The sequence below is a fragment of the Diadema antillarum genome, unplaced genomic scaffold (genome assembly GCF_040938485.1).
Source record: "Diadema antillarum isolate AM-2024a unplaced genomic scaffold, OU_Dant_1.0 scf00000071, whole genome shotgun sequence".
In the NCBI taxonomy this organism is placed as follows: Eukaryota; Metazoa; Echinodermata; class Echinoidea; order Diadematoida; family Diadematidae; genus Diadema; species Diadema antillarum.
Genome location: NW_027270960.1, coordinates 11,638,915 through 11,783,093, shown reverse-complemented (window position 1 = coordinate 11,783,093; position 144,179 = coordinate 11,638,915). Strand labels below are relative to the sequence as shown.

At 38.6% G+C, this 144,179-nt stretch overlaps 3 protein-coding genes across 3 annotated transcripts; 1 reads left to right on the top strand and 2 right to left on the bottom strand.

The window, feature by feature from the left end:
• The first annotated feature begins 31,733 nt into the window (after window positions 1–31,733).
• Window positions 31,734–43,864, top strand: LOC139717093 (solute carrier family 35 member F6-like). The gene is made up of 12 exons (XM_071628599.1): window positions 31,734–31,828; window positions 33,208–33,311; window positions 35,583–35,650; window positions 36,232–36,290; window positions 37,648–37,789; window positions 38,382–38,441; window positions 39,272–39,347; window positions 39,571–39,665; window positions 40,397–40,441; window positions 40,622–40,805; window positions 42,243–42,368; window positions 43,638–43,864. Exons 1-12 carry the CDS (start codon window positions 31,734–31,736, stop codon window positions 43,862–43,864), a joined length of 1,281 nt encoding a protein of 426 aa, XP_071484700.1.
• Window positions 43,865–59,143: 15,279 nt separating this feature from the next.
• Window positions 59,144–120,086, bottom strand: LOC139717043 (RNA polymerase II elongation factor ELL-like). Its single transcript, XM_071628555.1, has 11 exons — window positions 119,895–120,086; window positions 97,246–97,293; window positions 89,716–89,834; window positions 89,019–89,147; window positions 88,167–88,565; window positions 85,663–85,783; window positions 69,696–69,805; window positions 66,829–67,045; window positions 65,292–65,875; window positions 63,692–63,908; window positions 59,144–63,041 (listed from the first exon to the last, which is right to left on the bottom strand). The coding sequence occupies exons 1-11, from the start codon at window positions 120,027–120,029 to the stop codon at window positions 62,928–62,930; spliced, it is 2,193 nt and encodes a 730-aa protein (XP_071484656.1). The 5' UTR covers window positions 120,030–120,086; the 3' UTR covers window positions 59,144–62,927.
• A 10,357-nt stretch (window positions 120,087–130,443) lies between these two features.
• LOC139716932 (small ribosomal subunit protein eS17-like) lies at window positions 130,444–142,441 on the bottom strand. Its single transcript, XM_071628458.1, has 4 exons — window positions 142,432–142,441; window positions 134,397–134,548; window positions 133,099–133,270; window positions 130,444–130,820 (listed from the first exon to the last, which is right to left on the bottom strand). The coding sequence occupies exons 1-4, from the start codon at window positions 142,432–142,434 to the stop codon at window positions 130,746–130,748; spliced, it is 402 nt and encodes a 133-aa protein (XP_071484559.1). The 5' UTR covers window positions 142,435–142,441; the 3' UTR covers window positions 130,444–130,745.
• Between the last annotated feature and the right edge of the window lie 1,738 nt (window positions 142,442–144,179).

Here is a 144,179-nt window from a genome sequence, read left to right as displayed (position 1 = left end):
TGCAGCTATCGTGGTATATATGCATGTCGTACAGTTTGTACTTGTGGTGGGCGGCCGCGGGTACCGGCTCGCGTGTGTCCGTCTGCATTTACAATGTATATAAACACAGCTGACAGCACACACGTGCGTGCCCTTCTGTATACTCTTTGGTCCGTACACACACTCACACACACACACACACACACGACATGGTGCTAGACACACAGGACACACGAGCATTCACAGTAGATGACTTGTGTGTATTGTGTGTCTATCCCACCGAACTACTCTTAGTACTACTACAGTACTTAGTACCCCAGTCAGTCCGCAGCGTCGTATGCTAATGAGCAAATCCACCGAATTCATTCCACGCGCAGGAATTCTGCGCATGTGTCTAGCGACGAGGCTTTTCGTCGACGCAAAATGTACTAGTATATCCCCAACATCGCTCGTTGTTACGTTGCCATGAACCTGTTTCCGGAGCCGTGACCGGGTAAGTCTTGCAGTCCAATAAAAGACGATTAATTCCATACTTTTTTTAGCCGAATTTGACAGTTTTTGAGGGAGATACAATGGATATAAGAAGCTGCTTGCGATAGAATCTGATTTTGACATGCACTGATACATTGCTGGATCCTGACCCATCTACAACTCCTATGGTTATTTTAATCAGTTATTTGAATAGTTGAGATTCTAGCGGAAATTTTGATACCAGTCTCATTTTGGCTCAAAAATAAACGAAGTGATCAAAATTGCACCCAAAGTCGAAGCAAATTTCCGAAAATATTGGTTTTGCGATGCCATCTGTATGCATGTAGGGTCACGTGACCCTCACGTTAACGAGAATTCCGGACTCGATTTTGTCTCTGCAGTGGCAAGTTTTGATCGCGCACGCACTGGCCGTAGTCCCGTATGTACAATTAGATGTCCTGTTCTGTAAAATAGTCGTCCACGGTATCGTATCACGGCTAGCGCTACTACTGGTACTGGTTAGAACTAAAAGTACAGAGATCGATATAGATCATGACAGAGTATAGTTGGGGGTACCACGTATCGACACCCTAAGGATCTGTAGCTTGTTTATTCTAAAAATATAATACAAATCCGCCTAATTCTTACCTCAAATATGCCATAAATACTGCAGTTTTGAATGTCGTGACCGTCTCGTTGATTATGAATCTCCGTTTTAAAATAGCGCGATTTTAGTGCGTGCGTTCCGTTTTCTTCGCGCAGCTAAAAAGGGAACCTTGCGATCGACACCCCCTCTCCTCCATAGGTATACACGTGAATTTCACAGCATAGGTAATACACGTGAATTTCACAGGCCATAGGTAATACACGTGAATTTCACAGCCATGCGTCGTTACTGATCGGATGTGTAATTTTTAGCTTGGTTTGTTTGAGTTTGATTTTCGTTTCTTCGTTTTTATTGTTTTTATAGCTAATGACACTTAATCCCGCGCGTACTTTTTCGTTCTACACGCAAACAGCCATGATACGCAGGGTGTCGATGGGAAGGTGCCCTGTCGATAGGTGGTGCCCCAACCATACGATCTACTAGTAAAATGTACATGACAGCAGTCAATTTCCCTTGTTGTATTTGGCATAGACCCTGCACTATTTTATTATCATTATTATCATTATTTTTAATAGAACCAACAGTTGAGTTCTACATTCTATAGTTTGATGAATTCAAAATACATTATGATGGTATGGGAATATGTACAATCATAGTAATGTACACTGTACCACCTCATACTAGTCATACTATCACAGTCGTAGCATTAGCATTTTGACAATTTGAATACAATGGGGTGATGTACCAATGTTTTTGTGACAAATGAAATATTATTTACTTCTGGTTCCACTGTGTTTTAATAGACTTGACAAATGCATGTTTCATATAGATTACGTTCATGCCAAATGTCATTTTATTTTCATCTCAATTGTTGCTATTTCACTTTTTTCTTTTGCCTCTTTGTAAAATCTCTATAATGATCTTTGAACAATAGAAAGACAATGCTCTCCTTTATAAATGCCATTGGAATTGAACTGTATAAATTCCAGTTGTATACATTTTTGCAATTAGTTTCATTCCTGACAAATATTTAGAATAATTATAATTGTTGTGTAATTGAATTGTACTGTAGTCCTTCTCAAAGTATATATATTTTTTGAACTCTGAATTAACCTTTCAGCACCAACCCCTTGCGAGATGTGTGCCACAAAAGCAGCTTCTTGCCAAAGGTGTATGAAGACACCAACCAAACACCATCTCCTGCCCCAAGCCAACAATGCCCCACCAAGCCAGCCACTGCGGGGACACCAACCCAGTCAGCTCCTGCTCTACGCCAAGAGTGCTCAAGAGACAGAACATCCAAGCGTGTGACCCTCCCGCAGGAACTGGTAAATTGGATACAGGATTGCATCTGTAAGTTAGAATTCTTGCTCTTTTCAACTTGCACTCAAGTTCCTCAAACAGGGATTAATAAATTGAAATTTTAGTTGGTACAGTTGTATTGTAAATTTTTGTTAATGATTATTGAGCAATAGAAAAAGTGTAATGTTCTTATTTAAGATGCCACTGAACGTTAAGTCATGAAATTTAATTGTACACATTTTAAGAGTAGTCAAATGAATTATGGGCAGTAGCTTGAATGACTGTAATCCTTCTCTGGCTGTCATGTAATTGTAGTTCTTCTTGAAGAATATTTTTTAAACTCTGATTTGCCTTTCAGCACCAACCCCTTACATTGTACCAGATATGTGCCACAAAAGCAGCTTCTTGCCAAAGGTGTATGAAGACACCAACCAAACACCATCTCCCCTGCCCCAAGCCAACAATGCCCCACCAAGCCAGCCACTGCAGGGATACCAACCCAGTCAGCTCTTGCTCAACGCCAAGAGTGCTCAAGAGATGGAACATGCCGGAAATGCTCCATTACAGCTTGTTTGTATGACCCTCCCGCAGGAACTGGTAAATTGAATGCTGTACAGGATTGCATCTGTAAATTATTATTCTAGTTAAACCCATTTTGTTTGGTCAGTATAACACTCAAGGTGTATCCCCAAGTCAGTAGAATGCTCATGAAGATCAACTGCTGCCCCCTCATTCTGCTCTTAGGTTTCACAGGTTGTAATCATGCTGGGTGAGAACTGTCTGGGCAAATGCTCCAGACATGTCCCACTATTCATGTATCCAGACATCACTCAATATGGCTGCTTTTCAGTTATTCAGGAAAAAGATTCTACTTTTGCTGACTTTATTGGGATTTACAAGAGACATTGAACAAAGAAGAAATAATGTTGCATATTTAACAAGACAATGTTGATGTAAGAAAAATAAGTGTGTGAATAAGCAGTGCAAATGTAAAAAACAGGGGCAAAATTGTGGTCCTGGTTGTACATGCAGGAATTTTACAAATTTAGATAACCATGTAATTATGGAAAGTGAAGGTAGTGATAGTGACAATGTAAAATCTAGACACTGCAGATTTGTCTGAAAATGGTATAGCCTTGCATGCATTGTGATCAAAGTTGCACAAACCAAGCATATGTGCATTTATACCTGTTTACAGAAACTTCTTTTTATTTCTTTTGTTTCAACAAAAAATTAAGAGGGGGGGTGTGCGCCGGTTGCGGTCCTCCCTGGATCCGCCACTGTGAAGATGTGTCAGTCAGTTTTGATAAGTTATTTTGTCTAATGCAGTGTGTGAAGAATGTGTGTGAATAATGAACATGTATTCATCTAAGAGCAATCCTACCTCTGCATACTACTAGTATACTGATTCTTTGTTTTAGCTTTCTCGTATAAAGCCTGTATTGTAGTTTATACATTTATGAATTATGTTATTTGCCCTAGGTTTGTGTGGCAAACTAAAGTTTTGATGGACAGAATGTGACCAAATACCTACCCTCATCAAATTTGAAGTTCCACATACGGGTGTACTGTAAAAGTGGATATTTTCGCGCTTGGCCGAGTAAGAAGAGTTTCGCGTGATTTTGATTCCACGGAATCAAGACATCCCACACAGGAATATATGGCAAGCAAAAATATCCACATAAGCTATACTTTTATTTTCGCGCTAGTTTTTTGGTTGCGCGATATGCACGAAAATTTCAACAACGCGAAAATTTCCACTTTTACAGTAATCATTCTCTTACAAAGCTTTTATGTATGTGAAAAGGAAAGTACAAATACAGCTGTATCACTGAAAGTAGCTGTGTATGACAAAGGAGGTACTAAGCCTCCTTGGTATGGTATTATATTGTATGTATAATAGATACCAGGCATGTAGCCAACATTTTTAAAGACACGTATAAGATTGGGAGAGAACTGGAATAACGAAATGTTGGACATCAGATACCTCAGTCTATGAAAATGTGAGTTATATACAGCTGAGTTATTACACAGAGAAATACGCGTGTTGTCACAATCATTCCTATGACTACCACTTATGTATGATACACTTACATGCGTTGATGATCTGCTTGGTTAAGCATGTACAAATTCATGTGGTTGCTATCATTATTACATCATAATAATACAAATTGATCTTGACTGCAAGTCGGCATGCTCATAAGAAACGCACAATGCCTCTACTCAGATACCACACTCGGGCATTGCCATAAGCATTCCCCATGACTACCACTTTAAAGGAAATATTCATTTTGTTTATTTTCATAATTGTTATTGTGAACCCTGAGGAAGACATTCATGTATTCTTCAAAAATTCAGCCTGAATAAATAGCGCTGTTGGACTGAAATGCATTACTACTCTACTTCGCCATCTTTCATATACTGTATAACAGTCCGTCGCTGGGGTGACAAGACCTTGTATCTGCAATTTTGGTGAAAATGACTTTTTTGGATTAATGGTCAAATAATGGGTTAAGTGATGTCCTGTCCAAATCCCAACTGTCTTACTCCAAAAATGAAGCCACCACGGCATGTCAAAGGAAAGGCTATCCCATTCGCTACAGTGCTTTGGCTGCCATGTTTTTTGGCTCTCCTGAACCTTTGACATTTTGTAGATACGTGGTCTTGTCGCCCCAGCGACAATATATATATATATATATATATATATATATATATATATATAGCATATATATATGCTGTTCTTGCCAAATACATGTAGTACTAGTGGTACATGTGCCTTAAAAGATGTAAACAACCAACCTTGCCAACAGAAATGTTTTTGTTTTGTTTTTTTTGCATCACATCCTGTTTAACAAAGAGCAATAATGTTTACAATATTTTGTTAGTTTGTTACGAACTTTAGGGTAATCCGTATGATAATGAAAAGTTTTTTCCTGTCATCCTATACTGCCAAGTAGTTGAAAAGATAATGCAGAATGACTGAAGAGCGTTGTGGAAACTGGGTAGAGGAGAGAGAAAGAAAGAGAGAGATGTCCAGTTTAAGGAGGGGAAAACAAGCAAGAGTGTGAAAGTCGTGTCTTGTGGAATTTGAATGTGGATTTCAAATCGGTGTAAATTAATGAATGCTACACTGATGATTACTTTTTTCTGTTTTGATAAAAAGGCTCGAGTACACATACATCAATCTGTACAATCCATAGTAGATTTTCAGCTTTTGTTCTCTTGTCTTGCTAGCAGCTTGCTTCCATCCACCAGAGACAAAAGATGAAATGTAAAAAAATAATAATAATAATAATAAAATATGAAAGATATATACATTGTATTTAAATATCTAAGAACGTAACAGATCCGCAAGGAAGCCAGCTTGCTTTGACTATCGTCATTCTCTGAGTCCCATCAGTGATTAGTTACCACAGCCTATGTACCGTCTTGTCATCTGGACACTACAATGACCAATGCACCCATTCACACAAGTGTCCAGAGAAATACAAGTACACCTATGCTGGACTACTACCACTGGCTGCTGCTGCTGCTGGCACTACTGGTATGGTATTACAAGTGTACTAGTACTACTAATGTACTAGTAGTCCACTACTACTATAGCTACTACAGTGTACTAGTACTACTACTAGTGCTACTACTACTACTATAGCTACTACAGTGTACTACTACTAGTTCATAACAATCATAGGCACGTATAGATATACACGTGATACTTTTTACGGAAATACCTGCTTCTGTGGTTCACCGCAGAGAGTGTTCGGTGCAGTTACCGTTTTTGCTGCAATCGCAACACTGCAAAACGAATACTTGGGACTACACTGACGGGTTCGTGTTTGCACTCTGTATATATTCACATTCTTTTGTCGATTCCTTCATTTATTTTGATCGATTGGACTCATCAAAAGACGAGATACATACTGAAATGTGATAATAAGTGTTCAAATCAACTTCAAAATGGTTTGATGTTAGTCTATAAGCAGTTAGTTTTACGTCGGGCCCAGCAAAAGCAGAAGCCGTAAGTGGAGATTCACTATGACGTCATTCATGGCAGCCTCTGCAGACGGTAATCGACCAATCACAGCACAAGAAAATCGGATTGTCTTCATTAGGGCTAGTTGACAGTGTAGTTGCTCTAGATTTTGCTGGATCCTGACCCATCTACACGAAATGACCCATAAAGAGTTACATTTTTCGATTGATTGATACATTTCCCCCCATTTCGTGATGTTTTTTTATTGGCTCATTGTCTAGAAAAGTGAAATTTACCGGATGATTTTGAATTGAATTATTTTTTTTTTTCAACACGATTTTTGATGTGAAATTATAAAATGTTATCGCAGTCTTTTCTACTTGATATTATGATTTTTGAAAAATTCAGAATTTCGCTGATCATCTGCAAAAAAAACCTGGTTTGATATCATGCACATGAAGTGAAATATCGCAGATTGAAAACCAGTCCTCGAACACGGCACGAGAGACCATTTCAAGGTCACACCGCTGCGCTGTAGAATGATTTAGACACATTTTCGCGACGCTGCCGGCTGGCTGACCCGTAGTCTATCCAACTAAAGCTGGTATCTCACTGAGCGGCGAACGTTTGCGAACGTAGCGAATTTGAGATAACTTTTCTGACGAACGTTTGCGAAAAATCAAGGTTTGCTTCTGCCATTACCGACAGTTAGCGACTTTTAGCGATGTTTAGCGACAATTGGCAACACTTCGGCGAATGTTTGCGAAAGTGTTTGCGAAACACAGGTGGCGACTATTAGCGAATGTTAGCAAATGTTAGCGACAATCTTGCAAATGTTAGCGACAATTTTGCAAATGTTAGCGACAGTTTTGCAAATTTTAGCAACTGTTTGCAAATCCTTTGCGACAATTTGCGAATGTTCTCAGTGGACCTAGAAAAGTACCAGGCGATTATGTGTAGTCAGACCCATAAAACGAACGTAAAACCTTCCCCTGAATTCAGATCTCTTGTGATAACCGTTCAAGATGGATTTCCAGTATATGGAAATAAATTTCTGCCAGGAAGAGGCCATGGGTGTATGCAAGGGGGGGGGGGGGGGGGGTCGGGAGGGTCGTACGACCCCCCCCCCCCCCCCAAATTTTCAAGAGGTCCACTTTTTGTAAAAGACATTTTTTTTAGGGCTTTTTACTCTATATAGGCCTACAACAGCAAAAAAAAAAGTGACCAGGTGGTGTTCCAGCAAATTGTCAAAAACCTCGTAAATTTCGTAACTTAGTTTTAGTATGCCATAATTTACCTTATTTCTAAGCTGCACTGCCATGCCGAAAAAGTCACTTTTGTATGCACCAAATTGCCCCATTTTAAGATATAGAATTCAAAAACTCCCTACCGTGGAAGGGGGGACACCCCCCTCCCACACCCTCCCCCCGCTCGGTCGCTCCGCTCCCTCGCAAAGGTAAAGGTCCAAAAATTTTGGTTACGACCCCCCCAGAAAAAATCCTGGATACACCCCTGGAGGCTCAACGTGTTGCTATCCTTGCGGAAGCTAGAGCTGCTTTGTCGGGCCGTTGGCTGCGGCTACAGCTATTGTGCAGCATAAGAGAAAGAAAATAAAGAAAAACAAGAAAGGAAGAAGAAAAGAAAGAGAGTCAGAGAGTGGTTGTTGTAGAGGACAGACTTTGGTCAATATGAAAAGCTTTTGCAGCAATTGCAGATGTCAAGAGCTTCAAGAACTTTCTTAGAGTGGAACCTTGTCTATGTTTCAGAAGCTTTTATATAGGAACCATATGATACTTGTTCGCTAGCAGTGGCGAATCAAATAAAAATGTTAGCGACACCGTATTACGACCGTTTGCGAATTCTTACGAGTGTTTTGCGAATGTTTGCGAATGTTTGCAACTGTTAGCGAAAATGCAAATTCGCAAAGGTTCGCAAAGAAATTTTGAACATGTTCAAAATTTCTTTGCGACAAGAAAAACTGTTTGCGACAATAAAAACCGTTTGCGAACTTTCTTGCGACTGTTAACGAACCTTTTGCAACCCTTTACGAACCCTGGCGAAATCCCAAATTCGCTACGTTCGCAAACGTTCGCCGCTCAGTGAGATACCCCCTTGATGAGAGGAGGTATGAGTGCCATTTACAAATGCGTCGCGCGATGAATGAGCGCACTACGCAATACTGTCAATACTGTAGATGTAAACATCACCGACCTTGTTGCATCGTCGTCGTGCGTGCGCAGGTAAGTGATAGGTCTACTAGTTATATACAAAATAATCATGTCATCGACAAAATGACTGACTTCGTACGAAATATTCCATGCGACGCTTGGCGTTCCATGTTTTTTTCCATGGTTTAAACCATGGTTTCATTTGTACCACCTTCGTGAATTCGGGCCACCCTACATGACGATACAAAAGAGAGCTAAGTACAAATTCAGTACACCTAGGAACACCATTCATTTCCAAAGGTAGTGGTATTTTTATTGTCTTAAAAAGATTTAAAAATTATAGTCGTAGCTTTTATCGATTAAGGGGATTAGTTTGAAGAACGAGATTTTAAAGTAATAAGGATTATTTCGAGGAAGTAAAAATTTGGCAACAACATAATCTAAAAACAATCAACGACACTCAATAAACAGCAACAACAACTTCAATGACAATGACAATGACAATGACAGTGACAATGGTTTTTTTTTTATTTTCTTATGTCACCCAACGTCAGGGTATTGAAGAAAATTTGATCAAACATCGTAACAGATAAAATCAATTAATACAATAATACATTGTAAATTATATACATACAGAAAATTGCATGATATTTACAAAATATACTGTAACGCGAAACCCTCCAAACCACAGAACTCTTACACAAAAGTTCTGTGCTCCAAACCAGTATGCTGCCACCACGTGTCGAGAGAGGGACACGACCTCATCTAAATGGTCTCATTGCCATGTGTACATAGAATAACGTGTGCGAGGGAAGTGTCTATAATGTCAGGACCTACGAACCATGTGACTACAACAACTTCCACACCGCCTACTCCGTTCATCCACACAACCACATCACCACTAGTAACCCTATACGTTTCGCGTGTAGCGTGTTCACAGTTTATAATGCTGCCGAGCTTCGATGCTGGGTAAGTAGCTCGCAGTCCACGAACTATTATTTCCAAACTGCCTACTAAATAGATGTTACGGGATTCACTGCCACAATCCACACACTCAATCAGATACTTGAAACTGCTGCAACTCTATATTGACTTTGCTGTAGACTTCACACTAGATCTAGACTACTAGCATCCTATGTGTAATTCTTTGTGTATGAGGGTAAAGGTATGATTGTCATGCCAACAATACATGTCATTGTGTTTATGGATAACCATAGCCTACATAGACTTGTGTGTGTATCCATCACTAACCACACATAGCACTAGCAATAGCACTAGTCATTATCACCCGCCATTTATCACCTGCCATCATCACCTGCCGTTATCACATGCCATCAAGACATGTCACCTTGTACTACTACTAGAATACTGCATGCCATCAAGGCATGCCACTTGGCATCACTTGCCATTATCACCTGCCGTTATCACATGCCACATACTAATGTACTGCATGCCATCAAGACATGCCACTTGGCATCACTTGCCATTATCACCTGCCGTTATCACATGCCACATACTAATGTACTGCATGCCAGATCAAGACATGCCACTTGATATCACACGCCACTAACACATGCCATTCATGTATACTAGAATACTGCATGCCATCAAGACATGCCACTTTGTACTAGAATACTGCATGCCATCAAGACATGCCAGTCATTACCTGCCACACATCACTTACCACTACACTCATCATTCACCACCATCTTCACCAGTGCCACAGCACCAACCTCATCATAAGGTCATTCTATACTGCCTAATTCTCTAACCAGTATAATTGTTGTTATCAGTACGAGAACTGTAAGTAACACAAATTTCAGCCTCGAATAACGTTTGTACATTTATTCACCGGCCATCCAATGGCAATGCCATGGCCTGATAAAACGTATTTACAATTCTTAGCCATCACTGGCTGGCAGGCTCACTTATCAGCCCATCCACTCATTGTTGTACCACATACTAACTATCAAAAGAAGCCTACAAAATATTGTATGTGCACACCGTACCATACTTAGCACAGTGTGGTAGTTCTCATTAACTGTCAGATGTCAATAACAGCTACATATCAATAACCTTATCCTCACACTAAGGATATTTATTCTAAGACCTGTTATCTTATCCCCTACAATTATTTTAGATGCATGTGACTTTTACTAATACCGTACTATATCCCTAACCTAACAGATTCTGAATTTTGGAGGACATATTGGCATTATACTTTGCAGTGTTCAATAGCAGTCCAAAACAAACTCTTCCGAGGTAATAACTTTCACGTCCGTGTGACAACCACGTCTGCCACATTGAGACCCCGTCCTTGTCAACAGACCGGCATGCCTGGCCAAGGCATCCTTTATCATAATAATCCTTAACTATTCCATTCCTTGTCACCTCTCCGGGTTTTAATAAGAATAAATCAATAACAATGTAGCACCACTCAACTGGTATCCTATGCAACATGCATCCACTCAGTCCGTCGGTGGCCATGCCATAACCATACCGTCCACCTGCCCCGCATTACACCCTAGCTTCAAGCGTCGAAATTCTGTGATACTCCTAAGGTCATATGCCAAACGAAAACTATTAACCTCTTCAGGTGTCACTTGACTGACCATATATCTTGCTCAACATTACTCCAAAACCAGTTTCTGGTTACTTAATAACTTTTATAACCTGTATAACATTCAGTAATCAAACGGTAATAGACATGTGGCATGGTAAAAATAAGAAGGGGGGGGGGGGGAAGGGGGGAGTACCTAGTTCCAAAAAAAGGGGGGGGGGGGGGTCATTGCCAACTTCATCAACTGCCATCACCTGCATCCACTGCACTTTGCCACGCCATGGCCAGTGATCTCGTCATGCCTTGCTCAGGCTTGAGATACATTCTACGATGGTTGTTAACATTCCTTATTCAGGATTACTTTGTACATCCAATCGGCCAAAGCCTTCCCATTTTTGATGGCGGTTGTTGATGAACTGCCAGCGCAAGACCATTTACTCGTACCTTGTTCAGGATTTCTAATGGGGCTCCCTATTCGGGATCGGCTACCGTTTCTCGTTATCGCCAACCATCAGCAGCCAAGGGCTATAAATCAAATGCTTATACCACCTAACTTTACCAGCCATTGTGTCTTACCATTCAGTATCACCTAACGACTTAACTCCTACAAATTCTAACACATCTGACAATTTTACAATATTTCACCCTACCACTAACGAACTACTGAGGCACACCATTATTCGAATAATTTGCATTCTGTCGTAAACTCCATTCTCGTATGTCACTGCCAAAATGACATAGAAATCTATCAACCAAATGTTCTGTCACAAACCATTTTATATTGTCAATCATTTCCAGAATTTCAGATTAACCAATAAAATGTACTATCACAATTTGTTCTCATCAATCGTTTCCAGGATTTGAATATTGGTAACTATTAAAATGTTCGAAGTTCGTTCTCGTTATCAGTCAGTTCCGAAGTGTCAAAGTAGCCTATAAAATCTATCATGATATCAAAACATGTCTTCCAGGGTCAAAGACCCTACTCCACGGAAAAGCTATCATGCTGACCTCTGTTATAACGTTATGGTTGTTAATAAAGACAAAAGAAATGACAAAAGATACCACTCGTTAATTGTCATTTACTAACAGAGTCCATCTTACGACATGTCTACTTGTCACGAGAATAAGCGTGGAAGAGGCTAGGCTTCTAAGATTTAGCTACAATGCCACAGTCAGCCTAACTGTGACACATCCTGGACTAAATCTGAATTCAATGTGATGCCATGATTTTATGACAATCACCAGAGAGTTAAAACTCTAGTCCGAAAAGAAACGGGGTTTCACCTCAACCACGGGAATTCTTTACAGTGACTAAAAATCTGTGTCTTTGGTCGTGAGCCACAGTAGCAGACACTAAATAAAATTCATACTCCATTTGGCATTATGAAAGTTCAGTCCGAAAAAGCCTAACAGTTAACAATCAATCTCTCAATCCAATATCATGACATGGAAGAATTGAGATACAGAATCTCTGCTCAAAGAATACTAATTATAAAATGATGCTATTCAAAACAAGTATCTCCGCAAATATTACAATTTTTTGGGCCTTTGTGGCAAAGTCTTGATATGCCTATCAAAACACTCACCGTGTTTGCCGTCAGCAACACGCTTTGGAATATCGGGAGTGATCGGGAAGCTAGAACTTGACAGAACTTGACAACTGTAAACGGCCTTGAAAGTTGTGGAGCCAAACCCTTCTGAGAAATTTTCCCCGCTATTTATACTTCCCGCCGAGGATCCAAAAACACTTTCAATAATCCCGTAATCAATTCTCATTGGTTAAAAGTACACACATCTCTTTCTATGAATGGACACTCAATATGCAAATAAATATCGGGACTTGCCGACTGACCAATGACGGCCTAGAGAAGTTTACCTCATAAAATAAACCAGCTTTCAAAAAAACTCTTCATGTTGAAATTCTCATGCGTTATCCAGCAAATTTATCACTCTATTCCATACAAAAATTGTTAAACTATCTGTGTATACCTTAATCCACACTCATCTCTCTGACAATTGAAATATTATAGAGTAAAACGAGTGGATCAAAGGAACCGCGGGAAACTTACTACTTTGTTTATATGCAAATGAGCTTTGATCCTCTTCATCATTAAAAGATTTGGGTGATGCACACCGCATCCTTCTCTCAATCGTAATCTACAGTGGAGTCACTCGCTCTGCGATGCGACAATGGCGCATCATTAACCTTAACGTAACCCGGCTCTTCACTCGGCCATGGAGCGAGATGCTCTTGCATCTCTTGCATTATACCATATAAAATAAACTATGGCATTAAATCCATATTAACATTCTTCATCCTTATCTTATAGACTCTCAGAATCTGTATATGAAATAACACATTTCAGCTTATAATTGAGATAAAATGGGAGAGTGATGAGGATGAAAGATCGTTTTCGCTACGATCGGGATTCCTGAGAAAAGGACGCTACCGAAAAGTTTATTGACCCTCAGTAAGGACTGTGTGTAATATAACAAAAGGGGGCGCCCTTTCACTTTTATTCATAAGCGCGCATGACTTTGGTGTGCGAACATTTCTCATCGCTTACCAATTCTTGGCAAAGTGTCTCTGGCAGAATATTCGCTCACATCTGACACTTGCAATAAAGTATAGTATTTTGAGAGTTTATGATTATTATTTTTTTTTTTTATTGGGGGGGGGGTGGTACATCACACTGCCCTCCTCTCAGACATCGCTGTCCTCAGCGATCGGATTAAAGTCACTTGTACTACTATACTGTAGATAACACTCTAAATATCATCGTGAAATTTGCAACATATCCTGCTTCAATTAACACTTAACTCCAGAACCGAATACAATGTGTTTACAACAATTCATTCATTCATTCTTCCAGGCTGGACTGTGGATAAAACAAAGTGGATGTACTTTCTACCAGCTTCTTCTTGCCATCAATGTGGGCATACCGTTCTGTATAGACGGCCACTTTCACCAGCCTTACATCGCTGCCGTCAGGGTGCCTGACTCGAACGGTGACGTCCGTCGCCCTAGACTCTGTTTCGACGAGGACCTGGCTACCATCTCCACCCTCAGATTCCGATGTCATGCTCCCTGCATCATCGACATCGCTGTCCTCCTGGTCTCTTATCTCCTGCCACCTCTCCTCCTTCGCAGACTTGGTGGGGGAATTACGGTGAGTTCCAGATGCCTTGTCTCGTCTCTCCATCTCCTTTTCCATCTCCTTCTCTTTCTCACGTTCCTTCTCCTTCTCCTTCTCGCGTTCCTTCTCCTTCTCGCTCTCCTTCTGCTTTTCCCTTTCCTTCTCCCTTTCCATCTCCTTCTCACGTTTCTTCTCCCTTTCCTTCTCCTTTTCTCTTTCCAGCTTTACTTTCTTCTCCCCTTTTTCTTCATGGGCTTCTAGCTTCCTTTTCTCCCCAGACTTCCATTCGTTTACCCTTCTGTCACTTTGCTTCTCCTTCTCATTTCCGCCTTTGTGCCTCTTGTCTAGATACTTCTGGGTTGCCGGGTCTGGTACTAGAAAGGTGGTTTCCCGACGATGGTGGGGGTGTTGACGATTGTAATGGCGATTGATGTCAGCTCGATGTTCACTTTCATAGTTGCACCTCTGACACTTTAAAGTCATGGGGTGTCCATGAGCGTCATTGATGTGGGCTGTTAATGCCGCATAATTGGCCTCGTGACGTTCGCAGTGTTTGCAGTATGGCATCTAAAAAGAAGAAGAAAAGGGGTGCATTCATATGATTAGTAACAATTTAGACGTCTGTATATCTTCTGGGCATAATTCTGGGTCGAGGAGGATTCTTTCTGACTAGGGGCAATTCCAACCAATTCTTGAGTTTTGGGCCACAGTAGGGCTTCATTCTGTCAATGTGTATGACCTTTGGTTTACCCCTGGGATTCTGTTGGACTCGATACACTACATCTGACAGTCTTGTAACAACCAAATACGGACCAGTCCATTTGTGCATGAGCTTGGGGCTATAACCTCTTTTTCTCGACACACCATGCAGCCACACCCATTCTCCCACTCTGTAGCTATGCGGCACGCTATTCCGATCGTAGTTACGTGACTGGTGATCCGCAGACAATTTCAATTTCTCTCGAGCTGTTTCATGCGCGTCTTGCAACCTATTTCTGAGTCGGGATGCATAATCATTGTCTTCAATCTCCTCATCTCCAGGTTGACCGAAATACAGGTCTACCGGGAGGGTGACTTCTCGTCCCAGCATCATCATTGATGGCGACTCTCCAGTCGACTCTTGGACGGCTGTCCTGTACGCCAGCATCGCAAAGGGGATCCTCTCGTCCCAGTCGTGCTGATGTCGGTCGGGGTCAAGGGATGTGGTCACCATTGTAATTAAGGTACGATTAAATCTCTCTATGAATCCATCTCCTTGTGGATGAAAAGGGCAGGTCCTAGTTTTCTTTATTTGCAACAGCTTGCACACCTCTCTTATCAGCTGTGATTCAAAGTTTCTTCCTTGATCTGTGTGAAGCTCGCGGGGCATACCAAAACGACAAACAAACTCCTCGACAAACACTTTGGCTACAGTCTCGGCCTCCTGGTTTGGAAGAGGAAAAGCCTCTACCCACTTTGTGAAATAATCACCAATGACTAAAACATAGACATTTCCACGGTCTGTTCTGGGAAGGGGGCCTAAAATGTCCATGGCGACCCGTTCGAGTGTTCCTCCTACTCTGTACTGTTGAAGAGGGGCTTTAGCTCTCTTTGGGGGGTTCTTCACTCTGGCACAAATGGTGCACTGTCTTACCCATGACCTCACGTCAGCTGCTAGGCCAACCCAGTAATAACGGTACTGGACTTTGTGGAGTAGTTTATTCACACCGAGGTGACTTCCAGTATTAGTGTTGTGCAATTCAGCTAACACAATGGGTCGTAATGCTTTAGGGAGCACTGTTTTCCAGTGTGTTTCTTTCCCATCGTCGGATTCCCAACGTCTTACTAGGACTCCATCTTTTACCTCCAGCACGTCCCACTTAGCCCAGTAAGTTTTCACGGCTGGTGATAGACTGGATACATCTTTCCACGCAGGCTTGTTATTTGATTCCTCCTTCCATCTCAGAACATGCTTGATGTCAGCATCCGAGAGTTGTGCTCTCCTAATTTCATCTGTAGTCATCTTTGGGGCTAGTGTCACAGCTTGTAGTCTACTCTCTATCCCAGTTACATCTGTATCTACTGTATCATCACAGTAACCAGGGCTGCGGCTTTCCTCAGCCATCCTATAATAACAAATAACAGTAAACCTCAATTAAGTAAAGTAATAACTACTACTTCACTCAATAATACAACATTACTCATTACTTCACTGCTTCCCTCCACAGATATCCTGCATTTGTCCACATTGTGAGCATGGACGTCGTGACAGACCATCAGCATTGCCGTGACTGCGGCCTGGTCGATGATTAACGGTAAGCTTGTATTGGCTAATAACCTCCAGCCATCTAGCTAACTGACCCTCTGGGTTTTTGAAGTTCATTAACCACTTGAGTGGTGCATGATCAGTGCGAACTAGTACATCTTGTCCATACAGATAGTGTCGAAAATGCTTGACAAAGTGAACCACAGCTAGAAACTCTTGACGTGTGATGCAGTAGTTCTGCTCTGCCACATTTAGTGTTCGACTTCCGTATGCTATCACTCTCTCCACACCATCACTTTCTTGGGACAGGACCGCTCCAATAGCATATTTGCTCGCATCGGTATCGAGAATGAAGCGCTCTCCCAGCTTTGGATAGGCTAAAATTGGGGCAGTAGTGAGCAGCTCCTTCAGAGTAGTGAACGCTTTCTCACATTCGTCGGTCCAGATGAAAGGCTGGCTCTTCTGAGTGAGAGCTGAGAGTGGCTTGGCAACTTTGGAGAAATTCCTCACAAACCTACGATAATAGGAAGCAAGTCCCAGGAAGCTCCTTACTTCTGTCCGGTTCGTGGGAGTAGGCCATGATGTCACTGCTTCTACCTTAGCAGGATCCGTGCTCACACCATGCTCTGACACAACATGTCCTAAGTACAAGACTTCTCGGCGAAAGAGATGACATTTCTGTGGTTTTAGTTTCAGCTTGGCCTCTCGCAGTCTGTCGAAAACTAAGTGCAGCCTCTCGATCATCTCATTCACAGTTGAACCAAAAACGATCACATCATCGATGTAAATGAGTAGGATCTTACCATGCAGTCCTCTAAGCACAGTCTCCATAAGTCTCTCGAATGTTGAAGGGCCATTGCAAAGTCCGAATGGCATGACTTCGAACTGGTATAAACCGCCGGCCACCACAAATGCAGATTTCAGCTTGGCGTCGTCGTCGAGTGGAACTTGCCAATATCCTGAGGCCAAATCCAACGTGCAAAAGTACCTTGCACCTGCCAAGTGATCAATAGACTCATCGATGCGTGGTAAGGGGTATGAATCTTTCACTGTGTTCTCGTTCAGACGTCGATAATCTACACAGAATCTTTTCTGTCCATCTTTCTTGTCTACCAATACCACCGGGGATGACCAGGGACTAGATGACGGTCTGATGATTCCTCTTTCCAGCATATCAGCCACTTGCTTGTCGATTTCCTCCTGTTGACCCATGGGGGGACGACGGGGTCGTTGCCGTATTGGTGCTGGACATGTCGTATGGATGCTATGCGTCACCTTGTCTGTTCGACCGAGATCAAGATCACCAGATGAAAATACATCATGATATTGTGACAAAAGATCAGCAACTTGGTTGTGGTGTTCATTACTGGTATTTGCTGTTGCATCTTCATAAAGCTGAGAAAGATGTACAGGTACTTTGGTTTGGTCTGGCTTGAGTGAAGCTACGTTCATAACTTTGTCGGCTTCATTTACACATGGGATGTCTTCTCCATTCATGTATATGGTCATTCTCTCGCAGTCAATGGAAGCATTGCAGTGGTGAAGAAAATCCATACCTAGAATTCCATCCTGCTCGATTTCTGCCACTACCATCTCACAGTCATACAGCTTTGTTCCTATCTGCAGTGGTATCTCAGCATCGCCGTGAACGTGAATGGGAGCTCCATTAGCTTGCAGTAGTTGAACATCACTAGACTTCAACTCACAACTAACATCAACAACTTTGTGAAACACCGAACTCGAAATAACCGAAACAGTTGCACCAGTATCAACCAACAGTCTAATCACTTCTCCATTGCAATTTGCTTCTATATACATGCCATTAGTGATTTGTGTAATGGTGCAGATAACACTCTTCCTCTCTCCCACTTCATCTAAGCCTTCGGGCCTGGTTGGTTGGGTGGCCTCGCCGTGGCCCATCGGGAAGACCTCATGTCGTTTCCCTGTCTCCTATCTTTAGCTGGGCACGCTCTGCTGAAATGACCGGGGTTCCCACAGTTATAACAGACAGGATCTGACCTAGATGTAGGGGGTGCAATCAATTTCTGAATCATGTCTGACAGTTGCTTCACACTTGCTTTCAATTCACCAATTTCCTTCTTTGTTCTGTCATCCATAGGTGCTGACTCAGTTTTGGCGTCTACTGTGCGGATGGGGCGAGACTGACGACGATCTCGGGCTTTCTCTGATTTCATGAAGGACTCCGTCGCCAGGGCAGCTTGGATTGCATCGTCTAACGTCACTGGGTTGGAACGGAAGATGCTGGCGCGAATCTCAGGCTCATTTATCGCCTCCATGAAGTAAACCTTAGCCAAACGTTCCCGAGCAACAGTTCCCATCTCGGGGTAAGCCAGACTTGACAGGTCGCGGATGGCTTGCCCTAACTCCTGAACCGATTCATCTCGACCACGTCGCCTCATTCGCAACTCAAGGAGGAAGTTCTCGGCCTGCTCTCCCGGGCCAAAGCGTTTCTCCAGCTGAGTAACCAGTTCACTGTACAGTATGGGGCCGTCTGCTGACAAATTGTTCAGCACTCTCAACGCAGGTCCTTGGAGCCTTGTCGCTAGATACTGCCCTGCTTCGATGTCATCCCATGCGTTAAGTCGTTTGCAGACCTCAAAATGCCGTCTGTAATCAGCCCATGGAGTTCTCCCTGCGAACTTCTCTGGCAGCACGTCCTTGCGATACAGAGCTGTTGCAGACTGGCGACCGTGTACTTCAGTAGCTGCTTGACTGTCGACGTATCGGGAGTTTGCCCTAAAGCTGCGTGCATCATACTCTCGACGCTTGTCTGCCGGAATTGCGTCACCAAACTCTCTCACTCGCACAGCAACCTCTGGGTCACTATCATCAACTGCCCAACTTTTTGCACCTGGACTGGTGTTAGTCCCTAAGTCAAACAGTACTTCAGGAGTGCTGTTTTCTTTTTCAGTGCTCATCTGAATTGCGCAAGATAAAAATAATGTTTGCGTGTTTGTTTGTTCAATTTAGATTTTTGTTCATCTAATCTTTTGAAAAACATTAACTTTGGTGTGCCTCTTACAATATATCAGGAGTATAACTCCCATGTTATTAACTACGTGTGCACATACAGCCTATACTGTACCTTAAATATTTACTACCACCTACTCATACTGATGTACTTCTTTTATGAGCCTCAGTCGTACAGTACAGTATACCAACATTAACTCCTGTTCTGTTTTAATCTAACTGCAGTATTCCATATAACCCATTACATTCCACGCTCACATACACACAAACTAACCTGACCATCTCCCTATACTGTCATCCCTCAATAACACAACCATAACACACTAACTTGCCACTTCTTATAACTTTCCATAACCAACATCCAATCATGTAACCTTACCCAATAAGCCGTCGCCAGGTACAGTGTACCTATGGTGACGCTCCCATCAGAAAAACCTTTGACACCATCCATATTCCAGCCATCTTCTTACGATACATTTTTAGCAAATGCTTAACTCCAACCTTCAGTCCCAACATGGCAATCAAAGACATCCTACCGCTACTCATCAAAAATTGTAGCAGGTTACGAAATCCACTGTGCCAGTCTAGGAAATCCCACCTTGGCAGTTATAGGAAATCCCACCACATGTTTAATTTTTCTCATGGCAGGAATCCCACCTTGGCAGTTAATATTTCCTCTCGACAGGAAATCCCACCGCTGCCACCAAAAACTGTAACGCGAAACCCTCCAAACCAGTATGCTGCCACCACGTGTCGAGAGAGGGACACGACCTCATCTAAATGGTCTCATTGCCATGTGTACATAGAATAACGTGTGCGAGGGAAGTGTCTATAATGTCAGGACCTACAAACCATGTGACTACAACAACTTCCACACCGCCTACTCCGTTCATCCACACAACCACATCACCACTAGTAACCCTATACGTTTCGCGTGTAGCGTGTTCACAGTTTATAATGCTGCCGAGCTTCGATGCTGGGTAAGTAGCTCGCAGTCCACGAACTATTATTTCCAAACTGCCTACTAAATAGATGTTACGGGATTCACTGCCACAATCCACACACTCAATCAGATACTTGAAACTGCTGCAACTCTATATTGACTTTGCTGTAGACTTCACACTAGACTACTAGCATCCTATGTGTAATTCTTTGTGTATGAGGGTAAAGGTATGATTGTCATGCCAACAATACATGTCATTGTGTTTATGGATAACCATAGCCTACATAGACTTGTGTGTGTATCCATCACTAACCACACATAGCACTAGCAATAGCACTAGTCATTATCACCCGCCATTTATCACCTGCCATCATCACCTGCCGTTATCACATGCCATCAAGACATGTCACCTTGTACTACTACTAGAATACTGCATGCCATCAAGGCATGCCACTTGGCATCACTTGCCATTATCACCTGCCGTTATCACATGCCACATACTAATGTACTGCATGCCATCAAGACATGCCACTTGGCATCACTTGCCATTATCACCTGCCGTTATCACATGCCACATACTAATGTACTGCATGCCATCAAGACATGCCACTTGATATCACACGCCACTAACACATGCCATTCATGTATACTAGAATACTGCATGCCATCAAGACATGCCACTTTGTACTAGAATACTGCATGCCATCAAGACATGCCAGTCATTACCTGCCACACATCACTTACCACTACACTCATCATTCACCACCATCTTCACCAGTGCCACAGCACCAACCTCATCATAAGGTCATTCTATACTGCCTAATTCTCTAACCAGTATAATTGTTGTTATCAGTACGAGAACTGTAAGTAACACAAATTTCAGCCTCGAATAACGTTTGTACATTTATTCACCGGCCATCCAATGGCAATGCCATGGCCTGATAAAACGTATTTACAATTCTTAGCCATCACTGGCTGGCAGGCTCACTTATCAGCCCATCCACTCATTGTTGTACCACATACTAACTATCAAAAGAAGCCTACAAAATATTGTATGTGCACACCGTACCATACTTAGCACAGTGTGGTAGTTCTCATTAACTGTCAGATGTCAATAACAGCTACATATCAATAACCTTATCCTCACACTAAGGATATTTATTCTAAGACCTGTTATCTTATCCCCTACAATTATTTTAGATGCACGTGACTTTTACTAATACCGTACTATATCCCTAACCTAACAGATTCTGAATTTTGGAGGACATATTGGCATTATACTTTGCAGTGTTCAATAGCAGTCCAAAACAAACTCTTCCGAGGTAATAACTTTCACGTCCGCGTGACAACCACGTCTGCCACATTGAGACCCCGTCCTTGTCAACAGACCGGCATGCCTGGCCAAGGCATCCTTTATCATAATAATCCTTAACTATTCCATTCCTTGTCACCTCTCCGGGTTTTAATACGAATAAATCAATAACAATGTAGCACCACTCAACTGGTATCCTATGCAACATGCATCCACTCAGTCCGTCGGTGGCCATGCCATAACCATACCGTCCACCTGCCCCGCATTACACCCTAGCTTCAAGCGTCGAAATTCTGTGATACTCCTAAGGTCATATGCCAAACGAAAACTATTAACCTCTTCAGGTGTCACTTGACTGACCATATATCTTGCTCAACATTACTCCAAAACCAGTTTCTGGTTACTTAATAACTTTTATAACCTGTATTACATTCAGTAATCAAACGGTAATAGACATATGGCATGGTAAAAATAAGAAGGGGGGGGGGGGAAGGGGGGAGTACCTAGTTCCAAAAAAAAGGGGGGGGGGTCATTGCCAACTTCATCAACTGCCATCACCTGTATCCACTGCACTTTGCCACGCCATGGCCAGTGATCTCGTCATGCCTTGCTCAGGCTTGAGATACATTCTACGATGGTTGTTAACATTCCTTATTCAGGATTACTTTGTACATCCAATCGGCCAAAGCCTTCCCATTTTTGATGGCGGTTGTTGATGAACTGCCAGCGCAAGACCATTTACTCGTACCTTGTTCAGGATTTCTAATGGGGCTCCCTATTCGGGATCGGCTACCGTTTCTCGTTATCGCCAACCATCAGCAGCCAAGGGCTATAAATCAAATGCTTATACCACCTAACTTTACCAGCCATTGTGTCTTACCATTCAGTATCACCTAACGACTTAACTCCTACAAATTCTAACACATCTGACAATTTTACAATATTTCACCCTACCACTAACGAACTACTGAGGCACACCATTATTCGAATAATTTGCATTCTGTCGTAAACTCCATTCTCGTATGTCACTGCCAAAATGACATAGAAATCTATCAACCAAATGTTCTGTCACAAACCATTTTATATTGTCAATCATTTCCAGAATTTCAGATTAACCAATAAAATGTACTATCACAATTTGTTCTCATCAATCGTTTCCAGGATTTGAATATTGGTAACTATTAAAATGTTCGAAGTTCGTTCTCGTTATCAGTCAGTTCCGAAGTGTCAAAGTAGCCTATAAAATCTATCATGATATCAAAACATGTCTTCCAGGGTCAAAGACCCTACTCCACGGAAAAGCTATCATGCTGACCTCTGTTATAACGTTATGGTTGTTAATAAAGACAAAAGAAATGACAAAAGATACCACTCGTTAATTGTCATTTACTAACAGAGTCCATCTTACGACATGTCTACTTGTCACGAGAATAAGCGTGGAAGAGGCTAGGCTTCTAAGATTTAGCTACAATGCCACAGTCAGCCTAACTGTGACACATCCTGGACTAAATCTGAATTCAATGTGATGCCATGATTTTATGACAATCACCAGAGAGTTAAAACTCTAGTCCGAAAAGAAACGGGGTTTCACCTCAACCACGGGAATTCTTTACAGTGACTAAAAATCTGTGTCTTTGGTCGTGAGCCACAGTAAATAAAATTCATACTCCATTTGGCATTATGAAAGTTCAGTCCGAAAAAGCCTAACAGTTAACAATCAATCTCTCAATCCAATATCATGACATGGAAGAATTGAGATACAGAATCTCTGCTCAAAGAATACTAATTATAAAATGATGCTATTCAAAACAAGTATCTCCGCAAATATCACAATGTTTTGGGCCTTTGTGGCAAAGTCTTGATATGCCTATCAAAACACTCACCGTGTTTGCCGTCAGCAACACGCTTTGGAATATCGGGAGTGATCGGGAAGCTAGAACTTGACAGAACTTGACAACTGTAAACGGCCTTGAAAGTTGTGGAGCCAAACCCTTCTGAGAAATTTTCCCCGCTATTTATACTTCCCGCCGAGGATCCAAAAACACTTTCAATAATCCCGTAATCAATTCTCATTGGTTAAAAGTACACACATCTCTTTCTATGAATGGACACTCAATATGCAAATAAATATCGGGACTTGCCGACTGACCAATGACGGCCTAGAGAAGTTTACCTCATAAAATAAACCAGCTTTCAAAAAGACTCTTCATGTTGAAATTCTCATGCGTTATCCAGCAAATTTATCACTCTATTCCATACAAAAATTGTTAAACTATCTGTGTATACCTTAATCCACACTCATCTCTCTGACAATTGAAATATTATAGAGTAAAACAAGTGGATCAAAGGAACCGCGGGAAACTTACTACTTTGTTTATATGCAAATGAGCTTTGATCCTCTTCATCATTAAAAGATTTGGTGATGCACACCGCATCCTTCTCTCAATCGTAATCTACAGTGGAGTCACTCGCTCTGCGATGCGACAATGGCGCATCATTAACCTTAACGTAACCCAGCTCTTCACTCGGCCATGGAGCGAGATGCTCTTGCATCTCTTGCATTATACCATATAAAATAAACTATGGCATTATATCCATATTAACATTCTTCATCCTTATCTTATAGACTCTCAGAATCTGTATATGAAATAACACATTTCAGCTTATAATTGAGGTAAGAGGGGAGAGTGATGAGGATGAAAGATCGTTTTCGCTACGATCGGGATTCCTGAGGAAAGGACGCTACCGAAAAGTTTATTGACCCTCAGTAAGGACTGTGCGTAATGTAACAAAAGGGGGCGCCCTTTCACTTTTATTCATAAGCGCGCATGACTTTGGTGTGCTTGCCAAAGTCTCTCTGGCAGAAACAAGTGATATTCGCTTACATCTGACACTTACAATAAAATATGGTATTTTGAGAGTTTATGATTATTATTTTTTTTTATTGGGGGGGGGGGGGGTGGTACATCACAATACAAAATATACAGAATGGTGCAGGACCCAGAAGAGAGAAAGAGAGTGAGAGAGAGAGAGAAGGAAAGAGAGAAGCATGACAAACAAAACAGTTGAAAAAAAAGCAGGGCAACAATAACGCAGATAAAAGCAATTTCAATAATATAAAGCAAAGCATTGTAAAAAGCTATATTAACATGAAAAAATACAAATAATGATATTAATAATAATTATTTCTTATGGAGCTTCATTATTTCCTTACAAAATTTAGCTAAATTTATCAACTCACTATACGATTTCTGGAATTAAATAACTGAGACATCTTTAAAGTGTTTGGTCTTATTCTATAATAGGACTTAATGAATTTATTCCTGGCATTATTCAATGTATGGCACTCAAATAAATAGTGAAATTCATCCCCTAGTCTATTAGAATTACATAAATTACAAAATCGATCACATCCAATGTTTAATACCAGCATACCTACCAGTTACAATTGGCAATCTGTGGTTGGCGCAGCGAAATTTGGAAAGAGGTTGTCTGAACATGCTAGGGATTTTTAACAAATATGGATCTAAACATAAATTCGTCTTATAGATTCTGTAATTTGTACAACATGGGCTGTTGCTTATCTTAGACTGCCAATTCTGTACAAATGCGTCTCTTAATCTATGTTTTATCGAACACTTAAACCACGAAGAACTTACGTTTTCAAAGTTATTCCTAACAAAAGACATTCCTAACTCATTTAGTGTATCATAAACTTTCAACAACCATGGTGATGAATATATCTTATAATAAAATATGCAAAAGTGATATGATATTATACATGTTAGATGAATAATTATTTTCTTTCTTTTCCAGTAATAATCTTTAACCAAAAATTAAGCATTCTTTCTTTAACTGTACAGGCTATTTCAAGCCTTCCTAGTTCTCCCAGAGCCATGCTATTCATAGTTGTGTTTTTTTTTTGTTAGTCTCAGTAAATGTTTACAGTATTGATAATGTAGACTCTCTATTGATAAGTACTAAATTTTCATATCCCCAAACTTCACTATTCCATAAATAAGAATGGGTACAAGCCGGTCAAACAATTCTAATTGGATATCTATTGGAAGCCGCATCTTTCGAGACTTAACCATTAGACTAAACATTGCTCGTTTCGCTTGATCAACTTATTTAGCTTGGGCCTTTTTAAAATCATTTTCATAATTAAACACCACTCCAAGGTAAGTATACTCATCTACAGCCTCTAAAATATTGCCATTAATCATAAAGGGCTTGAATTTTCTAACTTTTCCTCTTGAGAAAACCATTACTTTTGTTTTACTAACATTAACTTATAGTAACCATAATTTGCAGTAATCACTTACAGCATTGAGAGCAGATTGCAATTCGTTCTCACTAGTTGTTAGGATTAAAGTATCATCAGCATACATCAATGAGAAGAGTCTTAGAAATACATCTACATGATTGTATTCCTTTATCATGTAATACGGTCAACAAATTATTAGGCAAAAAATCAACACCATTATATGCGGAACTAACATAATCCTGAAAATCATTTATGTACAATGCAAATAGCAAAGGAGATAGATTTTCACCTTGCCTCACTCCAATATAACAATACATAAAAAAGTCAGAACGCTCTGAATTGTTGAGAACACATGACTTTAGATTTTTATAGTATACATATTTCGGATTACATCAAAAACTTTTCCCTGTATATTACATCTAGCAACTTTGTTCCAAAGCAAGGTTCTATTGACAGAGTCAAAAGCTTTCTTTTAATCTATAAACGCGCAGTATACTCTTTTTCTCTGTGATAAATACAAGTCATGAGTGCAGCACAAATATATGATCAACAGTTAGTCTCTCTGAATCCTGCTTGTTCTTCCCCAATGGCATTATCATCGAGAAAATCTGTCAATCTATCATTAATTATTGAAGTAGATAATAAGTATTTGCCAATGCAACTTAATAAAGATATTCCACGCAGTGGCGTATCTAGGGAAAACGGCGCCCGGGGCAAGCGCGAAAATTGCACCCCTAATTTCTGAGAAAGTGTTCAACCCCAACCTCATCCCGGTAGGGACTTTACATAAACAAAGTCCACATGAGATGCTTTTTCAAGCACGTAAAAGGGGTCTTTTGAGGGTAATATAAATGTAATGAATTTTGATAAATTTTGGCGAGCGAGCGCAGCGAGCGAGCCGAAAATTTTTGTGTTTCAGCTTACAAATGGAATTCTCGTCATTTTTTGCTCATCAAATTTTACAATTCTAATCAAGATATAGTGACGGCCTTATAGATAAATTTATACCAACAAACTGAGGACTTAAAAAAATACTCTAAATTAGTACGCGCGAGTGAGCCGAAATTTGTATATTTTCGCGTCATCATCACGTTTTGTTCTTATCTTCTTCTTTTTTTGATAAATTTTGGCGAGCGAGCGCAGCGAGTGAGCCGAAAATTTTTGTATTTCAGCTTACAAAACATGGAATTCTTGTCATTTTTTGCTATTAAATCTTACAATTCTAATCAAGATGTAGTGACGACCTTAGATAACGTATACCAACAAACTGAGGACTTATAATACTCTAAATTACGAGCGAGTGAGCCGAAATTTGTATATTTCCGCATCATCATTACGTTTTGTTCGTAATCTTTTTTTTTTGCGCAACCCCCCCCCCCCCCCGTTTGGATGTTCGTATCCGTTGGCGTCCTCTTTTGATCCAATCAGCGATCGCTTCAGAACGAATGAAATTGCAGCCGCTGCTCCGTGTAACAATTTTCCTGCTGAATATCAAAATAATGACATGTGCAGGCAAGTGGGATGTCAATCTCAAATGGTGGCCAAAATCTTACGTCTAAAGACCAAATCGCCTTCGCTTCGAAAATGACTGTTCTTTTGGCGATCGTGTCTTAGATATTCTGCGTGGCCCTGACACCTACAGAAAGCTGAGCTCTACCTCTGCTTATTCCAAATATGGTCATGGCATGATGTCATGCTACTCACTTTCATTCATAAATTCGTCTGAAACATGCGTAAGTTTATTACGATTGGTGATCTATCATTAGGTGAAATATCAAGCAAAATATACCCGACATTACGGAGTTTAAAAGGAATCTTCAATTCAGGCGATCGCTCAGAAAGACGGCGGCTTCAATCCCCGATCACTAAGGTCACACATGCACCTGTGGAATTCTTTTGTCCATCCATAGAAAACTGACAGCTCTTTGAACAATTTATAACAACTTGGAACTCCATGCAGCTCTTGATCGAAACGCATCAGGGGGGTGTTTCATAAAGCTGTTCGTAAAGTTAGGAACAACTTACGAGCGACTGGTGATCAGTTCTGATGTGCTATACATATCGGAATTTCCATAATTCAGCACAAGAACTGATCACCAGTTGCTCGTACGACGTTTGTAACTTTACGAACAGCTTTACGAAACACCCCCCGGGACTCAGTTTATTTTGCGTGACGTATCCATCCCACAGAACTCTTACACATAGAAGAATCACACCCATTCACAACCCGCTGAGCTCGGTGTCGCCACCGCGCACCCCGGATGTGACGCCTCAGTGCACACGCCGCCATGTTGCTTAGCGGTACCTCCGCAGCTCCTCGCGAGTACGGTACGGTCAACTCACTGATCGGACAGTATGACAGCCGCTATAGCTCTTGATATTTACTTGAACTTGTAAACTGTCAAACTGGTACTTCTCAATCCAGCGTTGACCACAGATTCACGTACTCATTTATGTTATTTATTTCACACTCTTCCCTGAAAGTTGTCTGTATTGAAACAGGTGTTTTTCCCCTTTCGGATAGATCTATTTGACTTCGGAGACGTGATCTGCTTTGGTATAAAATAATCTAAGACGCGCGCCTGTCCTTGTCTGTGTCCTGCCATTTTTCTGATACCCCTCTCAACCCTATGTCTTGCATTTTCCCCCCTCCAGTGATATTGTAAGAAGATGTGTGTTTGTGCTTTTGATTTTTCTCCCATTAAACAAGTCAAATTAAATTTCCAGTCAGTCCAGTTGTAAAAATCAATGATTTGTGGATATGATCATGTAATACATCTTCCCCATCTGACACCCGTTCAACATATTAGAAATTTGGAAGACAACACCACCTTAATTATCTATATTCCTGCTGTTATCATTATCATTAGTAGTGTGTAGTACAATGTAGTTACCACTATTGCACATATTGGTATAGGAAGCAATATGCCTATAGGCATGTATACACTGTATATCTGTATACATGAAATAAAACAGAAATCGAGTTCATGCTAATCACCGACAATTTATTTCACCACACCAATTTTTGAGCGATTTGCAACAACACTTGAGAAAGAGCGAATCGCTCAAATATTTGTGTGCTGTAAATAAATTGTTGGTGATCAACATGAAATTGGTTTCTGTTTTACTTTCGATATCATGATATTGCTGCACCAACATGTAGACTACCTGGTACTCAATCAATATTATATATATATATATATATATATATATATATATATATATATACAATTATCTGTATAATATATATATGAGATTAAAACCTAAAATGGCATTAAAACGCTATATCCTGGCGAGGAAATTAAGCGCATGTTTATATATATATATATATATATATAATTATCTATGTATATATATATATATATATATAATTTTCTATGTATATATATATATATATGTATTCACACACTCACACACACACACACATTACAAGCATGAACTCCTTTCAAGATTGTCTTCCCACAAAAAACAGAAAGTTAAGTTGGACAGAGTTAATTTTCCTGATTTTTTACAATTTATTTGACATTTATCAAGGTCAAAGTTGATTGCTGAGAATCAACCACAGTACAGTGATATACCATTTGCTTGAAGTACACGTACCATTATCAAACCTAATACGGCGGCTATAATCACAGGCAGTACATGCGTCAGGAACATATTATGCAAATGATAGGCAAGACCACCAGTGTCGCAAATTTGTGACAACTATTGTAATCACAAAATCAAATGCATATACATCTATAATGGACATGCAATAGGGCGACAACATAAAATTCATGAATAATGAACACTGTCTGGCAAGATTATCTAAGGCAATACATCAATATAGTGCACAATTTCACTTGCCCTTGATAGCTTCAAGCGTGATTCAAAAAGAAAATCCTAATGAGTGTAAAAACGCACTATGGTATAGTATGAAAACATATTGTGTTGATCCGCATGCACTATGGCAATATAAATCTACGAATTATGAACACTGAAAAGAACACCAAAGGCATTCCTGGCCACAGTATTAAAGGCAATACATTTGTAAATGTAAGATTTCACTTGTACTTAGCTCAGCATGATTCAAAATTAAATCCTTAGTAATGAGTTTATTAAACAAACACTATCCCATACACTGTGTAGTATGAAAACATAATTTGGTAACAACATGTAAGCAAAAAAAGTATCACAGATATACAACAAATGTTGTATATCACGAAAGCAAATGCCTGTATAATCAACTATCATGCAATATAGCAACAACATAAAATCCATAAACAATGAACACTGTCGGGCAAGAATATCAAATGCATTCTTGGCATAACAATATCAACTAAAGGCAATACATGAACATCTGTATAATGCAAGATTTCACACGCACCCGTTTGCTTCAAACGAAATTCAAAGTGAAATCTAAAGAGTGTGAAAACATACTACACTGTATCTCAAAGTATGTACATGTAGGCAAAACAAGTGTCACAAATAAGACAACTACATGTATTGTATATCATGAAAGCAAATGCATGTACAATCACTTAGCATACAATATGGCAGCAAAATAAAACCATGAATAATGGACACTGGCAAGAATATTAAAAAAAAATATCAAAGGCAATACTGTATACAGTAATCCAAGATTTCACTTGCACTTGTTCGCTTCAAGCACAATTCAAAATGAAATCCTTATGAGTGTGAAAACATACTATATGGTATAGTACGAAATGTTAACGTGGCAACAATATGTAGGCAAGACAAGTCTCGCAAATACATCAACATGTATGACAAATATTGCATATTGCGAAAGCAATGTCCCGGGGTTACTTTAATACTAGAGTACACAGTCAGTCTAGACAATCTAGTATCTAAACGACTGTAGTGTTGTCACTGACACTGACACTGGCCCACCACTGCACTGGTACTGTGACTCTAACTAGCTAGACAAGAATAAATCTACGTGTAAAGTTTACACCTATAAGCTCAAATTTACATAAATTTACACTTTTTTCATGTACAAAGCTGTTTGCCCCAACACACAACGTATAGAGTGTAATATAGCCCCAGGGCCTAAATTAGGCCTACTTGATCTTTTTTATTTTGCATAGTAGTTGGTGGTAAACAGATATGTCGACGGTAAACACAAAATCCAGTGTCTGGGACTACCTTAACCCCGGGACGCTCCGTAGACAGTTACACACTGTGGGAACACTGCGTGTTGGGGCTGGTCGCAGTTAGGACTACCTTTGCTACTGCGCTCACAAGAAAGCCAACATACGACCGATCCGCCTAATTAAACGTTACTTGGGGAATTAATTTACTTCTTATTCTCATCATGGCTTGGTGTCAAACTTACCTGTTTCCAAATCCTTTTGTCAAGTGATTTGTGCAGTTTACAGCCGCACAATATGGCATTCTAATGCCTCGCTCAGGGTCTCGGAACGTCAGAAAAACACGGTACAACATGCAAGTCACTGTACGTGGATAGCGTCTGCTGGGATTTGCACGCAAAAAAGTTCCGCTAAGCAAAATGGCGGACGTCACGTGACAATGAGTCGAGCGACGGCGACAAAACGGGTGGCGAGTGATTCTTCTATGTGTAAGAGTTCTGTGATCCATCCCGAGACCCCCCAAATCATGTGACAACAATACCAGGAGGTCATGTGACCTACACTGCTAACCCACACCACAACGTTGACTACCACTTTGCACTGCACTGCACTACCCTCACAGGCTAAAACATCCAGCTTTCAGCAGACTTTCAGTTTCAGACGTCGCAAAGCGCTCGTAGGAACTATGGGACTGTCATATTACCAAATCATGCTTGCAGTAGGTATGCTGGTCACTGGCAGTATCAACACTTTGAGCAAGAAGGCACAAAACGACTGTGTGTAAGTAGAGTAGTGTGTAAAGAAACCTTGACCGGACAAGTATGTCTAATTCCGCGAAAAACTTCTCAAATTTATAATACCGGTAATGACATTTGCTGGCTTCTTCAGAAGCGAAAAACTGACCCAGCAAATGTCATTATTATTAATGAGAAGTTTTTTGCGGAATTAGACATACTTGTCCGGTCAAATAGAAACCTTGAAGTGTGAGCGCGGTAAGGCTTTTTTTTTTGCGGGGAAGACTTTTTTTTTTTTTTTTTTTTTTTTTTGCTTGTTAGCTCATGAAACCTGGAAGTGGGCCCCCACTTTCAAAAAAGTGGTGCCGGCGGTGGTCTGTGATGAGCAGAGAGATAGAATAACGGACAAAGGGTTACTGTAAAAGTGGAAATTTCCGCGGTGTTGAAATTTTCGTGCATTTCGCGCAACCAGAAACTAATGCGAAAATAAAAGCACGCGAATATTTTTGCTTTGCCATATGTTCCGGTACGTTGTGTCTTGATTTCGCGGAATTAAAAACATGCGAAACTCTTCTTACCCGTCCAAGCGCGAAAAATTAGTCACGCGAAAATATCCACTTTTACAGTATACGGATAGTCTATCTAGTACTAGTAGTTACAAATGCTCAACAAAGGGCAGTTCCCAAACAGTTGCTGTATTTACCAATTATGGTACCGTAAAAACTTTACTGTTTAGCAGTCTGTTGAGACTTGAGTTCTCTCCCTGATACATAACCACACCGGCGACCCCAACACCAGAGACTCCAACCCAAAGCACCTTCTGATCTGGAGATTCTCCCGCCTGAAACCCCTAGCAAACGGGAGACTCCAAGTTGATGTGTGCGAAGCGCGAAGTCCAAGGGTTCTAGGTGCTCTCTGGTGCTATCTAAGGCTTATTTTTTTTTTCAACATACAATAGCAATAAGTAAGAAATCCTTTCCAACGGGAGACACAGAGCCAAGGCGGGAGAAATTAAATCTCAAGCGGGAGAACGGGAGTTTTTGCAAAAATGGGTTTTCGGCGGGAGATCTCCCGTCGAAAACGGGAGAGTTGGAGTCTCTGCAACACGTTCTGGTTACAGCGCCCTGGGGTTACCTGATACAGTGCTACTGTAAATTAAAGCTGTCATTTTCATGAGGGTTTAATTTTTGCAAACTTAGCAAATCACTGTTAGGCCACAAAAGAAATTTAACAACACATGAAAATATTGGCATGTACATTGAAGTGGCATGCACGTACAGTGGCCTTGGTGTTAAATTTGCGAAAACAGCATCGTGCCAAAACCCAAAATGTATGTGACCTCCTCGTTTGCAGCAATGTCTGTACGTGAAAATAATAGCTTTTACAGTATCTTTTTTTATTATTGCTTTCATTTTCATACATCAGAGTGAAGGGTGTTGCTATACCCCATGGACCAAATGGCACTAACGTGACTGCAACGCCCCATGAGTTTGATCATCCTTGGTTCCAGACCATCATCATGTTTACAGGTACAACATTAACCCCTTTTCCCCCAAGGTGTTGTAATTTTTTTGTTTGGATGACACAGCACCTAGTTCCCACTCACAGTGGGTCCAAGTGTTTATGAAGACGGATTTATCTGTTTGAAACAGTCATTGAAAGATGGCTCATTATTGTCCCCGCCGAACGAGTTCGAGCAGGGGACTATGAAACGGGCTCCGTACGTGTGTGTGTCCGTGTGTCCGTCCGTGTGTCCGTCCGTCCGTCCGTCTGTGTGTCCGTGTGTGCGTCCGTGTGTGATCAAAATCTTCAATTTGCTACTTCTCTGTCATTTATGAGCCAATTTTGATTCTGTTTGCTTTATATGATAGCACTACATGGGAGCTTTGAAACTTCTACACAGAATTTCAGTCGTGACCTTTGACCTTGACCTTTGACCTATATTGTACATTTTGCTACAAAATGCTACTCCTTCGCCATTTCTAACCCGATTTCGATTCCGTTTGCTTTATGTGATGGCACTAGGTGAGGGCTTCAAAACTTCTACACAGAATTTTGACCTTTGACTTCTTTGACCTTTGACCTTGATTTTTGACCTGTATTGTACATTTTGCTACAAAATGCTACTCCTTCGCCATTTCTAACCCGATTTCGATTCCGTTTGCTTTATGTGATGGCACTAGGTGAGGGCTTCAAAACTTCTACACAGAATTTTGACCTTTGACTTCTTTGACCTTTGACCTTGATTTTTTGACCTATATTGTACATTTTGCTACAAAATGCTACTCCTTCGCCATTTCTAACCCGATTTCGATTCCGTTTGCTTTATGTGATGGCACTAGGTGAGGGCTTCAAAACTTCTACACAGAATTTTGACCTTTGACTTCTTTGACCTTTGACCTTGATTTTTGACCTATATTGTACATTTTGCTACGAAATGCTACTCCTTCGCCATTTTTAACCCGATTTCGATTCCGTTTGCTTTATATGATGGCACTAGTTGAGGGCTTCAAAACTTCTACACAGAATTTTGACCTTTGACTTCTTTGACCTTTGACCTTGATTTTTGACCTATATTGTGCATTTTGCTACAGAATGCTACTCCTTCGCCATTTCTAACCTGATTTCGATTCCGTTTGCTTTATGTGATAGCACTAGGTGAGGGCTTCAAAACTTCAACACAGAATTTTGACCTTTGTCTTCTTTGACCTTTGACCTTGATTTTTGACCTATATTGTACATTGGCTACAAAATGCTACTCCTTCGCCATTTCTAACCCAATTTCGATTCCATTTGCTTTATGTGATGGCACTAGGTGAGGGCTTCAAAACTTCTACACAGAATTTTGACCTTTGACTTCTTTGACCTTTGACCTTGATTTTTTACCTATATTGCACATTTTGTTACAAAATGCTACTTCCGGCGGGGACATATGTTACGCACCGCGTAATTTCTACTTTTCCTTGTTATGCAAATTGAAAGTTTTTTTTTTCATGTCTTAGTACCACCCTGACAAAGTCGCAAAACCACAAAGGCAAGAAATATGATCAAAAAGCGATTTTAATAAAATACAAAATGTATATCAAAATCAATGTATATTTCAGTTGAAATCAAAAGTGTTGATATCTTGACTACAGTGTACCACCTATTTATTCATACAAGTTCTGATGTGTCTTTATGGAAACTTTTTAATTGTATGAAGGATATTGCTAGTGTTTTAAATTGTCTTTATATGTTAATTTTGAATACTTAATTTCCTACACCCATAACGTCATCAGAACTATGCTTATCAAGTGGCCAGTTTTCTCTTTGAAAGGTTTTTTAGAATATTTTTAAGAATAACATCATCAGAAAGTTTGGAGTCTATAGAATTTCAGAACACCTCAAATCAGGAAACTAATGTAAATGACTTTAAATTATGTGGAGAGGGATTACATTTATGGAAGTGAGCACTTTGAATTCAAGGTCAACCTGCTGTAAAGCAAGAAAAGTAGAAGGAATGAAATTTTTGTGAATTGGAGGCAAAGGCCTATTTTGTGGCATGAAATTTTCATGAATTGCCACTGTGTAGACAAGAACATTTGCGTGCATTTTAATTTGGGAATCTTGGCTCTCGCAAAATTCTTGAAATTAAAATGCGTGTGAACATTTCTGTTTCACAGTATTCATCTACCAACTGTGTATTTTACTTGATTTCTTGTGTGTGTGTGTGTGTGTGTGTGTGTGTGTGTGTGTGTGTGTGTGTGATTTCCTAAATCCATCTTTGTTATTTGTTGGTGTTGTTTTTTTACTTCATTCAGGTGAGAGCTTGTGTTTGATTGGATTACTGATTGTTCGAAGACAAGAAAGAGAAGCATTCCGGAAACAGGTGAGGGGGAATAAGCTTTTCAGACTAATTCTATATCCATGTTGTGATTCCTTTTTTGAGGGGGGGCGGGGGGAATATGACAGCAAGGCTGATCAATCAATAAGCATAAGCATCAAAGGAACCTCTGAGCTATCTACTTCTTATAGTAATGCTTGGGATGGTTTTGGGATTAAGCCTAGAATTATCGCAAACATGTCTACTTGTGGTACAAAATATGCCAATATTGTTAAACTTTTTTGCTTTTGTTCTTGCTTTTCTCAGGCATTTTTTTTTTCTTCACAGACTTACAGCTTAGTATGGGGGAATTCATTTAACGGTCATTGGGGACAGTCAGATGTAAGCAAACAGTATCTGTGTTTGTGTAGGCTGTTTGTTATTCGAATGCTTGATGATAGGGGTAGGGATAATAGTTTTTATTTGCTATTGCTTTGTGTAAATCAGATGAATGAAATGTACAATGTATGCAGAGGGAAAAAAACACCTTTATACAGCCTATCCTGTATTCTGACTTCATTCATACAATGTACTTCTTGGACATCTGGTTTGAATGATAATTGTTTTTATTGTATTTGCATCCCTAGTTGAGAGAATCCTCTGTCCAAGGAGAGACGAGCACAGTAGATAACTTAAAGCAACCAAGGTAAGTGAATTGTGTGTGTGTGTATATTTATGTATACGAGAGAGGCATATTTGTGACTATTCTTTTTTTCCCTAGTCCTGTACCATGAGCCCAGGATTATCCTGATTTTGTTCTTTTTTGTAGCCTTTTTCTCACTTGTATCCTAAACATTTTGCCATATGTGAAGTAGGATCTTTAAAAAAAAAAATCCCACCAAATCTCACTGACAAATTTACAACTGTATTTACTGTATGAACTATTCATAAGAAGAAAAAAACACTATGCCGGAAAATTTTCAAAGAACCAAGCATTCCCCTCCCCCCCCCCCCCCCTGCTCTCGTGACCAGACAATATGGATATTCATTTAGAAGGATTACACGTTGCAACCATCAGTTCCAGAGTTCTGTTCATATGGCAGTTTTAGTCTCATCTCTTCATGATGGCAGCACTAACCCTACCAAACTATCCTGTTAGCTATTCCATGATGATTGGTTGGGATGAGCCATCTTATTTGCTTGATCGTGTTGTTGTAACTGATACCTTTCTTCATTGAAAACCCATGAAAGTTGATTGCTTCACAAGGCTCTCATTCTTATGCCGCATTTTTGTGAAATCTTCGCCTTTCTGTGTACGTGATTTTACTTTTAGTCATTGACGTTGATTCAGCATGGCGTGAAATTGACATTAAAGCCATTACTGCTAAAGTGGTTATTTTTGCATGAGTTATTATCATTCTTTTTTCTTTTGCCTTCAGCCGGGTATAATGATTTTTTTTTTGGTTTTTAAATCCATGCTATCAAAACACTAGATAGTGATATATATCACAAGAAAAAATATATGTCTGCTCTTATTTTTGCACTAGTTTGTAATGGTGCAAAATGCAAAAATGCACGAAAAATTTTCACGCTCAGGCTGTGAAAATTTCCACTTTTACAGTACTTAGTCCAAAGGCTCCTATTTTCACTGTGATTTAAAGGGATGGTACAGTATTGGTGGAGATGAGATTTGGGCTTTTTGCTTTTTGCGAGATACGAAGAAAACACTTATGAAATAGTACTAGCATACCATTTTAAGGGGAATTCAAAGTTTATTTGATAAAAATCTGGTTTGGAATGACTGAAACATCCAAAAACAACGTGAAACAAAGCGATTGTAATAAAAGGTGGATCCCACACTTTATTAGAATCACTCTGTTTTGGATATCTCAGCCATTTCAAAACCAATTTTTATCAAATGAATGTTGAATTCCTCATGGAATTACATGTTCTTTCATATTTCATAAGAGGTTTCTCATTATCTCACCAAAAAATGTTAGAAACCTGAAATTAGGTTTCAACCAAAATTATGCAATCCTTTTAACTCTTCAATGTCACTTCAGAATTTTCCAGCTCATCATCATCCTACCAACAATCTGTGATCTCCTGGGAACCACCCTGGCTGGAATCGGTCTCCTCTACGTGTCTGCCTCGGTGTGGCAGATGCTTCGTGGGTCAATTATCATCTTCACGGGCATACTGTCGGTGAGTTTGAACCTGTGTTGTGATCTGTCATTCCAAACAACCCCCTCCTTTGTCGGTGATCAATGCACCATGTGTTTAGAAAGAAGATTGTCAATGTTGAAAAGTAGCACCCTGCATGCACAAACTCAAAGCTTCTTCCAACATTCCTATAGGTCAGTGTTATCTGGTTGAGATCCTAGAGATTTTATTTTGTGCCACAGGAGTTTGTTTTGCAAAACACGTCTACATCCAGTTTCCATCATTGTCATTGTCAATGCAACAATTGGTATTATCATCAGAAGAATTAAACTAGAAGAAGTAGGGCAAAAACATGAAGGAGATTGAAAAAATGAAGAAGAAGAAGAAAAAGAAGAAGAGGGAAAACAGAAGAAATGAAGGAGAAGAAGAAGAGTCGTCACCATCATTGTAACCTTCTGTATTATTCATGTATTATTCTTGGCAACACTTTTTTTTTCACTTTTGGAGCACCAAGGCATGAAAATATGAGCCACTTGGCCTTTTTAATGTGAAGTTTCTCTCTGCGGAATGGTCACCCCGATTTCTTCTCTTCATAATCTCTTTTTTATTTTGTGCGTTTTCTTTTTCCTCTCAGAAAATATTCCTGAAAAGACAACTAAAGTGGTACCATTGGTCAGGCATGGTGGTCACAGTGGTAGGTTGGCTCTTTTTTCTTTCTTTTTTTCTTGTGATAAAATTGAGTTGAACATTGAAAGGGATATATTGGAGTCATAAGGTGATGAAAAAAGTCTGAGACGTATTCATTAAAGGCCAAGTTAATAATTGTAGTTTAATCATGATAGAAACATCTGTAGCAACAAGAAAAAGTCTTGTAGACAATCTAGCCTGGATGTGCATTGGAGCAAAGACACAGTATACTGGATAGACATTTGCATTACTATCAAAGGATTTGTATTTTTGTAACTTCAAAGTGCAGATTTTTTTCTTTTAGGCAAAAAGTGAACATATTCTACTTAAAAAACAACAATAAACAAACAAAACAAAACAAAACAACCAAGCATTCCTTTCATTGTAAAACAGGCTTGGTGCAATATAAATGTTATAATGAGTATTGTTACTCCCTCAACCTTATAATTATTTAGCTGATGTGCACATAGGAAAGAGATTGAGATATTGTAAGATGTTTACCAATGATGCTATTGTTTTTGGAAATATATGAAGTGCTTAATGAGGTAGTAGTAGTAGTAGAAGTAGTAGTAGTAGTAGTAGTAGTAGTAGTAGTAGTAGTAGTAGTAGTAGTAGTAGTAGTAGTAGTAGTAGTAGTAGTAGTAGTAGTGGTAGTAGTAGTAGTAGTAGTAGTAGTAGTAGTAGTGGTAGTAGTAGTAGTAGTAGTAGTAGTAGTGGCAGTAGAAGTAGCAGCAGCAACAGCACCACTAGCAGTCACAGTGGTAGCAATTCAATAATGAAAATAAAAGCAGGAGTAATGACAGTAATCAAAACAATTACCTGTTTCTTATTTTCCAGTTTGGCTTGGTACTGGTTGGAATGTCAACCATATTTGCGGAGGAGAATTCAGCACAAGCTGGTCAAACAGTTTTAGGTAAGGCATTGTGGACAGGCCTGGCACAGTGTGCCCCATATATGCCCCATATATTTTCATCTATTAAAAACATTGTTATGAGTGATTAACATTGCAACTCAAGACTATTTGTGCTGTCTCTATGTGAGATATAATGACTGTTCACAAGTCACATTAAGCTGAGATTTTGACAGTCACTTGTCTTGAAAACTTATTGTTGCTTTCTGTTTGCTTTTTTTTTCAGGAATTCTACTTATTTTAGGAGGTCAGGTCATGAATGCCATTCAGATGATTGTAGAGGAGATATTTCTCAAGAAGAGGGCCTACCCAGCACTGCAGGTGACATTTGGTTGAGAGTGTCACTGTGTAATTGATTGCTTTATAGTTCATATTTATTTTTCCCCTGGCATTGATGGAATTGTTGTTTTCATTCAACATGACATGTTTGTTTAGTTTGTGTGTAAAATGTGTACATTGGGACAAAAGCAATGCAACCTTTGCCATGGTCAAGGTAAAACTACTGGACCGTCATATCAAAGGCAAGAAGGGGTATGAATTTTATTTTTCAACTGTGTCTGGGGAAATGTACAAGTCTACTCAGTCCATGTCATGTCATGGTGTTGATTGCTTCAACTGAACCACTGATTTATTCTTACCAGTACTCTTTAAATTTCCATGGTATATTGGCTTTTGGACATGCACATGTATTGATCGGAATTTATTTTCAGGACATACAGACCAGCACACATTTTTTTTTTTTTTAATTTTTAGATAGTGAGTTTCATACTACTGCATGCTTTTATTTTCACCATAGTTTTATGAGGAGGTGCTTGAAAATTTCCACTTATACAGTATTCCCTCATAGAGCTCAACATATTCAATAGTATTTCATAGTTTTACACAGTTTCAGTAAGGGATGTGTGATATTTGAACATACATGTATGGGCTTTAGTTTATGCATTTCAACACAGGCATATGAAAGATTTGTAGTCCAATATTTTAATTCCAGTGAATTTTTAGTATGATGAGAACTGAGATTTAATGGCATCTTCTATTCTTTCCATTCACAGGTTGTCGGAATGGAAGGTTCATTTGGGTTCTTCATTTTGGGACTGGTAAGAAATATTCTTCAATTTTTTTCTTGAAGTTTGATAACGTAAAAAAAACCCAAAAAACCCCACTTAATTAAGCTCATTTTAAATGTAGAACTCCAGCAAATGGACTGTAAGATTAAAGAAAACTAAGCTTGTGTACCTTGATGTTGTGTTCACAGTCTCCTTTTATTACCTCCACAGATTGTCCTACCAGTCCTGTACTTCATTCCCGATGAGGAGGCCTACACTGGACGCTACGAGGACAGCATAGATGCCATTCTTCAAATTGGCAACAGTGGCAAACTCTTGGCTTTCTGCCTGCTCTACCTCTTCTCCATTGCTGGCTACAACTACTTTGGGTTGTCTGTCACAAAGTCTCTCACAGGTAACATGGGCCAACACAAAATGGAGTCTGTGTTTAGTGTGAAGAATACATCATACCTCCTATCACCAGAAGATATGTTAATTTAGCCTGTGTTAAAGAGGATCTCCCAGTTAAGGAAGACAGTTGTTTATCTGGTTATGCTTTAAAAACATACATTGATTATTCTGTAGCATATCTATGCAGAGAATGACAATGGATAATTGATGCTGTTTACAGAATTTATAGAATATTTGCAGTTTTTGATTCCACATTCCACAGTCAGCATTCTCCATCACTTACTGACTTTGTTTTCTCTTGTGTTTCATGTTTTAAGTTTCACGGTGCATCATCTGGAATTTCACATTTTCATCACTTCTCTCTCATCTCCACAATTTTATCATTTCCCCTTTCCTCCATCCTTTCTGGTTCATCTTTCTTCTCCCATCAACTTCCAAACCCTTTACCTGATTTTCACCTCATTCTTCTTTACAACAGTCCCCGTCTCCTGTTCTACCGTCTAAACAAGTGTACCCTCAACTTCCAGCTCCCTGCTGCAAATCGACTATCACGTTTTACACTCTCTCTATGTCGCTTCTCTTCTTTACCCTTCTCTTTCTAGTGTTTTCTGTAGCCAAACAACAGTCCTTTTAACCTGTTGAGGACAAGTCCCGAGTTTACTCGGGCAGGTGTCTATGGGAAATGTGTGTTGTAGCAAAACCAGTCCATCCTCAAGGGGTTAAGGACCACATATACTTAGTATCACCTCAAACGTCTCTACTGTGTGTCCCCCAAAAGAATTACAACGGGACCCTCGGCAATGATATCTTTAAAAATATTGAATCAATCTAAATAGAAATTCAGGGTATGAAGCTATAACTCATTGCCCACATCTTATAGAAAACCCCATTCGATTTGCTTCAGTGGTCAAAGAGAAATGAGGAATTTTGTAGAGGATGTCGGGAATCTCTCCCCTCCAAGTTCTGTCTATTGTACTCACAAACAAGATCATCGAAGTGCTAAACTTCAATGAGATCATCAGACTCATGACATGCTTTACAACAATCCACATTTCTCTGTGACTGCTTAACCAAATCAAATGGGGTTTTCTGCAAAATAGAGCTAATATGTTATATTCTAAGACCCTGAAGTAGCATTTAGGCAATTTAATCATATTGGGTGTTATCAATGCGAAAATCTGATTGTAATTTTTTTGGGGACATACTGTACCTTGAAGTCTGTATAAGGAGAGTTGGGAATAGATGAGGATGGCTGAGGAGAAAGTGGAGAAGGGGAAAGATCTTTGGCTGAAAAAGCTCATCTCCCCTCATTTATTGCCAACAGTGCTTACAAGGAATGCTACAACATGGTTGCATCCTCTCACCTTCAACATTCAGAGCAAGTGGTGGGAAGCTTCACTGGCCATAGTAATGTCTTTTTTGTGTCTTTCTGCCTTCCTAGCTGTCCATCGAACTTTGATAGATGCATGCCGTACTATCGTTGTGTGGATCGTGGGGCTTATCATCTATTACGCTTTTGATCCCACATTCGGGGAGCCATTTGATGTCACCTATGGAATCTTGAAAAGTAAGTTCTTCTATACCAGTGAATCTGGATATTTTTCTCCATTACTCCATTAATGAGGAAATTTGTAAAGATTTTTGAGAAGGATAGTGTGATCATAATGTCTTGTTGACTGAAGGAAACAAATTATTCTTCTTCATCATATTGCTCAATGTGCTGAGTTGATACTGTTTGCTGACTATTGGTGACATAGGGTGAACCACAGGGGGTCGTCATCATTTGCCCTTTTTCTGGTTTGGGTGTATATGTGGGAGGACCACTTCACAGGATTTGCACCCTGCTCTTTGTGATGAATGAATGAAGCAGGATCTTTCACATGTGTTGATTATAACTCTCTCACTTACGGGACCTCCATTATCCAGGGACAGAGTATGATTACACACAACACTGGTCAGCTAGACTCAGTGGCCTAAATTCACAAAGGTGGTTTAGATTTAGACTGGTCCATTTTTTTAAGTCCATGGACTAAAATAAGCATGAAATAGGTGTACCTTTGACATTCATATATCAACGTGCATTTGTTACTGGAGGTCTGCCTGCACATGCAATCTGTCTTTCGCTTTTACACAGAAGAAATTTGCATGAACCATGGCCTAAATTTAAATCACCTTTGTGATTCAGGCCAATGGGATTCAAACCTGAGCCATTTGATCGCAAGGCAGATGCGCTCCCAACTGAGCCAACTCACCGCCCTATGAAAAAAAAAGAAAAAAAAGATGAAGACAAACAAACTAAATCTTCTCTTTCTCCCCTCTCATTTTTTTCATTTCATTTTCATTTAATTTCAACAAGGTAATAAAAAGGAATTTGCTCAGCCATCGGCTGTTATTCAGCAAGTCCGTGCATGTATACAATATGACAGAAGAAAAACGGAGATTCAGTAGATTCAGTGTCTAATGATGATTAAAAAAGGAGAAAATCAGAAAGAGAGAAAAAAATTTATCTACATGTGTATGATAGCACATAAAGAAAATACAGGCATTGACAAGAGATTGACACAAAACAGATGTCAATAATACTTATCTCTTAACATGATATGAAACTTTATTATATAATATGATATATAATACAGTGGATATCAAACTACAACTGCTGCTGTTTTAAATGAAACCTGAAATTATTAAAACTCATAATCTTGATTTCATCTGGAAAATCATTCCACACTTTACATCCCCTGTATTGTAAACTTCTACGTTTAAAATTAGTTGAAAATCTACATAACTCGAATTTTAACATGTTTCCTTGTCATCCTTATCATCTTTCCCACCTCAGTTGATGGTTTCATGTTCCTGCTGATCGGCACCGGTCTCTACAACAACCTCTTTGACCTCTCCTTCCTCCCCTGCCGGTGCTTCCAGGCGGAAGAACAGACCGCCCCTCGGGAGAACGGCACCGACGACGCCACCAAGACGGAGGGCAACATCCAGGATGTGGCCTCTTGGGAGGGGGAGTCGGACGAGAGGACGCCCCTCTTCCAGCCAAACACCGGAAGCAGATAACACCTGTTTATCCCCAGTCCGTGATAAAGCATTCCTTGTATAGGTTGTAATACAAAGCTAATCAACAATGCAAGCTAACCTCAAGGAAGAAAGCAAAAGTCAAACAAATGGAATGGTAGGATTAAGACGAGAGGACGCCCCTTTTCCAGCCAAAAACTGGAAGCAGATAACACCTGTTTACCCCTAATCCATGACTGAGCATTCCTTGTAGGTCTTGATGCAATAGCAGTCAACAATGCAAGTTAACCTTAATGAAGAAAGTAAAAGTCAAACAAATGGAATGGTAGGAGTTGGATGAGAGAACACCCCTCTTTTAGCCCAAAGCCAACAACAGATAGCACCTGTTACTCCCAGTCCTTTATAGATCATTCCTTGGGTCATAATGCAAAGCCTTTCACATTCAAGGCAACCTTACTGAAAGAAGCGAAGGTCAAATGAACAAAATGGTAGAAAGTTCACAAAAGTCAGACATTGACTGAAAAAGCATGGGAAATCAGAGAAAATCAATGATAAAAATTATAAAGTGTCAATTTTACATGTTTTCACAAGACAATGACATGGGTCAGAACCACTTAATATGCAAATTAGTGAAGTTGATGATGTCATATCACCTCACAAATGACCCTCTTGTTTGTATGTAGACAATGTTTTAAAAATCATACTTTTGGTCAATGACTGAAGTGACTACAGTATAATCTCTTCCATCTTATAGTCTTCCTTAACCCATTGAGGACGGACTGATTTTGCTACAACATGCATTTCCCATAGACACATGCCCGAGTAAACTCGGGACTCGTTTTCAACGGGTAAATACAATAGTTTTGAAGAGAGAGGAACAAGAATTTCCTTCCGATTGCTGTTACGGCTTTGTGTACTTCGAGTGTTGATTGGCACAACAACTCCCATTGGTGATGTACACATTGTCTAAAGTCCCTGGCACAGAAAGGGTTAATTGCAATTTTGTGAAGAGTTGTTTGCTGGTGAATTGGGGACCTATCACCTCCTTCCATTTGCAGTGGCTGTGACTTTTCTCTCTCTTTCTTGAAAGTAGGTGAAACAGTTTCTCGTACCACTACCGTAGAAGACTGCCTGATCTTTCATGAAACTTCTCCTGCGCTGTTTGATCTGTTTATCATCATGTAAACAGAATCTGGAATTTGAATTTACTGTTTGTGATGCAAAACTATCATGAGGCTTAATTTGGACAGCAAATTACGACACGTTCAGGACTCTCTGTTGACTCTGTAAGCTAAACACTTTTGCACGAGACCCCTTTGCAAATTTCATGATTGAATTCTGCAAGTAAGTTTTATGGATGCAATGATCTTTAGCACGTTTTCATGAAAATGTAATTTGTGATGCTCTTGCTAAAATGAATCAACACAAAACTACAAAGCTCTTTGGGTATCTGTCAGGCATTAAAGTAAAAGACCTCAAGGCTTTTCCTTCCATGCATGCATAGTGTACTGATTGTAGTTCTCTAGAGAAATGTTGCTCAACCCATTGAGGACGAGCTGTTCTTGCTATAACACACGCTTCCCATAGACACCTGCCAGGACCGAGGACTAGTCTTCAACAGGTTAACCCGTTGACGACGAGTCCCGACTATACTCGGGCAGGTGTCTATGGGAAATGCGTGTTGTAGCAAAATCAGTCCGTCCTCAACGGGTTAATAAAGATTTCAGTGATTGCGTACATTGTTTATGTTCTTTCAAACAGCTGTGCAAAGGTAGAAGATTAAATTGAGCAGGGATTTCATAAAAATGCAAAGCAAAATGTAAGAGATGAATGACCAATGTACCAAAGCGAGGAGGAATATAACTTCTCTTCAATTGCTGAGAAGGAATCTGACTGTGGCTAAAGCAGAAGTTGAATCTGCTCTCTCAGATATACTTAAATTGTTAATCTCTGACAAACCTGGTTGATTCTGTATAAAGTCTATGAATAGTTCAGATTATCACAGAGAGAGCTTTTAACATAATTATGGTTTTACCTGTCTTTACTGCATCATTCTTGCCAACTGTTTTTGGCCTTTTTTCCGAGCCTTTATGGAAACAGCAAATACCAGAAACGAAATACCAAATTGATGTAAGAATAATGTACTAGCCTATTTAAAGAATGTAGTTAAAATCTAAATTTGCCCCTTTGGAAGGACATCATGTTTTATTTGTTTGTTCGTACGTTGTCTGTAACAAAGGGTGTGCCGAGTTTTTTTGTTTTTTTTAAAGATCTGTGATAGCGCAGAATTTGTTCACAGCAGAGTAAGTAGATAAAAATATCTGGTCTCACTGCTGAAGATAAGAATTCAATTGTACTGCCTGCTTCCTTATCTGATATACCAATGACCTTATTATCAGGGCATGGTATTGTGTGGTTTCTTCTCTCATAGCCATTGTGTCAGTTTAATTTGTCCCCACAACACATTAAATCTGCACCAGGCACAACAGAGAGGATTTTGGTGTCATACTCGGTCCTTGGCAAATGCAGGACTTCTCTTTGAATTAGTATGCTTTAATTCACCCTTGAACAGCCAACCTTTGTTTGTTTGTTGTTTTTTTTCCTCTTGCCATTTGTAGTCTTTGGTCATATGCTGTTGTTTATTTTGTTTGCTGAAATATCAAAGGCCTTTAAATCATATGATTTGTTAGTGATCTTAAAAGTGGCAACACATTCCAGAAGATTAATTCTGATACTTTCCTTTCAAGTTGACAATGAATTTGTAGTCTTTGGTCATATGCTGTTGCTTATTTTGTTTGCTGAAATATCAAGGGCCTTTAAATGCCTTTAAATCATATAATTTGTTAGTGATCTTTAAATTGGCAACACATTCCAGAAGATTAATTCTGATACTTTCCTTTCAAGTTGACAATGAATTTGTAGTCTTTGGTCATATGCTGTTGGTTATTTTATTTGCTGAAATATCAAAGGCCTTTAAATGCCTTTAAATCATATAATTTGTTAGTGATCTTTAAATTGGCAACACATTCCAGAAGATTAATTCTGATACTTTCCTTTCAAGTTGACAATGAATTTGTAGTCTTTGGTCATATGCTGTTGGTTATTTTATTTGCTGAAATATCAAAGGCCTTTAAATCATATAATTTGTTAGTGATCTTTAAATTGGCAACACATTCTAGAAGATTAATGCTGATACTTTTCTTTCAAGTTGTCAATGAATCTAACCAGTTCTATCCAGTCACTTTCCAACAATAAAAGTTAAGCACTAAAATTCAGAGTTAATAAAAACATGATGACTCAATGGCCTAACAGGGTTAAAATATGTTTCTAGTGACGAAGGATTTCGATCTGAATCATATAATATTTGTATTCATTGTCAATTAAATCAAATACATCATTGAATTCTGACTGCCAAATATTGGAACATTCAAGAGGTATAACTGGTCATCAGAGAGGAAAATCATTTGGCAAGGTTGGTGCTGCTTGTACGTGTAAAAGATTACGTAAGTTGCCTAAAGTTTATGTCTTACAGACCTTATTGGCTATCACCTTTGTCCTCTTTTTGTTTTCACATATTAAAGTCAAACAAGATTTCTCTTGGTTTGACTGCCCAAAGTAACATGTTTTAGTGCTCATGGAAATATATCTCCAAACCCAACATTGCATAACTTTGGAACATACAATATGATACTTTACATATCTATATACTTGTTACTCCATAACACCTTCATGTCATTTATGCGCTTAACTTGTTCAATAATGCCACTTAATTTTGTTTTTACATCTATGCAACGTCAGATGAGACCTATTGATTTTAAGCACTATTAAGTTACATGTGCCAAATATCAGGTTGATCCTTGTCCACAAGCTATCGTACAATCAGGCACCATGTAGAAATCCGTGGGATATTTTAAACTCATTGCTGGTCTCTGTCTATATGTTCATATAATTGTTTGTTTTTATTTCACATTTTACTATATTCTCAGAAATTTAGGCACACAAGTGTTTTGCTCAACTGTATCCAGAGAACCAGTTAATCAACATTATTAACCCGTTCCTTCCGCAATTCTCTGAGTGCCTTTAATGCCCCCAAACGAGATTCTTTTCGCCCGTCAACAGAGAGGCACACAGGTTGGTAATCCAGCTGTGTGAAGGCAGTGAAGCGGTTCATTGTGTCCCCCTTTCTACGGTCAACTACATGTGCCCGTGAACAATGGAAATATCGATCGGGTGCGAGGTATGAATAGAGCGTGCGCTGATGAGCTCTCAGAATCTTTTGTTCTACACAAAACCAGGTGCCTGAATGAGGTGACTGGAATCAGCGAACCCGCATTTCTAACTGATCTCAGCCTTGATCATTATGTACATGTTCGTACGAGTTTACAGCAGAACAAGCAAAAAACTAAATCAGAAAAAGGTACATAATACTGTAAAACCCCTTTTTTTTAACAGCAGAACAAATCCTGATAGAATAAACTCTGATCTTTTTATCAAACCCACTTTTCTGAGCATTTTAACACAAAGAAACATGAATTTAGGCCACTAAAGCAGGCACCCTTGTCTTCATTTTGGGAACCTGGTAAATCATGTTCCCGTATATCAGTTGCTCCCACGGGAACCTGGTAAACCAGGTTCCCGTAAGGAACGGGTTAATGGGGTTTACTATTCTAGTTCCACGTTGATGCCAAGGGAGGTTTGCCAGTCCCTGAAATGGATGTGCATGGTGTAGAGGCTTATGAGTAATCTTGCTGTTTTATTTTCAAGAGGCTGTCTGCTTTCATCGTAATTAGGCACCCTTGGTGAATTACCACCAAAAAGTTTGCTCCACAAAGCAAAAAGGTAATAGTTGCAAGAGAAGTACCACCATTGATAATATTTTTCTACTGTGAAGAGAGCTATTACTTCAAAGATCTTTAGGAGAAAGAGGACTGAATAGTACTAGATCAAATATTTCAAATGTTTTATTATCTGTGGACATGGCATCCAATGAACTCCAAATAACTGCCCTTCACTTTCAGATTGATATCACTGTATTAGTACTCATTTGTTTTCAACATGAAAGCTTATTTCATAGTTTCTATATAAGCATATCAATTCTGACTCATTTAGAAATTATATTCTCTGTATTAGGACATGAAGTGGTACATATATTTGTTTCCAGATAACCTGCAGAATCTGGGAGACTTGGAAGCACTGCGGAATTGCTAGTTTGTTTGTTTGTTTGTTTGTGTGTTTTTACTTTGTGTCTATTATGAGATCCTTTGGAGAATTGGGAAAAAAATCATGAGTAATTTAAGTATCAAATATATTTGTATGTGGCAATATTTCTCATCTTATTTTGTTATATTTTGCTATTAAAAGGAGACTTTGTGAATCACACTTCCCATGTGATCACTCATGTGTTGACTAGTTAGTAACTTCACCTCCAAACCGAACGTGAATGCATGCTGTGTTTGGCGTTTGAACTCCCCTGAAGGTTTTCTGTTCCTGCCTTGGTTGAAATTCACTCCTTGATTTATAGTCCCTCTCCACAGTGTGAGATGAACTTTATGTCTTTCAGAAATCTACAAATTATCTTTCATAGGTGTGAAGTACATGTACCAGTATGTGTGAAGTTTGTTAGCTTGCTTGGTGTTTGAAGTTTGTTTGCTTGGCGGTTTTGTTGTTGTTACACATGTATTTTGAATGTGTTCCTACATTTTGGTGATGATAATGGTAATGTATATGGGAACCTTGTTATAAAAGGCTGCTTTGGACCACTTAAATTGCCTTGTTATGTCAGGTATGTCATTATATCAGAGATGAAAACAAAAGAATGTAAATTAGGAATAGGACCTGTGAAATTGTTTTATCAGGTATCTCAATCTATCTGACCTCATAACAGGGTTAAGTAGCAATGATCAAAATGCTACAATAAATCAACCTTATTGTAAGATAATTGTACTACTTAGATTGCAACAATAAAATAAATGTAGTAGTAATAGTTGCAGCATAAGTAAAAGGTGTAACGTGTGTAGAATCATTACTACATTCTGTTATCACCATTCTCAATACTGTATGTAAATTGTTCGAATACAGCTGTATCTTTCTTATAAAACTAAAGACGTCAGTCTATTTCTATGTAGGCCATCACTCTCTTACCAAAACTTGCTTAAACACGTCAGTTCATCTTTTTGAATGTTGCCATGAGAACAGAAGAAAAGATTTGAGGAAGAATCTCTTGATTATTTCCACACAAATCTGCCCTACCTTTGTACCAATGTATCTTTCAATATCTTTATTCCTTTCAATCTGTGAGCTGTTCTTGATTGATGGAAATTCAGTAAGTCAATTCTACGACTGGCACAAAGACCCAGTCATACAACTGAAACTGGCAAGGCTGGTGACGTCACACTTCCGGCCTTAAGGTCGTACGACTGGTCGGATCCTATAGTGTGCAGCGGACTTTAAGAACTCGTGCCTATTCATACTTATTGAAGGTTCAAGTTTGCAATGTTCGAACACTGCTTCAAGACCACTGGAAAACAAGAGTAAAAAAATATAAAAATACAAAACAGACAACATCAAAGGCAAAACAATTTTGCATGTTTTGTTTTTTCAATGCTCATATTTATTCAAGAGTTCATTATAGCCATCACAAATATAATTCAGTTTCAAAAGATTCCAACAACAGAAAGAGAAGGAAATATAATTGTTATAGAACAAGACTTTAGGTACCAATGATAGTACACATACAATGATTGTCTTTCAAAAAAAAAAAGACAAAAATACATGAATAATCAATATACATAATTCATTAAGAATGGGCAATGAAAATTATAGTTCAGCTCTTAAGAAAAAGAAAAAACTACAGTGCACTTTTTATGGTTGAAGAATGAGATCACTGGACATGACACGCGTCTTATTTTTCTCCGAGAAGGGGTGGGGGGGGATGAAAATGATCTAGATACCCAAAAGGGAGGAACATATCAAAATATCCATGATATGAGGAAATGGGGCAGGTACGGGCAGTAGAAATGACAATGAAAGCGTTGAAACAATTTCTGCTTCCACCACAATTTTGTGACCACATATATGTACTGTACAGTATGTAATACTTCTTTATAGTCACTTTGTAATGAATATCAAGAAAAGACACTGGCAGCACAGGCTAATACAATTACCACAATATTTCAATGTTGCACAAATCTTGTTAGATGCAAGATTTGTTATTTCCAATCTAGCAGTTGCATCTTCATATTCTTGTGCGCGTGCATACGTGTGTGTGCATACGTTGCCATTGGGCAGAAAGAAAGAAGTCTTAACTGCCATCAAACATCAAGCACGCAAAAATGATTTTTGCTTCCATAAAAAGTGCGTTGCAACATATTTCCTGCAAGATGTGTGACAAACAGTACAGAAACTGAACAATTTCTGTTTTACAGGTGACCAGTTTAGGAATTTTTCTGCAACTGGTGCCACAGTTTGGATACTCGCCCCTCAAGTCTTGTACAATATTTTCCTCTTCCCCCTTGTTTCCCATCACTCTCAACTGGAGAATTAGCTACAGTGTATAATCTTCACTTTATAAACAGTTCCCATTATTCTTCAACACATCAAGCTCAACCCAATCCACCATTCTGAGATCAAATCCCATGCCAATATGCAATCATCACCCACAATTCAAAGGTTCACCCATTTTCAAGGGCAAAATTGCAAGCCAAACTCTGCAATGGTACATGACAAAACTACAAAAATGATTCTAAGCTTAATCTTTTCCTTTTGTCCATTACCAAAAGTATTAGTTACACTATGCTAATTTGAATGCTAAGTGTAAAAAAGCAGGGCAAAACTGACTGGGAGGGGCAGTCTTCACCCTATTGGAGACAAAATGCCAAGACTTTCTTCATTCCCCTTGACTTGGTCTGGCATATTGATTTAAACTAACAGGGAGCATTAAATTTCAAAATTTCTAACCAAATGCTTGCACTCTTACAGTGACATCAAAATTGGAAAGTCACTTGAACATTGGCTTACATGTATTACATATCTTTCCAAATCAATTCATATTTCGCATGTCTTATGGTTGGATTTAATAAATCCTCAAAATCACTTGACATCCATTTCAATCTTGACAAAATGAATGCTGTTAGACACACACATGTACAATCAAATACATGCCCAAATGAAATGTATTTATGAACAAACAAACAAACAAAAAAAAAGAGAAGAAAAATACATGGGACAAATATTTCCTCTCTTCAGCAAGTACATTTTGACCTTGGATGATATTTACTCTTGGAATTCAGGAAACTGAATACAAGTTACGTGCTCCTGTTTATTCACACTGCCCTTCACAATTATCTTCTCCTCTTTCGGCTAGCAAATAGCTGTGGAGAAGTAAACATGTTGATGGAGAGAGAGAAAAAGAAGAATATGGTATCATACACACCTCTTTCTCCAACATCTCTGCATAGTTACGTTCGTTTTCACATTCAAATACCTGCACCTGTACAATTCTAGTTCTTTTTGAAATTGCCAAGGTCTGACCATACCACATATTACCTCATATAACATATCTCAATACAGAATGGTTACTCATTTTTTTTTTCTCTCTCTCTCTCTCTCTCTCTCTATCTCTCTCTCGTTTTCTTTATCATGTCACAACATAAAGATAGATAAGATGCACATGTGGGCCACGTCAAGCTGAATTCTTCAAAGGACTGATACCAATATGCATAGTTTGTGTACATATGACATCCCAAAGTATCAACACTTTACACCATTTACTTACTTTTTTTTAACATCATTATCATTATAATGATTATTACAGTTGTCACTACTGTCATCATAATCTTATTACGATCATAATTATTATTATTAATATCATTATCATCATTATCATTTATAGCAAAAACATTAATCCTATTATCATTCAAATCATCATATTCATCAATACCATATCTCAAGCTGTAGCATTACATAGCCAACCATTACAATGTCCAATACAAACTCGTCATTAAAGTCGCTTAATAGGAGATATCCAAAAGCGTAGAGTATATGAATGTTTAGGAGCAAAGGGAATTTGTCACAATCTCCACTTATCTCACTTGTCAAAACCGATGCCAAAGATGCGGGCTCTGCTACCGTTATGTCATGGGAGTGTCATCAAACACGCCCATCACAACAGCTTCGAGATGGCCCACATGTGCACTACCTCTCTCTCTCTCTCTCTCTCACACACTGACACACACACACACAAACAGATACACAGGTTTCCTTCCAATCTATCCATCTATTCATGCATCTTCCACAAGACGATGTTGTGGTACTGACTCAGAGCAGTACTGCTGTGCATATTTCTTTCATACCCAATTTTCCTGCTCGTTGTTGGCTCTTCTGAGCTGGGTTGCATATCACTATTTGTAGCCTTTAGAAAGGATAACAACAAAACTGCTTTGAAGGTGGCTGCAAAATTAAGAACATTCCATCGCAATGAAGACATATGGTACCCAACTGGTACACACCAAATTTCAGCTTACACTCTTACTTGACAGCACATTAGGTCGTGAGACACGAAAGACATTCTACCACATAACCCACTGTTTCTGGCACATGCGCCTTTTTACCAGTTTCAGCTTGTAAGACATACTGGTTCATGCATAAACTATACATACAAAACATGTTCCCTTCAGGGAGGTCCCTGCTCCCTTGTAGTGTGGAAACACACGCAAACACACTAACCAGCCACGTCAGTTGGATTTGGTTACTTCTACACTGATGATCATTGCAGCCCTTTGTAAGTCAAAGATGTTTCCATTTCAAAGCCATTGTGGGATTATCATAGCACTTAAACCATTTTTCTCCTCTTGGTGTTCATACTTAGCACAGCTTTACGTTGGAAAATCTACTACTTTCAGAGCTGCATCTTTACATGTAACAAGGACAGTCTGGAAAAAAAACACCAAAAACAAGCAAATAGTCGATTGACAAATTGCCCTTCATCAATGTAGACAAGCATTGATTATTCAGTGTTCAGAGCATCATTAAAATCCTAAGAATCATCAATTTGAATATTTAAGCAAACTGTCTGTCTTTCTGACACCAGAACGTACTGAACCGATCTTCAACTCTTTGATTTTAAGCGGCTCGTACCATTCATCAATTTGTCCTTGATACACACCACATTAATGCAAATCTTAGCAGGAATTTAAGTTGACAAAACAGAAAAAACAAACAAACACATATCTAAATGTTGGACATACACATTGTACTTATCAACATTGTTTGAGCAATCCTACACATTACTGACAAGGCGCATCGAACCCATTAAGCCTCTTAAGGGGAAAAACAACAAAACTTATATATTTACTTCTTAATCAAAAAATCAAAATGTATCAGAAGTGCAGAATGGTCATTATTTCTCCACTTTTTCTGATGCGGCAGAAGTAATTCTAGAAACTTTTAAAATGAATTTTTTTTTGTCACTGTTCATTACATAGGCATGCAGGCAAAGCTGATATCAATCATGGTATTTTTATTGGACATAACAGAAAAAAAAACTCTGTCTTAATCACCTATACCTATTTTCATTTTTTGCAAAAAGATGGTAAGAATTAAAATTTCAATTGAAAAAAAAAGTATTGTGCAATACTTACACGTCAAACATGTGCAACTACAAGTTTTCCAGCAATTAGATTTATATATTAATTCCAAAACAACTCGACACAATCTAAATATCATCATAGATGTATCTGCCTTGGCAATCAAACCCTGTTTTCCACATACTTGGCTGCACAAATCTATTTGGTTGATTGGTTGATGGTTGTAAAATTCACCTTTAGTCTTCACAATAATGATGCAAGGCAAAAAAGAAGAAGACAATAAGAAGAAGTGCAAAGCCAGAATATCTATGAGCTGATTATCGCCTTTTATGTCTACACTAACCACACATAACATGTAAATTTGCCTACCACACAAAGCGAGAAGAAAACATCTTCATTGGCTTTAATTCAAACACAGGAATTTTGGGATTTTTCTTTACATGAAAGCAACAAACAGTTGAAAATCAATCTTTCAGAGATTTCATTTAATTGCAAAATTTCCCTCTGTAACTTACTATTCATTAATAATGCAACATTGGGCGATACACAAATTATTAGCTTCAGGCAAACACCACAAACAATTCTCAGACAGTCAGCAGCAAAGCCCAAAAATGTGATTTGAGATGAATTACTAAAGCTTTGTATGATGGTTCATGTGATTTACATCATTACCCTCCTGACAGGGGTTCCCAGCATTAAGTACAATCTAAATATTGGCACGCTCTTCAAGCAACTATATCATGGCAGCAAAGCAATTACAAGCAAACACCAAAAAGCAAAATATCAAAATGCTTGTCTTTTTTTGAAGCTTTTGCTCTATATTGGTAAGTGCAATGCAAGAAGACTTTTCTGTCCATATTTTGTGTCACAGAAAACAATTAACCATCAGACATGTCTTGGCACATCAATCACATTAACAAAAAGGGATGCCAATTTGAGGACTTCATAGTAGCACAGATTTCAGCAGTACTTCTAATAATTCCAATTCCCACATATGTCACACGGGAAAAAAAAAAAAACGATAGCAAATGGAAATGTGATACAAGAAAAAAAATGCAGAATCCCAATTACAATGGAAACATAATTTTTTTCCCCCTTGGGGGTAGAAAACGGAAAACATTTGGCGTACAGATACACAAGCACCTTTTGGATATTAGAAACCACACGGAATGGTTATAGAATGGAAATGACAATATAACCTATACATATTTCGAGTTAATGTGAGCATGTTACAGATTAAAGCATAACAATACACAGCACCCATGTCACAAAAATGTATCATCAGATGAAACAAACATTTGTTTTGGAATTGTTCTCTTGTTTCATTGCATAAATGTCAGGTGCATGGGGATGGTGGATATTCTTGCATGCATGAGAAGAAACATTGGCACGTGAATTGCTCAGCAACTCAACACCGTATAGGCAGAGGAATCTAACCACACTGCATACTGAGAATCCTTTCGCAGTATCACGGGTAATCTAGAGGCACCTTTATCGCGTTGTGGAGCCTGCACACAGACTCAATTGATGTTAACAGCGTCAAGAGTTCTGAATATGGTTCCACATTGCATGGCATTCGTTCATTCCAGCACAACCGAACAATAATCCCAATAATATCGCCATAACATGGCTTTCCTCATGGTAATCGTATGTGACCCCCTGGCTCAAAAACCCACAAAAAAATCACAGCTTACAATTCTCTGTAGTGGACTAAAATAGTTACTTGGGCTGACCAACTCAAGTTTTAAGGTTTGTCTTCCCTGGAAGAGTAACCTCTTCTTTATCTACTGCCAAACCGAAATTGAGATATTAGCTATTTTTCTGGACCATATGTTTTCGGACAGGTGCTGCTTTTACCGAGATTTTCATTGATACATCTGCACAGCATGCCTGAGTGACCCTAATCTTTAAATCCTTTTTTTTTTCCTTTTCTATGAAACTGCATATTCTAAATCTCTCTTACTTCAATTACTTTATGAATGGATTAGAGTGGTCCAACTTTAACAAGTTTATATCATGTGAAAGCTTAGAGCTCACTCTTTCAAGCTAATTAGAAAAGCAAAAAATTCATTTTGGGTTTTGAGGCGGGCGGTCAGATATGCATTAATGCCATATAGGGCCATTTTGGCGTCCAACTTACATGTGACCTTGCACAACACAAACTAACAAATTGTTGCCGGACAATGATATTATTTCAGGATAGGCAAGCTGAGGGAAGTGATTCCCCCCTCTCCCAAAGAAGTAAACTTGTTAAAACTGAAAGCAATGTTCCTCACCTACGAAAAAAGCTCAGAACAATCCTGACTAAGGGATTACACTTGTGAGAAGAGAGGCTTTGAAGTTAGGAATCTGTTGAAAACTCAAGTTTCAGCAGGATTATTGTTCTAAAACTTGAAACCAAATTCTATTCTAGGTAATGTCAAATCAACACTGCAATAGCTGAATGACTTGAGAACTTTTTTGTAGGGTTCGTTTGAACAGCATGAGTAAGAAATGGAGGAAAATGTCAAAACTGAAAAACTGAAAAAAAAAATTAACATAGTGCACCTAAAGTGCATATTTAAAGGCTCACCACGGCAATTGGCCAATTGACTCTTAATAATGGATTTTTTTTTTTTTTCAAAGGCAAGGTCACATGTAAGTTGTGTTTATCTTTCTCGTTACATGTTTGGTGTTAGGATGCTAGTTTTCTACATACGTGTACAGAGTCTCTAAAACTTATTTTACTTCAAATTTGAATAATGCAGGTGCGATTTGGCATTATGACTTTGACAAAAGACTTTGAATAATGATGGATTATTGATGCCAATTTATATATTGCAAGAGCAAATACTTGGACAAGACAAGACAAGACAAGTTTTTGATCACGAGTGAATGATAAAGATAAAACAAGGTAAGGCCTGGCTAATCATGATAGACCCACTTTGCACAGCCGGAATGTGTCTGATGGGGTACTGTAGAAGCTGTTATTTTCGCATACAGATATTTTCACGAATGAGGATGTCAGAGACATTTTTGCGAATTGACACCAATGTTATCATAGATGCAGTATTACCTCAGCGCAACACAACATTTTCGCCTGTTGCTTAATTCGTGATCCGAATGCGATTCGCAATAATTTGTGAAAATTAAACCCTGGTGAAAATAATAGCTTACACAGTATTTTGACAACCTTACAAAGGAGGTTTGGGCTGAAAAAGCATGAACTCTCACAACACAGGCAATGAACTATGACCATATAAAGTAACCAAACTAGACAGACTGGATTGGCAAGGTTTACAGTGAGACATTTGCATGTCACCGACTCTTCTTGCCATTAAATCCACTCAAACAATGTTCTCATCTTTACTCTCTATTTGCATAAGGTGTAATAGCACTGCCATGGCAACTGAAATGTGATAAAATAATAAAGTTTGTTTGCACTGACTCAACACACACTGTACACAGAGGTTCATGTTAAAGGTAACATTTGTGATTTCCTTTTGAGTTCCACTTGTAAACTGATAGGAACCATTCAGTGAGGCGCTGATCAACCCCTCTCATCCCAGAACTGCTGACCATCACGGACTCACAGTGTTCTCAGGGGAAGGGTAATTCGTCAGCATTGTTATGCTAGCCGTCCCATACAGAGGTACATTTTTTACAAGCCTTTATAGCATACACGGAAGATCATCTCCACGTACGTAGCAGTATGTTTGATCAGCAGACAGGGTCATATATAGTACTGTGCTTCTCTCATGATTTTTCACAAAATTCATAAATTCTATCATCCCAATGCTAGCCACAGCAATATATCTTCTACTTATAATCAGCCTGCTCTACGAGGTACTACGACAAACACAGAAAAGCAACTGAAAGTATGCAAAATATAGATTTTCTTTTTTTTTTAAGAGACAAAACAAAAATAAAAGCATAAGATCAAGCAAAAGATCAAGGACTTGAAACGCACAAAGGTCATTCATGCTGTTACAGCAAAGTGACGTCTCATTTTTAAAACAGTAGTAGAAAGCACCCAATTTTCGTATCAGCCAGTCACTGTTTTCATGCTATCAATTGCAGCGACACTCAAAGTGAAGTATTGAGTGAACTTGCTTGAAGAATACTTTGTGGTAATGACTACGTGTATTACCAATGTACTTGCATAAATCCATTCCATAATCTTGCTAAATCTTTATCTGCAGTACTACACCCTTCTTTGATATCCAGTGAATGTTGACAACTCACAAATGGCCCTTTTGGCAAATCATATTCCAGACTTCTTCACAGCTGACCTTCAGGAGTTTTCCTGGTCAGCTGATAACTGGACAGAAACCATCAATGAAGAGGACCACTCTGTTTGGAGATTCCTTTTTGAACAAACCCCAGATACTTTGGGAATCACTTCTTGTTTGCCTTGAGGAATACCAAACAGACACTTGCAGTATGTTTGCAGAAGGATTTGGACTTTCATATCACTCATCCCCCCCCCCCCCCCCACACACACACACACATTCTGGATCTTTTCAGTAATTCTTGGGGTTTCCGACACTATTTTTGATTACTTGTGTTTCTTGCTTTTGTAGATTCAAACAGAAGGCCAGGATTCACTGTACCTGTCACAGGTTTACCTTGATAACCTTGATTGGTCATTAGTTCCAGTTTGCATTTGTCTGTCCAAACTCTTTAGAAGAAAATGTTCAGACTGAACACAAACATTTATTGCACTGCAGAAAATGTCCGTCAGTTCAAAGTGGCGGTGCTTTACGGCTTGCATTTTCTGCAAAAAAAAATTATGGATCCCAAAGTGTCTGCTTTTGAAACTCGAAGACTGTTTTCTCCCTCACGACTCGAGTGTCACTCTTACTTCTGAGTTACTACCACTAGACAAGAACTTTTCAAACTAAACATTCTCCACATCCGTGAGGAAAAGTACATATTTGATGCAACCACAAAAATACAATCATATTCAGCAAAGTTTTGCCCTCATTTGTTGTTCAGTCTCACAGAAAAAGGTGATGAAGAAGTAAATGTAGCCATACAAGATTAAACAAACAGACATCTTTTCTATCATTGCCTTTTTTTAAACATGCATGAATATAAAAGATACAATAGACATGGGCATGATGACACACACAAGACAAAAATTACTTTTTTTCAAACGTAACTTTTCTCATAATCAATCATTTCAGAAAAAGGGAAAAAACAGGAAATATGACCCTCTCGGGGTCAGGAAAATATATTTGTCCGTTGTCCGTAGTCATAAAACAGTGTCCATGTCATATTTCTTCAGCACTTCCTCTTTTTTTTTTTTTGCATGTATGCATATACATAGATATATAGATATAGATATACTTTTCTTTTCAAAAACATTTAAGTTTGTACTGTGCCTGGCTGCTAGAGATCAGAATGAATCATGACATCAATGAATAAAGAGTCTACCTTGTAATTTACTGGCAGCCTAATGTACCATGCTCTTGGCTTAAGGCATTTCAGCAGGACAACCCATGGAGCATAAGAAACCTGGGGAAGTCCCTAACAGATCCCCTCTTAGCCATTATCCCCCTCTGCCAAGAATCGGGATTTCTTTGCACGGGACTAACCCCAGATAATATGACTGGGATGACTATCGTTACCATAACAGGGCTGGTGACTTTCCAGCTACTGCAGGTTAAGTTGAGGTCTCCCGCACTGGGGAATACTTCACTGTCTTCACACTGGTGTTTGAGATCGCTCATCCCCAACAAGGGCATCCAGAGTTTGACCGCTGCAGCTAAGCTCCTCATTTACACCCATCCCTCGCTTTAAGGCACTCCACGTCCCCATAAGGGAGATACCCTCATCCCCAGCGGACCGGCAAGTATGCGAGAGTCATAAATGAGAGCGGCACCGCGAACGACTGACACGACTTGTCTGACGATACGGGTCAAGCTAATGTCAATATTGGCACGGGTAGTTACACGCTGCAGTCCCACAAACCAAACATCCCTTCATCCCAACTCCAACCGATAGCTACTTGTATTGCAGTGGCACGGCAAATGCTCAAGTCTCGCATCTCACTTGGGGTTTCCACGATGAGACTAGCAGAGTTTGTATGTGGAGTGATGAAATGATGCACATTCTTCAGCTCATTCCTCTACCCTCTCCTTCCATTGCAGGCTGGGTCTGCCGAGACGAGACTACCATGACATAACATAGCTGTGGTGTCTGGTCTTGAAACAAGGGCAGGGTAATGGACACGTGGTCTGGAATGCCTGGAATGTAAGTGGGATGCATGTCTGTGAATGGTCCACTCTTGGTCCAAGGTTACCAGGATGTCACGGCTGTGGTGGCTCTAGCTCTATTTGAACCAATGCCTTTATGGTAAAGATTTACTGCACTGTACACCTAGCCACATCGAGCAATGTATTAAGCATCTCTTTCCCACGTTCATGTCTGTGATTGGCGGCTTTTATCATCTCCATGACAACTGGATGTTGCAGTAGCATTTCTCTCAAAAGTTCACAAAAGATTTCATTCCTTAAAGCTTTCTCCCACAAACCTCAGGCAGCTGGATTTTAAAACTTTTTAAGAAATTTCTTGTCCAAACTCGTGCTACCACTAACTGTGACAGAAAAATTCTTCCACGGCGCAAAACTCCTGTTCAGACCTAACTTACCATAGCCATATCAATCAAGTACTTTCTCTCAGCCTATTTTTGACCTGCCAAAACGTATCTGTGTATGTCTAAGATGGTATCAGAGAGGTGTCAGAGGGAGAAGGGAGGTCAGCTCTAAATAGGACTCGGCTGGAGAAGGGGCGGGGTCTTCTACCACCCCAAGAGAGCTGCACATTGATCAAGGAAATTCTACCGGCCACATGATGGTGCGATCCAACACAAACTCCCGCGCATTTCAAATTCTCTACATATTCCGGCCATCCACAGTGGTGTGCCTTTTCTGAAACCCAAACTGTCGGCTCAGCATACATTGTACCTGCACATACATGTACTCGACACAATCTCACTGAGCGGTATGCAAGCCTAAACGAGCCATCTGCAAGTAGATGCAGAACTCTGACAAAGTTCAGCTCACAGAGCTGGTCGTATCACCAAACTTTCTTAATTTTTCTTCTGACATTGATCAATAATCACAGACAGTTCTTCCATTTCCCTGATCAACTTCATAAATTGTAACCTTCCAATCTAACATAGGAATGCATGATTCTGAATCTCAAATCTCTTGTGCTGCCTTTTTCTTTCTGTCATCTTTTGTTTCTTCATTAGACATACATTATGGAAATGGTCAGATTTCAGCTACAATCTACGTAGATCTACGACTCTTCACTGGAATCAAACGAGCTCTTTGGTTCACTGAGAATCTGTTAACGAGCTGCCAGTCAAATTATACACATTCATTGTTACTACATCTCCTCAATGCCTGTAGTAAAGGAAATTGAGTGCAAGGCTCCATACTGATTCATTCAAGGCAGTCATTTCAACACAGGTTAAATAGCTTCGCTGACTGTCACTTGAACAGCAATAAACACTTGTTCTTTCATAATTTAATCTCTTTTGTACACATAAATAAGGCTATCTCTCCCATCAACATGATATAAAGCAAATCGTGATTCCCATAGGATGGATTCTCATAATGGAAATGGCGTAGAGGCAAAATATTGGGGAAGAAGGGGGTACTGTAAACATTGATATTTTTCGCGCAATTAATTTTTCGCACTGTATCTTGTATCTTGTATCACTGTATCTTGTTCTTGAACTCGCATTGCATGATTGACGCACATGATTCAACCTGTTCAAAATTTGCAGAGACAATCATGAAGATATTTTTACGGGTTTTAGGAATCACGTTAGCCAAAATTAGCGTGAAATACGTGAAAATCAATGTACCGCAAATATTTCCACATTTACAGTATGTTCTAACAAACAAGAGGAATCTTGATAGTATGCAAAATTATATCTAAACAAGGAGAGGTGTGTGATGCTATCACCACATTGATACGGAGTGACAGTTGACAGTGTTTACACTTGCCGTGTCCACACACTAAAGTTTCTCTAGTCAGTCAGACCATTAAGCCACAACACTCAAGGGCAAATTTATGCGCATAGCAGAGTGAACAATACTGTATGATATTGAGGCAAAACTACACCTCTGCATGTGAGCAAATTAATCAAGGATGTCGCCTCCTAAAAATATCCTTTGATTGTTTCTCATAAATATATCTCTCCTTCTCTTGACAAAAATAAACTTCTTCCCCTGTGACATGGTGACCTGCACAATTCCTCTACACCAGGATAAGTTATTAAGTGTCAAGCGATGAACCCATCACATTCCAAACACTAGTAACAAGAAGGCAGGCACAAATTTTCCCTATTTAGCCTCAACAATCATTCTCTCTTTATATCGACTACTTTACCACAATACCCTGACAACATTTCCTTTTTGTATCCATCTTTTGATTGCTTCTTTTTCTTTTAAACTGGCCTAAGTATCGTTTGTCGAGGAAGTTCCATCTTCTACCGGACCATGGGATAGCAACCAGGACGCCCTCTAGGTGTCCATGTGCAAGCGGTCGTTGTCGTACATCATGATCTGCTTCTTGATGTGGTCTAGCAGGTCATGAAGGTCTTTAAAGCGCTGCTCTTTGACCCTGAAGCCCGCGTCCTGAAGTGGTTTAGAAATAGATAAGAGGAAAGTAAAAAAAGAAACAGAAAATCAGGTAGATCAAACATCTGAACAGAATTGTAGCACAATTAATAATAACAAAAAATGAATTTGTTCTACATCTGCATTCATCTAGATATCATGTCAATACAAAAAACAACAACAAACAAATGAAAATATGGTAGTTAAGCGACAATATTGTTTCACTTCGTATTCTGTTGGTCAACAGTCAATCTTTGGGAATCTTTGGGAAGCATTAACATCTTCCCTTTTATCATTCAGTGTTACACAATATTGATGAGACTCACTGTGCATGAATACTGATGAGAACCACCAATCATAAAAATTGATGAGAACCAGTGGTATGAATATTGATGAGAACCACTGTGCATTTATAGTTGGTACGTTCAGACAGTGAAACTTAATTGTGAGGGTAAGCTAACTTTGAGGATAAGCTTAAGTGTTACACGGTCAATTTCGTTACAAAATCGACGGTGCGACACTTGGTGCCCCATAGAGCTTATCCGCGAAGTTAGCTTATCCTTGAGGCTAAGGATCACTGTCTAACGTAACTATTGATGAGAACCAATGTGCATAAAGTAGACTAGGGGGAAGGAGAAGTATTTAGGTGGCAGAGGTTGGTCACTGACCTGTGTGACCTTGCTGTACTCTTCAATGACCTTGTCCTGCAGCTGACCGTACTCCTTGCTGTCCTGCGGTGTATGCTTTAGCTCATCCTGCATCACCTTGAAACGCATCTGGATGTCTTCGATGTACTTGTGCAGCTTGCTGTATTCCGGGTAGAGGTTGTTGAAGTCCTCCTTGTAGCGGTGCCGCTGGTCCATGGTGGTGATGAGCGTGTATTTCCTGTGAGGTTGGTTAAGGGATGAGTAGTGGTGGTGGTGGTTGGTAGTAATGGTGGTAGAGATGGTGATATGGTAATGGTGGTGGTAGTGGTTGGTAGCAACAGTGGTAGTGATGGTAATGGTAGTGACAGTGGTAGTGGTTGGTAGTAATAATGGTAATGGTGGTGGCAGTGGTAGTGGTTGGTAGTAATATTGGTAGTGATGGTGATATGGTGGTGATAGTGGTTGGTAGTAATGGTATAAATGATGGTAATAGTGGTGGCAGTAGTAGTGGTTGGTAGTAATAGTGGTAACGATAGTAATGGTGGTGGTAGCGGTTGGAAGTAATGGTGGTAGTGATGGTAACGGTGGTGGTAGTGTTTGGTAGTAATGGCGGTAGTGATGGTAATAGTGGTGTAAGTGATAGTGGTTGGTAGTAATGGTGGTGGCGACGGTGATATGGCGGTGGCAGTGGTAGTGGTTGGTAGTAATGGTGGTAGTGATGGTGATATGGTAATGGTGGTAGTGGTTGGTAGTAGTTGTGGTAGTGATGGTAATGGTAGTGGTTGTAAGTAGTAATGGTGGTAGTGAGTGGTTGGTAGTATGTGTGGTAATGATGGTTGTAGTGGTTGGAAGTAATGGTGGTAGTAATGGTAATGGTGATGGCAGTGTTAAAGGTTGTTAGTAATGGTGGTAGTGATGGTAATGGTGGTGGCAGCGGTAGTGATGGTGATGTGGTGTAGTGGTGGTAGTAGTTAATGGTGGTAATGGTGGTAGTGGTGATGGTGGTACGGTGGTAGATGTGGTTATAATGGGTTTTGGTGGAAGTGGTAGTTGTATTGCATGTAGTGGTGGGGTGGATGATGGTTGTGTGGATAATGATGGTAGTGGAAATAATGGTAATAGTGAGGGGTGGGAAAGAGAAAACAAAGAAGATAAAATGGTTATACAGAAATGTTCATGAAAGCTATTTCCTTCATTTCTAATGCCTTTAGAAAAGAGATCTCAATGGAATACAAGGCATTCAACTTTGTGATATGTGCATTGATACACTGCACTATGATGGCTTAAAACACTCTTTTAAATGACTATAAAGACGAACACCAATTACACATATTGTGTGGCTGGTAGAATGGCATTAGTTTAATTGACCCTTTTTTTTTGTCAAAAAGCAGCTTAGCTCTTGAATACCCTTTATTGAATTTTAAAACTTTTATGTATATCTCTGCTTTGATGCTCAATGTGAGGTCATCTACATCACAGGCAAGAGCTCTAAAATCTCATCACATGAGGGAGTTAACTAAGATGCAAAATTTAAAATTGACACATGGGCTAATGTCTTTATGCTGCAACATGACAAGCAATGAGTCCTCAAGTGCACAAACAGGAGAGTAAAGCCACTCACAAGACATAATCAGGAACGACCGAAGTGGAGGACACGTCGCCAGAGGGAGATTCCTTGCCAACCGGCCTCTTCTCTTGCTTCGATCTCGATGACGACGACGAAGAAGACTTGGTGTGCTTCTCCCCACGCCCCGATCCCACGTTTTCCTTCCCACTCCCGTTGCTGCCACCGCCCGTCGACTTCCCACTGCTTGCCTGGATGGGTGCTGGGGGGAGCGTGGATGCTGCAGCGCTGCCCCCGTTCCCGGTGGAATCGCAGCAGTCCGGCGAGTTGCGCGTGGTGCTAACCGACGGGGACGACAAGGCACTTTGATGGGAGCTGGCCGTGGCGGCGTTGCTGCCCGGTGAGCTGCTGACAGTGGTGGTGTTTGTCGGGGCTGCATTGGTGGTCGACGAGGGACTAGGCACTTTTTTGAAGAGGCCCACGGGGCTGGGCACCTTCTTGGAAGCCCAGCTGCTCGCACCACTGCCACCACTAGGGCTCAGCTGGGGCTGGTCTGAGGGTTTGGCTGCAGCAATGGAATTATGGGCAATCCGAGGCTTCTTGGTCGTGTAGTCCTTGACATCTGGCAAGAGTGGTCGTTTCTGAGGAATAACATTGGTATAGGACATGCAAGTGCCAGTAATTCACATACATGACTTCACAGAATCATACTGCCCTTTAATAAGTTATAAAAAACTTTAAATGACATGCTCGCCCTGTCTTTACTTATGGGTATCATGAGAAGGTGACATTATATAATCCTCTTTTGCAAATTGCTAACAATGCAAAAAGCTTTTTCCTAAAGGAGTTAGATGTCATTAGAATACCAGCTTTTGTTCCATTGATGTTTGTGTCTTATCACATGTTAAAGCAAGCTGAATCAAAGAGAGGAGTTCTCCCTTTAAGGAGAAACTCCGGACTAGGCAACAGTTAGTCTGAAAAGAACGAGTAACAATTTACAAGCATAATCGTGAAAATCTGATCAAAATCGGAAAAAAAAAATTAGTGTAGTTATGATATGGTCAAGTCTCATTTTTCCCCTAAAAACAGTTCTTGAACAGTCAATATTGGATGCGTGTATATGCCAATAGTGAGTTAATGTTATCATCTCACAACTTACCATATACTCTGTATATAAAGTCCTGAAATTTTCAGTTTTTTGGTTCAAACAGGATTAGGCCACTGTCTCATATCCTAAAATATCGGACTAATCATTATTTTGAAGTTATTCAGCCAGGAATGAAATAACATTTTACACTTTTACTGCAGAAAAGTTGAATTCTTATAATTTTTGTGCCCATGATCACTGAAAAATTGTAAGGTGATGACATCATAAACTCACTTATTTGCATATTCATATCAACTTTTCAAGAACTCTTTGGCAAAAAATTAGGCAATCTTTAAAGTTTCATAACTTCCTTACTTTTAATCAATTTTAATCAAATTTTCACTGTTGTGCTGGTAACATTTCACTCTTTTTTCTCAGATTAACTTGTAACTGGCCTGGAATTCCCCTTCAAGTATTTCTGAAATCCTCATCGGCCCCCTCCCTCACCTGGCTTAAACTGGAGTTAGTCCTGGTCCCAGACTCCGGATGCTTCCTGGGACTGGCTGTCCGGGACTTGGACTGAGTACTTGGGTTACCCGTAGTGCCGATGGCGGTGGAGGACGAGGAGGTAGAGGAAGAGGAGGAGGAATTCGACGGCGCATGATGGGGCGACCGTTGGGAGGGGGGTGACGGTGAATCCTTCACACACAGCTCAGCTTTTCTCCTACAACAACCAGGATTGGGAGGAAATGGGTTAACATTTCAGGTTGCAAAGAGAAAAAGGAAGAAAAACTGAATGGTCTTGCATGATGGATACTCACAATTTTTGCAGTAGTAGGAGAGACAGATGTATCACTTGCTTGTAATGTGCAGTCTTCATTTTCTGATTTAACTCTTTGATGAAATCTACACTCACAATATTCAGAGACCCGTTAACGTGTGGAAACAAGGTTGGTTTGATTAAATCAATTTTCGTTTGCTACCCTCTGGGATGCATTCAAAAACCACGACTAGTGCTGGCCTGTTAGAATAGAACTGCTCGTCAGCGAATATATGTGCACCCAAGTGTACGCTCATCTGTAACGTTCAACTCCATTTCAGATTCTATGGCTGTGTATGTGCTACCTAGAAAGCTGAACACGATACATTATGGGTACTTATGAATATATCCAAGTTGGGCCAGTTTACCATTGCATGGTCTTCAGTTTAAAGGTCTTGCATTAACTCTTTCATCCGAATGCCATGGTTACCTAGAGTCAATGCCCCATGGCATAGCACTCACCACTTCATATTTCTCATGTTCTCCCATGGTTAATACGGTATACTCACACACAGTAAAATTAGTGTTTGAAATGTGTATATATCAAATACAGCTGTTAATGTATCAAATCTTCACTGGTTGGTGTTCATAAACAAAACATTAAAAGAATTCCCACTGAGAGTCAACGTTTGTTTTATTTCTCAAGTGGAAGCATACATTTACAATATAACAATTGGGTAATACGCATTTCACATTCACTGAATATTCTTTTCTCTCTAAAAGTGAAAATATAATCACTTACAAGAAATCATCACAATGAATATTGCATTTCATCTTGCAAGCTGTGTAAATTGTATAACCAATGCTTGTCTACATATGCATGTACTAGATACACTGGGATGAATGGATATACAAATACTAGGAAGTTTAATTCATATCTTCTATGATTAATCATGATCAATGCAGTTGCACAGAATCTTTCTTTCTGCAGCATGTACAGTGTACAAACATGGTCACATCCCAAGATAATATTGACTTCCTTTATAGTTCAGATGTGTCTGAGCTGTACGTATATGTTTTTTCTCTAACATCAGCTCAGCCTCTATATAATTCTATCATGCGGTCCTCGTGTGACTGATTACCAAGATGCACAGAGCCAGACAATACGCAAGTGTGACATCATCGATGATGCAACAATGAATCATGAAAGTGACTAAGGAGAGGCTAGGCATCGTTGCAAACACTGGTTTCTACTTTTCCCCTCTCTCTCTGCCACCAGAGAGCACAGGAAACAGACAATTACGGCCCTCAGGCTCTTCATAGCAGAGGGTGCGAAAGACTCCGTCGGCCTAATTGAGGCACGTTACCCCCAATGGATTTAACAGCTACTAAAGCCTCACTAATGACCAAGCAAGACCAATCATTTATCATTCATCCTTTCACTATCACTTTGAACTATAAACTGAATTAAAGACATGAACACATTACAAACATACTGGCATATTATCTCTCTCTATATATATACACACCCAAGAATGTTTATGTAATATAAATATAATTTTGTACACAGATTTATCAAGATCGGGTTTGTGGCACTCAGCGCTATCAAGATGAATCCATCTTGGGTTTAATAACTGCCAGGCAGAGTTTGAGCGGAAATCAATCAGCCTCCACAAACCTAGCAACTCTTTGTACACATGACGCATGGCGCAAGCAGGTTTCTGTGAGGAATATATGTGACCCGCTACAACAAAAAGGTCCTAAAGTCGCGCACGGTCGAAGCCGTGAAAATCGAGTTTGAAGTCAGAGCATCATAGTTGGTCAAAACTTACGATTTTCTGATTTTGACACATTATTGGAGTCTGACATATCTTCTGTCATCTGTCAAAATTTTGAAGCAAAATGATGAAAGGAAAGACCAAAAAATAACGTTTTTCTGGGCCATGTTTTTTGGCGTTTCAATGAAGCAGAAACTGGTTCGAAAATTTGGATTGAGCACCACAGATAGGCTCCGCCCCTAACAACGACCGGAGTGATCTCATTGGTCAGTTTGCTGCTTGCCGCTAACCGAAGCGTGAAGTTCGCACACTGCCAGGTCGATTGGAGCGTGCGGGCGGGGTGCGCTATGCCCAGCCGCTTCTCCTGGCATCCTGGTCACTGATTGGTCGGTGAGGAGACCGCCGACGCTGTGCTTGAATGAGCATTTCGGGGGTTGCTAGGGTTTGCTTTCTATTGTCCGTAGGTGAAAACTGACTTGCGTGTCCCTTGATCGCGATTGCGTCGCAAGGAAAACTTTCAGGGCGCTTTTTTCGAAACAGTGATTTCCCAGACGTCTCGACATGCTCTCTTTTAAACATCGATATCTCCGCAGCCGATTATTTTCATAACATGAGTTATATATCAATTTAAAGCAGAAAGATTAGGGAATTTTGTCATGCAATTTTCAAATAATCGACCTCGCCCGACTTTAGGATCATTTTGTTGTAGCGGGTCACATATGTGAAACGCAAGCCACAAGAGCTCCGCTTCCATCGAGCAAACTGAATTGCTCAATGGAAAAGATTAGAAATAAATAAATAAATAAATTGCTTGTGATTTTTAATGTGTTTCTCACCTCTTCAATAACTGCTTGTCTTCCTCTGTATAAAGTGGCCAGTCTGTTGTGACTTCGTTATACAAATTCTTGTTCAGCACAAATGAGTTGTCCTTGGCAAGAATAGCAACCTACAACGAGAAATATATAACATGTGGGGTAGACATACATTATATTTTTCATACGACAGCAATCTTCTGTACAATTCAGCACAAAAAAAAAATTGTAAATTTCACTGTGGAAATGGTTTCAATCCCTGCAATAAACTTGAAGTGTTATAGAAACATACTGGACTGGTTCATTTTGGTTCACTTTTTGGAGCTTGAATGCAGCCTACTGTAAATCTCATTTTTGACATGAAACCAATAACAAGATGTAGGCTATCTGTTGAATCAAATTATGTACGTCACAGCACTCATATTTACAGCATGGATTGATTTTAGCTATTAACTAGCAGACACATACATGTACAACTGCATCGATTGGTACATACCATCATAAATGAACCTTTACAAAGTGTTCAAAAATCAAACAGAGAGACCCATTCCTAGTGTGGTCTCTGGGGAGAGACCCTTGGTGTACACTACAGCTAGATCCAAAATGTAAGGGATGTCCATTGTTGTTTTGTGGCCAGTGTCTCATTTCATAACAGATGTTAGGACAGCAACTTCTTGATTGTTTGCTAGAATAGCAACTTCTTGTAGCAACAGCCAATCAGGAAGTGAGAATCTTGTCATTACAGATTACCATGACATTTGCCATTGCAGCAAGAGGTGCTATTGAAGCAACCTTCTATGTGATGAGTCCAAATGTTGGCAGGCACATTTGCCCAAATACACTGGTTTTGCAATGCATTCTGAATCAGATTTTATGCATGTTTTGTTCACAAAAGTTGCCCAAAACGACCACAAAGATTGCAGGAGCCCCGCCCTGCCTACAACAACCAATCAAATCCCTGCCTATGGAGCTTAATGGGAGGGAGCAGGTGAATAAAATGGTTTGTTACTATGCTTAAGAAAAGAAACATCCATGTTTATTGTAATATATTACAGAAACAGTCTATAGGCTCCCAGTAGAATGCAAAGTACATATAGAACACATGTACATGATGTACCCGTACATTCCAACACCTACATTTCTACAGTTTTTCTTTACTTCCCTGCCATATCAAAATCCTTGTAAACAGAGTGCCATCAAGTTCCAGTAACTCTGAAGAAAGCAATCTTTCTTCTACTTGTTTTTTTCTTTAAGTCAAAGAAGAGGAGATACTGCAGTATGGGTGCTGTTTCCCCAATCTCTAAGATTTATGAGCCATTACATTCTACTGACATTCATTGCTTGGCATGCATCACTCCCTGTGTATTTTGGCTTTGTTTTTATGATACGTATACTCTCTCTTTTATTCCTGTACAAGGCGCTGTGCTGTGATCTAGTATTCCCTTTTAAAGTGAATTGGATACAATCTGTTTGAGTTGTTTGTAAGTCTCATCACATTAGATTGGACATGTAATGAGTATATAGGTGATCAGGCTGCAAAACAAAAGAAAAAAAAATCACTTTTCAGAAGCATTCCTGGCTTCATAACAGTGATAATTAATCCTTCTTCTGAATTAAACTCTCTGTACTATATGCTGGAAATACCAAAATACTTTGGAAAAGGATTTCTACCAGTACACAAGTACCGTAAAAGCTGTTATTTTTGTGAGGGTTTAATTTTCCACTGTTGGGCTGTGAATCTAACAGCAAGCGAAAATATCGCCACCTGATGCACTAGCAGAATAACCAGTAAACACACAGGCATTAGTGCAGATAAGGCGGCCTCGTTGTCAAATTGCGAAAACGATGTCAGACAAATATGTCTCCTAATTCCCAATTTGCTAAAATATCTGTACGCGAAAATAACAGCTTTTACACTTACAGTACATTCATTAAATGCTGGTGGTAGAGAACATATACATGTTCGACATGTGCATGAAAGTGGCTATGATACAATCAATGTTTTGAAGTATTTATATTTTTGCATAAAGTTTTAAGCGTTCCTTATACTGTCAATCACATCAACTCTCTCCCCCTCGAGGGGGGGAACAGGAGCTGCTATATCATATCCTTGCCCTCCTTGGGTCAAAACAACATTCACCATACCCCCAAGCTGCCAATGAGGAGCCCCCACAAGATTTGTTCGGGAGATAAATTAGCCGAGCGTGAGTCACAGCGGGTTAAATCCCTATCAAGAGCAATCCAATGCCAAGCTCTGCCTACAATGACACTTTTGTCCTTTGCCAGCGCTCGCCCAGATCGTAATCGACAAGCGTGGCAGCCGTTACAGGAAGGAGCGAGGAACGGGGCTTAAAGCTCGGGCCTGGTTTGGGGAATCCAGGGAAATCCACTGAAAAGTCCCGCTCTTGACTTCACCATCAAAACAGAAAGAAAGAATCACAAACCACAGGACATGAAAGAGGTTTTGACACAAAAAAACAAAGTTTGATGAGTCAAATATTTGAAAAGAGAACCTTTCTACTCAAGTAAAAACACGCTATGTTCTCATACAGGAAAACTATCCCATTTATTATGTAAAGCCTATCCTACTTATCAACAATTAAGACAAATAGCAACTTTGACAGCTATAACCTTCAGTGAATTTGAGTAATTTTGCTCATTTTTGGTTGGACCACTATACTCAATCCTATGAACAGAAGGATCAACATTTCCTTTCCATCAATTATCAAGAACAAAGGATTACAGACAGTTCTATTAACAATGTATTTCTCTGAACTGAAATGCGCTTGAGCTTTAACAAAAGATAGGGGCGATCTGTAAAAAGCATCGGGCTTTTACTCAGAGCGCTTGTTTTACGGGGAAGAGGAAATGAGGATTGTGAAGTGGAGATATCACTAAGTTGCAGTGAATCAGATGTGATGCTAAAAGAGAGGATGCAGTGTTTTCATGGAAAATCAACTTAGCTGTATCTCCCTGAACCAAAGGATACAAAGGCAGGGAGATTCCATGAACGTTGAGACATCCAATAAAGAATCAATACATACATACTTGAATATCTGGTGCACTTGCATTAAACCGATATGAAATCATCTACAATATGAAAAGAGACTTTCAGAAGACTACGATTCTACATGCAAGCAACCCTATTCTCAGAGCTATGTATTGTAAAGCACAAAATCTAAGGGCATGAAATTTTTGCGAATTGGAGCTGACAGCCTTTTCTGCAGCATGAAATTTTTGCAAATTGCCACTAGCATTCAAGGCATACAGTGTAGACAAAAACTTTAGCACGCATATTAATTTCGCAAACATTGGCTCTCGTGAAATTCGCGAAATTAAAATGCACGCGAACATTTCTAGTTTTACAGTACACTTTACAAAAGCCTACATGATGTACCAGCAGGATCTTACAAACTATATATCACAACACTAAAAGAGTTATTCCAGAGTACCATTCCTCCTAACACTATGTTAGTGTTACACTGGCAGAGATACATGGTAGATAGTTAGTATCACACAGTGTGACTTAAACTGATGGTACACAGGGAGGCAGCAGGTTACTACACACTCATCAGTTATTCTTTATCACCATAGCAACTTTGGCACTTAAAGTAAAAACAAAACAAAACAAAAAAACATACAGACATTACAATGTCAAGGAATAATCTTGATGTTTACTACAAATATGCTTACTAAATAAAACACTTCACTGTCATTTTGCTGCTGGTTTTAATGAAAGGACGGTAAACGCTTAGAGGGCTATCAGCAAACTAGAGTGACCCAAAACACATTCGGGACCTCAAAATTTATCAAGGGTAGATAGGCCTTCCTGTTCACCACATTCTCATTTTCTGTACTCTTTCTTGCTGTTTTTACTCACCTCCCAACCCCCCCCCCCTTAAAGATTGCTTGTTATCCCATTTACCATTGTAATGCTGCTGCCCATGATCATATAAGAAGCATCAAGGTACGAGATGGTGGTTTTTATCTGCAGCTTTCTTTCCATTGTTTATATGAAGACATCATTCACCTATCAGTCAATATCTAGGTCATCTGAGTAACCTAGATTGAGAAGAGTTGAGCGCTGTAAGATTCACTTGTCTGGAGAAAACCCTGAGCAGATGAATGCATTTGACATCTTAATGCCTACATGTACGTCACAAGCTCCATACTAAAATAACATATAGTGGACAACGCTATGCTAAATGCTGGTCATATTTCTGTCAGGTCAACTTAAAGAAAGATACAACAATGTTTTGTTTTTTTTTTCATTCATTCATTTCGTTCGTAACATGCTAGAAAATAATCTCACACCCAGAAAACAATTACTTTCAATATTCATCCATTCTTTTGTTTTTCCCTGTTACTTTTACATGCATCTAGCCAAATTGTCCCCCCCCCCCCACTTCCATAGTATCTTCTTGAGTACTTGATAAACAAGATAATCATAGACATTAACCTATAAACCTCTGGCCAACTGAACTAACATGGTACAAACTTCAATAGTTTTATGACAATTTCCATCATAGTTTACCGCTGTCCCACATTTTATTGCATTTGATCAAACATTGCAAACTGATACGGAAGAAAAAATTCTGTAAACATGAAATATATTTCACTCAGAAGGAAATTTCAACTCCAAAAAAACAAAATCCTTCAGTAATTACAAAACTTTATGGAGATACTAAATTATCACACAAAATGACTACAATCCTGAGATTATAGGTAAGCAACATTTACAGAAATTGGCCTAGTGGGGGAAAAATGTGCAAAAGTTTCTACTTTATCAGAATTTCAGATTATCCTAAATGAAAATTAACCTCTGATTATCAGCAGATCCACACAAGAGTGAAACACATAACTTGCCTCCTCATCCTGCCTCAAAAAGCTCGACTTGATTCTAATAAACGCTTCTTCCATCATCGCTGAAATTCAAAATATTGTTTGCTGGGTTTTTTTTTTTTTTACCATGACCTTAACACCTATGGAGATGTGGCGATGCAACACAACTGCCATATTACGCATTTTCACCATGTGATACCAGATTTCAATATTATAGTCAATCATTTTTACTTCTGTGCACATCTTTTGATTCGGACAATATTACTGTCACACAATTTGTGTGTAATGCATGCACAGCATCCGCATTTCTTTTTCCCACAGGCATTTCATATCAGCTTCATCTGTAATATAAAAAAAGAAGAACTACCTCAAACTGAGAACCAAGAAGAACAGTGTTGCCACATCCTGCATTCTGTTGGTTTTACTTTTCATTTTCAACGGAGTGTGATCTTACTACAGACACATTAAACCACAAAAAGTGGGCAGGAATAAATCATCATATAGATAGAACATGCATTTTGTCCACATCTGCTAGGCCAGCAACAAATCTAATCATACAGTTCAGAGCATTTACACAAATAACCCCCCCCCCCCAAAAAAAAAAAAGAAAAAAAAGAAACGTAACAGAGAAAATGAGATGAATCAATGAAATCCCAAGCAATTGTTGCCTTCTCTCATTTTTCACCAAAACAACATCTTTCCATACAAACTACAATGTACCTGATATAAAACAACTGGTAATTCTCAGACTGCCAACCAACATCTGATCTAAACTGCGTAAGTCACTCTTTAGAGGAACATGACAGACAATTTTTACAAATTGCAGAGATATTTTTGCAATTTTATAAAGTAGTTGGATGGGGGTATGACATTTCCAAAGCTATCAGGATCATCCTGAAAAACCATGAAGCCAACAGGACTTGTTGAAATCATGACACAAGCCATGACAACCAATGGCACAGCTGACTCACATGGGTTGGAACTGAGCTAGCCAGGAGCCCTCCATGGTTGTTTCATCAGCTGCACTGAGCTATACACCTGCAAGAATATAATGAACTCCCCTACCTACTCTTGTTGAGATGTGATGGAGGGGCAAGCAATAGATCAATTCAGTGTTTTGTGATGCAAATTAAGAATAAAAATGCATGATCAAATTCCTGTAGGGTCTTACAGAATTCATCTGTCTACACATATGTCATACAATGTATGCAGTTTATTTCATACATAGATCTGTCTTTACAGGCCACGAAATCATTTGTAGAGCTCTCTCCTTTAAGAACTGCAGATCGCAATTTAAGTCGAAATGACAATGCCATCCCCTTTGTAATGATCAGTCATCAAGCTAGCACATCCAGAGTCTGTCATGGACGATGCAATCACTCAGAGATGCTTTGAATAAACAGCCTGTGACCAAGAATCGATATGGCATGTTTTTGTCCAACCCACAGCCTGCCTACTTCTAGTCCATCAGTCAGAGCGCTTGCTCTACTCTCTTTTTTTCCTTTCCTTATAAAGGGGAAAAATATGTGAAGAAAACACATTCCTTCTTCTTCTTAACAGTGACCACCCTTAAATGTGAAATATAACATCAAATTAATTGCTTAGAAATTTGTGTACGAAAAGGAAAACAAGCATGTGACTCCATCCCTCTCCATGTTATTGTCTAGCTATCATTATGATATTCTATACTTTGAATAATCAAATGCCTTGCAAACATGTAGGCCCTATACATCCCTCATAGAGACTGCAAGCAGTTTTAAACCCAAACAAACATGGATGCATTTCATGCCATGTGCAGTTATATGAATGTATGATGCGTGAGCTAAGCACACCAAACTTCTTGGAGAGATTCGAGCTGCCTGCTACAGATCGACTAAATGAATCTCCACATGCGAAACTATAACGCAAATATGAAAGAATGTCGCAACCTTTGCCAGCATTGTCCATTCTTAGCAGCACTTAACGACGGCGCACTGCCAAAAGAGCACACAGCAACTGGCAGGCAGGCAAGAGCTATCCAGGGTGTAATAAAAGGAGAATGTACATGTATTCCAATGTGGCACACATCATAAATCTTGGTGGTCATCATTTAATCTAGGGGAAGTATGGAAGACTGGTCACAATACCGGTTCAACAACTCACGCAGCCATCCTCGTGGATCATCCTCATTTATTGTAGAGGGGAGAGGACAACTCCAGGATATTTCATCCACAAAGGAACCTTGTGATTCATCACCTTTTTCAATTTCAAGATGTTGACATTTCAATACACAATCACTCATCATGATTCAAACTTGGTGATGACTTTATGTCAATGCACACAGAACGAAGTCAGCTCAGAAGCACTAACATTATACATATTAAAGAATTATTAGTTTCTAGCCCAAAACTTTGTATGAAACACAAACACGAAAGAGAGAGAGAGAGAGAGAGTAGGGTGGGGATGGCACAAGATCTTTTGAAAATAGGCTTTCACATCAGTAAATTCCCGTAGACTTTTTAAGGAAATCACTTTTCATTTGCATGCACATCATATAAACAAAGTATTACTCCTGCTTTTGAGAAACTACACTCTCACTTTCTGCATAGAAACTAAAAGCTGTGCTGGGTTTTGAATATCACCAAGCAAAGTATAAACCAACACGGGTAAAATTTCAAATGTTCACAATGTAACAAGCATGATAATTCACCAAAAATTAAAAAAAAAAAGATAAGTCTGTGAAATAAAGGCATCTATTCTGTTAAATTCAAGCAAAGTCTGGCAAACATAATCAGAAATCCATTTGTCAATTTCTTGCAAAAGATAAATGATACAACTGTACCATCAGCGGAGAGAAAAAAAATACTTGGTCAATAAAGATTTCTTCCTGGCATAACTTCTATATTTTGAGACAGAATTAAGCAAGCATACAGTATACTATTATATTACTAGTGAAATGTTTAGATACTCAGTGAACAGATGCTACTCTTCATGATTCCAGTGACAACTCTAATATACTTTAATACAACACCATGCCTTTAAGACCACAACACTATTAAAGTATCATGTGCAAACATTTATGATACATACATTCCGTCCCCTCTCCTCTTGCTACGGACGCCAGCATTCCTGATATGATCCAGACCCTTGGTAATGAGCCAGCAGGAGAACAGATACATTCAACACACTGTCTTCACATGTACCCAGAGTGCATAATTTGAATCACGATTCCAATGACATATAAATCACTAGAATTACGATTCAAATGATGCATTTTTGCCTTGTGTATGCAAACTGGAATCGTACAGGATGATTTGAATTGTAATTCCAATCGTGATTCAAATCGTGATTAAAATTGTGATTCAAATGACAGTCCAGAGATGTTTTCCATTCATGACTCTCCAGAATTAAGGAACAAAACAACCATGTGTATGAATTGACTTCCAAATCATATTTTTAAGGCGGAGCTGGCAGTAACCTTTCAAACACTTCCGCAGAAAAAACACGCTCCTCAAATGCTCAACTGCAAACAAACAAACAAAAAAGATTGGTGAATACATTGCGCATTCCTCCTTATTTGTGCACCATCTAAACACTCTTTCGAGTCCTGCTGTTTGATGTACTGTATACCCATATTTCTAGCAAGTATATTTTTTTAGTGAATAGGGACTTCCCGACAATTTTGCAAGTGGTTTAATTCTCCCTTGTGGATTACGGTAATGAATGGAGAGATGTATGCGTGCACATCATAATCAAGTCAGGATCAGAGCTAATATTTTTGCCCATTTTAAAATTCACAAACAGAACCCAACTAGTGAAATTTGTGAAAGTAAAAACCTCACAAAAATAGATGTTGTATACAGTACATGTTCTTGATCCCAGTAGAAGCCAAATTATCACATCACCTAAATCTCACTGATCTTGAAATAAGATGTGTCGAGGTCCAACAAAGTCCATGACTTCGTGTTTATACCACAAGCACTGTTGGAATACACTGTATATGACCACCTGAACATGGAAGGACTGGACAAACAATGCGATAAAGATGTACAAGATATAATAGACATGATAAGATGTGTCCTATCATACTGCTGAACACTAGACGTCTAAACAGCACATGCATTACTTCTCACAAAGTAACGTGTGGCCCTTTGCCAGTTAGGAGAAATGTAAGACTGTTAAAGGGACTGTACAGTACTGGTTGAGGTGGGGATTCATGTTTTGAACATTCCTTAGTGAGATAATGAGAAACCTCGTCTGAAATATGAAAGAGCATGTAATTTTAAGAAGGATTCAACATTTATTTGACGAAAATTGGTTTTCAAATGGCTGAGATATCAAAAAAAATGATAATAATAAAAGGCGACAGGCCATGCCTTTTATTAGGATCTCTTTGTTTCACCTTGTTTTTGGATATCTCAGCCATTTCAAAACCGATTTTCATCAAATAAACTTTTGATACCCCTTAGAATCGCATGCTCTTTGACATCTCATAGAGTGGTTTCTGAATATCTTGCAAAAAGTTAAAAGCTAAATCCTCACCTTGACCAGAACTGTACACACCCTTTAAAGCAGACATGAATTAACCCCTTCCCCCTCCCCCCCCCCCCCCCCCCCCCCCCCCCCCATCCAGCACTTTATACACACACATACACGCACGGTGGGAAAGGAGCATCGCAACTGTGAGGGTTGGGCTAAGGTATGAGAGATCCATGGGGGAGGGGCAGTTTAGGAGGCACCTTGTGTAAATTTCTCAGGCATTAGTTCTTTTGGATCATTGGGTCTAGATCACTTGTATCTTTGCCATCTGTAACTGCATAGCCACCAGAAGCCACATGCTCAAACTTACTAAAAATTATTACATATTATTAATATTTGGCATCTACAGTGTATGGGACTGTCTAGCCAAATCTTTAACCTGTGTACTGCATAAATGTGAAGACATTCATCACACTAAAAGCCAAATCCTCGTCATTTGATATAGTACATTACAGGTGATCTTCCAACATGGCATCTTGTTTTCTCGGTTGTTTTCATTGCTTTTTGTCTTTCTTTTCCAAGGGTCATCTATCTGACCCTAGGGGCTTGAGATATGAGACCAAACAATTAGAGAAAGAGGTTTGATTGCATTTTGATATCCAGGTCGGTCTCTTGCCGGCAATCTAACACTCCTGCACAAACAAACTACTCAGCTATCAGAGCTGAAAAAGAAAACAAAACACAGCAAAATAAAAAACAGATACACAATATTATGCTGATATGAAGAGATCAAATGAAGAATTCTCTACCAGCACTAACCTCTCCACTAACTTCTCCTCTAACCTCTCCTCTTAAAACTGATAAGGCACTCGCTTCTTTCCAGGGGGGGACAAGAAGGAAATGTTGTGTCTGATACGGAATAATCTCAAGTTCCAATTTCAGCAGTACTTCCTGCTCTCTTGCACAAACTAATTACACAATCTCATCAGAACATCTTCTTGTTTTTCCTAGCACCACATTTCAAGTGTTTGCGCTCCGCTTACCATCAGTACAGGTCAACCCACAAAAAGTCATAAAGAGAAGTACTTAAGTCAACTATGTTACATCAGTAAAATTACATGCTTCCTAATGTTTTCTTGAACATTCATACCTACAGTCATTTGATACTCTATGGACAAGAGTTGGTCAAGACTCCCAGTCAAGAATATGAAACCATCATTGCCAATGAGCATCAAAACATTCAGAACTACATTATGTGAACATTTAGGTTGATGAACTGCATAGTATACATTCAAAAAGAAAAACTAGTCCAATTTCTTTGAAAAGGTATGGCGTATATCGCAATTTATCATAAAATCAATACCTCTGCTTATCAATACTAAAAGCTGACTAGCACACAGGACTTATACGCGTAAATACAATGTATACACATACGTGTGTACATCAGACATTTCTTCTCTTTTTTTTTGCCAACCACTACTTCCTTTACTGAATATCCTGACAGCAATCAGGGGAAGTCCATTTTAGTCAGTGTTGGCTTTTAATACACCATGAAAAAAATAATAATAATAACCGCGCCAGATTTATTGCAGTTGCTGGAGTTTTACATGACAACTTGAAACAACATTCACCACTGAATATTGACAAGGAGGTGCACACATGGGCCATTAGACAGAGAGACATCGGAAGTGGACTTTGCTGATGGTTGGTGTTCACATGCAGCACAAGTGAACAACTTGTGAGCAGTTGGAACTGACAACTAGCATGGAAACATAACACGCTTCCTCTAGCAATCTATACCGGTGACTTTTGATACCCCCCCCCCCCCTCCCACTTTTGTGACATGTACAGACTGCCCTAGTGGACTAGGGATGGGAGGGGGAGGTAAGAATGGAACACCTCAACAAATGGAGTTATGTATAGAGTAACCTGCTACAATGTAAGTACAATTAATGATCCTAAAATTCTAAACAAATGTGAAGTAAATGTGGTAAACCCCAAAGGGAAGTGCAACACAGACCACAAAAATATCAGCTGTCATAAAGAGCTTGCAAATTATGCTAAGCCCTACATTACATGCTGATAACACAGGCCACATAAAACTATAAAGCGTGAGACATTATATCTGATGATATCAACAATATTTGGTCTTTAACATTTATAGGTTCCCCACATTCTACAGATTGTTTATAATGTCACACATGTATTGATATTAATTTAGTAGAACCCATACAACCTACATACAGAAACTAGGTAAAACGGGAAGTAGTTACTGGTACAATGCATTGTTGGGGGGGGGGGGGGCAAAACAATTGGCAAATTAATGGGACAGTCCTGAACAGCAGTAGCACAGATTTCATTTATCCTGTTCTAATAAAAATAAATAAATAAATAAATAAGTAAAAAATTCATATGAACTTCACAAACGATGTCCACCACTTCTCACTTTGTGGCATGCTAGCAGCAACAAGTGCTAACCACAATACCAGTGTTGCACGAGATACATAAAGAGGCAATTTTTTTGGTAGCATCATCATTCTTTTTTGTTGTTTAACCACAACATAGTGCCTTTGCTTGAAGGTCTATCAACACCCACATACCAGAACTTACAGTACATTTACAAGGTATGTCTGCTTTAATTTCCCCCTAAGGGAAAAAGCAGCAAACCGAAATCATATCACAAGGTCATGGTACATTTCTTTTTATCTACATGTTTTGGCACGACGTCAGCCCCTTCTACCCAGCCCCTCCCCCTTCCCAGAAACAAGTGACATGACACACCCACTGTATTTGGGTTGCTCCTGGCCATATTTGGTATTTTACTTGTTTTTCTCTAAGAGGCAGACATTTTTCTCATTGTTTTTCCCCTATTTCTCTATTTCTTCACCATCCCCACCCTCCCCCACTATGTAAAGCTCCTATATTGCTTATGACATGTGCCACCTTTGATCAAGTTGGCAAGGGATTTAAAGGGACATTCAAGACTATTTTCATAATATCACATCATGTAGTACATAAATCGACAACTCCATGTATAGATTTGTGGATTTTATTGTGGTTCTTGAGCAGAGAAACAATACTTTGAAAAACCTTAAACAATGAACAAGGATGATGACATAGGAGGTTCACATATTTCAGAAATGTAGCAGTGTAATTTTATTACAATACCGCTTGCTTGCGAGTTCACCTGTGTATAATCTATGCATGCCTTCTTCGTTTGTTCTGCGTCCATGAATGAGCCCCAACTCATGCATTCTTATGGTGACTCTGCCATGTCATCATCCTGGTTCATTGCAATTTGTTCTAAATTGTGAAAATATTCTTATTCTTCATCCCAATTATCACAAATTCTGAAACTCTGTCCTCAGTACAACTAATATATAGTTGTTCATATGTAAAAATCTGAAAATCATTCGGAGGTCTCCTTTAACCCCTTCTGTGCTAGGGACTTTGACTAGTATGTATAATGTTATGGAGTTTTCTGTTCCACTTGGCACTCACTGCACACAAAGGGTTAAATGAAGAAAGTGTCCTTGAGATTGTACTCTTGTATAGATCACTGCAAATGTTCCCTCCTGTTCTTTAAGCTATCACACACATGCAGTAACAGCACTGTCACACAACTATTCTGAGCTTTATTTATATCTTCCTTGATGTAAGGTATCTGTGAATCAGTGATGAGTATTCAAGGTTGCACTAACTTGGGGAATAAACAGTCACTTTAATGACACGAAATCTAAAGAATTTCACAAGCTGCGATCTTTTTTTTTCTTCTTCTACTGTATTCACCCCCACTCAAAATCATTAATGTAAAGTTTATTTCATTTAATAATTGATATAATGTACTATTTTTGGTCCACTTTGCTAGCTTTATTTTTTCAAATTCTGGGAAAATTCAAATGATTACTTTTTAAAGTTCATTTAACAATCATGGCTACATTCTGTCAAAGATGTAAGAGAGAGCTCAATAGGGATTTGACTACCGAGACTTGGCTACACCTACCACCACTCTGTGCCACACAAAATGCATTGAAACAAACAAACAGCCACCTGACAAATACCACAGGTACAGTCAATTGAATTGATACAAACTAGATAAATAGATAGATAGACAGATAGAAAGATAGATAGGTAGATAGATAAATAGACAGATAGGTTGCCAGATTGATATTATACATGTACAGTGTATACAGATAGAAGAATTGATGGTAAAGATAGACAGATCTGACTGTAGGTGGACAGATACATACCATAAACATACATAAAGTTTAACAATAGATGAATAGATAAATATAAAGATAGAGACAGATAGAGCGACATACAGACTAACAAACAGACAGACAAGCTTATTAAAATGCTAGAAAGGGCTCAGGAAGGCAGGTCTTTCTGCTTCACCATTGCTGCTTTTCTGTTTCTTTGGGTATACGGAGTCATTAACCAGTTGAGGATGAGTCCTGAGTATACTCGGGCAGGTGTCTATGGAAAATGCGTCTTGTTGCAAAATCAGTCCGTCCTCAACGGGTCAATGAGACATAACTTTAATGTGGGGTATTTGTCTGGCACGGTATACAGTGTACAGTCCTGCTCAAGGAAACATTTGTAGTAAATCAACACCGGATCCTACTAAAATGTTGAGTATAAAGATGAAAAACTACATGCTACTTCCTGAGTACTGAACAAAGGGTACCCCAACTTTCTCTGCAATGCTTCAAAATGTCAGCAATATGACACGTCTATTTCTTACCAAGACTGGGTGCTTCGTTCAAATTTTTGAATAACTGTCAAACAGATGCTTAGAATGCAGACCTTTTAATAAGTTTTGCAGAAATTTGATATTTAATTTTTCTTTGCAGGTTTCCATCCCTGATTAGAATTCTTTTTTTACATTGTATTCTAGGTCATCCATAAACAAAGAAATGACTTTTCATATCACTTGTAACTTCATATCCATCACAAGTGAGCTGCTAGACAGCTAACGTTACATTAAGCTAGAATAAACGGTCATAGATTTCTCATGGGGAACTCAAGATGAAAAACCTGACATGTTTTGGCAGGTTTCCATACAGATAGCCTATCAACCCCCACTCCACTCCCCAACCCCCCCCCACCCCCCCCCCCACATTACCACCTGCCACCCCTAACCAAAATCTTAGAACTCACACTCCCCGCTATTGAAGCACATTGAATAAACAATGGATATGAATCCCAACAGCTTTTTCTTCCAAACCAAAACACACAGCGAGGAAATGAAGATAGAGACCAGTTTGCAGTGTGCACATCTAATACATGCAATTCTCAATGAGATAAGGACCATCTATGTTGACAAGCACTCAAATACATATCACACACTAACGGCAAACTCAACCTGTGACCCACAGATTCCGTAATCTCTACTGCTCCCGACGATGCCGCCGCCAGCATTAACCAGTAGAGGAAGTACCCAGTGGACTTTGTGCCCAAAGTACACCCAGACCGAATCTCTATTTCTCACATATAGTTTGCACACGTTCACAAATCTGTGAGAGATAATACTAACGATGCCTTGACTGAAATGAGCATATTAACCCTATGTGCCTGGGCAGTTAGCTAGAACTCACTAAGCATGTATTCCTTAGTTGTTAGTTGATCCTCCCCCCCCCCCCCCACCCCAAAGGAAAAAAAAAGACTTTAATAAAAAAAAGGAACTTTGACTAGTACAGTGCACTTCCGTTAACATTAACATGATTATAGAGAAAATCTCAATACAACAAAGCAAAAATTCAGGTCCAAAAATCATCATCTATACATCTTTGAATATTTTAATGTTTGGCTATAATGAAAGAAAACTGCCAGTCCTGAGGACTTTGATATAGCGGGAGTGTCTGTATTGCAAGTTAGACAGCCCAATTAGATATGATAATGTCTCAGTCCAATAGAAAGGCAATGGTGACAACTCATAGACTAGAGGGATTAGGGGATTAGGTAATCTCTACTCAGTGACAGTCCCTCCCCAGACATCTGGGCCAATCAGTGAAGAGAAACACTCCAGGTGATGTGCCAGGGTGTGGAGGGGTTAAACCTCGTGTACTTCTTACGAGGCAGTAGGCAGCCATTTTATCATTTGTGTGATTACATAATATCATGTTTGACACAATCCTAACAAAGTCTTGTGAACCAACATCGCTCCACATATCGAGTGCAAAGCTCAGTTGGCTTCATCCCTGTCGGTGAATTCAGCACTCCAGAGTCCAGTGTGTTTTGATTACAGTCCGACCTCTGTTATCCAGCCATGTCAGGACCAGCGCCCGTCCGGAAAAGCGATTTGGTCCGATATGGAAGGTGCTATGTTCAAATGCATACCCATACATTGTATGAGTACAAGTAGACTGCCAACTAAGTGGTAACTATGTAGATAGCGTACACCGCAACAGTAGTGTAATTAATGCTAGCCTATTTAAAATCATATTCCTAAAATTGAAACATTTTACTGTAGAATTCACAACATATTTCGGAAGGGAATATCATAGGTTAATTGCAAGTACTGTAGGACATTTAATTGTGTTCAAAATCACTTTTTTCTTTTTGTCTTCATTGCCTGGAGGCATCTGGATAATAGCAAAGTCCGGATAAGAGAGGGCTGGATAATCGAGGTTGGGATGTATTACCAATTTATCCCACGGGAAACCTGCCACATGAAGGCCGTGACCCTTACCTGCTGTAGAATGCTGGCCAGCTGGTTCTTCTCTTTGGTGGGAATGCCATCCTTCTGTAGCTTGACGAGAAGCTCCGGCTTCTTGAACGGTCTCAGAGCTAGAATGTGGATGATTCGATCCCTAGGTGGCCAGAGAGAAAGCACACAGCAAATTCAAGTCTTAAAACACACCTTTAAAGGGAAGGTAAACCCAAAGAACAATGTGGATTGAGTGAAAGCAGCAACATTAATAGAACACATCAGTGAAAGTTTGAGGAAAATCGGACAATCGATGCAAAAGTTATGAATTTTTAAAGTTTTGGTGATGGAACCGCTGGATGAGGAGACTACTAGAGGATATGAAGTATGAGTGGACAACAATACAAAGAAAATATAAAGGAAATTCAACAAAAATTCACTTTTCTAGAATTATGAAAGAGCAATGGACCAACCGCTTTCAGAAAGCAGGGGGAATAATTGCTACCCTTAACATATGTCAATATCAAGGTGATGGAATTTGTAATTTTCATGAAAAATGGATTTTTGCAGAATTTTCTTTATATTTTCTTGGTATTTTTGTCCACTCATACGTCATAACCTCTAGTAGTTTCCTCATCCAGCGGTTCCAACATCAAAACTTTAAAAATTCATAACTTTTGCATCAATTGTCCGATTTTCTTCAAACTTTCACTGATGTGTTCTACTAATGTTGCTGCTTTCACTCAATCCACATTGCTGTTGGGGTTTATCTTCCCTTTAAAGGGGAAGAGGAACTCAATATATCATGACTGTACAGATCTGAGTAAGTGATTGCTGATGATGACAGTTTTCAGTGCTGATCAATTTAAAGCTGGTGAAAAACAAAAAAAAGATATGTTGTTGCACTGTTGAATAAAGCTCTTCTTATATTAAATACAACATGACCCTATCAACTCATCCCTGAAAACCACACAGAACACCATCTTATTGAGGTTGGTAGAGCAATGACGGCCAAAAGGTGAGCTTTTGTGGAAATCACAATCGGAGACTACCTGATCATCCCATAGTTGAGGCAAAATGAACAGCGCTGTCATGCAGCCCAGCATGGTTCATATGACTTTTACGAATCATCTGATATACATTATCTCCCATGTTGCGTTCTACTGACAAATTTGGGGAAAATACAGCTATTAAGACAATATAATCATCCCCCCCACCTAGGTGGGTATGGTTTTGCAGGCTTCGATTTGTCTGTTTGTTTTTGTTCACTTGCAAAAAAAAACAAGGAAAAGTAGAAATTACGCGGTGTGTAATATATGTCCCCGCCGGAAGTAGCATTTTGTAGCAAAATGTACAATATAGGTCAAAAATCAAGGTCAAAGGTCAAAGAAGTCAAAGGTCAAAATTCTGTGTAGAAGTTTTGAAGTGCTCACCTAGTGCCATCACATAAAGCAAACGGAATCGAAATCGGGTTAGAAATGGCGAAGGAGTAGCATTTTGTAGCAAAATGTACAACAAAATGTAGGTCAAAAATTAAGGTCAAAGAGGTCAAAGGTCAAAGAAGTCAAAGGTCAAAATTCTGTGTAGAAGTTTTGAAGCCCTCACCTAGTGCCATCACATAAAGCAAACAGAATTGAAATCGGGTAAGAAATGGCGAAGGAGTAGCATTTTGTAGCAAAATGTACAATACAGGTCAAAAATCAAGGTCAAAGGTCAAAGAAGTCAAAGGTCAAAATTCTGTGTACAAGTTTTGAAGCCCTCACCTAGTGCCATCACATAAAGCAAACGGAATCGAAATCGGGTAAGAAATGGCGAAGGAGTAGCATTTTGTAGCAAAATGTACAATACAGGTCAAAAATCAAGGTCAAAGGTCAAAGAAGTCAAAGGTCAAAATTCTGTGTAGAAGTTTTGAAGCCCTCACCTAGTGCCATCACATGAAGCAAACGGAATCGAAATCGGGTTAGAAATGGTGAAGGAGTAGCATTTTGTAGCAAAATGTACAATATAGGTCAAAGGTCAAGGTCAAAGGTCACGACTGAAATTCTGTGTAGAAGTTTCAAAGCTCCCATGTAGTGCTATCATATAAAGCAAACAGAATCAAAATTGGCTCATAAATGACAGAGAAGTAGCAAATTGAAGATTTTGATCACACACGGACGCACACACGGACGGATGGACGGACGGACACACGGACGGACACACGGACACACACACGTACGGAGCCCGTTTCATAGTCCCCTGCTCGAACTCGTTCGGCGGGGACAAAAAACTAGTTATGAACAGATTTGGATGGAATTTTTATGAAAAGTTGGGAAAAGGGAAAAGTTGATGAAATTTTGGTAGTGATCTACAACACCATCTGGATCCAGGAACTTTTTAAAATTACCTCTGAAGGATTCTTAATCATTGACAGGGTCAATCATGACTGCTAGATGGAATGGTTGTTTTTGTGCTCTCAAAGTGCTTTTCTAGTTTCAAATCAATCAGTTGAGAGATTTAATAGAGTACAAAAAATTGAATGCATAAAGAACAAAGCATCTCTTCACCTGTAGGATCTATTATGTACTGCTGATTTCTGGCTCGATGAGAGACCGGTACTACCCTTGGTACTGAAACCAGACGGCTTGGGGCCACTACTTCTACTGCTGCTATTGCCCATTATTGCACTTTTCGAGGTGGCCAGGGACGCAGAGTGGGAGTTACGAGACGACGACGGCAACGAGGTGGACATCAACGACGACGAGGATGATGACATCAGCGTGGCTGGCACTGAGGAAACATTGAAGCTCGATGACGTGGAAGAGTACGAAATGGAATTGGAAGATACTGCGGGACTGTTGGTACTGGATGTCGATGAAGAGATGATCTTCTTGGCATGAGCGGAGATCGATTTCCGTTTGACGCGATGCCCTGGCTTGAATTGGTTCTGCTGCACCTCCTTGGTGCTATCGAATAAAATGAAAAAGAAAAATGAAGCTACACCCTGCTCCCTCCACTATCATTTTGTGACCTTCGCAGATATTATTTGCCATAGTGATGTAGTTTCAAGACTGGATCTGACATGTGACGCAGTTTACTTTATGTCTGCATTTGCTTGTTTTGTGTCTTAGGTAAGACCCTAACAATCAAAATCCAACTTTTGACAACACAAAGCGTGCATTGCTTACGAAGATTGCACAATCTTTTGATCTAGCACAGAACCTGGGGTCATGATGAGTCGCAGAGTTCCCTAGAATTTTGTGCCTGAACATAGACATGTGGTTTTACATCTATCACTCAATGATGGATTTACAAATATTCCTTCTTAATCTTTTGAGTGCTTTCAAGTGTTGACTGGCAAAGAAAACCACATAGCATGGCAGAGAAAGAGTTAACAAGTCAGCAATGTCAGGCCTCACCTGACTTTCTTCATCTCCTGGTCAGCAAGCTTCATCTTCTGCTGGGTGGTCTGGTAGACATCGTCCGTCCCGCTGACCGTCACCTTGGTCTGGATGCCCCCCAGTGAGTCCAGCTTGTCCTCCCCGCGGCTATAAGGAGACATGCAATGAGTGGTCAAAACCAGAGTGGGTTTGTGACAATCTTGCTTGAATGCCAAAGAATAGCTTATAATCAACAAGAAATTACTGCTTTAATTAGCACTGATGGCTACTAGGTAAATATGGATTTCAGCCTTTTATTTATTCCAAGGCCTCCAATTTTCTTCATTTTTGCCATCTCCAAAAATCAACCTGTTCTATTATACAAACGCTATAATACAGCTGGGCCCCGTTTTATCAAAAGATAAAATCGATTCTAAATTTCCTTACTGCACAGGCTGCCATAGACTTACAGTTGAAATCAACTATATAATCAATTATAACTCTTCATAAAACAGGGCGCTGGTGTAGCATGGCAAATGCATGATTATTAATTCTCAAAGTACTTGGGCTTTCGCACAACATAAAAGAAATGTATACGTTGGACACAATCAGATTAATGTCAGGAAAATTCTGAGAGGAAACTAGAATTTGGCTCTGCCTTCAAGACAAACTTAATTTTTTTTTTTCCTTCGCTCACATTTACTTTGAAACAAGTTGACGGAAGCCTTGAACTCACATGTTACGATAGTGCTGGATGCACTCAAAACTACTGGTGGGCGGGGCATGCAGCGGCTGGACAGTGAACTTGAATTCTCTTGCGCCATTTTTGGCCTCCTTGCTAGGGAATGTTATCACCTGTAAAAAAGAACAAAATATACCTACAGGTGTACTCAAAATTTGATGTGAGAGACAAATATAATGTAAATATATATGTAGGCCTATCCACAAAAATAACCAACAAAAAGACCCAAAATCAGGATAAGAAAATGGTCTGATTAAAGGCCACTCATTAATTTGTATAATGTGGGTTTTATCATTACTACATGTGGGTTTCCCCTGAGCTACCTGTATTTGGTCATTCATATGCTAGAAAACAATTTTGCATGAAAGGTACATAGTTACAAAGTAGGCCTATGTAGAGTATTAAAGCATGTTTTCATGAGGGGGAACACCAGATGCCATTGATCAAGTCAGTCATTCAGATGCTTTCATTTTTTTCTAATTTTTGTTTTTGCTTTTTGTAAAGGATGTTTAATAGGATGTTTGGTTTTGGTTTTCACAGGGTTGGATGTCAGAAACTGACCATCTTAGGGGAAGTACGAACAAGTTACTACAAAGTGTTTGGGTTTTTCTTTTTTAATTCTTCAATCAAAGATCTAAAGTGAAAGATCATGTAAGAAATTGTGGTAAATATTACCGCAAGTGCTGGTATAATACATATATTATCCATCATTGATATCTCTACTAGTGGAAAGATAGATGGGGTGATTAAATATGACTAATATTTCTGTTCAGCAATGTACAAAAGACAAAGTCCAACTTATAAATCTCAATTAAGTGGGGGGGGGGGGGGGGTGAGATCAAGAAAATAATAAACTTGCTTATATGAAAAGATGCACATAATCATCATAATGGAAGACCGCTACAAACACACAACCTGTTTTTCACTAACTTTACATTACAATTTGATTCTCTCACCTCCAGAACATAAACATGAACCTAGTATAATCACTGGGGAGTTGATATGTAGAATATCCTTGAAGGGCCATTGTGGAAAAAAAAAAAGAGGGAAACTTTTGATTATGTTTGGGTGATTTCCCAAAGGTGTGCTTTAGGTTTCAATTTGATTTTGTTCCAAGACTGAATACATGGGGGGAAAAATCTCAAACAATGAAGAGTTTTTTGGCAATTCTAACAAACATCCTGATATACTCTTGTAATCTGGTAGCACGCCAGGTACATCCGGTAACACTATTGCAAAATAGTTTGTCCTGTAACAGTAATGTTGCACTGGAAACTTTGCACAAACTGATCCAGGAGGAGATTTGAGTTGTGTGAAAAGTAGTTCTCACAAAAATCCCACTGTTATATCACCTAAGGAATTTCCACTATTAGACAGAGACAATTTCTATGCCTTTCCTGTGCAAGGACTTTTGAAATTTTTACCATAAAAAACAAAAATATATTTCTGCAAAAGCTGTTCTCCGATTCAAGTACAAACAAGATAATACAGTACAAATCTAAATCCTTGCTATTTGTGTAGCGCTTCAAAATATATGCTTGCCTCCATTGTGTTTTTTTTTTCTTTCAAATAACATTGAGTTACAACTCAAATTATAGTGTATGCCACTAAATGTGAAACAAAAACAAAATTGTATGTAAATGTCATTGGTGTGATTAAAGAAATGTCAGCTTCTGTACTGTTTTTTACTTTTTCTTCTTCATCCAGCACCGTTTGTCTGGAAATAACGCAGTTACTCAATTGGACACAAATGAAAACATTGACTTTTCTGCAGATGAATAATTTAGGATTAAAAATAAAATTGAAGCATCTAAACAGATATAAAGCAAAGCAGAGATTATATGCAGAATAGACTGAAAAGGCAAGCGCTAAATATAGTTTTCAGATTGTTCCCTTCGCCATTCACATACGAATTTGACAAACAAGCAATTTTGGATGAAAATACCAACAGACATTACACAAACAAACCAATTTGTGAACTCCTGAAATGTTGTTAATATAAACCTGTGTTAGATAATGCTGATATTTACAGATGAAGCTCACAAGTAGGCCTACACATAATATTCTTTTCTTCTTCTTTTTTTATTCTTATTTTAATTTTTTAATTCAAATGTCTCTACTTTGGATTCGGGCAGTAATTCTCCAAGTAGAGAGGTTTTTTGGGGTCATGATGCTGACATGATATTTTCCATACAGCTCTCATCAGCACTAAAGATAAGCATGGGGGAAGTGAGAGAGATAAAAGAAAAAAAAAGTGAATGACCTTTTGATGGTTTTAACCATTTGAATCCTTGAGGATATTTTTGCTGCAGAAAACATTATATTTTCATCCTCAAATTGGCAACTCTGCATGTCACTATACATTGTATATTTGAGAAAGATTAAATGGATCTGGTTATATCTATGAGATTTACATGAAGATGAAAAGAAAGGTACAAAGAAAAAAACTCTGCTAATTTATAAGGGAAATAGGCTTCAACATTCTAAAATGCACCACTAATTCATAATCGATAAATTTGACAAGTAAGTTAGCTTCTGAAATTTCTGCAACTGAAATTATTATTTTCTATCAATATCAACGCCTAAATCATTTTTCTTTTTTTAAACTGGATCCTACAATATGCTTGTAAGCAATAGTAACAGAAAGAAATAAAAAAAGAAGAAGAAGAAAAAAACGGCCCAATACAGAACCACAGAATTTTGGAATCTGGGACTTGATACATGTAGGTTATTAAAGGGAACCTCACTAAATAGACAGGGCAGGGGGATACTGGAATCCTATCAATGAAAAAGAAGGAGAAGGGGAAAAGGGAGAGAGATGTAACAATGACTGATAACAGCATTAACGGATAAAAGTAATGACTGTGTGCATGAGCTCTTTAGTGAAGACCACAAACAAGGAGTAAGAGCAATTATGGTACAAGGCTGTGAATGTATTATTTCCAAGGATGTAGTGTCAGACTGAGGTCATGGCCTTCCCACAGGAAGTGACAAGCTTCCTCCTTCGCATCACTAGTCTCACTCAAGGCACTCTCGAGTATTTTATTCGTTCTTAAAAGCACTATTTACCATTTGTAGGTGAAACAAAATGGGAGTTAGGGATAGAGGCAACAAATGTAAAACTGTTAATCAGTATAATCAATGTTAAGTATTGTTAAATATACAAAATATAAAATACTGTAAAACAAGGAATGTTCGCATGCATTTTAATTTCGCGAATTTCGTGAGCACCAAGATTCGCGAAATTAAAATGCATGCAAAATTTCTTGTCTACACTATATGCATTGAACGCCAGTGGCAATTAGCGAAAATTTCATGCCACGAAAAAGGCTGTCAGCTCCAATTCACAAAAATTTCGTGCCGCGAATATATTATGTTTTACAGTAGTTAACTGTTTCTAGAATAAACTGTCCACAGTTATGGTCTATTATTTAAAAAATTGTGATATTTCTGCTCATATTTCAGGCTTTATCGTGTAATTTATATGATAGGATGTTTTGTGATACAACTGACCTACACATATGCATGCATCAAATGTGATAAAGCGAACTTTTTGAATCACTGCTCCCACTGGTAAACAGTGGGTTTAACTGTCACACAGTGTAGACTGGTCTTGACTGAATAGCAAACTATGGAAACCTGAGAACCTCAAGGAGTAGAGGAAGCTAGATCTTGTAAAATCTAAAGTGGTTCCCCAATGGTCAGCCAGACTATGGGACTGGTGACAGGTGAACTGTCACACCTCTGTTACTTTTAACAGCTACTACTGCTGCTGCTCTGAGTGCATTATCAACTCACTTCTGGCACAGAATTAAGGTTTCCAAACAACTTACAAGGAGTTTTGGACAGTCTATAAATGCAAAGCTGTTTTTATTAAGGGGTTATAAATGCATTTCTGAAATGCCAAAATCAGTTCGATCGCAACTGCCTTTGAGCCAGAAATGCGTTTCTATAGTAGAGTTGATAAACACGAAGTAATTCTGAAATGTGTTCATAGCACAAACCTGCCCATGCCAACCACTGCCAACTACACATCTCCGCTCCTTGGGTCAAACTGCGCAATGGAACTGAGCAGTGACAAGGCCTCCCAATCAACTTACGACAGACTTGATAAATGCAACAAGTCAAGAAATCCGAAAGGAATTTGCATAGGCCTACATGTTTTGATAGTGGGTATTGAAACTTGATGCAAACCGGGGTACGTTGATAAATGCAGCCTTTGATTTAGAGTTACACATGTGGTGGTACGGAGACTGTTATTCTTTATGGTTTATATAAACTGAATGTTGGTCTCTCCACAGGATGCGGAGTTATTAAGTCCTACAATTGAATTCGCATTGTGTGAATATTATGGCTGATTATACAATTTTATCATGCACTTCAACAGTTGCGTGGTTTACATTGTATCTCATACAAGTAGGTCTCAATTTGTTGCTGATACATTGCTAGTATGGCATAGCCCCTCCCTGTTGTGCATGTTTTAATTTCACATATTACGTTATATTTTTATCCAACAGTTGTCTATAATCATGTTGCGACTGATTGTGCAATGATTCTGCTGAACAGGTGTCACAAACCCCCATCAAAACGGCGCACATTATGGACAAAGAATATTGACAAACTCAAGAGATGCTGGGAGCGGAGATCCTCTTCAGCCTAGCGCAAACAGAGACCATTGGGCAAACATGTGCGATCAGAACTTGCTGCTGTTTACTGCACGTGCACGTTGTATTAAAATGAACTACACTGTACATTTGTAGCCCCTATTGGCTCAACCCTTCAGCCAATAGAGGCTTCTAGCAATGTCAACCTCCGCTTACTAACAGAAGCAGGACTGTAAAAATGGAAATTTTTGGCATATAGAAATTAATGTGCATTTCCCAAACATGAAACTAGCATGACAATAAAAGCACACAATTAAAAATATATATATCTTTGATTAAAAAGTAGTTACATCGTAAGGGTAAATCTGACATGTCATTTGTTTTCTTCATGTTTGCTGCGCGTGAATTTGCATTTTTAATGTAAGCCAGTTTTCATTCATTCATTCATTCACTTATTTTTTCCCCATTTCCAACAGAAACATACAACTATATTACAGTAATTGAATACATAAATTTCATCATAATACAAAATAAAGGATAAGTTTACAAAATATTGCAAGTATACAGAAATATTGGAAATGATTACTAGCGCCTGTTACCGCAGTATGCGTAATATTCATGGAAATGAATGTATTCGATAAAAACAGAAATCGTGATTGTTGTCCATGGACTTGCTTTTGAGTCTCTGCATTAAAGGGCCTTGCCAAGAAGCTGTTCTGGAATAACTACGATTGCAGAGCAAAGCTCTTTGCAATGATGTAACACCAGCTGAGATTAAAGTAGATCTCTACAATTATCATTGTGAATGCACATAAGGTTGAAGCACAGTGAGTAAGTCATATTGGCTCATTTAAATCAGTTCCATGAAAGCTTCCAACTTCATTGTTAACTGGAGACTGTCTCTCACTCTTATTTTTTCTGTTTGCTTGGTTCTTTTCTAAGGGTAAGATTGTGACAAATCCAGGTCTTGGCAAGCACTCGAGAAATACAAGCCAAGTATGGATATATAACAAATCCGCGTTAAACAAATGCTGTTGCTTTTTATGTCACACACTACTTCCTTAGCATCAAAGTCTTTTCATTCACAATGTGCATAGCGTGTACAAATCTTGTATAGTAACGTAATTTGTGATTCCTGACCACGTCATTAAAAGTAACTAACAATTCAACAATCACTGATCCTAGATCCAACAGCCAGTGGCCTACCAGCTCATGACTGGCTAAAGGAGAGGGGAAGGGGAAGGGGAGGGGGTTGTATTATAGCAGACTTGTCAAAATCATGGTCAGTACATTGCATATAATGCACTGCTGTCATTGTGTCATTGTGAGTGTGCATTTTCATGTGTTTAGCCTTGTTTTGTCTTTTTTTTTCTCCTCAATCTTCATCCAGTTATGACTCATCGCCTCATTATTAACCAGAAACCAATCAGAATACTGTGTTTACAGCGCACATATCAAGTGCTACAAGTTGCCATCACCAAATACTGTATGTCATATCCGAAGCTCACACAGAAAGGGCGCTAACAAAAATAACACAAGCATCAAAATCTGTGTTTCTCATGGACTTCATGTTTTTGAACAGTCGGGTTTGCCCCCTTGGGTAAAAATCATTCTAGGGCCTATTTGTGATGGTTATTCAGACCAATTCTTTTTTTATATACACAGTATTTTATTCAACTCATGCTGCATCACCTTGCACAGATTTGACTGTATTGGTGTGACATTAGGAAGTAGATAATAAAAAAATATCTTTTTTTTCCCAAAATCTCAACAAAATAACTGAAAGACACATTTTTTTTCCTTTTTCCTTTTTTTTTGGCAGTCTGATGAGTCATACCAGAAATGACGTCTTACCTTATATGAGACATATCACATGTGTGGAAATCTTCACTAAGATTAAACTCATCATTATAAGGGCTGTTTCTTTTTGTTTTTCTATATACTAGCCACCCAATCTGCATCCTCACATGAATATCATTTGGTGTTAAAAAAAAAAACAGAATTCCATCCAATTTGTTGCACCTGCCTAGTACTACAGTCTGTACCTGAACTTCAAAGTGACACAATATTTCACGTGCACCCAAAAGCATTCTTTACCTTCAGTAAAAAATCTGGGTCATTATTGTCAGCTGCAGAATAGGACCTAAATTGCATCAGACCGCAGAAAACTACAAGTAGTACCTACCAGGATAAATCCCATGAGAGTTAGAGAAATATATTGAAACATAAAACATAAAGACACCTCCCATGGAGCCTGACACTCATCTCCATCAACATAATATACAGGTACCTACTGTGTGTACAAAACAAGGTTTGATATAGATTACAAAACATGAATGAAAGAGTATCATCAACTTTCAAAAATTATTAGGTGGATTTGCAAATATGTGCTACACCTTTTTCAGGCATCAAAACAAAACATTGGCACCAAAATATCTATATGGTTGAACAAATTGGATATTGTGTTCTAATCTATCCACATTAATTCACATTTTGAATATTTACTGTTATTCTGTTATACTATCCAAGAAGTAATTGCAAACATCTCTTTCTTTCTTGTGAAGTTTCAGGGTACACGTGTCTATCACACCTACTTTGCTTACCTGGGCATTTATATCTCAGCAAAATAATTCACAAGACTGCTTCATCTCTTGCTTTAGAAATGATAATTACTTTAAACGTTTCTCCATTTTATCAGCATTCACGTAGCAGTGAAGTAAAGAGCAAATGTTCATAATTGACTGTGCAAAGGTAAATGTACACTTTGAAAGCAAAATAAAAATCTTCTAAAAAATGACATTTTATGGTCAATCATCTTTCACATCTTTCCACAGGAGTTGGCAATACGGAAGCAGAAGAAAGGCTAGAGGATGGAGAAAGTGGTTGCCATGGTTACTGATGGTGGTCATTGTGTACTTACGCCGCTGTTCCCTTTGAATTGGATGGTAGGTTTCTTGTTGGTTGAATACTGGAGAAGAGAACAAGAAAAAAAGGGAGAAGGGATATGAGTGCTTGTGCAGACTCACACAGCAGGCATACATGTAAGTCAATACTTCATAACCCTGCTCCTTTAACCCGTTGAGGACGGTTTGATTTTGCTACAACACGCATTTCTCATATACGCTTGCCCGAGTACACTCGGGACTCGTCCTCAATGGGTTAAGTGCACGTAATTCATGTGCTCCTCAGTCTCACTACTCCAACACCACACCTCAAAAGTACTTCAGGTACTATTGAAACTGAATCTTTCTAAGAAATACCTGTATACTACACTTCACCGAAACCATACTTGTACACGGTTACATCCGTAAATGAACTTTGATCTTGATTTTGCACAGCCAGCAAATGAACAGGTCAAGGAAAGTAAAAATCTTGTCTGCACAGGGGGATTTTCCCCCTCACCCCCCCCCCCCTCATTTTTTTTCTCCTTTCAATACAACCATGCAGGTAAGACCACAAGAGCACATGTAGTTACAGCTTAATGATTAGATATGGAAAGTGCTCGTGTAAGCAGACACGAGTCACTTTCATTCAGTGTGCAAAGTTCACAGTCATACCATAGAATGATTCAAATCTTGCTACCTGTACATAAAAAAAAGACAAGAATAAAACATGTGAAGTTTGAAGGAAATTTAACAATTCATTGACAAATTATGACATTTTAAAAGCTTTGTTTATATTTTTGTGAATTTGGAAGGTCCTGAAATTCACTTCATAAAATATAATTGCCTTTAAAATCACACAATACCTATAGTCTTTATGGTGGGCAATAGAACCTACAGTAACTGCGCTACTTTTATCGGGATAAAAAGGAATAATACAGACATCTATGTGTAATACCTGGCTGAAATTCTTGATATCCACTTTGTAGTGTAGTACCAGGTAAGGACTTTGTTTTAACTATAATGACGGATAAACTACTTATAAATGCATATATCACAACCATCTACAAAATTCATATTGACTCCACAAAGGACAATATTCGCCCAATATTTTGCCTGGTTGATGCTCTGTCGTGGCACATTACTCAATGCAATCAATGTAATGTAGAATTATGTATCACTGGCCCCTGCATGCACCCAGTCACAACCACAGGGCGTGCATACGTAATAAAGTAGCTCGTATACCTACCGTACTTGCATGCATGCTTGCAGCTGATGCTTTACTACTGTCAATATAGTGAACGTAATAATTTAAAAAGCAACAGTGAATATAACAGTTTAGAGCAACATTGAATATATTCAAATGATTAAACAGACGGTAGTGTATGGAATTATGAAATACTTGATTCTATAAACATGATTATTTCTTGATTTTCTCTTTACAGAATGTCATCATGTAATGTTTACAGCATAAAATGGTATTTCCTCATGACTCACTCACAACTAATATGTTGATCCTAGCTTTGCAAGTATTGGCAGAACAGATCACACGACGATATGACATACATTTGTAGAATGAAGAGTAACAGAGGTTGTGTTTCGTTTAGTGCATTACTAATTATTCTTGGAAATGTGCGACATCATACACACTTATAGAATTTTCAGGAAACTGATCCTGTGCCTTAATATGACAGAAATCTAGTAACCAAGTGATGTATCTTAGTACATTTATGATTATGGCTTTAAAGGTAGGGGATACCTTTTACAGACCTCCCAAAATGCAGCATAACATTAGATATGAACCTCAGGGGACTTGTTTAGGCCACTGCTGAGAAATTTGGAAGTCAACAGTTATCTACAATTTGAATAATGCACAAAACTCAACTACTCAGTAGTTCTGTGTGTCAGCCACACTTAAGCATTTTTCTTGCAGTCTTCTGTATTTTGTATCTATAAACACAAATCTAAAAGTATAAGAGCTGATGTAATAACATATAGAGTGTGTGGCAAGAATGTATACTGAAATGTTTGTAAGTTTTTGATGAACTTTCTCCACAAAATATACATGATGGACACACATGCAGTGCATGGGTCTGCAAAGGTAGCCTAGTAATGTACTGGAATTTACGGTGAGCCCCGAAAAAAATTCAATTCAAAATCTAACGGTCAAAAAAGTGTACTAAATGTTACCTTCCACTTTCAATACTTTATGGGAGTTTCTAAAATGATACTCTCTTCAACTTACCACTGTATTTACACAACTCTTCATTTAAGGCATGCAAATGGGATTCCCTACCTTTAAGCACAACGTAATGCCCGGTTTATGCATTGAGTCTGTATCAGTCAACTGGATGCATGTTTACGACCAGTATGGTAATTTCATAATGAATAATGAAATACAGTTGTGATTTCAAGGCTCGGCAAACATACACACTGGATATTTGAAACATGATACGCTTTGCCGCCGTCCTAGCCTCACCATCGCCATTATCTCAAGAGTCTCTTTCAATGCCTGTAACACATTTCGGCAGACACAAAGTACTAGACACCCAGCCATGCAGCAGGCAAGCCCATTATTTGTACAGGTGTTTAAGCCAGCCTATCTATTTCAAGACACCCTAGTCATGACTGCATCTCAACTACACATAATATACTAGCATCCATGAGGCCAACCTCTAAAGCACACAGTACCATCACTGGGTTCTTTGTAGTGTCAACCCACATCTTACTGTGTAAGCTATCATTTTTGCGCACATATATTTTCGCGAATGAGGAGGTCAGGGACATTTTCGTGAGATGTTGTTTTCCTGAATTGACACCAAGGCTATCCTGTATGCACACTTAAAGGACAAGATCACCTTCATAGACATAAGGATTGAGAGAATGTAGCAATATTAGTAGAACACATCATTGAAAGTTTGAGGAAAATCGGACAATCCGTTCGAAAGTTATGAATTTTTGAAGTTTTTGTGCAGTAACCGCTGGATGAGAAGACTACTGCAGTGTGTGAAGAACTTAGATGTCACATGCGTACAACAATATAGGAAAATATACAGAGAATTTCACAAAATTTCATCTTATGAAAAAAGTTCACATTCCCCCGACTCGTTACCGACAAATGTTATGGGTAATATTATTCCCCCTGCCTTTAGAAAGAGCCAAGTCAAGTGCTCTTTTATTATGTGAAAAAAAGTGAAAATATGTTGAATTTTCTTTATATTTTCTTTATACTGTTGTACGCATATGACTCACAAGCTGTAGTAGTCTCCTCATCCAGCGGTTCCAACACAAAAATTTTAAAAATTCATAACTTTTGCATCGATTGTCCAATTTTCCTCAAACTTTCACTGATGTGTTCTACTAACATTGTTGCATTTTCTCAATCCTTATGTTTATGAAGGTGAACTTGTCCTTTAACCTTGTGCATGGCAACATTTTTGCATGCTGTTAAATTCGCTGCCCAACAGCAATTTGCAAAAATGTAACCCAATACATTGCAAAAACAACAGCCTACACAGCAATTCTTCTTCTTTACATACAGGCCTTTAGAGGACATGGTCGGATCCAAGGGTAAGGCCATGAGATAATTGGAGAAAGTAGAGCACGTTATAAATCCTTGTTCCTTGTCTTTTATTCTCTATGACATGTGCTGATTTATAAGCCAGAGAGAGGGGGGTGGGGGGGGGGGGGGGGAGAGAGAGAGGGAAAAAAAAACTTTCAATAAAACCAATCACGTTGGGAGACATCAGGCTGTAGATTTTAAATGTGCATGATACCGTTTACTGCAGCATCAACTAGCTTTCAAAATGGCTAAAAAGTAAATTGTGACTTGATGGCAAAACATATCATTTGCGCCAAGGAATTCTGATGACAAAGTGCATATTAAGTATGTAGGCCTATGCGTACACCTGTATACAAATGTAGGTATAGTCCTTCACACTTTATGTACAAAACAGTACATCTCTGAACAGTGGACAAGCATGGCACATCACTTGTACAACTGTTTATGAGGAAACCATGGTCTGTTTACATCAAACTCTAAGGCATACAGTTACTATTTACATTAAAAGTGGTCAAGAAATGGTATGAAAGGCACCTTCCCAAACAGTGTGAACACATGGACTGCCATGTGCAACTTGTCATAGTCAGTCACATTCAAAATATTAGCCTCATCCAGTCACACTCAGAATATTAGCCTCATCCAGTCACGCATGCCTCCCTATACCTTCCCCTACCCTTCGTCAATACATGTTGTTTTTTAGCCCCTCTTTGCGTCATAACACACTGACTTTTATACACTGCCAGGCGCCTGACTCACAGCACGAAGCTACTGACGTGCATTCGGTACTCTTTGCGTGGGGACTTGGGAGAAAGTTTTCGTGTCAACCGGCATGACTCAAGGTCATTAGACTACGCAACTACAGCAGCAGCAGCCATGGCATTAAGGAACAGCAAAATGAGAAGCCCAGGACATGTGTCTTTTCACTGGACAACCTTTCTTCTTTAAAAAAAAAAAGAAACAAAAAAGAAACGAAAAAGAAACAAAAGTGCACTATTAGCTTCACAACACACTTGACCATCATTCTTGTTAGTAACGGGTGGAAAGGTAAACTGTCTTTGTAGGTACAGAGTATGTGCCACACGTACGACTGTATGTACATTGTGTGTGTAGAACCAACTGCTCTTGCACTACAGTATATCAACCAGAATTGCCTATTGCCAATATCACAGTCAGCTGTATTCAACAGCAAAGCATCTACTTTATACGCCATATTAATTTAGCAAGTCTAAATTTTCGGATTTCGCGAGTGGTTAAATTCACGATCATGAAGTACTGTATGCCTACTGAATGGAGAAATGTATATATATGTGTGCATCACATTCATATATCCAGATCAGAGTCATTATTTTCACATGTCTTTAATTTCCTAAATAGCACCTGACTTGCGTATTCAACAGAAAAGCATGAATGGGCATTTATACAATGTACATTTTCAATACACCATGTTCAATTTCCAATCTACACTGTACTGCATAAATTCCATCTAAAAATGGTACAGTTGGATTTGCTCTTTAAAGAAAAAACAAACAAACAAACAAAATTTCATGTGGTCTTGTCCATGATAATGAAAATCTTTTATCTGCTAAGAGTAGGACAGCTCTACCATTTTTGTCATTGATACAAGTGTCACAGGTACTTTGGGGGATGGGGTGTCAAATATTATAGCCATGGTGTGTAGCATTAAAAGGATGGTATCGAGGGTATGATGTACAACTGTACCTATTGCCCTAATAATGACCCCATGACATTACCGAACAGCATCACACTTTCTAGCTTAGTCACAAATGACTTTACACCGTAGTATGACGGGCAACGAATCAGCCCTTTTGACTAGACATCTGAGGAATTGGTCCCTGGAACTTCACCAGTGTAACTCATTGAACCGCAATACACAATGCCGATGTTGTCCTGGCTGATAAATTTAGCAAGTGACTTGAAACTACAACATACACTGTCATAAGGTAACTGTTTGCCTTCCGAACACATTCACAATGTATTTTACAACCAAGTTCAAAGGAAAACCACTCCATATTCCATAGACTTTCATACAAGAGTAAAGTCACAGAGAACAGTACAACAGTTTGTATTTTCATAAATTTGGTCATAATCGACAGGGCATTAATTACATTTAAATAGTACATACATGTATGTGACCCTGCACCTCAAAACAAACAAAAAGTCGCCAGACATGAATTTTTAGTTAAGACCATATTCTGAAAGAGCAGACTTTAAGCTTTAAAATGATGTATAACTCAAATCAAATGGACTCTCCTAACCTATCTATATATTGGAAAGAAAGTACAAACTCAGGAAAAGTGTGAACTGAGAAAAGAGGCTCTGAAGTACAGTGTCTATTCAAGCGCTTAATCTTTACCAAACCGTGCTGGCTGTGCGATGAATGGGACAAAAAACAGGAAGTAAAGCACCAGAGTAACAACAATGAAGGGATTATCAGATTAAACTGAAATTAAGCATGCCTCATTAATACATTCTGTCCATAATTAATGCCAACTTTCAAAGCAGTAGCACTATCCTTTCAAAAGTTATTAGAGTTGAAAGTGAAGAGTATGGACAAGGTTTTTCAGAAATGAAAAAGGGATTCTAAAGACACACCTAATCACACGATTCTACCAAAAATGTTCGAGATAAACTGCTAAAAAACACACTTTCCTGCCTGTTTTATGATACCAAATTTTAGCATAATGTAAAAGAAGACCCGCTCTTTCAGAAAATATGAAAAAGTCAAGTTCGGCTAGGTTGACCCATTTCACTTATTTTCAGTCCTCACGCAAAATCAGTGTGTGCGACTTTATGTTCGTTTTGAGGTGCACGGTCAAATATTATGTAAAAATGTTTGAAATAATTTCAAGACACAGTAATATCAATTAAAACATCAACATAATATTTAGCCGCAGCAGTTCCTCTCTTTTTTTTCCATTTTTTTTTTTTTTAGGGGGAGGGAGGTTGTCAGATTGCCAGTGCTTTTTCTAAACAGTTTAAAGTGCTCACACAGCATGCATCACTGTTTAAAAAAAAAAAAAAGTTTTAACTACCTACGTGTACCTCCCACTGAGCAGGTGCATTACTATATGATGACATAAATGGTATCCCGGGGTACCAAATAAAAATCAGCCATTTTGTTGAATTATTATTTTTTTTTTTTAAGGTTGTACCCTGGGTTGCCAAGAAGTGGAAATTAGGCCTATTTTGGTGCTGGAGCTAGCCCGCACTAGCCACTGCACTGCACTGCCCTGCACTGCACTGAAGCACACGCTATTGCTATGTAGCTAGCACAGCGTACCATGCATGCATAGTATAATGTGCAGTGGCATGGGAGTGACTATACGTACACGCACACACAGGGCATGCATTTTTCTGCAGCCATCCTCGAGTGGACGTGAGGTGGCGCTACACGACGTGGTACCCCGGAGTAACGCGTGATGCATCATTTGTACAAACCAGTGTTTGTTTGATACATTCATTTTAACCTACATGTAACACAGGTCTTCCTCTATTTTCAAATCATTCTCTAATACTCCAATCCACCACAACATTTGTGTTTTCCCTATGCAGCTCCAGAAATTAAGACCGCACAGATTCGTGATGACAATTTGTTACTTTAAGTGATTTTAAAAGCACTGATGTTTCCCATAAAACATTTTCGGACATTTCCCCTTTTGATAGAGTTGAGACAAATGGCTTCGCTAATCATATTCAAGAAGCATCTACAGTGTATTATGCAGGCTACATTTTGTAACTTGTGTTAATAATGTGGATGTATCCATTGAGCGGGTTTGGCGACAAGTTCAAACAAGTATTCACAATTTCATTACTATGAATTATTTTGTCAGGTTCACTGTACTTTAAAGGAAACCAACACCCAAAAAGAAATGTGGATTGAGTGAAAGCAGCAACATTAGTAGATCACATCAGTGAAAGTTTAAGGAAAATCGGACAATCGATGCAAAAGTTATGAATTTTTAAAGTTTTGGTACTGGAACCGCTGGATGAGGAGACTACTAGAGATTGTGACGTACGGTATGTTTGGACAAAAATATAAAGAAAATATAAAGGGAATTCCACAAAAATTCACTTTTCTAGCATAACGAAAGAGGACTTGACTTACCAATTTCAGAAAGCAGGGGGAATAATTGCTACCGTTAACATACAGTATGTCAGTATCAAATTGATGGAATGTGTAATTTTCATGAAAAATGATTTTTTGTGGAATTCCCTATATATATTTTCTTTATATTGTTGTCCACACATACATCATAATCTCTAGTAGTCTTCTCATCCAGCGGTTGTAACACCAAAACTTTAAAAATTCGTATCTTTCACATCGATTGTCCGATTTTCCTCAAACTGTCACTGATGTGTTCTACTAATGTTGCTGCTTTCACTCAATCCACATTTCTCTTTGGGTTTTGGTTTCCTTTAAATCATGGTAAAATTCTCTCCCTTGCTTTCCTTGTTGACAATGCTGCAATGATGAAAGAGTTTATTCATCTTGCTGTCATGTAAATATGAACATTTCCTGCTTTAATAGAAACTGTTGATTCAAATTTTCACATCAGATATTAATTCTAAAACCTTCTCATATCATGAGATCATATTCTATTTCCTCCTTTCAATCTCCTTGTATCTTTTTAGCTCCTAAACTTTTCCTACAACAGAGTTTTTCCTGGAACCTGTGAGCATGCATCTTTACATTTCATGGGTTTCAGTAGTAAATGGGACTAAAATACGATGACAGAAATATCACAATTACTATTTTCTGCAATGCAGCTGTAATACCTGAATAGTTTTAATAGGAAATCCGTCTGGAGAAACACAACACTCATATTACAGCTGTACCTTAAAAATGCACATACATTTCTTAATTTTAAAGATCGTGTTTGAAAGGAGGCATCTCATGACACACAAATGCAGTCAGACAAGAAATCATTCTGACTTAAAAACGATACACAATCTCAAAATATGATACAATGATCTCACAGACATTTTCGTTGTTTTCGCAAATTGACAGAGAGGTCTTAAGCGCAATATTACTTTTAATAGCACATGGTGACATTTTCGCGTGTTGTTACATTCACGGACCAATTATCATTCGCGAAATTTGCGAAAATTAAACCCTCGGGTAAATAACAGCTTATACAGTATCCCAGTCACTAACGCTGTTTGTTGACATATCAGAAATTATACAGATTCATGCAAAAAGAGAGTAATACACAAAGAAACGCAACCACTGCATTTAATACATGTACCTAAAATTCTTACATTAAATGAATGGATTCGATCAGACTCATTAATGATGTCTGATCACACACACACACACACACACACACACACACACACAAATGTAAACATGCAAAGAAAACATTATACAAAGGAATCCAGTAGCATATGTTATACCAATCATGATTCGAGTACTCACACAAAATCCATTTTGATAAACATTCTGTAATACACCACCTTGTCTGTCAAATATCTTTTACATAATTGCAAAGAGAAGATACAAAAACACACAAACACATACACAGACTAACAGGTGCACACACACACACACACACACACACACATACACATACAGGCACATGCTGTACATGTTGATGTACACTCCCACACACACACACACACACACACACACACACACACATCCCTACCAATTCAACTTTGCTACTGAAACTCTGCTACAGCTGGTTTAACAAAATGCATGCCTGCCCAGGAAATCTGTTGAATTCCACAGACAGGTCTGCATTCCTGGAAATGCACTTCGCTGTGGATAACTGAGCTCATTCAAACTGAGTTATTGGAAATCTCCCCATCCCACTGGAATGGCATGGACTGGCAATAGCCATCCAAAGTACAGTACGTTACCTTGGTCTCCTAACTGCATGTATAGTACATGTAATTGCATCTCTGATCATTTTGCGTACAAAGAAAAAAGGTGCCCCGCCCCTTTCCTGTTAAATCGAAGCACTTAAAGGGACCGTACAGTACTGGTTGAGGTGAGGATTCACGTTTATAACAGTTTTTGTTGAGATAATGAGAAACCCCTCATGAAATATGAAAGAGCATGTACATGTAATTTTCAAGAAGGATTCAATGTTTATTTGATGAAAATTGGCCATGAAATGGCTGAGATATCAAAAAAAGCAATCCTACAATGTAATAAAATTGACAGGCCATGACTTTTATTTAGGATCACCTTGTTTTTCATTGTTTTTAGATATCTCAGTAATTTCAAACCCGATTTTCATCAAATAAACTTTTGATTCCCCTTTAATAAAATTGTATGCTCTTTAACATTTCATAGAGTTTTTAACTTATACAATTTTTGTATCTCGCAAAAAGTTCCAAGCTGAATCCTCACCTCAACCAGTACTGTACAGTCCCTTAAATGGAACTACAATGTAGTTTCCACTGAAACAGGAAGGAGACTGCAAAGCAGCAATGCATGATGCATGAATACAACATGAAGTACATACAGTGTAATGTGCAATTTTAAATAACAGAACTTTCATTTTCAGTAAGTGTGTCTCTACTTCGCAATCTGTAAACATGGCTATCACTATGAAGCGACACAGGGCAGATGTTGCAAAAGTATTATTCCAGCAGAAACAAGTCAGGATCAATGGACAGACAGCAAAACTGGGTCCTCTAAAAATGAACGAAAAGATTTCAAGAGACAGCTTTATGCAGTGGCGGATCCGGAGGGGGGCGCACCGGGCACGCATTCCCTCTTTATTCTTTGTTAAAACAAAAGAAATGAAAAGAAAAAAAATGGGGGGGGGGGAACTTGTGCGCCCCCTTAAATCTTGTAAAGGTGCCTCCCCTTTACGGAATTACTGGATCCACCCCCATTATGTATCACAATACAGTATTGCCAAAACAAACACAAACTAAAGCAACACATTTTTTCCCAAAAAACTATCGCTATACATGTAGTAATATGGCATCTTCTTTGTGGTTCCTGATGAAGAAAAAAACATTTGTGACACAATGTGAATTTTTGGACACACCATGTGACAAGATAGTTCTATGTTGTATGTCAAATGCACTGTAATTGGGTAATGGAGGTGGCTTTTATGACTGACAAAAACCATGCCCTCAGCACCCTTTGCAATCCAGTGTCATTTGGGAATTCACTGAAACTCAAATTCTGTGACCAAGTGTGAATAAATTTCAATGTCCAGCTATGTCCAGTTAATATATGAGCATTGAATAGGCTATATACAAAATAAGAGGTTCCTTTAAGAGGATGTTTCCTTTAAGAGGATGTTTTAATGCAATCAACACATTTAAATGCACTCTAATACTCTAATGAGATGCAATGACATCTGTGTATTATATGCACACATGTGAATTGCCTGTGTGAGTGAATCATTGCATGGAGCTTAGCACGGCTCAACCTCCCTCCAGTCTGACCATACTTGTACACGATCAATTATCGTGGGGCAGTAATCTGCACGTGTCGCACAACAGATCCTCTAGAGATGCGCTGGTGTAGAATGACAGCTTAGCACGTTTTCTCTCCCTCCCCCTCCCCCTATCTGTCTGTGGCTCTCAGAGAGCCAAGCTGTCACAGCATGGACCAGAAACCAAATAAAGGTATCACAGTGTGGAATGCCTGCCCTTCTTGACTACAAACCCATGGGGTTGCCAAGGATAACTTTCATATTAAAGGTATCATTTACTATTTGCAGATGAAACAAAAACCAGCTTTAGTGCTCCAAAATAGTTCTAATATGTGAGTTCGGGATAGAAACAACCAATGTAAAAATGTTAATCAGTATAAACTATAATCAACAATAATACAAAAAGTGAACAATAGTTATAATAGAATTGTTTTTAAAATAAACTGTCTATAGTAAAGGGTTTATTGAGAAATCCAGTGGTATTTTCTTATATATTAGGCTTAATTGCAAAATTTTTATATAGTAGGATGTCATGTGATACAACTGACTTACACATGCGCATGCATCAATCATGCATATGCATCAAATGTGACAACTTGAACATTTTTTAAATAGCGGCTCCCAATGGTAAACAGTACCTTTAAGCATTTGTCTGAGCCATACATGTACATTTCACCATCTCATTATGAATGAACTGCTACATGTAGGCCTTACTTCCATATAAACGTTGCAAGACAAACATAACTTCATTTGCTTCACTAATATTCCTTGAGTACTCTGATCTTCCAGTAATCTTGTAACAATTCAGTTGTAAAATCTCACTGTTAAAAGAATGTTGGAATATTGTACACTTGTATGTTTCGTTGTTATGGCCTTTAATAGGATGTGCTTTCTACATTACAAATCAGTTGTGATGTCAACAGCTTACACTGTACTATGGATGCAGAAATAATTCCTCTTTACAACACATTTGAGAAGGTATTAGAATGAAAAGGATACTTTTTCATGTAATTACATATGTAGTAATATGCATTTATGTACACATAGTACAGCTGTATCTAAAGACAGCAGTCCAATAATACCATCAGGAACGATAATGATAATGATGATGAAGAAATAGAGAACATTAAAGCAGGCACCGTACATTTCAAACAGATCAGAAAATTAACTTTCAGGAGAAAAAAAAAAATTATGTACGAGTTTTAATGTATACGTAGTAGGCATGTATTGGCAATGATACCAATATCGCTTATTAGAGGTGTAGCATTCACAGTGGCAACATACATTGTAGGCCTACATAATAAGATTGTAGGCCTATATATTACTGTAAGGCACACACATTGTAATTAACAAGTCAAAAATATCTTAGATCACCTCCAACACAGAATGGTAACAGCTTTTAATAGGCAAGACATACAATTTTGACAACAGCAGCCAAAGCCCCAGCCAAGACCCCATCTTCCCAGTATTACAATCCATGTCAGCTCCTGGATGCGAGGTCTTTTTTATGCCACAGTACATGTAGGTAACCCAGCAACCCTGGTCCCTGGGGCATCAGTCAGCAAGATTCTGACCAGCTCCCCTCCTACTCTCTACCATGCTTCTACCATGAGGCCATCATGGCCAGCTCATGCAACACACACCACACTTTATACTGGCTACCGCAAAATACAGTACTTACAATGTACAATATGCTGAACACTGAAGCTCAGCAAATGGGAGCAAAATTGAAGTACCGTACTTGAATACTGTCCAAATTTGTGTGTGTCTGTGTGTTTGGGGGGGGGGGGGGGGGGGGGGGGTGTCATCAATACCAATGATGCATTATGGAAATACATTCACAAAACATGGAACGCAAACTACAATACAGCTTCTTCTGTTCTCAAATAATACCCTGTTTAAGAGGCACCTGACTAGGAGAACCTCTGGAGGACGTTTGCCAATTGATATTTGCCAGACGAAAACAAGTTTGTTTGTTTGTTTGTTTGTTTGTTTGTTATATATAAGGCCTACCTGCTCAGATAGGGGGTGAGAAATACCCCCATTTTAGAGACCCCTGGTCATCTAGCACGAGGTTGGCAAACAATTCTATGCAAACCAGTGGGAGCATGTTCTTCCTCGAGAGGCGGGCATTTTCTCATGTGCACGTGTGCACTCCGCCACAAACAGCGCAGGTCACTCGAAGTGTGTGACCTGTGTTCACACTGAAACCGCTTATAGAGTCCCCTCATCTGGTGTTAACTAGAGGTTGTGCTAGACTCGTGCTATGCTATCTAGCACAACATACCGTACATGTACATGCCAGACTCACACAGTGTGCCATGTTTTGGGGGAACTCTTTACAAAAAAAAAAGGGGGGGGGTATTAGGAGGCACCTTTCCTCAAAACACAAGCCGCTGGTGAGTGTGTAAACATTGCTATGCCTCAGACACCAGAGAGATACACCTACTGTACGTACACAACTAGTAACCACTATGATACAAGATTGGTAGCAAACATACAAGTACAATTGTATGTACTTTTGTAGGCCCTACACTTGTAGATCCAAGAAATTACTTGAAGTACCAGGTACATGTAATAATAAGCATACTTTCAAAGGTAACTTCTTTACATTATCATATGAATTCCAAATCAATATTCAGGTAAATATCCCCTGGGAAGACTATTTTAATACATGCTTTCACCACATATGTACTATAGGCCTACATGCCATATGTTTAGCGAGTGTTAATTTTTCACAAATCAGTACTTCCTGACGATTTCGCCAGCGGTTACAGTGTAAATTCGCAATCATGAAATACTGTACTGAACAGAGAAATGTTATTCGTGCACATCACATTTATGAGTTAATATTTTTGTGTGTCTTTAAATTTGCGAAAAGCAACTGACTCACAAAATTCATGAAAATAAAAATCTTGTGAAATATTGGCGTATAAAATACTCTATCTATCTTGCAAAAGTGAAGACACTCTCTTGATAAAGTTTATGAAGAAGTATCAGAGATTATAACATACCATAAGGAGTGTCAGTCATACAACAGACACTCCAGGAGAGAGTCACATGTCATAGACACAATCACCGCAAGGACAACACTGGTCAGTTCCCTTCACAATCAAAATATCCCATTTCCTAGAAGTAGTGGTTGGCACATTGTCACAAGTGACCTCAAGTAGCCATAAATGTAGTTATTTACGCTCGCTCTCTCTCTTCTCTAACACTCAAACACGCAAGCACCCATACCCCCCACCCCTCCATCTTTCATCATACATGTACAAATGTACTGTATCTCTCAAAAATAACAATGAAATCAACCCTTCTCAGCAAAAATACTACAATGTACATGTATGTAAGGTCCTATCTACACTAACATGACAACGGTATATCACAGAAGTTTAGTTGATGAGTTATTAATTGTCATTATAGGCCTACCCTGTCTTTAATGTGTATTTCATACATTGTACCTGAACTTCACATATGTGTACTTTTTTTAACATTGTCATATTTCTCATTCTCTGGAAGTAGTCAAAACATACCGGGTAGTTACGTGTAATATAGACTAGCAAGAAAGGTAATAAAAGAAAACACCCAAACACACTATTGAAATACATTATACCGGTACATCTACAACCTAAATTCTGCTCTTTAAAGCAAATCTGTTCATATTCTGAGATGTTACCAGGTGGTCACTGTAGTTTGGGCAATGCATACAGCATAGCAGCAGTCACAGCTCTGATGCTCTTCTAAGTGCTACAGCACACTACAATTGTATATATGTGACCCGCTACAACAAAATGATCCTAAAGTCGGGCGAGGTCGATTATTTGAAAATTGCATGACACAATTGCCTAATCTTTCTGCTTTAAATTGATATATGACACGTCTCATAAATATAATCGGCTGCGGAGGTATCGATGTTTAAAAGAGAGCATGTCAAGACGTCTGGGAAATCACTGTTTCGAGAAAAGCGCCCTAAAAGTTCTCCTTGCGACGCAATCACAATCAAGAGACACGCATGTCAGTATTCACCTCCGGGCAATAGAAGTTAAGCCCTAGCAACCCCCGAAATGCTCATTCAAACACAGCGTCTGCGGTCTCCTCACCGACCAATCAGTGACCAGGATGTCAGGAGAAGCGGCTAGGCATAGCGCAACCCGCCCGCACGCACCAGTCGACTGGGCAGTGTGCGAGCTTCACGCTTCGGTTAGCGGCAAGCAGCAAACTGACCAATGTGATCACTCTGGTCGTTGTTAGGGGCGGAGCCTATGTGTGGCGCTCAATCCAAATGTTCGAACCAGTTTCTGTTTCGTTGAAACGCCAAAAAAACATGGCCCAGAAAAACGCTATTTTTTGGTCTTTCCTTTCATCATTTTGCTTCAAAATTTCGACAGTTGATAGAAGACATGTCAGACTCTAATAATATGTCAAATTCAGAAAATCGTAAGTTTTGACCAATTTTGATGCTCTAATTTCAAACTCGATTTTCACGGCTTCGACCGTGCGCGACTTTAGGACCATTTTGTTGTAGCGGGTCACATATCCTGATTTCAGAAACTGGTCCAACTGATATCTGCACTCCATGCAGAATCTTTACTACCACCTCAGCAGTTCCTGTCTCCTCTGAATTGTTCTGACATTAAAATGCCCACCTGTGTGAGAGCTTTTCTTACCCACTGTAATGAGATGTGTCTTTTCCAGGCAGTCTGTAACCTTGAGGTAAATGCCCTGTGGCTGGAGTTTAGTCTACGCTGCCCGTCTTTTTCCAGCTAATACTAACTGTACCACAAAAGGTGGGAGTACATTGAGATTTTTCATATTATTACCTCCGCCAAGGAAGGAGAAGGTGTGTATGTGATCATTGGCGTTAGTTTGTCCTTTTGCGAAATAACTCCTAATGTAGAGAATAGATTTGAATGAAACTTGAAGGAAAAGTTGATAATGACACAAGGAACAGATGATTCAAGTTTGGTAGTGAGCCGGGAATTGTTATGCATTTTTGAAGGATTTTTAAAATCTTCTGGCAGATAAGGGTCAATGAGTTCAAGCTGCGCATAGGCCTATGTATTTGAGGTTTGCATACGTGCACTATCAAAAGCACATGATACAACGTATCCTGCTCTGCTCGGGCAAGGAACTGCTTAGCTGGAAACTGATGTCATACAGTGTATTCACAAACAAAAGGCTTCTAGAGTACAATGTATATTGGGAAATTGGGCGATTTTCAATATGTGTGTACAACGGGTGGAGATGAGCTGCTGGGCAGAGGTCTACACTCCTGAGTGTTTTTCTAGTTACCACTGTTTTCTCCTCAATTTCTCTGATGGAATTTTAGTGGTCAATCAGCAAGTTTATCGCTAAATCAGTTAACATTTGGTATGCAGATTTTATGCAAGTAAAGATGCTTTGAACACATCTGTAGTCAACAGGCTTGACACAGGTGAGTTTTCCCATTGAGTACAGGTGGAGTGCTATGGAATGCCATGTGTTTAATCATGGAGGCTATAAATAGTCTTGTTCGCATCATCTGTTTTGTATTTGATGGTGCTTTATACAATCTAGTTCGGTATCGATGGAACATTGTCATATTTTGATTATTTTATGACATGATACATCAGCGATCATACAGTAATGTAAGTTCACTTTTCAAAAATTTCCTTTCATGACAGACGATATACAGTTGTATGTACATTTGTACTATTGTGTCCTTCAAAGTACACAATTAATTGTATCTCATAAAATTATGGACAATATGGACACCACTCGTCAGTTTGGACTGGTCAATTGACGCACAGCTGGTAGATGACTGCATTATTAAAACATTAATGATGCATCACATCCATGCCTTCTATGTGTGATTTACCAAGAAGGCATCCATGTCCAAAAAGGCCCCATTACAGATGCCAATCAGTTATGCATCAAACCCTTGCATCCCCGCTTTCACCCAAATGAGCTAGTCTTGTGTAAAGTTGTGCAGTGCAGAATATGAACCTGAGCCATGGGGTCTGACAAGAGACTACAGCCGTACTGAGTATTCAGTTTGTCGCAGACATCATAGTCTACAAGTGTACATTATGCGCAGAAGGTCCTGGGAGGAATGGTCACTGTCACACACATACACACACACAGTAGGCCTATATTGTGCATCCACAAATGTTCGTGTGCACTTTAAATTCACGAATTTTGCGAGAGCCAAGGCTTGTAAAATTAAAATGCATGTGGAAGTTTTTGTCTACACTATCTACATGTAATGCATTGAATACCAGTGGCAATTCGTGAAAATTTCATGCCGCAAAAATATCTTGCTTCACAGTATATGCACGTTATACAATGTAATATGTTACATATCAGATTCCTGACCGGAGATCAAACCTGTTACAGAAGCTGTTGCATATGTACACAGGTTGTCGGGGGAACCACAGTGTATTCTACAGCTCCTATACGTTGATGTACGTGTATCATGTACAACTTTACACAAGGGTCAGAAACAATTTGTAGCTCAGATTACATGTGATAAGGCTGGTTATCTTGCACTGGATATAAATTTCATACATTAATTCATCTCTGAACACACTCCTTGACCGAAAGATACAGTTGGTACAATTCATGTAGGTGCCTACACGTCAAAATGTTCAAGGGACACATCATGAATTTGATTTATGAGGACATTAATGGGACGGCTCACATAAATGGCAATTGACCCACACAAATACAAACTATTGGATGTGATGGTTTACATTATCTGAATGATATAAATGCATAAGTAAGACTTATAGTCACACTATTCTAAGTAAATATCAAAGGTTAGGATAGCATAAAAATGTACATGCTGAACACTGTATCCAGGCTCCTGATTTTAAAGAAAGAAAAATATTAAATTGACGAAAATACATGCAAATGTACAAATGTAGTAACTTTTTAACACACGGTAGTCGCATTTCGACAGCGGTAGGCCTACCTTTTTGCGTTTCATACTACTTTACCTATTGTTTTGGCTGAATTCAGAATGCTGTGTAACAGTGCTAGATAAACAGTCCCTGAACAGCAATACATATATTGTTGCCACACAAACATACTGATGAATGAAAACATCAAATCTGCTTTATCTTTGCAGTTGTTCTTCTTTCATACTTGAATAATGCACCATTTGATAAATTTGTCAGATCTTGAAACAAATACGGTAAACTGTACTCCCCCCCCCCCAAAAAAAAAAAAAAGTCACACACACACACACACATAAACAAAAATGTGTGACCTCTATACAGAGGAGGCGCCTGATCGAATATGTCTTTGGGGCTAAGCACAACGGAAGTGAATCATAAGTGGACTACGTGTGGTGGGGGGGGGGGGATAAATTGAGTAGCAATGACAAAACAACGTGCCATTCAGCTTATACTGTTGGGCAGCATTTTGCCTAGATCCAATAAAGGAGAATGTACTGACATTCTGAATGAAAGACGGATGACCCCACTACAGTACATCAAGACAGCATAGTGTACCCTGCAAATGACCCCAATGGGAATAAACAGCCTCATGGCAAAAAGCTCCTCCGCTGTAGTGGCTACAAATGACCCCCTCCATCTGCCCCTTGTCCTCCAAATGACTGCAAATAATCACATCAACAGACAACAGCGTATAATGTTCCAGATCGTTACTGTTTTGTTTCAATACAATGCTAAATTGTGCATATTGCTGTTACTAATACATCTACACAATTATTTTATTACCATGCCTGTCAATAATTAGGTTAAATTGCCTTTTGTTGGTTGGTTGGTTTGTCTTGTTTTGTTTTTTTGTTTTTTTAACAAGCACCAACAGTCTTCTGTTCCAGGACTTGCAGGTGACTGGAGTTTGCCAGTAGTTAGGAATATGTAATGTTAAAGAGAAAATTGTTCCACAAAAGAGGCAGTTGTATAAATCAAATGGCAGCCATATTTTACGAAACAACCTGTATAGAATACACAAACCACAAGCCAACATCCACCCCCTTGATTGTTGATCTTTCTTTAACAACACAATATATTGATTACATTATCATGGATTATGCCTCAATGTCAACACATACACATGTATCAGTTATCAAACTTTACCCTTTCATCCCCTTATTGGGCAAAGTCTGCAAAGGTGTTTCATCTCTGGGTCACCCACAGTAGAGCAAATAAATAATATTTTGAAGTCAACACTACACATCCATCCACTCTTTTACAAAGTGTGATTATTTATGAAATCTCTAAGAAGCACCAGGTCCCTCATGTACAGTACACACTCATGATTCAGATTTCCAGCTGTTTGCTGTGAGAGATCCTCATTTCAGGGTTAGTCGCTGTAATCTGTAAAATCTCCACAAGATCACTGATTAACAGGCAAAGTACAGGGTACACTCTGCTGAGCAAATGTTGCAAATAGTGGCTTGTTAGGTTCCAAAATGAGCTTGTCAGATTGCATGAAACTGTTCAGCATGCTTTACCCCTGTGCTACACACCAGAAGCTACCATACAATGTACTTTACACACCTGCTTACACAGCACAGAGTGATGTCCCATGCTTGACACATCTATCACCAGCATCAGACATCAGTCAAGCTTTTCTGGACTTTTGCTTTGTACAGTGACATCCATTAAACCCTTTGCACAGAGTTCAGCAGGATTTTGTTGTTGTTTTTCACGGTAGTTTTAAGAAATACTGTCAGTTGTTGGCTAATTTGTAAATTCCCAAGCATTACTACGTTTCTCTAAACAGCACTACAACTCTGCTGCACAAGGCATCAAATAGTAATCATACATTAAAAAGTTGTGGCAATGGAAAGGTTCAAATTACTAGCAATGAACTTGAGACAACAAGTATTATATGCCACCATTAAAGGCAGAGAGACGCTGCCATGACAGTCAGTCTTGTATGCTTTATTTTGTTGGCACACTGTTACTCTTCTTTTCTTTCTTTTTTTTGGAAAGAAAAATACAATCAATAAGTAAAGTTTATACTGAGATTTCTGATTTAAAAAAAAAAAAAATCTGATCAAATGACATTTGAACAATCTGTAGATAAAAAGAGAGGTATCTAATTCTTGATGTTAAAGAAAATTCTGAGGTAGGAACAGAACACATTGGCATGGCTTTGTACATTGTATGAAGGGGCACACTAATGACCTTGACTAGAGTGTGTCTTTTATCTGTCATTCTATATAGGCCTCGGCCAAGTCATATCATCTGAATAGAATACATTTTAGCACACTGCCTACTTTTAGTTCCTTTTTTTTTTTTTGGGGGGGGGGGGGGTTATGACTTCCCTAATGCCATTACGGAATCGCAGACTTCCAACAAGAAGCATTCAACCTTGCATCATCAAATGCATTACAATTACATGATGTGCACCTTCTGGTTATGTAATTATCTGATGGAGGTCATTTACAGCATGTGAAACATTTAAAAGGGCTGCCTCAACTAGCACAGGTGCAACTGGTTCAAGTGAGCTTTACCTGCATAGTACACTATGCATCACGAATATTATGAATATTGATGAGCGAGGAATTTTGCACGTAGGGGAAAGCATGCTACATCGCAATTGCTGCATCGTGAACAGTGTACAATCAAATCACCGCCATACTACCCATGATTGAAGAATATAACGTTAACATACAATATATAATCAAAAGTGGATACAGCCCGAAGCATGATGTACACCTCTTTTATATTGTATATGTGCAGAATCTATTTTGCAGATGATGATTACATAGAACAGATGAGCTTGTCCCCTTCCAATACAGATCTCTCAGAGCATGAATTATTACCATGCTTTATACCATGTGTAGGTATCTATTTTTAACAGCCACGTTTTCTTCAAATTTCTCTGAGATAAACAAATGCTGACAAAGAAACTGATTTTTTTTTATGTAACTTAGTGCAGCTGAAGCATCTGAGAGAAAGAATACAAATCCCATATTCTCAAATCTAATTTATTATTATCTGCACACATACACTGTACCGTATGCCCCCCCCCCCCCCAAAAAAAAAAAAGATATACAACAGGACCCTCTGCAATGATAACTTAAAAAATAAAACAGTGAATATAAAAATAGTGAATCAATCCAAATACAAGTTCAGGGTATGAAACTATAACTTATCACCCACATCTAATTGAAAACCCCATGCGATTTGCTTCAGTGGTCAAACAGAAATGAGGAGTTTTGTAGCGCATGTCAGGAATCCCTTCCCTCCAAGTTCGTCCATTGTCTTCACACATTATGGAGTTTCAAGAACATACAAGTGCTAACTTGGAAGAATCAGACCCATGACATGCTTTACAATGATCCATATTTCTCTGTGACCACTTAATCAAATTAAATGGGATTTTCTGCGAAATATAGCTCGGATGTTATACCTTAAGACCCTGAAGTAGCATTGAGACAGTTTAATAATATTGGAAGAACTTATCAATGCGAAAATCGGATTGTTTGTTTTGTTTTTTTTTTTGGGGGGGGGGGAGGATATTGTACATTGTAGAAGTGATGGCATATAAACCCAAATTAAAGCTACAGTATCAGAAAGCATCTTGAGATGATGATTTTTAATGAACCTTTGGAACAAAAAAACATCAAACTAGCAAAGCATTACTGATTACATGTAGCTCACTGATTCTGCAAGGCAGCAATTTTCCTTGCTCCAAATATGAATGCCTTTTAATACATTTGTTGTATCACATGCACTCTACATATAACGATACCCAGGGGTATACATTTAGGGACAGAGAACACTGGTTCCATAAATCTGCAACAAAGAAAGTTTAAGGGACAAAACAAAACACAAAACAAAACCTCAAGTGCCAAAATTTGACTGCATGCAAAACCAAAAGTTTTACATAATGTACAGTGTAGCCAGCGGTCAAATTTTGGACATCATTAAGGTCAAATTATGGTCAAATTATGGGCGGCTTGCTTTACATTAGAGTTTGAGCTAGTCTTTATAAAGTATTCAGTGTAAAATAAATGAACAGTGTAGGGTAGAGGTGTGACTTCAAACTTACACAACTAGTAAAAGTTTAAGTTTACACTGTAATGTTTACACTGACTAAAATTTACTTTAGTGTCACAGATTCAAGAGAAAAATTCACCAGCATGCAATATTCATGGAAAGTTCTATGCCACATACAGTCTGACAGAGGGTTCTGTCATGTACTACAAAGTAAGTTGGGGCCCAATTAATCAAATCGTTCCTTTCAATATACCATAAAATAATCTTGAGTTGGGGTAAGCCAAGCCAAGCCCAAGCGGCCTATTCAGTCAGCGCGCCAAAGTGCTGACAAAGCCGTGACTTCAAGCTGCCAGTCAGCGCAGCCTGCAGTGTTGGCGGCAGCGCACGACACCTTCAGCTGTTACAAGCTGTTACCTCTGCTCAATCGATATCGGCTCCTTGAGTTTTTGTCTGCTCAAATTCTCAACCAACAAACAGAAAACACACAAAGACACTTTTACAGTTAGTAATTTACATTCAATATGTCTCAATATCTGAATGAATGCAGTGACAATGTACAGCTGGTCATAGAAAACACCTCACAATATGTCACAAAGTTGTGGTCATTTGCACACTTTGAACGCCAACAGGGACAGGACAGTGTAGTGGTGCGTGCGATACCATGCATGGGTATGTGCAGCTGCTCGAACGAACAAAAAAGGAGGGGATGAAATCAGAATTAAATATCTATAACCCGAACTTACCTTTAGTTTTTGGTACTGTTCGATGCTTTTAAGGGATGGGTCTGTGAGTTTGAGGAGTAGTACAGTCTTGTCTGCCCCTGAAAGACCGTTACTCGACAAACCATATTGAAAGTTCTCGACTAGGTCGGCGGCCATGGTTGAAGCCTACATCCTGCCTGCACTGCACTGTATTTCCGCACACACATTCATCCATTCACGTAATAAAACTGATATAATAGCTATGCGATTCGTGCAGCTGACACATGCATTCACGGGAACGATGCGGACACGATTGGTGCACATGGTACGCAGGTAGCACACATGCACACAGCTCGCAAGGGCACTGAGCGCAGCGCGCATACTAATGTAATAGTTTCCTACCAGTCATTATCATTTTAATTTGGGGGTTCAGGGACAATCTACAAATTATAGGAGAATGAGAGCATTTCAGATTGACACATATATCAATGTGTAGTATATCATCATATTTATGCCTTTGTATATCTGAAAGTCCAAGAGAAACTGTCTAAAAAAGAGAAAGGTGCACTTGGATAGAAGACCAACAACATCTATACGATGGATTGATTGATGATCGAACTCGGTATATTCATAATACAATATACTAGTATTGATGGAAATTACCACGACTGGTTGCCTTTATTATATTGGATGGACGAAGACCATGTTGAATCTGTCAGCAGAATACAAGAAAAAAAAAAGGAGATATCACAAGTGTCGAAAACACGATATAATCCTGGGTGGTAACGGTATTGTAACTCTTGATCAAGACCACTACTTGAAAAAGAAAAGAAAAAAAAAGAAAGGTATAGTGAGAGTGGAGTGCAGAAAAGATTTCCTTCCACACTATCCTACAGGCGAATGACTTTCAGTATGATTGAATAAATCATATCATAATCGGCAATATCTGCATTATTTCAGGATCCCGCATGATCGGCAAAGATGGCAGTTCCAATCATTATTTCCACTTTTAAATCATTGCAGTTTTACACGTTTATATACTCCGTCCCTGGTAGCCTTCCAAGTAGGTCTTCGGGAAATCCCTTTCCATTAACGATAAATGTGTTCTGGTTGGTTTTCATTGCATAAAACATGGATAGATAGAATGCTTTTATACCACCGAAAAGTTAATTCTCCCGCACGGATAGGCTATTATTTTTCCCCTTTCTTCCTCTCCCCCTCCCTAATTTCACATCAAATTTCTCTTTCTATAGCTCTCTCTCTCTCTCTCTCTCCTTCTTTCTCTCTGCACATACTTATACACATATTCATATAGATTTATGCATTTGTTTGTTTATCTATTAAGGTTAACTACTTCCTCCAAATGTTCCCTTTAAGGGCATGTTCGACAACCTTTCATAGATCGAGCTCCTCGTCTCGGAGAAAAGCAAATTATGACGTAGATGGCGCACTATGTACAAGGCACACAGTGCCGTATATTAAGAGTCTGGCCAACTCATAAATTGGACGCCATGTCGTTACCCAGCGTACCGTGCGCTAAAGGTTTTAGCGTATGTGCTTGGGGGTTAGCGTAGTACGCGCAGGCGTCCAAAAGGCGCTTGACTTTTTTTTTTCATAGAGAGAGAGAGAGAGAGAGAGGGTATAGGTTGGGGGAGGGACATTCTTTCATTCCATCCATGTTGAACAAAGCCAACAATCGTCAATCCTTTTGCACATTTAAATAGACCATTGTAGACACAAGCACCGGGTAATAGGGAAGCTGTCTAAAGGAAAATTCCTGAATGTAAATATGATAAATTTTTGCTGTAAAAATAAAAGAAGAATGCACAGTATGCCGTGTCGTAAACTTTCACTAGACTGCATGCTACAAGTATATTGTATTTAACAAGATGTCCAAAGAACAAGAATATTGTACAACAAAATGATATATAAATTTACAATTCTAGCAGTGCACAGGCTATAGACGAATTCCACAGCTATTACTGTTTTGCACGTAAATAACCATTAATTATACCTATTTAGTACCATAATAGTTATGTATGAAACTGACATGAAGGCCTACTAGTATGTAATTCAAAAGGAATACGCCTATGTACAATGTACAGCCTGTACAACATAAAACGTCATCGGCAAGCGCGTATTAAGGTACGTAAAATGATCTAAAATTGTTTAGAAATAATTTTCAAAAAGACCTGTAATTGAACGAAAGCACAAATACCTGGATAACATATGAGGGATATCCTCAGTGACATCCGTACCAAATATGAATTACGATCAAGACCATTAAATAGATATGAAATAGGTTTAAAAAAACAAATGAAATTGTCAAAATGGCTACCGGTATACCTTAGCCATATTACATTGTTCTCTTAGCAGGTGTAGAGTACGTCTTGACGATGTTACACGATAGTTTCATAATTGAGAGAAAAAATGGCATGTTTGTCATAAAATTTAATGCGTCGAGTGTTTACTTTCCTTGAACTAGGTGTGAATGGATGACTTTTATTGTTTAAGAGAGCAAGTATTAAGGAATTTAAGCATATTTTTACTCGTAAGTTGACCTATAAAGATCTATTTTCATGGCAATACTTTGAGTGGTTGTTTTAACAATATGTGGAAAATCTTGTCATTTTACTATTTTTACTTGACCTTTGACCATCAGGGCCAAAATCCTTCCCTACACGTAACTGTGTAGTTATGATGGCATGAAAATTACGTGTTTGGTTTTAAGTTTTTACATTGGGTAATCTCCAAGGTATGGAGTAACCGGGTAATAATATTTCAACAATGGATAGTAAAATTTTAACATTTTACCTGACATTGATCCTTGACATCCCCCCCTCCCATGACCCCCACCCCCCCAAAAAAAATAAAAAAATAAAAAAATAAATAATGATAATAAATCACAAGAGAATCAAAGTCGCCGCAGTAAGTTTCGTCTGTAAATGCACGTACTTACCTTCAAAAATTTCATATCTATTTTTTATATAGATATGGGGGAAATACATATAGTAATATCTTAAGAAATTAACCATTATGTACATGATTTTCACCTATCACTTTGAACGTGTTTACATAAAAGTTTATAAGCTATAGAAAAAACTTCGTCCTCTCACACATGCATACATGTCAAGTTTCATTACAAACGGTATCCACAAAATTGATTACGGAATGAAGGACAGACGGAAGGACGGACGGACGACCAAAACAAATGCCTAGGCGACACTTCGTACGTTATGCCTGTGACATACAAATGTAAATCAAAACTTGGATAGTCTGAAAGACACTGCGAGTAATCCAAAGAAAACAAATCATATAGTTTTCCGGACGCACTCTGATTTCCCACTTTTTTTTTCCTTCGTTTTGGATCTGTCGGAAAGCGGTGCATCATTACGCTTGAGTCATGTCTGTTCAAGCAACGCCATGCTGGGCAGGAATAAAGGCATGACAGATCTTCAGTTTATCGCAGAAAGATATCAAAATAATTTTGAAATATATTATATACCTTCTACTTCAATAAAGTAGACAACGGCAATGACAATTCATTATCCCAAGTGCACCATGACTGATATTGGGGATTTCCCAAAGGCAAACAAAATTAGCGCGTAGCTGCGCGTAATCAACAATGGGCACTGCGTATGAGCTTTGCTCGCGCCCGCGTGATTGCCTTTGGTAACGACATGGCGCCTGTAGATCACGGGACCAGCTTTTGACCAATCACAGGCTTCAAAACACGTAAGCCAAAAACCGAGTTGGCCAGACTCTCTTAATATACGGCACTGAAGGCACAGTCTCAGAGCTTTCTCTGCACAGTCTGCCACAGACTCGAGACGTCACGACTTCTTTCTTCTTCACAGAAATATTGAACATCTCAAGTTTCATTTCACTCCAAAACTAAATACGAAAGTTTTAAAGGGATATGGTATAGCACTGGGTGAGGTGAGGATTCAGCTTTTAACTTTTTGTGAGATACTTAGAAACCACTTTATGAAAATGCTAAAGAGCATACCAATCGAATAGGATATTGAAATAGTTTTTGAGGAAAAGCGGTTTTGAATGGCTGAGATATCCAAAAACAAAGTAAAACAAAGTGATCCGTAGTACTAATAAAAAGTGGGTCCCACCTCTATAGTATCAAATTGTTTGGATATCTTGTCCATTTCAAAATCAATTTTATCAAATAAACTTTGAATTTCTCTTAGAATATGCTCTTTCATATTTCAAAAGAGGTCTTTTTTTCCTATCTCACAAAGAAAAGTTGTAAACCTGAATTTCCATCTAAGCCAAAACTATACCATCCCTGTAAACCGTAAAGTGAGAAGGCGCCAACTTTCCACTGTCTGAATTTTACAGCTGTAACTATTCTTTAAAAAGATAGCTTCACATACGTCACAATCACCTCATAGATGAAGCGATGATACTACCAACAGACTCACAATTTCCCCATTGTTTGGTTTTATACAGAAAACATTTCAAATTTTTACTGCTGCATGTGTGAAGTAAAATGTATTCGTTTCACTGCAAAAGTTATGTTGAGGGTATCATAAATCAACACAAATCAACATGCATTTGGATTTCAGGGGCCCTTTCGTACATACATTGATATAACGAGAAAGGAAGAAAGACAAAAGTATGTACCGCAAAGACAAGATATACAGATTATGTATCACATAACCATGTACTATAATATTATGTTACACTTTTATGGCAGTATGATCTATAGAGTATCATATTTTGTGAGAAGTAATAGGAATTTCTGACGCTTTCTCTCACCATCTGAATACGGATGTGTTTACCCTCTTACATGTCTCGGCTCGTGTGAGCCACATTGCTTTATAATATAGAGAGGATTTTGTTTTATGTGTTAAATTCATAACATCAATATGCATCCAGACAAATCATTATAATACATCTGGTAATGTCGACACTTAAAGGGACATTCCAGACGATTTTTATAATCTTACATTGTGTAGTATATTACATTGATAAATTGATAGTGTCATGTATAGATTTGTGGAATTTATTGTGATCCTCAAGCAGACAAACCAATACTGTACTCTGAAAAACCCAAAACAAATTACACTGAACAATAAAGGATGATGACGTAGGAGGCTCACATTATACTATTTCCGTATCCCAGTAGCAATCCTAACTAGTCCACCTAAAGAGAATGTATGCATGCTTTCTTCTTTTGTGCTGCTTCCATGAGTTCCCAATCATGCATTTTAGTGAAGCTGCTATATGCCATCACTTTTGTTCACTGTGATTTTGCTGTAATTTTTGAAAACGTTCTTATTCCTCATAACAATCACCACTATAACTCTGCACCAATATAACCCATTTATAGATGTTCAAATGTAAAAAGTCTGAAAATCATCCGAAAGTCTTCTTCAACATGATACAAAGGATCATTTTATGGTAATTTTAAACTATGGAGCCACGGCTGAATCCCCGAACTAGGAAACAAAAAAGAAAGAAGCAATATAAAACATACTTTATATTCATTTATGGATAAATTCTCGATTACTGCATTATTGCGTGATGCCATATAGGCTTGTATGTCCTCATTTCGCGCCATTAAAAAAAAAATCATAATGGCATATCTGTTATTGTTAACATAAATATCCCTTTAAGATTATGTTATAATTTTATCGCTAATCATACTCACTTTTATACGGGTAAGATGAATGTGGTTATGTGGTTAAACATTTACGTGGGATGACAACGTTCTTTGAACTTACCGGATATCCCGAATCCGAAGGCATGTCATAAAACGATTGTGCTTGCTTATTGCTTTCTCGTTCTTTGCATACGTCATCCCTTCCTTTAATATACAACCAAAATCCTTCTACCTTTTTGGGAAAACAGTAGCTGTATTTCTGGCCATTCATTCACTTCGATTTTGCGTGAGAAAGACGGGCTGATCATTTCCGTCCAGACCAAAATTTGCATTTTCAACACTGATGTGCTGCTCCGCATACGTGCAGACGAATTAATCATAACATGCATAACAAACGAATAAAGACATGAACATAATCAGACTCATTTTCCACAAAGTTTCTGTTCATAGCCATATGAACGCCTTCGATTTATCATTATGAAGTCGTATTGGATAGTTTTGGATTGCTTTGAGCATCCCTTAGAGGCCTATATCTCACTGCGGAGAAAATGTTGATGCGACTCGAAAGACAAAATAATAATAATGATGATAATGATAATGATAATAATAATAATAATAATAATAATAATAATAATAATAATAATAATAATGATAACAATAATAACAATAATAGTAATGAAGATGATGATGATGATAATAATAATAATAATAATAATAATAATAATAATAATAATAATGATAATAATAATAATGATAATAACAATAATGATAATGATAAAGAGAGGGGTAGGAGAGAGAATAATTATGATCGCGCTCCCATGCACCAAGAAGGCAACTAGCTCCGAGACGTCTCCAGACAAGGTGATACATCCTGTACTATTCGAGCGGAGGCTCCGTAACGACGCCTCCGGCAGTCCGGGGAGTTCTCCAAGACGTCTCCGCCACGTTTTCTCATCGTGGGTCTTCTCAAGGACACGCCTGGGAGACGTCACGGACAAAATTACGTGACACGTCTGAAAGACAGGCTATAGACAGAGCCTGGAAAATTGAAATAACAACTTCTCCGTAAAAATTAAACATGCTTTTCTCCCGCCACTCCCCGGGAAACCCGGCTCGTCTCAAGGAGAATTGCGGAGACGTCACCGCAACAAGTGATAGTACAGTCGTCATAATTTATATACCAGGTCACACGTCTCCACGCCAATGAGATACAGACACTGATGTACAAAGTCTACTCAATCTTTCGTGGGTATTAAGTGTGGTTCCATGACATTTGCTCTTGCAACAATTAGTCCCATGGAATATCTGCACGCTAAACGGAACATAAATTCTACCCACAAACATAACCCTAAGCCTAATCATAATCCTCATATTAAACTATACATGAAATCCTAAAACTCTATCACAACCCTTATAACCCTAACCCTGTAAGTCCTTGGAGAAAATAAGACCAGAGCAAATCTCTTTCGCTTCTGACGCATGAGCATCTTCAAATCATCACCCCTTTTTTCTTACTACAGTGTTCAGTGGCGGATCCAGAGGGGGGCGCAACCGGCGCACGCCCCCCCCTTCATTTTTCGTAAAAAACAAAAGAAATAAAAAGAAAAACAATGAAATGAAACCCGGAAGTGGCACCAGTAATATTAGTCACGCCCCCCCCCCCCCCCCCTTTACAGAATTTCTGGATCCGCCCCTGGTGTATTTCTATTTCTCTCCACTTATCGGTATTCCTTCTCCTTCTCCTTCTTCTCAAACTCCTCGCCCTTTTTTTCTCAACTCCGCTGCTTTTCCGTCCATCTCCACTTCTCCCTCTCTCTTTCTTTTGTATTATCTTTGTTCTCGTGAGTGTCAGCTGACATATCACTTTGTGTGTGAGTGTGTGTACACAAGCATAGGCCTTTACATATTATTTACTATATGATTATAATATACATTGTATATAATATTCAGATTTGAATTAGGGCTTATAATATATTCAAAAGATGGAAAAGCTTGAAGATGATTCCGCTTTACATACAATGTATCGATATCAAACTAAAGTACTATGCATTAAGGAATAGTCATCATTGTTAATAAGGCCCATTTCTATACTATATGTCGTGTTTTGTTCGCTTGTTTGTTTATTTGTTTGTTTGTTTGTGCGTTTGTTTGTTTGTTTGTATGTTTGGGGGGGGGGGGGACCTCCGAATTACTTTCCTGAAAAGCAAGAGAAACCATTTTGACGGTTTCTCCGGCTATTATAAATTTTCATAGTGATCCTACTGAAAACTTGATGTTTTCACGGCACACATTACCATGGCACGTCTCCTTGTCGCGCATACAAGTACAATGTACACTGTTGTGATCATGCTCATTAAAAATAATTTTTACAGCAACCGGAAGTTTACGTTGTGATTAATAGGCCTAGAGTCTGCAATATCGAACTGGCATCGCAGCGAACTAATGACGCAAACTGTGTCCTTAAATCACTGCAGGCAACTCTTCGTATACTCCAAATAGACGTACTTCCCCCGGAAGTAAGACAAACGACCACCCCCCTTAAAAAAAAATAAACACACACACACACACACACACACACATAAAACAACCCCAAACAAACAAAACAAAAACCAACTATGGAGATAAATGAATGATTTGTCTTGTCGGAGATGAAGCTGATTAGGAAAAAGACAAAACAAGATTTGGATAAGGCCAATTTGAGATTCCGATAAGCTGGATTTCTTTGACGAGTCCAATAAGGGATCATGGACCCATAATGAAGAGATGAACGATGTCCTCTTTCATCCGAATTGTCCTCCTCTTTCTTCTCCTCCTCCTCCTTCTCCTCTTCTTCTTTTATTCTTTGTTCTTAGATTTTCTCCAATTCCTCTCTTCTCTTTTATGCTTTCCTTTGGAAAAGTTCAGGGCATTTTATCTATAGAGGGAGAAAGGAAACTTACGTCTGGGAATGCATGCTTATAGACCACTGCTGCTCACACCCCGACAGGTTGGACGGAAATCTGGCAATTCCTTCCGGAACAAAAGAAGCTAATCTTTGAAAGTTTGCTCCCTAATACTGTGTTATTGTTTTGCCAGACGAGCGAGTAAGTCATGCAAACCGTAGTAGTGTATTAGCTAAAATACGTAAGGCAACGAAACTTTACTACAGTTTGTAAATGTATTTTCTGTTATTTCGACATAGGTCGTGAAGTGTAGAGTGAAATTTGTGGGGAGATTATGAGTGATAACGAGTGTGGACAAACAAAAAAGATGAAGTTAATTAGAAGGCAGTGCTGGTGTCAAAAACTTGTTTACAACATTGTATACATATTTGAATTATTATTGGTTCAAAGGAGTGTGTAAGCAGAAATTAGTTTTTGCAGAGAACATCCAGATGTTTGATTAAGGCAGTGTTCAGAAAAGGAAATTTTGTGTGAACTAGCGGCAACAGACTAGTGATAATTACAGTACAGCTATATCTCGATATACCGGACGGTATCAAATACAATGTACATTTAACTCATACTACCCCCCCCCCCCCCCCCCCCCCCGCGCGCGCTAAGTGTGGCATTACAATGTGTGTGTGTCACTATATGTGACAAAATGCACGGGGCTTAGAAACCTGGGAGCTCGATAGAGTAAGTCAGTGGTTCATTTGCTCTTGACTGAAATTTTGACATGTGAGCTCTGTTTGTGTCATATGGCAAAAACAAATGAAAGAAAATATATCTTGCAGTGATAATCATCATTGGAAATCAATCTTCAGCTGAGACATGGTGACTACTTTTTTTTTTGGGGGGGGGGGAGAGAATGGGAGGGATGTGCTTGTGGAGCAGTTATCTTGACTTGTTGGCAAAGTATGCTTTTTCTTTGTCATCATCATGTGGTACAGTATTAGTTTTGATTCCTTCATAGTCTGCCTGGAAGTTTGCTTGCTTGCTCAAGAAATGCACATATACATTCACAAACACACACATATACACACACACACAAAGGACATAGTATCATACATTCTAATAAAGCTTGTAATATTCCAAACTTCCCACTTCACTTGGACAGGACAATTCTCCCTACAATCAAAATCTGTGTCAATTCTACACCCAATATGCATGTCTGCGTATATGTGTCCGTGTTTGGGTGTGTCACATTTGGCTGGTGCAGCGTATGATATCACAATTAAACTGTTTGCTTTGTTATGTATCTATGTGGATTTAATTGGTTCCTGGGAGATATATGTTACAGAGATCTTCATACACAGTCGATTGTTCGATTTTCCTCAAACTTTTGCTGATGTGTTCTACTAATGTTGTTGCTTTCACTCAATCCACATTTCTCTTTGGGTTTTGGTTTCCTTTAACACATTACAATAAATACAAGATTTCTGCAGATCTGTTGCAGGATAAATGGATGTGTATTGTTGGCTTTGAAGCACAAAAATAAGGTCACTTTCAAATAGCAGGATGGGATATATACTTTTTAAGCCAACAATTCAACCCAAATGAAAACTTCCAAACTAGGCATCATCATTTCTGAATAGTTGGAACCAGCTCCACAAAAGCCACAAATATTGCAAGCCAGATGGCTCCACTGCCTTATAACATTAAAGGCAAAGTTGAAGCATGTGCATGTTTTCTATATCACATTGCCCACAGGTAGAGGAATTTGTTGACGAGGAATTCGAAATCTTCAAATATACAGTACAAAATTTTGCTCTTTGACTAATTTTTGGTGACTTTCATATAAGATCATAAGAATGATATAATAATCATCATCATTATCATCACAATCATGAGGTAAAAATAAACAGTAACAACAGCAACAGCAGCAACCAACAATAGCAGTACTGTTATTTGTTGTTTTCCATACAGTGCTTATCCACCACATCACAGGGATAAAAGACTTTGTAGTGCATCATTACTACGGCATACCTTCAAAGAAGCAGCACACGAGACCGTGGACATAACAAAACCATTTGTGCACTCCATAATGAACTGTGGTTGAATTGTGTTGCTTTATTTCGTACACATGCACAGAACCCACAAAAAACTGCCTAGATCTGTGATCTCTCTCATAAGTTCTTCACTTATTCAAAGCGCCACCTTGGGCAGGTATTGAGACAGTGGCATCAGCCCTGGCATCTTGCGGGAAGTGGGAAGGCTCGTGTGGTTGGGTCCTTTTTAAGACATGGTCATTGCGCTGCTATGCTGTGAAGTGGGAGAAATATCTTGATGTCTCAAGACAAGACACTTGACGAGGGGTTTACTTTTTGCCTGGATGATTTCATGATGATGTGCTTAGATACGGGGCCCACGGAATCCCATGCCAGGGGCGGCTGGCTCTGTCACTTGCAGGTTGGTGATGTTGAAATCCTGAGTGGATGAAAATGCAAATAAAACACAGAGGTTTATGAAAAAAAACATGTACAACACTTTGTTCACACAACAATTTGCACTGTGTAAGACTTATTCTTCAGAAGACATGGAAGAAACTCAACACTACGTATCAACACTGTACTTGTTATCTGTCTGTCAGTCCCGTTTGCAAAATAACTCATTAAGTTGAGAACAGATTTGGATGAAATTTACAGGATACTGTTGATGACACAGAGAACAAACGATTACACTTAGGTAGTGATCTAGATCACCATCTAGATCTAAAGTTGTTTTGTGTGTGTGTTTCTGTGTGTGTTTTTTTTTTAAATGATTCTTTATCACTGGCAAATACTACTGGGGCCAACATGTGATGGAATTGAAGCTACATGCATTAGAGGTGTGCTTGGGGCACAGCAGGAGGATAAGGCAGAGACCACTGAAAATGAGTCTTTACATTGGGAAATAGGGCCACTTTCAGCATAATTTGCATATGAGCGGAAATGAGCTGCTTTTGTAAGTCTGTGCTCTCTGAGTGCTTTTATAGTTCACACTGAAATAAGGTCATTCAAAGTTACTTCTGATATTATCCAGCTACATGTATTTCTCAAATTTTCTTCAGTACATTTATCAAGTTTATAACAAATGACTGATTTTAAAGTTGAACTTTTTTCCTACTTCTACTGTGTTCATCAATTGATTCTGATGTGTAAAGATTGATGGTGATGAATGGCTTGAAGTCACACCTTGGGAGTCTATGACACTGGCAAATGTGGGTACACAGATGCAATTTATTGAACTGGAATTGGTATGACCCAAAATGTCACAGAAACCATTATAGAATGGGTAGCGAGAATCCTGCGATCTCATTGGTCGAGAGCTATACGTTGATTTTGTACTGGCTGCACGCTGAGTCACAGTGGTAAGCATGTTATTGCGCACTTGTAGCAAGAGTACACGCACTTGTAACGAAGGTTCGCGCATTAAGCAAGCGTTCGTGCACTCAGTACGAGACGCCAATTGGCGAAAACAATCATGCATCAGTTTTTACTGGATGCATGGTTCTGAAGAGAAACCATGCGTCCAGTAAAAACTGATGCGTGGTTTTCAGGCTCTTGTCTATGGCAAGCCAAAAGGAAATGCATCCAGTAAATTTGTCATCGGGTAACACAATAGAAAAATGGGTTTTTGGCAAGAAAATTACCCATTCTATAAAACAGATGACGCATAAGTCTTTTCGTGCATCAGGTGGAATATAGTGTGCATGCGGTAACTATGGAATTTAGCCTACACCCACTCGGCTTCGCCTCGTGGGTTAAGCATTCCATAGTTACCTTATGCACACAATTCCGACTGACGCACTCAGACCTGTGCGTCATTTGTATACTGGCAAAGGGCATAAGTGTGGATATCTCTGTTGTGCTTATGCTATTATAATGGACTCTCTTTGTTGGTACTCTGCTTGATAAGTTCTATGCAAAATATTTCAGCAGTTTGATGTTTTCTCTTTTTTTCAGTTAATTTTCTCTGTGCAAATATGAAATCTACAAAACCTTGAGGCTTTTGAACTGTGTCACTGTGTATCTATGGGGCCAGAAAATATTTCATATCCTTGCAAAATAGTGGCTCTTGCAAACATCTGGTAGTTATCTACATGACACCCTTCATGGTCCTTGGTAAGATCACATGACCACCTCACTCATTACAATTAATCTATCGTGACAGGGAATCATTTTTATGCCCATAATTGATTAGCAATTTCAGCTGTTGAACAATATTCCAAATGGTGTCCTGTACACTTCTATAGAAGAGATATACTGCTGCACTTAAGTAATCCCAGCACATTCTCTGCATGTATCAGTGCACACACACAAACACACACACACACACACATACAACATGCGGTGCCAGGTGGAGTGCACTGAAGAAAATACGTGTGTACAAGATGCAGTTTTCGTCGCATCGAGCTTTACAATCTTGGAACATGATCGCAAAGGCAAAGTAAAGCTTTACCCGAAGAGATTTGCTTTACCTCACTATAACACGTTTGATTAGCTATGTTTTTCTTTGTCTGGAAATCACAAAATTCATCTCGGTTATTTTGTAATAGCCTATCTCGCTATAACAGTAGTGGTTTACATAGATTTTCGTGGAAGGAAATTTGGGACCTCGAAAGCTACCTCGTTATAACCAATATCTCGTTACAGCGGTGTTTGTTATATCGAGTTTCCCCTGTACTATAAGACTCTCTGCCCCTGAGAATGGGAGGAAATCTCACCAGAAGCTTCAGCATGTCCTTGGTATCAGGGTCCACCTCAATGATGTCCTGCTCCAGGGCGGAGACTTCGGGCACGTAGTTGTCCCTCCTCTCACGCTCCTCTTCCTGCAGCTTGATGGAGATGCCGCGGACGGGACCCTTCTGGATGCGCTTCATGAGATGCGTCACAAATCTGTCCCACAGACACATGACAATGACAGATAGCTTTGGTCAGAAATGTTAACTCTAAAGATCGAAAACAGATTCAGTAGACTCCCGTTATAATGAAGTCCGCCGGACCAACAGTTTTCTTTCGTTGTAACATAAAATAAACAATAAAACTGCATAGAGTGGATAATGATGTGGCCTGAATTTTTACTTCATTGTAAGCGGAATTTTGTAACAACCGTGTTCGTTATAATGGGAGTGCACTGTATACACTAAAAAAAGATATAAAACAGATATACGCTAAAACAAAACAAGACAATACAAAACAAAACAAAACACACCTCGAATACCTCCAATTTGACAAATACAGTGCACTCCTGTGATAATGAACACAGTTATAATTAAATTCTGGTTACAACGAAGTAAAAATTCAAACTTCAAAGTTATCAGCTCTATGTTTTTTTTTATTATTTGTTTGGTTATAACAAAAGCGAACTGCCGGTCCTGAGCACTTCATTATAAGGGGAGTCCACTGTATTCATTAAACCTTGCAAATATTTTTGCCGATCCATTGCTTTTGATCTTCCTTCTTTTACAAATGCTAATTATTGATGCAAATAGAATTTCTTGACCTTTAGAATTTAAATTTGAACTTCCAAATATCACAGAAGATCCGAAAACTGCATCCTACTTGTATTCACATATCTCCATTATTCAAATTGACAGCAAATTAATACATCATAGAATAATGGTTGACTTAAGTAACTGCAGGTATGACAAACTAGTAACAATCTATGCTCTAAATATCCAACAGTTTTCCAATGCAAATGTTCAGTGAATCTACCCTTCTCTTGTGCGGTGAATAAGATAAATTTATGACCATATCTAATTTGCAATTACTGCAGCAACGTATAAACAGACAATTACTTTTTTCTTACAATAGAAGATTTAGGCTTCTACCAACCTTTAGTGACTTGCTAGCTAGCTTTCGTCCACTCCTGTGGACTTCTTCAGGCCAAGTGATTGTACCGTTTCTCTGAAAGCTAGCCAGCAAGTTACTTAAGGTTGGTAGAAGCCTAAATCTCCTATTGTACCATCTCCCCAACTGATGATAGTTTTCTACTTTTAACCTCTTTCTTCAGAGCACTTACCCTGCAATCTGGTTGCGGAGACGCTTGCTGGGGATAATGGCGATTTCCTCACATACCCTCTTGTTGGTGTGGAAATCAAGGGTGAGGCGGGTGTAGTACTTCTCGATGATCACCCTGGCAGCCTTCTTCACCGTCTTTGTCCTGACACGACCCTGAAATTATTTTATGAATGAAATCTTCATGAAAGATTCTTAGCAAGCATTGTATATGTATACCACAGGTAGGAATATTCTTATTGAAAGAAATTGCTTGATATTTGTTTCCAAGGAAATAACTGATGATGTTTGAAAGTATTATTGTTATAGGGCCTACTTGAATGTCATGACGTGTGTGAAGGCTGTGATACAGTGTATATAAAGGCAGCTTAAAAAATGCTGGGCGCTATATGTAGTGTACTTTTGCACCTGTTTGTCAAATGATCTCCAAACATGCACAAACTCAGCTTTGTTATTCAGTAACCTAAGATACTTGCATCTGAGTCTCCAAAGTAAAATAGAAGTTAAATGTTAACACTTTTAGTATTTACAAGTGTTACAAAATTGTTGGAAAATCTCGATCTCTTGAAATGCTGCTCTGTACACAAGCACAGTATGAATACATTCAGCGCATGCACTAAAGGTTGATCATTTGGTACGACTGTAGCCACAATCAGCTTTTTCTATGGTGTCATCAAAAAGCTAAAATCTGTTTTTCTCAGCTATTCATCGGGCAAGTCTTGCGTTAGCAGTTGTAGCTTCAAAGTGATCGAGTGTGCGCGAGTGTGCTGGCACTTATATATTTCTCTTTCTTTTCTATCTTTTCTTCTTTCATTTTCAGATAGAATCTATACCTAAATTTTGCTTTCTTTCCTATCAATCATTTTTTCGTAGTTTTCCTCTTCTCTAACTTTCTCAATTTCCTATTTAACTGTATTTTCTGCCTATATTGTTTGTTTCCTTTATGGGTTGTCTTTCCCTCCAACTACAAGGGTCTTTCCTTTCTATCCTCTCCAATGTTTTTCTTATGTGTCGTTCTAATGAATCATTTTCTTTATTTCCTTTTCAACCTGTATAATTCCTTCTTTCCTTAATCCTATTTGTCTTTACTTCCATCCAGTTTTGATTCATCTCTCATTCTATTATTCTACCTAATGGTGCTTTTCTGTTTTCAATCTATATTTTCCGTTTGCTTTCCTCTTTTTTTTTTCAAACGTATCCATCTCTCCCTTGCTTTCCTTTGTAATGCAAGTTTCTCTTCTTTCTTTCCTTCCACCCCTCTCTTTTGTAAACCTTTTGTTTCATTGTTTTCTGAGTTGTTGTTTTTTTACATATTTTCTTTCATTACCTTTACCCCCTTTTCCTAGTTTCCTAGTCATATAGGATTAATATTCTTTCACCCTTGTCTAGTAACATTTTTCACAATCTTTCATTTACACACACTTTTGCTCTCTCTCTCTCACACACATACACGCACGCACGCACGCACAGTCAGACCGTAGCACCTGATAATTCGCTCATATTTATTCAACTTGTATGCAAGCCCGCTCTAGGCTTGCATATGTAATGAGCTGCGGAAGGGGATTTTGTCCTTTGGCTTTCGGCAACAAAAATACACCTTATATTCACAAATTTGGTAGCAAATTCAAGGAAAATGTGTAAACCATCTTCACATGTAACTCAAATTATTGTAAATGAAAAGTATCATAGCATAATTTGAGCTTGAAAAGTGATGAAAAAAGTAATTCGTGCAGTACACGTTCAAGACGTCAAAAGAATACCGAATTCACTTTGCATCTCAATGAAAATGCATTATTTGGTAGTCTACCTCTTAATCTTTCTATTCATGTAAACATCTTGACAATTTGTTGCTTAAACCGGTCAGGAACCAGTAAAATATACATCGATATCAGTGCTGATCAGCTTGAAACCGTGCAATCTCAAGAGTAAGCTCTCTCATTGGACAGCGCTTGCATTCAGCGCTTGCATTACGCCATTACGCTGCTACATAACAGTTTGATGCCACTTGCGGTTTCTTGGCACGCGTGTAGTTCAAGCCAAGTTCAAGTGCTGAATGCGAGCACTGTCCAATGAGAGAGCTCTTTCGCGCCACTGTACACTTTGTGTGGAGCATACTTCCGGCTTAGGAGTGAATTTTACAGACATTTCAAAACAGAAAAACCAGTATAAATCATGCTTGCATCTCCTTGACTCCAATATATGATGAGTATTTAAGCTTCCTCTCTACAAAAAAGCCAAAATCAGAAACAACAGTTTCTTAAACCGGTCAGGAACCAAAAACGAACTTTTAGACGACAAAATCTTCCGTGAAAAGCATGGATGCAAATTTAGTATCAAAATAAAGATCAGAGTCTGCAGAACAATTTATTGTGACTTGTAGCCATGATGAATGTATGTACAAGTCACTACATTGTGAAAACCATAGCCCTGTCAAACTCTTGCAAAATCTCGCACGAGGAGACACCTTTCAAATGCAAAGATCATTGAGAGTGCTGAATAAATCTTGCCGGATCGGCTCATTAGCATACGTGCTACGGTCTGACTGCGCATGCACACACACACACACACACATACAGCATGAACAACCTCAATCCTCAATCAATCGCTATCATTTGATTCATAGTATCACGACTTGGTACAACTAAGCTGAGAGAAAGGCGGAAAATGTATCATCTTTTCAAAGATACCAAAAAAGAACTTGCTCTGGTCACTATCCTATGCACACATGATAGCTACATTCAGATCAATCGTGGCGCTCGCTGCATGCTGTGAACGTGTTTGCACTGTTTGCTCCTGTGCAACGCAGTTATTGCATGACGAACCAACTGCGATCAATTTATTCGGACAAGTGTAAAAGTGCCAAAATGGTGAAAATTCCTTTTCTACTGCCCCTGTGCTTGAATCTCAGTCAGTAAGTAAGATGCAAATATTCAAGGCTGTTGCCAGTGTTGGAGTGAGTTTGTGCATGTTTGGAGATCATCTGACAAACAGGTGCAAGAGTATTAGTGCCAAAATGCTTTGGCAGCAATCTCCTATTGAGCATCCATTGTACTGACGATTGCATATAAGGGGAACCAGTCCCGTCACTGTATTTGCATGTTGTAAAGAATGGTAGCTTTTTTGTAACATTGCAACTGCAAGAAAGATATTTTCTAGCAGCTTCTATGTCACAATAATTAATATTCAATAAGTTCCTCTCCCGAGTCTCCTACATCAGTACATGGGTCAATCCACGTCAAATCATCCAATTTTCAGAAAAGTTGTCACCCGACCCCCTCCGATTTTCTTTAAAATCGCACCAACTGTTCCCCAAAGTGTCTGACGGAAAATCCCAAAATATTTTGCCCCAAGGTCAATTGGTTGCTAAGATACAGCCTCACATAGCAACCAATGCGCATTCCAAAATATTAGTTAAAAGAAAATGATGCATTTTTGATCGATTGTGATAGCATAGATATTTATGCAAAAGTGTTCATTATCTGGAAATTGAGAGAACTTTATAGTCTTTGCAAGAAAAAGTGACTGTGATGCGAAATTGACTTTTCGTTAACGTGTACGAGGTCACCGAAAATGGTGTTAAATGTTAATTTTGAAAATTTCAATGCATATTTAGAGGCTAATATCTTCCACATTTCATCGCCTCAGGTTCTAAGATATTATGCTGTTGAAGGCTTTGACTTGCTCAGTAATTTTGAAAAAAATCAGCGGATTTGTGCTCACCGTTTTTACGTAGAGCGCCCTCAAAGTTGACAAAAATGAAAAATGTGTCAAATTCAAGGTCACGGATCACCCTTCGTCCCACCTAGGAATGGCATCAATATTTGTGTATTCATAGACATTTACCTATATTATCTTGGGTTACCAAAGAAATTTTGCTACCGAAATGTTAAATGGTAAATTTACCCCATTGAAAATGGTCGTAAACGGCCAAATTTCCATGTAATATCACATATTGGGTTTAGAGGACATTTCAAATGTCCATGTTTTCAAGATGATAAGCCGTAGCCCTGTGATATTTGCTGTAGGGGTAGTCTGTAATACCTATTTTAGTAATAATACCACAAAACACTTTTATTACATAATAATGACCTTGAAATTTAATCCAAAATTTGATAAAAACAATAAGTCGCTCTATTTTCCTCATTGCACTGCATGTAATATGTGTTTTGAATGACTTTTCACAGAGCAATATTTCAAGAATTATGAAAGCTGACAGCCTACCATATTAAGGTTCTAAACTATTTGTGCTCTTCTTTCAGATTTAGTGTCAATTTGATCATGAATGTTATACCCTTGACCTTGAAGTGCTTCTAAAAATAGCTGTAAATTTGTTAACTACAAATTACACGCACAACAGGTGTTTTATGGCATAACATACTAGTGATTCTTTCACAAACACAAAAGCTTTTTAGAGTGTAAATGTTATATACTGGAATTAATCTATACATGCTTACAAGATATATTACAATTAATTACTTTGTTTTGACAATGACCCTCAATTTCAATCACAAAAGGGGACAGTAATATTTAGTGATTTCGTGTGCATTTCCTATGGAAAACAGTGCTTTTTGGTAAAAGTCATAAAAACTTGACCATTTCAACTATCTATCACTTTGATTGATTAATTCTATCACTAGATTCAAATTATGGCAGAAAAAGTGGGCTGTGACAATTTCCAATAAAAAAAAATGCTGTTGAAAATTTAAAAAAAAAGAAAGACATAACAAATTTACCAAAAACAAGAAAATATATAGGCATGGAAATGATTTTTGAATTGTCATAAGTTACAGAACAAATCCCCCTAAAAAGAAGACTCTCAGTGCTTTTAATTTGCTTTTCACAGGCTAGAATAAGAATCTTATGTGTTGGGCACAATGTCCATATTATGACTGTACTTACAGTGTATGGGCAGGAATAGACATTTCTCCTGATTTTGAAGGTCAAAAATTCAGGGTCATTGTCAGAACAAAGTAATTAATTGAACATATCTTGCAAGAACCTATAGATTTATTCCAGTATATAACATTTACACCATAAAAACTTTTGTGTTTGTGAAAGAATCACTAGTATGTAATGCCATAAGACACCTGTTGTGCGTGTAATTTGTAGGTAACAAATTTACAGCTATTTTTAGAAGCACTTCAAGGTCAAGGGTATAACATTCATGATCAAATTGACACTAAATCTGAAAGAAGAGCACAAATAGTTTAGAACCTTAATATGGTAGGCTGTAAGCTTTCATAATTCTTGACATATTGCTCTGTGAAAAGTCATTCAAAACATGTATTACATGCAGTGCAATGAGGAAAATAGAGCGACTTATTGTTTTTATCAAATTTTGGATTAAATTTCAAGGTCATTATTATGTAATAAAAGTGTTTTGTGGTATATATTACTAAAATAGGTATTACAAACTACCCCTACAGCAAATATCAAAGGGCTACGGCTTTTCATCTTGAAAGCATGGACATTTGAAATGTCCTCTAAACCCAATATGTGATATTACATGGAAATTTGGCCGTTTACGACCATTTTCAGTGGGGTAAATTTACCATTTAACATTTCGGTAGCAAAATTTCTTTGGTAACCCAAGATAATATTGGTAAATGTCTATCAATACACAAAAATTGATGCCATTCCTAGGTGGGACGAAGGGTGATCCGTGACCTTGAATTTGACACATTTTTCATTTTTGTCAACTTTGAGGGCGCTCTCCGTAAAAACGGTGAGCACGAATCCGCAGATTTTTTTCAAAATTACTGAGCAAGTCAAAGCCTTCATCAGCATAACATCTTAGAACCTGAGGTGATGAAATGTGGAAGATATTAGCCTCTAAATATGCATTGAAATTTTCAAAATTAACATTTAACACCATTTTCGGTGACCTCGTGCATGTTAACGAAAAGTCAATTTCGCGTCACAGTCACTTTTTCTTGCAAAGACTATAAAGTTCTCTCAATTTCCAGATAATGAACACTTTTGCATAAATATCCATGCTACCGTAAAACGGGGTGAAAAGGGACGGCGAGGTGAATAGGGACAAAACCGAGAAAAGTTTTTTGAATGTGCATGTTTCAAATTTGCTTGAACTTTTTTTCTTATTTTTATCACAGGATGGAAGGACCATCCGACAGTGTCCAGAAAGTGGTTCTCCTGATGTGAAAATTTTTTTAAAGGGTACTGGAGGTCCAAATAAAAAGTTTTCAAAAAATCACAAAAAAATCAGGGCGGTCAAAACTTTTCTGCTCCTGTGGCCATTGATTAATGAAATCTGCTAAAAAAGGTTCATGAATCTAGCCTGTTAGGTCCTACAACATACCTTTAAATTTGAAATAATTATTTCAACAGGAATTTGTGACAGCACATTTTTTCTTCTCTTGGGCAAAAAATCAGTTAGACTGGGGTGAATAGGGACACCATGGTGTCGTTTGATTGGCCCTTTAAATTTTCTGTATGATTAACTATTATGTCATAAATTGCTCTGAAATGTTTGTTATGTCCAGCTATTTCCAAAAGTGTGAATTTTTATTCTAAATATCTTGACAAGAGAGCAATAAGATCTTTGGATATGTGGCTTCACTTTTGTATACATAGATGAGAGTGAACTTCGCTGTCTTAACCCTACAAGGTTGTAACTTGGGGAGGAAGGGTCTGGGAACCCTGGCCCCACCCACCCTCTTGGGAATTTTTTTCACTGCCTAAGACATGCTAGGACTTTTCCACTTGTATTTCATGACCCTTTTCTCTGTCTTCTGCATGTTTTAATGCCAACAACACATCTGTTTGGGTCAGACCCATACTATAGGTGCCAGCTTATAATTGCTGTAAGAACTCCCAAAACATTCCCGACATCATAAGAGTCAAGTTACACTGAATTTAGAGTGTATGAATAAGATTGTACATCATGATTTGCCACTTGAAGAAGAAATGGGTTAATATTTGAGTGTAATTCAATGGATTAGTAAAGTTTTGACTTACTTTTCAATCTTAACCTTTGACCTGATGGGTCACATTTTTTTATATCAGCTCATCTTGTTGGGCTGTTGAAATTTTTGTTAAAGATTGATTTATCAATGGAATAGATTGCTCTTAAATGTTTGTATATCATTTTTGAACTCTGCAGTTGTTCTCTTAATCCAATTCATTGGATGGATTGAAAAAAAAATGCCTCCAAACAGCTTTTTTTGGATCAAAATTAGTGTTGTCCCTGTTGACCCCAAATTTGGGGTCAAAAGGGACAGCATCATTTTATCAAAAAACATACTTTTCCCCAAAATATTTATTTTCTTTCACAATGCCAAATTAAAGGTATTTTAGGTGGACATAAAATCCCCACATAAGATTGAGTCTCTGGGCTGCATGAAAAAAAATACAATCATGAGAACTTTAAATTTGTCCCTATTCACCCCGTTTTACGGTACCACAATCGATCAAAAATGCATAATTTTCTTTTAACTAATATTTTGGAATGTGCATTGGTTGCTATGTGAGGCTGTATCTTAGCAACCAATTGACCTTGGGGCAAAATATTTTGGGATTTTCCGTCAGACACTTTGGGGAACATTTGGTGCGATTTTAAAGAAAATCGGAGGGGGTCGGGTGACAAGCACTGGATGATTGATTTGACATGGATTGACCCACATGTTAAAGTGATTGTATATGATAGCCTACGCGTAGAGCAATACTACTGCTGGAACACCATTGTCCTATCGACCTGATATTAGGATGAAAAAGTGAAATATAATATCATGAAACAGATGTAACTACTGTTGTTTATTACACTTAGGGTTATAGTCCACACACAAAAAAACATACATAAGGATTAGTACATGGGACTACACATGAAGTGACATCCGTTGATATATTTTAGCTTTTATTCGGCTGCTACATATCACATTTGAGATTACAATGAAGTCTTAATTTTCATTTTCTCTGTCATTACACATTATCAAAGAATATAACGTTTTATAATTAATGTTTTTTCAAGTGCTAAATCACTCTGATTGAGTAGATTTTTTGCCAATTACACTTCCACTAACCATTTTGACGACAGCGTAAAGCAAAGAGGACTACATAACGTAGATGACGTGCTATATAGTACAAGCCAAAGAGCGAGCGTATGCTCTTTTTGGTACAAGCAAAGACAATGGAAAGCCTTCGAGCAAAGATCATGACTTGTGTAGGATCAGGCAAAGAGATTAAATTTTCTCCTCCCCAGTCACTGAGGAAAATCTCTTTGAGGATCAGGTCACGTCCCTGGTAGGATCTTTGGTACAAGTCGTCTGAGGAGCTGGACGTATAAAGAGGGGAGTGATCTTTCTCGTATAGGCCCTAAAGATGTACTGTCGCTGTTTCAAGACTTAACTTGTCATACTGCTCAAACTGTTTGAAAATAGCTAAGCGTATTATGACCTAGCGGAGGGACTGAGCTTTTGCATATTCTAGAATTGAAATTCAACAACCGCTGGGCCCATCGGTTGGAATATAGGCCTACTTGAGTATTTTCAATTAAAAACAAACAAACAAGCAAATAGATAAACAAAACCGTAAGTAGACACTTTAGGCCCTATTTATTCACTTAAGTTGCAAAAATAAACCCACATACCCACTAACTTCTTCTAGAGATCTTAAATCAACATTTAGCAATTCGAGTATATAAACATTGACAGCGATTGTCTTCTTCAAAAACGTATATGTGTAGAATATAATGAATTATATATGTATTATATGAAGAGTTTGTTCGCAAAAACCGATAAGTCCATATTTGCCAAATGGAGACATTTGCAATTAAAGGTCAAGAAAAATAGAGAGAATAATAAGAAAATTTTTGCTTCTTTTGACCATAACTTCAGAAATGTACCTTTATATGTAGTGACCAATTTTGTACTTTCTGACAGAGACCGTACTTCAAAATCTTCAAAAATGGATTTATCGGTTTTTGCGAACAAACTCTTCATATATAATTATATATATATGAAGAGTTTGTTCGCAAAACCGATAAGTCGATATTTGCCAAATGGAGATATTTGCAATTAAATGTCAAGAAAAATACAGAGAATAATTAGAAAATTTTTGCTTCTTTTGACCATAACTTAAAAAATGTACCTTTATTTGTAGTGACCAATATATCATTTAAAAGGTATTATTTTGTACTTTATGACAGAGACCCTATTTCGAAATCTTCAAAAATGGACTTTTTTTCGGTTTTTGCGAAAAACTTCTCTCATATATATATATATATATACATGTATAGCGAAAACTTTGAGCAAAGAAAATGGGTTTTCTTTGCTCAAAGTTTTCGCTATTTATTATTACAATTGTTTCTAGTCAGTTTTTCCTTCCTTGTTTCAATATATATATATATATATATATATATATACATGTATATATATATGTATATATATATGTATGTATATAATGAATATATATATTCTCTCTCACTTATATATATGATACATTATATATAACATGATTATATATACACTTTTTACTGAAGAGCTGAGATCATAATGGCCTATTATGCCAATGCCTGTGATAACTGAGAAAACAAAACTTTGTTGTGGTTTTTTACTTTCATACTGATTATCAAAATATCATACGCTAAATTTGTTTGCGTTTTGACGGTAGTATTAAAGAGCATACAATATATTTCATGGCAACACAAATATTGTCTGGTCTTTTTTAGATGTGCTTTATAATAGGTCTTGTTTGTACGAAATTCGATGATACCTAATCATGTATCTTCTTTGTCAATCATTGCTGATTTTTTATTTTTTTATTTTTTTAT

Coding starts and splice junctions, on each gene's coding strand:
- LOC139717093 (XM_071628599.1), top strand. CDS start 31,734: ATGGGACTGTCATATTACCAAATCATGCTTGCAGTAGGTATGCTGGTC. Junction 39,348..39,570: donor AGCTGGTCAAACAGTTTTAG/GTAAGGCATTGT, acceptor TTTTTTTTTCAG/GAATTCTACTTATTTTAGGA. Junction 40,442..40,621: donor GGTTCTTCATTTTGGGACTG/GTAAGAAATATT, acceptor TTACCTCCACAG/ATTGTCCTACCAGTCCTGTA.
- LOC139717043 (XM_071628555.1), bottom strand. CDS start 120,029: ATGGCCGCCGACCTAGTCGAGAACTTTCAATATGGTTTGTCGAGTAAC. Junction 69,806..85,662: donor TGGCCAGCATTCTACAGCAG/GTAAGGGTCACG, acceptor TTCTCGTTGTAG/GTTGCTATTCTTGCCAAGGA. Junction 63,042..63,691: donor AGTACAGCAAGGTCACACAG/GTCAGTGACCAA, acceptor AAACCACTTCAG/GACGCGGGCTTCAGGGTCAA.
- LOC139716932 (XM_071628458.1), bottom strand. Junction 133,271..134,396: donor CTCCGCAACCAGATTGCAGG/GTAAGTGCTCTG, acceptor TCTGTGGGACAG/ATTTGTGACGCATCTCATGA. Junction 130,821..133,098: donor AGGACATGCTGAAGCTTCTG/GTGAGATTTCCT, acceptor TCATCCACTCAG/GATTTCAACATCACCAACCT.